General features: G+C 36.1%; 1 protein-coding gene and 1 long non-coding RNA gene across 4 annotated transcripts in view; one reads left to right on the forward strand and one right to left on the reverse strand.

Moving 5' to 3' along the window:
- Positions 1 to 1,611, reverse strand: part of LOC116663864 — an 11,846-nt gene extending 10,235 nt beyond the window's left edge. The window contains exons 1-2 of the long non-coding RNA XR_004320229.1: positions 1,490 to 1,611; positions 1,260 to 1,330 (exon numbers count right to left, since the gene is read on the reverse strand). This is a non-coding gene — a long non-coding RNA (uncharacterized LOC116663864). The remainder of the gene's footprint in view (positions 1 to 1,259; positions 1,331 to 1,489) is intronic.
- Positions 1,612 to 23,077: 21,466 nt separating this feature from the next.
- Positions 23,078 to 120,567, forward strand: EPC2 (enhancer of polycomb homolog 2). 3 transcript variants are annotated; one of them, XM_032479413.1, is made up of 14 exons: positions 23,078 to 23,524; positions 63,725 to 63,884; positions 86,090 to 86,235; positions 92,210 to 92,416; positions 98,751 to 98,899; positions 99,657 to 99,789; positions 101,953 to 102,144; positions 105,118 to 105,207; positions 106,469 to 106,614; positions 106,724 to 107,067; positions 115,228 to 115,364; positions 116,837 to 116,996; positions 117,963 to 118,296; positions 119,297 to 120,567. In XM_032479413.1, exons 1-14 carry the CDS (start codon positions 23,372 to 23,374, stop codon positions 119,367 to 119,369), a joined length of 2,424 nt encoding a protein of 807 aa, XP_032335304.1. In that variant the 5' UTR covers positions 23,078 to 23,371; the 3' UTR covers positions 119,370 to 120,567. The 3 variants fall into 3 exon arrangements, with proteins under 3 accessions (XP_032335304.1, XP_032335305.1, XP_032335306.1); XM_032479415.1 differs by lacking the exon at positions 23,078 to 23,524 and adding an exon at positions 23,834 to 24,027; XM_032479414.1 differs by lacking the exon at positions 101,953 to 102,144.
- The last annotated feature ends 1,329 nt before the right edge of the window (positions 120,568 to 121,896 follow it).

Genomic DNA, 121,896 nt, shown 5'->3' on the forward strand with positions numbered 1-121,896 from the left:
GTGTGCAGCTGTCAACTCTTAATGCCCTTGGAGTAATCAAGACTAAGGCAACCTGAAAGTCACCGGCTGCCTTTATTCTTGTTTTGAAGAAAAGAAAAAAGCGAAGAAAAATGTAACGATCTTGTCAGAAACATCCCAAACAGAATGCCTTCTGTTCTCATTGTGAATGTTCTACATTTGCGAGAAAGGTTAGGTCCTTCTTGGTTTTTTTGTGACATCAAAAAGAAATTTTTCTAAAAGCACTTACATTGGCATTCACTTCTACCTTTAGCTATTTGCCGAAGAACAGCCTTGTGGCTTGAGTGCACGGGCAGCTCCTTAGGATAGAAATGTTCCCCAGCATTCTGCAAGTTGTGACGCTCACTGTCCCCTTTGCCCACCTCATTTGGTTGTAGTGAGGTGCAGCCATGGTGAGGTAACTGTGGAAATGCCCCATGACGGTGCCGTACTTCTGAGAATGTCAGGCACCCTTATATTTGCTGCCAAGGGCAGCCTTGGCTCAGACTGAGTTTTCTCCAGTCAACAAGCCTTTCCTCATAAGAAGAAAGACATTCTGACTCCCTTTCCTCTTCTCTGGTTCAGATTTCATAATCTTTCCCCTCCTGCCTATTGACACAGCAGGTTGGGGAAATTCTCTTGATTGCAATTCATCAGTCAGGGTCTTCAGCAGAGTCCGTGTCATCCACTCTAGGGGCAGGGACAGAAGCAGCTGCTGGCCACTTCCGGGATGTCACCACCAAGTCCACCCCGGTACTCTCCCTCCACGGTCTCAGGACTTGCTGCTCAGCAGCCTCTCAGTGCGTCCGGCTCACTGGCCCGGTGCCCGTGCGAGGTTCTGGTGGCAGCTTAATCCCCAGGAGTGGGCTGGGCTCTGCCCAGGAGAACTCTGCCTGCACCCGTTTAGAGTCAGGGAAGATGCCAAAAGGACAGAAAGCTTTGTTTGCGCTGACAGCAGTCAAACTGCACTGATGTCACAAATGTGTCCCGTCTCTTCCTCTCTCTCCCACCTCATCCAGATTCCACCTGGATTGCCCCTTCTCCAACGTCTCTTCCCCTAGGGTCAGCCATGCAAACGCAGCATCCTAGGTTGTTGACTATTACACAAAGGGACTTCTTAAGAAAAGGGCGCCCCTGCTCACTGCTCCATGACACAACCCATTTGCGCTACTCAGCTCTATGGCAGCAACATTCTTTAAAGGCATGATTATGCTCTGCATTTTAAAAATAAAGCTGCTCTCCCAAAGAAGTCATTATCTTACCCACAAAGTTGTCCTCTCCCAGACGTCATCAGGCATTGATTAATTAGCTGCTGAGCACTACCATAAGCATTCTGGAAAGAAACAAGATGAAGTGAAATTAGCCGTAAGTGAGAACTCAAATCATACTGGTAAGAAGCAACCGAATTTGTGCTAAAAAGCAAAATCTGATTACAGATTAAGTCATTTCCTCCCTGAATTCCCGTAGCCTTTCCCCTCAGAAGCAAACTCACATTTCTGGAGTTTGTACTCTGAGAAATTGGAATTAGTAGAAGCCAGCAAGAGACAGTGACCATTGCGACTGTTCTTGAAGCATGCTGTCGGCCAAGAAAAGCAGATTTTAGAATCAGTGCCACTATCATGTGTTTGTATCCAAACACATTGTAACAAAAATTCCTTATCTTGTCTAGAACCAAGTCTCTTCTCACACGTTCTTTTTCCTCTCGCGGGTTTTGAGCCATGTTCCAGTTTCAGGCTTACACTGGTTTACAGGTGTACTGTCTGGTCTCTTTATCCTGGAAGATAATGCCACACCTTCGTAGAGGCTCTTGGAAAGTTTCATAGACAGACGGACACAGCAGTTCTCAAAGAGTGGTCTGCAGACTTCTAGAAGTCCGCACGACCCTTTCAGGGGATTAGGAAGGTCAAAACTGTTTCATTAGAATACTAATATGTGATCTGCCCTTGCTGCTGTGTTGACATTTGCACTGATGGTGTGAAAGCAGTGGCGGTCAGACCTGTTGGTGCCTTTGCACAGATCAAGATACCAGGCAGCAGTTGTTGTGTTCTTAACTGCCACTAGGTCACAGTAAAAAGAAAGAAAGAAAAAGGAAAAAAAAAGAAAGAAGGAGAGAAAGAAGGAAAAAAGGATAGAAGGAAGGAAGGAAAGAAAAGGAAAGAAGGAAAGAAAAAGAGAAAAGGAAGGAAGGAAGGAAGGGAAGTAAGGAAGGAAAGAAAAAGAAAAGAAAGAAAGAAAAAGAGACAAAGAAAGGAAGGAAGGAAGGAAAGAGAAAAGTCAGTTTCAATTAAGAATTCCCTTGGTGGGGCAGTACAAATTATTAATTTCATTTAATCTTGAACCTTGAATATGTGTCTTTCTAAACATTCCATCGGAGGCAATGGCAAATAGAATAGAACACTTGCTATACGCCAGATGTAGCTCAAAGAAGGCACATGTGTAATTGAATTATGAGCTAAACTACCTCTTTTCTTCATGGTTATTTTGTAGGCATTTTCTTGAAATGGAATAAGTGGGCCTACCACTATTAAGGAAAATAACTGACCATATTTGTTGCCAATGATAAAATACAAGCTTTCAAACAAAAATGAATAAATTTACTAAATTTGGAAAATTCGTATCTGCCACCATGAACTTGACAACTTCCCAATACTTAAAAGATTTTTCTGACAATGTTAGTAGTGATATTAATGAATGTTATTTTTTGATATTATATGATAAAATGCACAAACTTTTGAAAGATGTGCATAACTCAGTGAACAATATTTTCTAAGTGATCAAATACATGATATTACAAAATCATGCATGGGTCAAACCAAATCTTGCAAGATAGGGAAATCGAGTTTAATGTGACAAAGTACAAAAGTCTCATTGATGTGGTTTCTTATTTCACATTGAACTAATCTTTAAAAAACTACTAATTGTTAAGTTTTGGAATAATATCATTATCTGAAAAGGCTGTTCTTTTTCTTTTCCAAACACATATCTGGGTGACACTGGATTTTTCCCCCCAAAGCAGCATATCAAAAGATATGTAATTTTAAGTGATCTAATAGGTAGATGTTTTTTAAATTTCTCAGTTTTAATTTTTAGTATGGTATTGATAGATATAATCTTTATTACAAAAGCTCTTTGGGGATCTTGAATACTTTTTAAGAATATAGAAGGGTCCTACATCCAAAAAATCTGAGGACACTGGACTAAGTGAGGCACATGGGAAATCTGATTAGAATGCAATGAGGCTACCTTTGAACAGCTGTGCTAGGATGCATGCAACCAATTGTGTTGTTCCCTGTAGACTGTACACTGGTTAGAAGCACCGCCATTGGGCATCCAATAGAAGCCCTCTTCTGTAGTGTCTGTAGAACATACATGCACAGCCTTATTATTTTATAATCACAAGGCACTTTTGAACCAGGGTTAGATTGCCTGGTTGTGACAAACTCGCTCATTGCAAATGTGATCTCAAAGGCTTTTATCTATCTCTAAAAATGAAATCTGCCTTCAAAGGATGAATGTTTGCTTTCTCAGCAGTAAGCAAACAGCAAAAAGCGTTTGCCACAAACTCAACTATTTAAGTACTGGATGGAATTTTGGAAGGTCCTAGGGTGAGGAGAATGCCAGAAGGAAGTCTATTCATTTTATTCCTTTATTCCAAAAATATTGACCACTGTGAGTGAGTTGCTGAGCTGAGCATGGGGGACAGGATGCCGAGCGAAACAGAGCCAGTCCTTGCAGAGCAAGATAAAACATTAGACAAGTAGACACACAAAAGAATATGTGTTGGGATAAATGTAACACAGGAAAAGAGCAGGATGCATGAGAGAAGATAAGCAGGGAAGACTACCAGCAGACAGGTGAACAGGGAGGCCTCTCTGAGGAGGAAACATATAAGCCACGACTTGAAGGGTGAGAAGGAGCTCACCATGTGCAGAATGAGGGAGGGTGTTCCAGACCGGAAAGAAGGCAGGCGATACGAAGGACCTGGGTTATCCCCTTTCCGGAGGGTTAGAAATATCCTACAACACGTGGCTGAAAGCATAGGCTCAGCATTCTGACTGCCTGGGTTCCAGCGCCAGCTTCACCACCAGCTGGCTGCCTGACCTTAGACATGTTGCTCAACCTTCCTATGCTTTCATATTGTCATCTGTAAAACAGGAAAGGCAGTATTCTCCTACAGATACATATTTCCTGTGGATTACAAGAAAGGATTTGTTCAAAGTTCTAGGCTTATAGGGAAAAAAACCCCTATGAATATTAGTGATATAATATTGGCTTGCAGGAATTGAGGTAGTTGACCAGGCTGGAGTACCCTGAGGATAGTGTCATGAACTTGGTTTAGCATATGACCTGGTTTAGCAACTGGTCCTGGTTATGATGTAGGAACAGTATACATCTCAAGCCAAGACTGTCAAGAATCCCAAATAAGGTTAGAAAAAATATATTGCTGAGAAAACAGCGATCAAGGCTCAGAATTCAAATGCATGCTAGGGCTAGAGGTTGTAGAAAGGGTTCATCAAAGGCACAGACAGGTGGAGGCTAAGGCTGTGAACAGGAAAGAGTGCCAAGTAATGAGCAGGACAGATGGGAGCATGGGCGACAAGCCCAGGTCAGGACTCGAGAGATGGGACAGGCAGAAGCCCGGCCTTGATCTCAGCAACTAGGAGCAACCCCAGCAGCCTTCATTATTCTGAGATGGGCTCTGTCTAGTGAGTGTGGCTGCCAACCCATTTCTTAATGTTTGGACCTGTTAGTGTGTTGAACTAGGCTGTACTCTCTTCATATCACCCTTGATGAAAGTGCTCTCTCTTCTGGGAAAATGTGGGTGAGCGTAGGGGAGAGTTCACCGAGGCATCCTGCTGAGGCTGGCATCTCTGAGTTCTCATGATTTTTGTGTTTTCCTTCTGGCTCTAGGGCCCTTGTCCAGATGGCCATCTGCTCTTTGCTTCTGTCTCCTACAGAAGGCTGGGATGACTTCGTGTCTCTATCTGAACAGCTTCATATTTTAATTAAAAATTGGGAAGCAATATACGTCTTTAGGTCTCAGGAAACCCCAAGGAGAGAGATGTAATGTTGCATGACACATAGGCACACATCCTAACATTCCTTTTTAGCCACCTATTGCCCCAAGGTCCCCCTCATCCCAACAGCTGCTTCTCTCCCTCCCGCGCTCCCTCTCTCTCTTTCTTTGTCTTCCTCTCTCCCTCCCTCTAAACTTCCTCAAAGGGCCATGATGACTCTTCTCACACCTGCTGCTCCTTCTTCCTTCATAGGGAAGTTAAGAAGCCTCTGTTGGGTGATCCTATCACACCCCTAAAAGAGAGGCAGAAGCAAGTTAAGTTTTATTCAGGTTCTTTCATGCAGCCATGCTCAAGAGTGTAATTGGGGGCCAGGGCTGGCCTAGTTCCTAGTCTGAGTCACTACCATGACTATGGAAATGATCAAGTCTCTGAGACAGTCATGCGGGATTTCTCTACATTGTGTCTACTTTCAAAGTATCCACACTCTTGGAAGTACCTCTATCTCCCAGTTAAAAAAAAACTACATTGTAAAATCAGTGGCTATTTTACAAAATGTTGGTGTTAAGTCTGAAATAACATTATCGTCCACCCCCTGGGAGTGGTGTGTAATGATACAGTGCTGGATATTTTCTGCTGTCCCTCCATGTCCTCTTCGCCCCCTTCTTCCTGTCCTGGGCCCCAGAGGCTCACCTTTGTGGACTGAATCAGCTGGTGACCTTGCCTGCTCGATTGCTACATAAGGGGCAACAGCAGATGAAGGAGAGATAGGGGTGGGAATGAGAGCAAAGAGGGTACTGATGCATTTTCTGTGCTCCTTCCGTGCCTGCTCACTGCAGGCTGGCTGTGTCCTCTTCTAAGGCCAGGTGGCCCTCTCTATCCATGTAGTGGTCTCTCTCTGTTCTGTCACCTCCCTCCTCTTCTGTACCCCTTCATGCCCAGAGGTGACAAGGGTGCCTCTCTGTGAGACCCTAGATATAGCACTATCCTCGCAGTTTCTCAGCCCATCGTGTAAACAATCCCTTGATTGTGCCCATCTTTTCCCTGCCAAGACCCTGACTCTAACACCCCTCTATCAAACAAACATTAAAGAAATCAAAGCAAAAGGTTTAGGGTAAAAAAAGATGAGCACAATTTAAGAACTCTTATTTGGAAAAGGGGTCGACAGCAGATAGGTAAGAGAAAATTGTTCCTACTTTGGGAGAATTATCTGTTTTTCATTCAGTAAAGGACATTTTAAAATGTTTCCTGTGTTTTGAGTTTAGCCATGGATACGGAATGTATCAGAAACTGGGAGCTGATGGTTGCATGCTCCTCTAGCTTCTCCCTGTCCTGGGCTCCCTTAAGGGCCATGGCTGCTGCTGCTGCTTTTCATGCAGACGGAGTCCTGCCATGTAAACAGGGAATTGTCAAGCTCTTCCTGTTGTCTGCTATGTGAACCTCCTCCTCTTCTGGGCTAGTGTTAGCCTCCACGGCAGTTCTTGCAGATGACTCCACAACCACGCCCACCCCTTCATAGCCCGACAGTGTCTCATCAGAGACCTTCCTGCTGCATTAGTTTCATAGCTGCTGTCCACTGTCTTTCAAGTATATGGAGTGTTATTTACAAGTTTCCATCTGCCTTGAACTACATTGCTTCTTAGATACTTCTTAGAACATACTGATGTTTCCTCTGAACTTTTTTGAATTTTGCTACTGAGGTCAGAGATTACAACTTTGACCTCTGCCTTCCCATTCTCTCTTTCACACAGTGCTTGTTTACAGGGTACCCAATACAATCTAGTACTGTGCTAAGGCGCACAGCGGTGAGAAGAATAGACCCAGTTTCCACTTTCACGGATCTTACAGACTAGAAGAAAAACAATAAGCAAATGAGCATGCTAATAAATATATAATTGCCATCTTTGATGTATATTCTGAAGTAATGGTGTACAATGTTATAAGAACATGTAATGGGACATTTGATCCATTCCGAGGAGTCAAGGAAGGCTTCCAAGAGGTGGTGACACAAAATACGAAGGGTGAGCAGGAAGAGTTAAGTCCATGATTCTTAAACAGAAGTGATTTTGCCTCCCAGGGGACATTAGGCCTTGTCTTGAGGCATTTTGGGTTGTCTCTGTTGGGGTGGGGGTGCTCCTGGCGTCTACTGGAGAGAGGCAAGGGATACTGAAAAATGGCCTAAGATGCACTGGACAGCCCACAACAAAGAATTATCTGGCCCAAAATATCAATTGCACCAACATTGAGAAACCTGAACTAAATAAACTATTCCAGCCGGAGAGAAGAACACACGTGTAGACCTAGCTCACACGTAGCCTGGCACGGAGAAGGGGTGCAATTCTGACCTGAATTTCTAGTTTAATTTGGTTGGTATATCACCTTTATTTTTCTTTTCTGTCACCCCTCTGTTGGGTAAAATTCTGTCACCACTCTGTTGGGTAGAAATGAATATGACAAAACCATTTCTCTGCAAAGTGTAACTGAAAGCTTGATTTCAGGCAAGAGAGTTGAAATAGAGTTGATGGATGTGAGGATTTTTCTTTCACTCTAGACTGCCTGCAAATAGAAAACAGCCTCTTCATCATGATTGGCAACATGATCTCTCGCAGTGGACGTTTGTGGTTGGGGTCCCCATATGGTGATCCAGGTTGAGCTGAAATGGAAATGACCGTTTTTAGGAACTAAATAGAATAGAGGACAGAGAAAAGGGTGAAAGGGGACCAAGATTTGCAGAGAACTTCCTAAAGTTCAGGCTTTGGGTACATTATTCATTTGTTTAACAACCGTTTGTTGGGTTCAGCTGTCCTAGATACCCAGGCTTGGAAAAATAAAAGGCTTAGCATCTAGTGAGGCAGTGAATGAGCAAACAGACTGATAACGCAATATGAGTCGTGCCCCAGTAGAGTTAATTTTGCATGAAGTGCTGGGAGGAAAGCCTGAATCCATGATGCTTGGGGTGGGGGTGTGGAGGATGGGAGGGCCTCCCCATCAAGGAGTCTTCACAGAGAAGGGATTGATAGACATGAGAGTGGATACTTCTGAATATGAGGATGCTGAGCAGAAACTCCAGGAAATAGCATGTGAAAGGGCCAACCGTGAAAGACCATGGCCGGCTTGGAGTGCAGTGGGTGGGAGTGTGACTGAAAGGATGTGACGCTGGGACTGGGGAGTGAAGGATGGAAAGAATGGCAGAGGAGGAGGTCATGGAGAGCTGTGTGCTGTGCCAGGGAAGCAAAGGAAAGGCACAAGCAGATCTGCGTGTTCAGAACGAACACTCTGGCACCATTGTGGAGACTGGATGGGAAGAAAGCAAGACCAGACGAAAGCGTCTAGCCCAGAGACCACTGGAGTTAGGAGACCAGTAAATCCAGGCAAAAGCATCTGATCTTGGAGAAATGGTGTCGCGTGTGAGAGCAGTTAGTGGACGGGCCACAGGGAAGAGGAAGTCACTTTCTCTTTACTTTGAATGGTTTTAACTTTGCAAATAATCCATTGTTTACAACCACCAAAACATTAAGTATAAAAAGAAAACCAACAGAAATTTCAAAACGACAGTTAAACTTCTACTGCAAATCCTTTGAGACATTGTCGCCTATGAGTAGATGCACCCTTAATTTAAATTGTTTTCACCTACGTGAAGCAGGAATTATCTTCAATGCAAGGTGAGCAGTGGATTCCAGAGCCCAGACCAGGACTGAGTCTGATTCTTCAGGAATCAGTGGAGCTGGGAGGAATGTCCTCGTGTGGGCCTGACGGGGAAGCTGTGAAAACAAGAAATTTGAAATGGTGGACCCAATGTTCAGGCGAGAGCACAAACTTGTGAGTCTACAGAAGAGGAAAATGGGGAAACCTGGAAGGTTGCACTTAGAATTTTGAAACTGCAGCAAGTTAATTTAACAAAGTGAGTTACAGGTGTGTAACCTGTACCAGTTCCCCAATGTGTGTGTATAGCTGGTGTACCAGCTTATAGTACACTGTGTAGGGGAGGGAGCTGGACTTTCCCTGGGTGGCAGTGGGGACTCTCAGTGAAGGATCTCTGGGTCAGAGGCTGGTGGCTTGAGCAAACCCCTTAGCCTGGTGTTCAGGGCCTTTCATCACTGGGCCTCAACCTACCGATAAAAACCCCTTACGCTTGTATCGCTTTGTGTGGTTCTTACAGCATCTTTACGCCCTTTACAATGTTTTGTACTCACAATAATCCTGTGGGGTTGGCAAGTACGTAGTTTGCCATCTGCAGCAACCAAAACTGAGAATGAGAGAAACTGAGTACTGGGACCAAATAGCCATTAATAAGTAGGACCATTACCAGAAGCTCTGTGGACTGTTTCTTAGAGTTTCAATATAGAACTCAAGAACTCTTGGTCCTGCCTGTTAATGGCTATTTGATCAAAGTACTCAGTTTCTCTCATCCATAGTTTTTGTTATTGCAGATGGCAAAATACCTACATGTCAACCCCACAGGGTTACTGTGAATATAAAATGTAGTAAACTGTGTGAAAATGCTGTATAAACTACAAAATGCCATATAATCAAGTTACTTATTTTTAGTCAAATAACCCAATTAAAAATGGGCAAAGAACTTGAATAGACATGTCTCCCAAGAAGACATACAAATGGCCAAGAAGCATGTAAAAGATGCTCAACATCACTAATCATTAAGGAAATGCAAGTCAAAACCACAGTGAGGTATCATCTCACACCAGTCAGGATGGCTACTGTAAAAGAAACAAACAGAAAATAAAAAGTGTTAGCCAGGGTATGGAGAAATTTAAATCCTTGTGTGCTGTTGGTAGGAATGTAAAATGGTACAGCCTCTGCGGAAAGCAGTATGGAGTTTCCTCAAAAAAATTAAAAATAGAATTACCATATGATCTAGCAATTCCACTTCTGAGCATGTGCTCAAAAGAATCAGAAGCAAGGTCTCAAAGGGGTATTGGTTACATCCATGTTCATAGCAGCATTATTCACAATAGCCAAACGATAGAAGCGACCCACGTATTTATTGATGCATAAATGGATAAATAAAATGTGGTATATACATATAGTAAAATATTAGTCAGCCTTAAATTTAAAAAGGAGATTCTGGCACATGCTACAACATGGATGAACCTTGAGGACATTATGCTTAGTGAAATAAGTCCATCACAAAAAGACAAATACTGTATGACTCCACTTATATGAGGTGCCTAGAGTAATCAAATTCATGGAAACAGAAAGTAGAATGTTAGCTGCCAGAGGCTGGGGGGGAGGGGAAATGGAGAGTTGTTATTTAATGTGTATAGACTTTCAGTTTTGTAAGATGAAAAGTCCTGGAGACTGATTGCACGACAGTGTGAATATACTTAGCAATACTTAGCTGTACAGTTTAAAATTAAGTTAATTTTAACTGTACAGCTGAAGTAATTTTAATTTTTAAAAATTAAAAATCAAAACAAAAAATACAGAACTGTATGAAATCCAAGGAAATTTCAGGCTGTTGTTAGTTTTGCCTGATTGACTTCTCTGTCTTCGGAAGATGATAAAAGTTGGATTCCGATGGTCTTATTAATTTTGTTCATTTAGTAAAAGGAGGTGATACCTACTTTGTAGAACCTGACTAGTTCTCTACTTGATAGCACTTAATTCGTGACCAATGCTAGGTATAGGGCAGTAAAGGAAGGCTAGTGTTTATGTCCTGTGAGTGGTAGGGGGAACATTTTAAACTTTATGAATTGCAATAAAGTGCAAGTGCGCAGTGCAAAGAACACGGGTCAATAATGTGGACTTTTAAAGATGGTTATAGGGTTAAATGTGGCTAAAGGCTATGTCTTTCTTCTTGTCCACTCCATGCTCAGCTCTTAGGTCAGACACAGAAGGCATTCAGTCAGGTACTAAATGAGTTAAAAAGAGGCCTCGCATAGTGCGGGGTGAATGACCTTGCTCCATAAGTGTTATTCTGTCTCTCCCCTTCCTCCCTCCCTGTGGCTCCCCTCTCTTCTTCCCTCCTTTGTGGAATATCACCATAAAGGCTGATACTTTGTGTCCAAGAAGAAAGATGTCTATCCGAAGAACTCCATATACCTTAGTTCTATATCCTAGTCTCGTCTTGTTTGTAAGTGTTTAGAAAAAAATTTTTAATACTTTTTCCCTTGTTACTCAGGGGGCTCCTAAATATAGGTTATGGTAATAATAAAGCCAATATTTTAATCCATTCAAATTGTTTCATTTGAAAAAGGTTTTTTAAGGGGGAGGGTATAGCTCAGTGGTAGAGTGCCTGCCTAGCATGCACAAGGTCCTGGGTTCAATCCCCAGGACCTCCATTAAAACATAAATGAATAAATCTAATTACCCCACCCCCCAAAAAAAGTTTCTAGTAGTTTCTTTAAAAGATAATTGTGATTAAAAGAAATAGATCCTTAATAATCAGGAAATTTAAGAAACCTGTAGTATAATTTAAAACATTAACCAGCTTGTTAAGCTTGTATTTTAACCATTCAGACTACCTTTGATTATGGGCTAACAAAAACGGTAGGAAATTTGGCAGCCATTAAATTCTGACTCTAGATAAGATGGTGCTAGTTTTAATTTTTTTTTATAAGGAGAAAAAAAGAATCACATTCTGGATGCTAAAAACTTTGTCATCATTTATGCCTAGCCTCACTTATCTTGAAGCACTGTAGAGGAGGAGTATGACTTCTCTTTATTCTGTATAATTTTACAACTAAAGTGAGTTTTGCAGGTCACGCCCTTACTTTGCAGTGAGGACAATGAGACTGGCAAGGTTGTATCACTTGTCCAGGATCACAAGCGTAGCCAGTATCAGGGTCAGATGTGGATACAGCCCTCCTGACTCCTGAATTAGAGTTCTTCAAACTATACTTCATTGTGTTCAATGAAACAGTCCAGGGCAGAAGCAAACAAAACCAGACGAGCAGTAAATAGATGGAGAATCAGGGTAGAGGGCAGAGGAAAGAGATGACCATGGATACCAGAGCCTCATTATTTACAAAGGCCATTGGTGGGAAATTAATAGTTGTTCCAATCCCAGGTTTGCTGTAAGGGTTTCACATGCAGCATGCTTAGTTAGTGGAACCAAACTTGGACGATTACAGGCTCAGTCCAAGATCTCTGCCTGTCTTCTCTTGACTCCTGGTGACCTCCCTCTATTAACCATGACTGTAGAAAATTAGGTGGCATGATCTGTGTGCCACAATTAAAGGAGCACAGGGAATACAGTGAGACCTTATACTGTTTTGGAACATGGCTTGAGGCTTATGAAATTGGTAGGATTTTCTTTCTTCTCTGTTCCTTATGACCCTCCAACCAACCTCTCCACTCCAGCCCATACTTAGGGAAGAAAGAAAAAAATTGTGGGAGGAGGATAGAACAGAGGGAAAAAAAACCAAAAGACGACGAGAATGGGACAGGAGATGGAGAGAGAGTGAGAGGAAGAATTAGAGAAAAGAAAAAGATGAGGGAGAAAAGACAGCCAATGGGATGACGCTGTATGAAATACTCTGATGCAGAATCACCTGGTGTATTTGCTAAATGTACATTTCTGGGCCGCATTCCAGATCAGCCAAATTGGAATCTATCAGACTAACATCATTTAAAAGGGAATGAAAAGCTTTTTGATAAAATAATTACCCTCCTTTTTGTTAATTTGATTTCAAATTTTATTTTGATTTCAAATTTGCAAATCCATTTGCTGCTTTAAAGCTGGCAAGAAAACTGTTCCATCTATTTGCTTAAAAAGCTTTTCTTTTTTATTCTACGCAACTGCTGATAACGTTACTTTACACAAAGAGCTTGGAGTATTTTCACACACATCAAAGCAGCTCAGAGACACAGCACCTTCCATCAGAAGGATGTGCTCTAATGAGAGTAGCAGGATAATGTCAAATGCGTCCCCTTCTGCCAGAGGGGCTGCTGGTGTGGGTGCGGGAAAATCCGCAGTCCACGTAAGGCAGTGTGCACCTCGTCTTTTCCTTCTGGTCTGTGTGTTGCAACATTTTCTAAATTACAGATCTTTTGTTCATCATTAGGCTTTTGCTTATTTGCACTTGGCTAAAGTCAGAATATCGCCTGCTACGTTAGCAGTTCCATTGGAAGGTCCTAGCACATGTCTGCTGGGTCAAATCTGTTTCCACATGTCCATGGTCAGATTTCTGTGTGGTAGAACTTGCTGAGCTAAATGACCTTGTGCAGGGTATCCACCCCCGAGTGTACACGTGGAGTTAAGGATTTAGTGACATGTATATAGCGTAGTAATAGTTAGGTATATAGTGACATGGCCCCATCAAGCTGTTCCTGCAGGGATGGTGGGGGTGGTTTGGATGCATGCAAGTTGTCTGGTGTATTAGTCACGGCTGTGTTAGGAATCCATATTGAAAGGGCATGCTGTGTAGTGATCATGTTGTCTAACCATATTGAACGGTGCCTACTGGGTAAGTGATCATGTTGTGTATCCGTATCTGGCTGGGCCTGCTGTGATAGTGATCACGTTGTGTGTAATTGCGCGGCTGCCCTGGGAATTTATTACTATAGATCAGGCAACAGGGCAGAGGAGAAATCAATAATTGTGCCTGCTCTGGGCTGTTAGCTCTACTATGGAGAGCGAGCATCAGCTTCCAGGATGGGAAACAAATCTTTGGTTTGTGGATGAAATGAAGCTGACATTCTCAATTCTAAGTATTTGGGGGCTATTCCTGCTCTTCTTACTATTTCATACAATAGCAAATTATTTCTAATTAGAATGAGGTGACTCTAAAAATGATGACTTCTATATGGACTACAGGCTGTATTAAAATGAACAAAACCAAGCTTGAATATTCTCTATCTTATTCAAATAGAATGCCTCTTAGAGCTGTTCATAAATTTGTTCTTGTCTAAAGAATTTTCTTATCTCTCAGGAGTCAGGAAATGTGGGTAAAATTAAGCTACCTGTCTTATGTTCCAATATTTTCCTCTTAATTAAGTTATATCAATGGATCATAAAAAGGGGAGAAGGTCAGTAGGTGATGGAACTGGCTTAATAAGCACACTCAAATCAGTGTGATCCATCAAAGTGGAGACTTGGACACGTTTACTGTATTTATGGAACTCTTCTTTTGGAAAAAGACCTTCAGAAATAGTTTACAAATCATGCAAGCAAACCAGTATCATTACCTCCTTCCTCTATGACCAAAACCAAAACGAAAACAAACAGAAACAAAGAAATCTACTCCAAAGGTTCGCTCACTTTAGTTACCAGGTTTGACTCTGAGGAACAACTGGCTCTTTACAAAGCCAAGGTAGGGCATACATTAAGGTGTATATGTTCTGATAGATTTGTTGAAAACAATCAGGCGAACTTTATTTTCAAACACCATTTGTAAATTCTTTTGGACGGCCTCCCAGTGGGTTAGGACCCCTGCTTATATCCCTTATACTCTCCCTTGGGAAGGTGGTAGCATTACTGTAGATGAAAGCAAACTCAGACACAAGTGAGCACATGGATTTTTCACAGGTAAGTATCTGTCTGATTTTGAACAGGAAGTAACCATGTTGCTGTTTAGACAGACACTTGAGCTTTTAAAAATTAGCTTTATGATTTCCTAAAATAAGAAGAGAATGGAAGCAAGGAAGAGAAGGACGAAGGGAGGGTAAGAAAAAGAAGGAAGGAAAGGCAGATCCTTCCCCTCAAATCCTGGTCTTAAGGTCATGTGATACATGGTCATTGAAGAGAACTTTTGGAAAAAAAAATATCAAACTTTTCAGAGGGCTTGATTAAGTATTTAGCTATAAGTGTGTCCATCCTTAATAAACATCTTTTTTTTTAATTGAAGTATAGTTGATTTATATAATATCGTGTTAGTTTCTGGTATACAGCATATTGATTCAGTTATATACGCTTATACTTTTTCATATTCTTTATTATTCTAGGTTATTACAAGATATTGAATATAGTTCCCTGTGTTATACAGTGGGACCTTGCTGTCTATCTATTTTATATATAGTGGTTAGTATCTGCAAATCCCAGACTCCTAATTTATCCCTCACCGCTCCCCCCCACCAGTAACTATAGGTTTGTTTTCTATGTCTGTGAGTCTGTTTTCATTTTATAAATAAGTCCATTTGTGCCATTTTTAAAGATTCCAGATATAAATGATATAATATATTTGTCTTTCTCTGTCTGACTTACTTCACTTAGTATGATAATCTCCAGGCCCATCCATGTTGCTGCAAATAGTATTATCTCATTGTTTCTTATGACTGAGTTATATTCCATTGTGTATGTGTATATATATATATATATATATATTGTGTGTATATATATATATATATTGTGTATATATATATATATATATATATATATATTGTGTGTATATATATATATATATATATATATATATATATATATATACACCACATCTTCTTTATCCAGTCATCTGTTGATGGACATTTAGGTTGTTTCCATGTCTTGGCTATTGTAACTAGTGCTGCTATGAACATTGAGGTGCATGTATCTTTTTGAATTAGAGTTTCCTCCAGATATATGCCTAGGCATGGAACTGCTGGATCATATGGTAAGCCTATTTTTACTTTTTTAAGGCCTCTCCATACTGTTCTCCATAGTGGCTGCACCAAATTACATTTCCACCAGCAGTGTAGGAGGGTTCCCTTTTCTCCACACCCTCTCCAGCATTTATTACTTGTAGACTTTTTAATGATGGCCGTTCTGACCAGCGTGAGGTGGGATTTCATTGTAGTTTTGATTTGCATTTCTCTGATAAGATCTTCTCATTTTGAATGACCTAATGTTATGTCTTTGGCGGGGCACCTCTGGCCATGATGATGTGAATAATAGTTCTGCTTCATGCCTGGGACCCAAACAGGGCAGGGGAATGAGGTGTTATGGGGGTGGGTGGGGGTGGGAGGAATGTATTGTTTAGTTTAGTTTTAAATGAAAGAGTTTAAAATAAACCAGAGTAGAAACTCATTTCATTTCATAGGTGCTACAGTTCTAATTGTATCTGATTTTAATCACCTCCAGCCACAGAAATAAAAAGGCAGAGGGAAGAGAAAAACAATAGTAGTTTACATGTTGATTGGGCCTCCAGTATTTGCCAGGCACTGTTAGCCAGCTTGCCCTGTGTTACCGCCTTTCGTTCTCACAGGGAGCCTGTGAGACAGGCACATTGAATCCATTTCACAAACTCGCAGAGGTTAAGGACTATAACAAGGGTCATAGAATACATGGAGACAAGCTTGGCCTCTCTCTCCCCAGCCCAAGTGCTCCCTGATGTGACTTTAATTTTTTAGAAGGAGGAGTTTTTACATCCATCTATCCAGAATTATTATTTTTTAACCAACACAGAGGGGTTTATGAAGTGAGAAGTGGATTTCTCTTTACCACCACCCCTTTCCCTGCAATCTCGTGTCCCTCACTAGAAGGAATACTTTGGTAGGATAGTCCAGGCTGCAGGCCTGTCTCTGTGTCTAAAATAGGTTTCAAATACTGTTTTCTTTGGTTAACCATTCAGGCACATTTTAAAGAGCTGGAGTTGCTGCATGTATGGACTGAAATGCACTATTCAGGCCATTTCATCCCCATGAAATAGAGAAGTGGTAAAAGACTAAGAAAGTCAGTAGATTCTTTAAGCAGCAAGCTCTAGACCCAGTTACAGCTGACCCCAAACTCAGTGGAAGGCATCCATGTAGTGGGGAAAATTGGCCTTCAAACTGATGTCCATTTCCACAGTCCCTTTGTCCCTTGAGTCCCGTTAAGTTATCCTAAAATGCCAGGGTCATCTGTCGGCACGGGCCTGTGCACCAGCCCTAGAGAGGACTGCCCAGTGCTGCAAAGGACTGCGAGAGTGGCTAAGTGTGAAGGATGGGGAACTGGCTACAAAAGCATCCCCTGTGGCTTCGAGTTGGAGGAACTGATGTCTTCCTTAAGAAGAGGATGCTCTGAAGCTCAGTTTCCCTCAAAACCAGCCTTGGCACAGCCTGCTGGGCTGCAAACACTGCCTACAGCAAGTAGCAGTTGGAGGTGGGGCTGTTCTCTGTCTAGGTAAAGGCACGACGTAAGCACTGGAAGCAGAGTCGGAGCCAGAAAACAAAGCTGGCAAACAACAGCATTGCCCCCAGCTAGAAGATGACCTTCATGTGGATGCAGTCTGCAAGAACATCGTCCTCCACCCCACCTCCCCGTGCCATCTAACCTGAGACAGCAACGCACATCTTGTTTATGCAAAGACAAAATTAACTCTTGGCCCAGCTGGTGGACTCACCCTTAGCTCCTTGCAAGAGCAGGAGGGACAGCTTTCTATTCAGGCACTGGTCCTTGTTAAGTTCCTTTCTTTCCAGAAAAGGACATTAACTTTATCCTCCAGAACACAGTCATTTAAGGCTGCCCTTAATTGGGCACTTAGAAGAGCTACACTTCAGGCAACTGCAATTGAGACACAATTTTGAGCTCCCAGTCACAATTTATCAGGAGACAGTTGAGAGAAAAACACTATTCAGGGAGAATGGCTTGGAGGTCATGGAGTCCTTTCATGCTCCCGGATCTGCACGGGGTGGGGCTTGTGGCCTCAGACATCCAGGTCCATTCTAACCCTTGCAGGACTGTTTGTGCTGGATTACATGTGATGCCATCAGCTTATATGGAAAGTCACTATAAGGAACAGCCGGGATACCCCTTTGGAGTCTATTGTAAGGATACTGTCAAGGTGTCTTTCATATCACCTAGTTGCTCTATTTATAAACTCTTGGATATTCTAATTAGGACCAGGAACAATTGTAAATCTTCTGAGCAATCATGGACATTGTGACCTGTGAAGCTGACGAGGTTTCCTATTTTCACATGACAGGGAATTTCACGTAACTGGGAAACTTACAGCCCAAATGTTATCCTAGCACATTTTAGCTACTCTCAAAAGACACCTGAAATCCCTTTTGAAACCAGGTTTGGGATGTAGGTGAACCAGTAAATATCTAGGTAATTAGTATATTTTATTTCAATGGTTTTTGTTTCTTCCTCTGCCAAAGTCACCATTAATACCTGGTGAAAGACAAGCAGACCTGTTTTGTGATTTGGAGACAAAGTTATTTTCCTTTCTGCCTCCTAACAAGTCAGTCTGGAGTGTAGGGGGCTCTCAATATACTGATACCAGGAATTTTTCTTAGGAAACAGGTCATTTTGCTCCTGGGAACAACAAAAATAAGACCAATAAGGTGTGGCGGTTACCAAGTCTATTCACCAAGTTTCTTTAATTCAGGATTCCAGCTGCATATTCCCTTCACAAATCTGTGTTTATAAACATTAGTCCTTTGGTGGCGGGAGACAGGAAACAGAGGTGAAGGAGGTGAAGGAGGCCACACTGAGAACAGCAACCTAAGGTTCCTAACAACGGACTCCTCTCCGCTAACACTTTGGATTCCAGTGAGGTTGGTGCTCTGAGCCTGGGTCACTTGTCTGAGATGTGGCACCACAAGAGGGAAACTGAACTGCCCTCCCAGGGAGAGAGAAACCACCTCCCAAGTTACCTTTCAGAGATGTTTGAGGAGAAAAGGATGTACTGGTGGAGGAGGCCATGGAAGACAACAGAGAAGAATGGACATTACAGGAGACCTAAGCCAACGGGAGAGGTGTACCTGTAGCCCCAAAGCCCCAGACTCTCCACTCCAACTCCCTACTGAACATAATGTGAAGGGTCCAGTCAGTACCATGAATATAACAGTGGTTTCAGCTGAATGGCAGCTGTGCTGAGTTTAGAGAAGTATGGAATTTCTCAAGGGCATGGTAGCTGGATTGGAAAGGATCCTATTTTACCTCCTGTGACCTTGATCCAACAACTGTTTTTCTCAGTTTCAAATTCAGCACTTTATTAAAATAAGTAGGATCATAATCATCACCTCCATGGAACCTTGTGCCTCTCAGAAACCCAAAGCCCTGAAGTTAAATCTACATGGCTTGCTTGCTGTTTGGACACAGATAATTGCCCTAGTCAGATTCATTAGCTCTGTCACAAGAGCTTTACTTTCTTCCGGTATCTCCATCCGAAAGCTTGAGTGAGCAGCGTCAATCTATTCCATGTGTGCGGCATTGGGTGTGTTTTCCGGCCAGAGGGGGGCAATAAATGAGACAGGCTGTCAGCATGATTCAAAATTGAGTGTTGTGCACCCTCTGGAGCTGTGTGTTTTCAAATCTGTTTCCTTCAATTACATCTGTCTCATTTTTCCTTGGTTAATAACATACAGAGCTTATGGGCTGATTATTTTTGAGTCTATCTGGATCCTTTGTGGAACTTGGGAAGTAAATCGTCAGCTTATACACAAGGTGGCACCCTGTGATTCCAACCAGGTCTGAGAGGAGCGGTGCTGCTGAGAGACAGAACCCAGCCACAAATTTTTATTTAGCATTTGGTTTTCCCACTGTGGCGAATATAACGGTGGAAGTAGATGTTTGGCCTGTCACCTCTGAGTGCAGCCGCTGGCTCTACGTCTCAAAGATTCAGAATTGCCTCAGTAAAGAGCACTGGAACCAGGGGACTGATTCCAGTTGATTGTAATGAATGCAGACCCCACATTCAGATTACATATGGAAAACAAGGAAGCTTTATGGGTACTGGGCTCAATCCTGGGAATAGAAGGGGGAGGGGGAGGGATGTAGTTCACATACCAACCCAATTAACTTTCAATTGGGTTTGCTGAAATAAGGAGCCAATTAGAAAGAACATGACATTTACAAAACTCTGAAGTAGCTGAAAAGCAACTGTGTTTACTAGTTTTAAGGTTCCTTTCAAAAAGTAATTTGTTCATTATTTCGAAGCTGCCTGCCCTGTTCGTAGTACAAGAAAATGGAAACTGGAATATAATCCCAATTTTTACAGTTACTTGACTTTTATTCTAATTTAGACTACTTTTAGAAGTGGTTTTATTTTTGATATGGCTTTAAAACTATTTCTAATTCTTGAGTGTTTATATATTATACTTGCTTGGCTAAGTGCATACCCTTTGGAACTGGTCAAGAGCATATCTGAAGCGCACTGATTTTCAAATAACTACATTCAGTGCATTGTATGTATGCAGAAATTAAAATAGGTTGCACAATCACTTGAAACAGGTTTTGATAAAGACATTTTATAACAGGATCTACTTCAAAAATTGAAAAGATATTTTCTATTTTTAGCACTAACAAGTGTATGAGTATTCAACAAATAGATTAGAAATAAATTTTATGAAACATAATATTTGTATACAAATAAAAGCTACTTTCCAAGTGTGAAACAGAGGCATTCTGGTTTGGGCACTGAATTTGAAGTCAAGAAAACACAGGCTGTGTCTCACTTGAAAAGTGTATTGGGTTATTTGCCTCTAAATGTTTTATTCCCTCTGTAATCTTTGCCCACAGGGAAAGAGGAAAATGGAGATTTGGGGAAGAAGTCTGGTATATGGTCCAAGGAAAAGAACAAAACAACAACCAGAACAGCAAAAACTCATTCCTGTACTAGAATTTCAGGTGTCGAAAAAGTTTCTTTGAATTGCTTTAACTGGTTCTAAAATTCCTCAGCCCAAAGGTAGGAAGCTGAAAGGCCAGTTAGGCCATAAAAGCAAATATTGGCAGCAATGGCTGGGCCAGGTGACAGGCCAATAAGGTATGTGAACTCCAAGCTGGAATGGAATGGGGTCAGTGTCACTGAAATTCTTCAGGGAATATCAGTCAACAAACATGTCTGAGGTGCAGGCTTTGTGTGAGGCACAGACCTGAGGATACAGTGATTAACAGAGAGATGCTGTTCCTACCCTCCTTGAGGCTATTACTTCCTTATGTTCTGGGTCATGCACTCTATTTGCCAATGGTTGGAAGGTCTTAGTAATTTGGATCAGCATATTTAGAATGCTGAGTTGGTCAATAAACCAAAGAGCTTGGATAGCAGGGTGGCACTGCTGAGAGAAGAGTTTTAGAGTCAGGCTAGGCCCAGATTTGAACCTACTTCTGCAAGTTATTAGTGTTGAAACTTGGCAAATCATCTGTCTGAGCCCATTTCCTTATTAGTAAAATGGTAGTATTTTTTCATAGGTCTATAATGAGAATGAAGTGGGATTCCATTAAAATTCAATTAATTGAGATAATATATATATAAAGTACTACTAGATGGCTGGTATATTGTAGATACTCAATATTTCCTTTCTTGAGAGAGAATAGTAGTAAATATAGGGAATAGAAGAAAGCTATCCTTCCTGAACCTGAGAAGTGCCAGATAAAAGCTCAGGATGACTCATTTCTCCAACCATTGCTTCCCCTCGCCCATCTGAGGCTTGAATCCAGTGCTGACCCCCTCCCAACAACATCTTGTTCTTCCTTGCAGAGAACTGGAATTATTCCAGAGGGTAGCACTCAGATCAGAACATGCCCATAAGCTTGAGGAAGGTATTGCTTACAAGAAGTGAGTCACAGCACCTCCATTGTTTCCAACAACAAAGTGGATGGAAAACACTCAAGCCCTGCTAAACAATGCCTGAATTCTTGCTGGGCCAAAGGGGTTAGACTATTTAGACACTGCCCTGAGGTCCATATCCACCAATTTGCCTTCAAGGGGGTAGGTGGAGAGAAAAGGGAGAAGGACAGGGAGGAAAGAGAGTGGAAGAAGTAGTAGATAAGGAAAGTAGATAAGAAGATGGAGGAAAAGATGGAGCTCTGATATATAGGAATTACTGTAGGAATTGATTTTTTCACTTCTGGACATCAGCAAACCATCTACTTTTCACTGAGCTAGGCAAAATATTTATCAATTATTATAAAATGGCAAAATGTGTTACACTCTTCCTAGGAATTCTGTAGGAAAACTGTGATGCTTAATTAAAGTCTAACCAAGGAACTCTTGGCTAAACGAGGTTAATGTCAATAATAGCCGGTACTTATTTGAGTCAGCTTGATTTTCACTCCTCTTCAGAACTTTCTTTAACGGGTTCAGGCTAAAGTAGTCTCTTTTCTTTTAACTCTCATGAAAATTATGACCTGTACGATTGGTACTTAATCATGTTCTATTGCCTAGTGTCTTTAAAGTTATAAGCTTCTTTTCTTCTTTCTTTCTTTCTGTCACTTATCTTTCCGGTTGCTCTGTCCTTCCAACTATTTATATGTCTTATTATTTTTTTTTTCATCCGTCTGCCATCCCATTAATTGTGAAAGCTGCACGAGGGCAGAAACTTTATCTCAAACTTCTCTGCGTGTTCCACAGCACCCAGTAGTCTACACACATCTGTAACTTTGGAAGTGCGCGTTGCCTTGGTTAAATTTTATAAACTTAATTTTAAAGAACGCTAATATTTTGAAATCAGAACTACCTATCATCTCTTAAATAACTCTGTGAAGTTTGGGTAACAGGTTCAAGTGCACTTGTTGCACTTAGCAGCCTCAAATATTAACCCTCACTGCTGCCATTAGCATCCTCCCGGCCAAAGAGAGGATGCCTTACCTTGGAGAGCTCTTTCGGTCAGGTACTAAAGAGGATGCGGGGAAGAGGGCTGGGACTGAGTAAGCGTTTTCGGGGCGGGCGGGACCCTGCAGGTCTGCGCCCCTAGGAGTGGGCGGAAGGAATGGACCTCTCGCACCTCCCAGGGATGTGCGAATTGGAGGATGCGAATTAGCCGGCGCTCAGGGCGCCTTGGAGATAAGTGCTTTATAAAAACAGGCTCCGAGAAGCAGTTGTGGCTCTGGTTGACATCTTCCTTTCCCGCTCACAGACTTGTGCACACACGCGCTGCTCAGCGCGGCGGTGCTCTGACCGGCGCCGTCCTCCCGGGCACTCAGCGAGCGGGCTGTCGGGGCCGCGGAGGCAGAGGCGCACGCTCGGGGGCGCGGGTTAACTTGCGCACCTGGCACCTGCCACACGGCGAGGGCGCCGGCCGCCCAGCGGAGGGCCGCCGCCGCCCACTCTCCCCAGAGCGGCCCGAGGCTGAGCACGCTCCCGCGGGCCGGCCGCGCCGCGGAGAGAGTGGGTGGGCAGGCAAGGGAGGGGAAGGGAGAGGAAGGAGGGAGGGAGGGAAAGGGCGAGGCGCGTGCCCGCGGCGGGGGCGCGCTCTCGCGCGGGCTGCCGGGATCGCTCGCCGCCGCTGTGGTAATGTCCGCCATGTTGGCCATGGCGCAGGGAGCGGATCGGGCGGGCGAGCGGCGGATCTAGTGTGTGGAAGCGGCCGCGGGCGGCGGGGGGCTATTTTCGGGCGGGGTGGGCGCCCATGCTGTGGCCGGGGGCTGTGAGGAGGAGGAGGAGGAGCGGGCCGGCCGCGCTGCACTGAGGAAGGAGGTGGAGGAGGCGGCGGGAGTCCTCCCCCCCTCCCCGCCCGCCCCGCCGCCGCCGCCCGGGCTGTTCCTGTAAGGCGGGGAGACAATGAGTAAACTCTCCTTCCGAGCGCGGGCGCTGGACGCCGCCAAACCGCTGCCTATCTACCGCGGCAAGGATATGCCTGATCTCAACGACTGCGTCTCTATCAACCGGGCCGTGCCCCAGATGCCCACCGGGATGGAGAAGGAGGAGGAATCGGTAGGGACTCGAGTGTTTATTACCCCCCCTTCTCTCCTCCCCCCTCCCCTTTGTCAGTCGGGCCTCGCCATTCACAGAGCGCTTTACGCTCGCTGGAGGGCGCCGCTGCCGCTCCAACGCATGGGACCCTACGCCGGCAGAGTAGCGTAAACCCTCTCGGCCGGCGCAGAGCCCGCCCGCGGCCGCCATGTTGTTGCGTCCCAGTGTTGTGATTAGCTCGCAGCGCTGCTTACGCTGCCGTAAGGGGGCCTTGCCGTAAGCGGCGGCCGGGAATGGCGCAGGGGATGTTCTGGCCGCACTTGGCGTACGGCCTCTGTTTACCTTTTTTTTTTTTTTCTCTCTCCCCAAGCCGGCTCGGGGTTAATTAATGGACGAGGGATGCTTTGGCTAGGGAAGATTTTTTTCCTCTCACTTTTAGATTTAGTTCTGCATTGGGTTCTTTTTGAAATGACTTACGGAAACTAAAGTGCTTTCAAAACAAACATCATCTTCCTCCTAGCAAGGTAATGCTCGCTCCCCGGCCGGCGGTGGTGCAGCGGGATGAGGCGGTGCAGCACTGCGGCGGGGGAGGGCGGGGGCCGCGACTGCCGGCAGGATGTAACGTTCGAAAGCCGCTGACCCGCCACCTCCGCGGCCCGGAGCGTTTGGGTTCTGCTTGCTTAGCCCAGACGGCGTCCGCTCAGTGCGCGGCGTTAGAAAGGGACCAGGGATGTTCAGCTGTTCTCCCGCCGTGTCTGAGCGAATTGTCATCGGGGGCAAGGGGGTCTTTTAGAAGTTGAGGATCTGGTGCAGCCACATTGACAACTGCATTTTTGATAATAACAGCACTTTGGGGCAAAAATGCTTTTTTTCCCTGATGGGTTAAATTTTGGATATGGTTGAAGTTTGGCTTGACAGTGTTTATAACTGTTACTTTCGTGCGAAGTTCATAGTAACTGCACCCTCAAGAATTTCTTCAATGAACCTGTGGTCCCGCCTTATTGTCAACCTCGGGTGTACGTGGATTGGTTCTCTTGCTTCTGTGACTGTCAAAAGAAGGCCCGAGGTTTCTGATTGGTTTTCTCTTTTGACTGTTAATATTGCAGGAAATGCTTTTATGCCTTTGATTGGTTGCTCGAGTTGTGACCTCATTATATTACCCTGTTATTACTACGTTCTGCTGTGATTTAATCACACTTCTCGTTGATGTTTGATTACTTGAAAGCCTTGCACTTTCCGTAGAAAATGAATATGCCCGCAGTATCAGGATGAACATTTATGCTGAAAGTTTAGAGTTAAGTCATATGTGAAAATTCTTTTTGGTTTTTAAAAAAATTATTTCTAGCTTTGCTCAATTTTCCATGGGAAAGATAACAAAATATAAAAGTTATAGTATGTACAAGAATTAATTTAACTTTAAAAACTAACTTTGGATTCCTCTAAGTAACATTTCTGTTAATGTTATTTCCCAAAAAGGAAGGTAACTAATGGGTAGTGTAAAGTATCAATATTGTATGTAATTATTTGAATCTTATTATTTTGGTATGGGGAGAACTTGAATCAGGAAACGTATTCTAGAATGAATATTTAGCCCCTGGAAAGATGTATTACTTTTGCAAACAGTGATCATCAGTATACTTTGTTATAGCTTTAGGTCCTTAGTCACAGATGTCTTGGTATTTTAGCTGAATTTGGGAAGAAAACTTGCAATTTAGTTACTTTTTAAATGATGTATTAAAAATGTATGCTTAACTCCCTCACAATTTTGTACCATTAACCTTTTCAGTAAAACCTTTGATTTTCAATCTAGAGCATGCATGTTAATTCTTACTATTTTCACTAGCCTGCTTCGACTGCCCAATTTTAGGGAAGAAGAAATCCAGATTCTGATAGAACTAGATTTGAAACTCAGGACTTCTGACGCTTTGTCCTGTCCCTCTCTGCCTCTTTAATGTTATAAGTGAAGGTTCTTAAAATGAAACCAAACCAAAAAACCAGAGTCTTTTGCTTCCCAGCATTTCCAGTTGAGGTGGTTTTCCTTTTTCTTTTTTAAATTAACATACAGATCAGAAGGCTTGTGCTTTCATGAGTAACAGCCAATTCTGGTCTTATTTATAGGATTTTTTGTTATTAAACATAATTATTTGTTTAAAAAATGTTCTGTCCTTGAGAAACAGTTCTAAGCAGCAGTAAAGTATAAATTTCATGAATGTTTCACTTGAGTTGTATTTCAATTTAAGTTCTAATATCAAAATATTCTAATTAGTTATCTTTATAAGTCTATTCTTTTTAAGCGTATAACTTGTTATTTTAAAAAAGGCAACAAAAACCTTGGCTTATGGATTTATAATTGTTGCTTGGCATTTCTGAATTTTCCCATTCCGATATGCCATTCTTCTTGGTTGAATGAGACAATATGACCCATTCCTGCTTGATTGGCAGAATCCTTTGACTTCACTTCAGCAGCTTCATGGATCCACTCTCCCCACTATCCCCAATAAAATTAAGGACTGTCTCTTTGTAGCTCTTGGACTGTCATTAGACTTTGTTTATATAGTCATTGACTCGATTTTGAGTTACATTTTGTTAATACCTAAGTGAGGTTCTTTAGCATTGGAGCACTCTGTCGTTGTTGGCCATATCATTCTCTTAAGCGCTTCTCTTTTGGACATGTAGGCATACGTCTTTTCTTCCCTTTCTTTATTTTCATTGTCTTTGCATAAAGTCTGCTAGTTGGCACCCCCCTCTAACTTGGTTTCTGTATTGCTCCTCATGCCACTTGGTCTAGGTCAGATACTATAAATTTATATTTACTTAAAATCTAAACAACGAGAAAGATCAGGTGATTGGTGATTCTGCCACCTCCCCAGGAGTGTTGTGTAGTAGTAGTAGTTGATGATCTTAGTACTATCTACCATTTTTTGAATACTTCTTGTGCCATGAGTACTGTGTTAAGAACTTTACATATATTATTTCACTTAATCTTCTTTAAAATCAACTTTTTTTGAGGTATAATTTACATACAATAAAATGTCCTCATTTAGAGCTTAGAGTTTGATGAGTTTTGACAGATCTGTAATACCCATGGAAACATCATCAGTCATGACAGGAACATTTCAGACATCCTAAAAATACCCTTTTGCTCCTTTACAGGTCTGTCCCTCCAATAGTTCTAAGCTTTCTTTCACTATAGATTAGTTATGCCAGTTTTAGAATTTCTTATAAATGGAATCCTACAAACTTTTTTGTCTGGCTTCTTTTGCTCAGCATGATGCATTAAAGATTCATTCTCAATGGGCATATTAGTCCATTTACTGAATATTGAGAAGTATTCCAGTGAATTGATATAATATATTCATCCATCCATCTGTTGTTGGATATTTGTATTATATCTAGTTTTTGGGTTTTATTTAATCCTTGTAACAGCTCTAAGGGTCTCACTGCTGGGAACTGGCAGGGCTAGAATTCAAATTCATGGCCTTTAGTATCACAAAAGCCCATCCTCATAACCACTGTGTTTCATATTGGCTTCTTACAGAACCCTGAATTATTTTCTGAACTGTTTTTAAGTGCATTATAGTTTCTGTAAGTAATTTTTACTCTTTATAATTATGGGGACTTTAAAAGGTAATACTGATTTGACTGGAATATTCAATTATTAAGAAGAGTAGTTTTTCATCATTTAACTTTGACTTTTGCTCTTGGCTTTTCAGATTTTTGGGGGTTTTTTTTCCTTCAAAGTCTGTTAACTTTGCTTCTGCCTATATTGGCACCATTATGTTTAAGTGTGCACGTTATCTTAAGCATATAAGAAATTTGTGGCAAACTATTCTATTTTATTAGATTTTCTCTAATAAAATTTGATCTTTGTAAGGACAAAGATCTTTGCGTGTTTTGTTTATTAATATATTCCAGTGCCTGGAATTGTGCTTAGCAGATGATATATGCTTGATACATGTTTGTTGAATGTTGGATGAGCTTCTATTTCTATACCAAGAGCTATGTTTTTGTGAAACACTAGCTGTGTGTATGCCTGTATTTATTTCATTAGCAGAATTTAATAAATTATTCTTCTAGGAATTCTTTTTGGTTTCTTACTTTAGTACTATGTATACTTAAATACTAAATCTTTTTTTCCCTCTTGAGTCAGAGGCCTCTTTAAATACAGAATTTTTTATACCGAGTATGGCTGTAATATTGGTCTTTAAGTTGTGTTAATCTTCCCTCTCATAGTTGTATATAGATTTTGTAAGATGCTTCTTCACACTAGAGTGAACCCAAATCTATGTGAAGCTTGTAATTCTACTTATTTTTTAAGAAAAAGACCATGACTGATTTTAATTACCATTTCTCCCCTAATGTTAGTTGCCTAGTTTTTGTCATTATCTTAATATCTAAATGATATTTTGAATGATAGAGCCGGACTATATTCAGTCTTTCTACCATTTCAGAGTTGTTTTGGGCAGTAATATATTTCATGTTTCATAATAGAAGTGTTATAGAAGGATGTAAATTACAATTTTGTAGATTGGTATTGTAAAAACATTATACATTTATTCAAAAAAAGCAAATACTGTCCAGGTATAAGTGCCAGGTGTTATCTAAATAGGATACTGAGAAACTATTTAAATGGGTCTGAATATCAAAAGTATGTATAAAGCTGTGTGCTGAAGTGTTGTTAGGATTAAAAGAAGCGTATGATACAAAACATCTTGAAAGTTGGTAAAAACTACCAGGTTAAGTCAACCTGACAGACATTTAAAAGAGCATTAAGAAAAGTTAAATGTCAATATAGTTAATAGAAATAAGAGAAAACTGTTGCTAGAATGTGTAGAGAAGGCTTCGGAGAGATTTAACAATGTGAGCTTTCAGGTTTGGTTGTAGTGTTGTTGAAGCAACAGGAATATTGTGGAGCACAGGAATATTTAAAGCAAGTTCTATGGATAAGTAGACTAAAGAAGGCTCTTCCATGTTTATGTTTTTATCTAACCTCCTTTATACTTTTCCTCCTGCTGATAGAAACTTCGGGAGGGTAGCACTGTTATTTCTGAGAGTGTTATTCCCTTGGCTCTTTCTCCCTTTTTTGGGACATGCAGATGGCTTTTACTTCTTTTATTCCCTTTGTTCCCTGCTATATCTTCAGCACTAGAAACTGTTTAGAACATAGAAGGCACTAAGTATATATTTGGTGAATGAATGAATAAAAAAGTTGGGGTGGAGGTTAGATTTTTAAAAGGGTAGAATTATACCAGATTTTAGATAGTTTTGAATGCTAAGTGCAGTAGTTGTAGGAAGGTGCAGAAGAAAGCATTGAAGGTGAATATGAAGTTTATTTCTAGTTTGTTCTTAAGTGACCATATGATCTGGAAACTTTGCCCATCTTCTCTGAGCCTCAGATTGATCATAAATACCATCACAACTTCCATTTATTGAGTGTGCGTTAGTTAGCATGTTGAGCGTGTACCAGGCACTTTATTAAACTCCGTAGATGATTTAGAACTCTTTATAATGGTAGGATGTGTAGGTGCTGTTATCTCTTTTACAAAAGAGGAAACTAAAGCTTCAGAAATTTAGCAACTTGCCCAAGGTCACCCCTGCCTATACCAGAACAGGAGACAGCCGGTATTTGAACTTGTGCCCTATGAGTGATTGACTCCAGGGCCCTGATCTTCACCTGTCTAGTGCTTCATCTGTAAAATGAGTGGGTTGAGAACTAGATGATACATAAGATTCATTATATCTCTGCTGTCCTATCATTTATTAGCCCATGGGCATGAAGGAGTCATTCAAAGTTTTTGTCTCAGGGAATGATAATATGAAAGAAATTTCATGGCAAATGCCTTTTGTAAACATATTTTTTTTTTTTGCAAAATTTAAAAGAATTATTTATTTGTAGGGTAAATTTAGATTTCTTCTGTGTCAGGTTCTTCAAAAACGAGGCCTAACAATATTTGGCAGCTGGGACCATTAGGTTGGTTTCAAGTAACAGAAACCAAATTTGATTTCTCTAAGGTTCCTGGGGATTGTCTCAGAGACACCAAGGAAGGGTTAAACAGTCAAGGCTTGGCAAGGCCAGGAACCAGGGCAGCTGTGGGTCCTTCAGCAGCAAGTAACATTAATATCACTCATTTCTAATAATTCCCAGTCTTTTGAGAAGTAGTTTCGGGTGGTGGTTAAGTGCATGTATTGTGGAGCTAGAAACTACGGGTTTGAGTCCTCAGGTTAATTTCATATATAAAATCTCATGGATTGTTGGGAAGATAAATTGTAGTGTGCTTGGAACAGTTCATGGCATACAGTAAGCATTCAATAAGTATTAGCTATTATTATCATTGTTATATTTCTTTCTGCTTAAAATTCCAGATCCTGAGATAGAGGGCATTATTTATTTGGCTTGCCTCTCAGTCAAGGAACAGGGGAAGTTAGTATATAAGTTCTGTTAAGTGCCACCCTCCTGAGAATAGGGCTTGGCTAGGGAGCTTCCCTGAGAGATCTACTACTGGTGGGTATATAGCACCGTGATCATAAGTTATGAAGTTAGATTGTTTTAATCCATGGTTTGACCTAAGGTGAATGCATACACTTAGTGTGTTTTCACAAACTTCAAATTTGTAAGGTGTTTTAATGAGATTAGAATTTTTTTAAATGAAACTTGGTTTTGAGGACTATAAAAGAAGTCTCCAGAATCCTTTTAAAGAAAGAAAACCTTTCACACTTACTAATTTTCAAAGTAGTAAGGAATGAATTGTGTGTGACCTCAAAGAAATGATTTAACCTTCCTGGCCCTTAGTTTCCTTATTTGTGAAATAGAATTGGACTGAGTGATCTTTAAACTACCTTTGACTCTAAAAATTACTTGCATCTGTGAATTCACATATCTGCATACTGGACATATTGTCCAGAAAGTAAATCAGGTGAAAAGAACTAACAAATGAGAGACTAAATATTAGAAAGATATTAATAAGTAAGGTTTAACTCTTTAACAGTATTGGAATGCTGTCAATTTTGTTTAAGAATTTTTTTTTTTAATGAGGATCAGTTACATTTATTCACTATCTGATGCTGTTTTTTTCTAGAGATTAAGAGAGTAATCCATTCTATGTATTTTGGGATATTATCTGTTCCTTTGCTTTCATGAAATTTTCTTTCACCATCTTTATTACTCTTACTCATGGCTATAAATACTCTGAATTTTGGTATACTTCTAGCTCATGACACTTGGGTTTATTTTAATTTTCTAATATCTTGTGTTTTTCACTTGAGGGGTGTGTGTGGATGGATATGGATATATGGATGAGAGAGTGAGAGTACATGTGAGAGAAAAGATGTTTATTTTCTAGAATAGACCACATGCCTTCAGGATGTTATCATGCCTTTGTTTTATTCAGCACAGGCTGGAGACTTACCCAGGCACTTAAGTGACAGAAGGTTTATAATATAGACATTGACCATGATCCTGGCCACTGGGATTGACTCTTTATTGTATTATTAAATATATAGCTGGGCATCTTCTTTTCACTTGAAGTAGAGTTGAAGTAGAGAAACAATAGTGGAATCATAGGGGACAGCATGAGGAGGAAAGGATGATAGGCAGGAATAGTTAACCATGAAGCAGACCAATGTAAATAGCAGAAAGTCCATTCAGGATTATTTGAATTTTATCTTAAAACTGATCCTTGATTATTTTTTGCCTTGTCTACACTTAAATGAACTTCGGATTTGCCTAGACCATCATACAGGACTGTTCTTTGTGGGATTAATACTGGAAGAAAATGGCAGTCACTTCCAGATTCTCCCTAGCACTATTTCCTTACATCTGCTTTTAAGTTTCTGTTTTCTTGTCAGCTAGTTTTACTGTGCAGTAACACAATGTAGAGTGGAAGAGTCAGCCTGTCTGCTAGCTCTCTAACTCATATCCATCTTTGCTTCTAGCTTTCTTACCTCATTTTGTTATTATTGTTGTTGTTGGGAGAAGAACATGAGATTGTTGGTTGGGAAGTCGACAAGTAGTCCTCAGTTGTACAGTTAATTTGATGAAGTAAGTTGCTGGAATTTTGAAATTATGACTTAAGTTTCAGTCTTGGCCTCTGTCATTTTCCCTCTGGGCAAGATAAATTGCTTTGTCTCTTTAAGCCCCATTTCTTCATATGTTTAATGGGAAGTATCTCAAAAGGTAATTTTAAAGATTAACTTTTGTAAAGACTTAAGTTAGTGCCTTATATAGGTAACTGGCATTTTTAAGTTATTAATAACAATTTTCAGTTATAGAGGAATATGGAAAAGTAAAGCAAACATCTCCATATATTACTCTGTGGTGTAGTTTCACATTTTTTTCTCATGCCAATTAATATATTTTTACAACTTTCAACTTAGCAATTGATACGTACATTTTGCTCCTCCCATCTGTGTTTCCTGGCAGAGCAGTTAACAAATTGATTAAAAAAAATTTAAGACTGAAAATTAGCAGTCAGGAGAACTGAATCAGTTAATCCAAAGCGTAATAATTGAATCCTGAATAATTGATAGGTAATTATTATATTTGTTTTTAGATGTGATTTTTTTTTTTAGATTAAGCAGATTAATTGCTCATGGAAGAAAATAAATTTTAGGGATAAAAATCTGTTTATCTGTAGGTGGTGTACCATAGAACTAAGTGAATGAAGAGAGACATTCGAATATACTAGTGAACCCTGGGATGAACACCTTAGTTTGGAAACTTGGAAAGCGTGGTACTGAAGAGGGTAATCTTGCCATTTATTTGATCCTTGAGATGTCTCTAAACCGGGACATTTTTGACATTCAGTTTGTAGTTTGTTATATGGGTCTGTCACAGGAATCCCAGGAAGTTTATTACATAAATCTCCTGCCTACTAATTTCTGGTAGCATTCCAATTGAAATAACCCCGAAATGTTCCCTCCCTAAAATTTTCCAAATGGGGACTGTTGCACTTGATTTAAGAACTGTTATCCAAGGCTTCTGAATTTTTTTTTGTGACTTGGACTCTTTGGGCAGTCTGGTGAAACTTCCTCAGAACAATGTTTTAAATGCATAAAATCAAGCTAGTTATACTGAAATACGGTTATCAAAGTATTAAAACAGTTTTTTAATTTATGTGCTTCATTAACACATTAATATGGTCTAGAGTTGGGTCTAATTATCCTAAATTTGAAGTGGTGATGAGTATAAATAATTTTGACAAGTGCAACCACTGTAACATGACAATGAAAAGATCGACAATTTCTGTTGTATTGCTAGGTCACAAGTATTACTAGTACTACTGTGGTCTGTTGCCTACGTTAGTAATTGAAGGAAATGGTAAATCTGTTAGAAGTTAGTGAAATTAGAGAAGTGATTATATTCTCACCCAAGTTCATGGACCTCCTCAATTCTTTCTGTGGGTGTTTTGGGGATCTATGACCTGAGGTTCAGAACCCCTGAAGAGTTTCCATGGCCTAAATGGCAGTTCCATTCCTGTGTCATCCTTGTCCCAAATATATACTCAGGCTACAGATTTTATCCCCATCATTATAAAGGAGATGCTACTATAAACAATATATTATTTTCATGTTACATGTTTTTATTTTCTGGCTTTTTAAAATTGAAAAATAATAGACTCACATGACTTAAGATTAAAAACCTAATAGCAGAAAATAATATACATAAAAAGTAAATGTCCTTCCTTCCCCACATCCCCAGACACTCTCCAGAGGCAGCTTCTGGTAGCATTGTGTGTGTCTGTATGTGTCTGTATTAGAAAATTTCTAAACAAATGCTTTTACTTGGTAAAGTGGAAAGTTTTTTTCTCATGTTTTATTCATTTGTAAGTGAATAATATGTGACTTTGGAGCTAGTTTCTTAGAGTCATAAAGTCAGGTGATTTTGATTTTATATTTCTTTCCTTTAAAATCTGTGAGGAGTTGAAAATTGGCAAATTGTAGCTTTCTGTTGGATTGTTTGGAGTTTGAATATCAAACTTTAACTTGTTATTCCCAAGTGGAAATTTGGTTGTTAGTAAGCCTTAAACTGTACATAGTAGGGCTTTTGTTTATTTTCCTATATATAAAATATATTAAAGTCAGATTAACTTGATTGAGTGACTTGTCAGTGGTGTTTTCTTTAACATACATTTATGGCCTTAAGTAGCATCTTGGGTCAGAAGAGCAACAATAGGGTACCCTTTTGAAGAAAGCTGTCTTATTTGAGGTATCATTTTGGTAAGGTGGGTCTTTCATACAGGTTGCACTCAAACTTTCACTGCAGTTGTTTGTGATGTTTATTCATTCAGTAAATAGCTTCATGGTCACAGGGACTGTGTGTTACCTCTGTATGGATCATCTGGTAGAGTGAATGACATGGTAGTTGCTCACTAAATATTTGCTGACAGAATGAACTACGCCTGCTGTATACTTGAGACACAGAAAGGGGTAAAATGTGCTACCTGTCTTCAGCTCACAGTCCCACAGAAAAGAGATGTACACATATTCGAGGTTTAATGTGTTATGTGGAAGATAAAAATGATAGTGTGGAAATCTGTATCACAAGGGATGTGATTTGAATCAGGTAGTATATATGAATTTATGTAATAGCTAATTGACTATGATGTACTGTTGGATTAATCTTTACAAATTAGTTTTGAAATTATTTCCAAATGCCAAAATGCCATGAATTTTTAAAGATGCATGTCATTACTTTTCGTATTGGGAAGTGTGTGATCCCTAGGAGAGTTGTTAGAGGGTTGAAAGAATTTTTGTGATCTCATGTAAGTTCACCTCTTAGGACAGGCAAACTTGTGTTAAGAATAGTGCCAGTTTAAAGAGTTCTGAGGATAAGAAACTATGTTATGGACGAAGGCCTAAAGAAATGGTGCTATTTGATTGTTCCACAGGTAATGTACAGATTTTACTTACTTTGGTTTAAAGCACAAGGGGCCACTTTCCATAAAGAAAGTACTGTACTAGAAAGATTGTCTATACTTTGGTCTGTAGCAGTTACCTTTCAGCTTTCTTTGAAGAGCTCAGTCATCTTAGCCGAATTCACCATGGCTTTCAAAGTACCTCCAAAAGAAATACAAAAGATTTAGGTCAGTGATTCTCAAACTTTGCCATGCATCAGAATCACCTGGAACACCGATCACTGGACTCAATACCCAGAGTGTAGGGTTCAGTAGGTGCAGGATGGGGCCAAGGGAAGTTGTGTTACTAACAAGTTCCCAGGTGATTTTGATGCTGCTTGTCCAGTGATCCCACTTTGAGAACCACCAGTTTAGGAGGGAGAATAGTGTTCTCATCTTGGCTACACATCAGAATATCTGGGATGCTTTTATAAAGTGCATGTTTAGGCTTTACCCTCAATTTACCAGTCAAATCACAATTTATGGGTGATTATGATTTTAGGTAGGGAAAAAGGATTAGTACATGTGCTCACGATCCCTGCCTTGCCATTATACCACTCCTTTCAGGGTTTCTTCTCTTGTACTCTCATTCATTGGCTTTCAAAGTTTTTTGACTAAGTGTGTGTGTGTGCATATGTAACTAAAATAACTTGCAACTTAATACACATGTACTCACTAATATGCAGTTTTCATTCTTTGAACAATGCACTAACAGAATACTGAGCCATTGCTCCAAGAGGAAACAGGGTTAGATTTGTTTGAGCCTCTGGTCACAATATTTAACCAATCAATCAATGCATAACCTTGTTTCTGTTAAAGATACTTTTATGTGTTATTGATTCTTTGGCATTGAACTCACAGCCAGCAGCACTGTAGCCCATGACTGAATGAAGCTCGTCTGACACATATTTTCTCTGTAACGCACATCACAGCCTTCTTGTACTTAGAAACATCAGACCACACCTCGTTGCACTGGAGGAGCTAGTCGCTTCTCCCATTCTTACTGCTCTCATTTTTCAGAGTTTTCCTTACCATCGTCGCTTATTTATTTCTCCATATGAATGTTACAGTTACTTTGTCTAACTCCAGAAAAAATATTTTTATTGAGATTCACTATACATTTATAAATTAGATTATAGAGAACTGGTATCTTTGCAATGTTGACTTCTTATTCAGGAACGTGGTTTATCTCTTCATTTGAAGTCTTACTTCTGTATTTTTCAGAAGCATTTTTCTTATATTGGTTTTGTGCATTTTTGATTAAGCTTATTCCTAGGAAGCTTACCTCTGGTTGCTATTGTGTCATCTCCTTCCCATTGTATCTTATTGTTATTGCTTGTATTTAAAAATGCTATTGATTTCTGTATGTTAATTTTATATCCTGTGACTTTAAGGTACTTGTTTTTGAATTGATTCTCTTCGGTTACTGAGATACAGATACCATATCACTTACTTATGGAGTAGTTTATTTCTGCTTTTCCAAAAAGTATACCTCTAAGTGCCTTCCTTTATTTATTTTATTTGAAATTACCTTCAATTCCATGTTAAATAGTTCTGGAAACAGTGGGCATCTTTGTTTTGTTTCTGACTTTACTGTGAATGCTTTTGGTGCTTCTCCATTAAATAAGATGTAGATTATTCTAGACTGACTTATAGATGTGGAAAACAAAATACATATTTATTTTAGAATATTATAAATAATTATGTAATACAGAAGAATACATAAAATCTAGTGTTTCTTTTATGAGTATTGAGTATTTTCAAATGGCTTTTTGGAATTTATGGATTTTTTCCATAGGAAAAAAATCATGTGATTTTTCCCCTTTAGGTCTAGTCATCATTGATTAATTATAATATTGAACCACCTTACCATTCCTGCAGTAAACCATATTTAGTAATGAAATATTATTCTTTTAAAAATGTTCTTGTTCTGTCATTTTCTCTTCTGTGAAGGGGCTTAGAGACATTTGGTCTCTTTCTCGCCAAACGTGGCCACCACACAGCTTCTAATTTTATCTGTATTTAAGCAGCCAGCTCTGAGAGTAGTGATTCATTCTCATTTTTAATTTTCCAGGAGATAAAATATGATTGACCTAGTTCAGGTCAGATGTCTAGCCTGATCCAGTTGACTGTGGTTGGGGTAAGGAGGCAATTTACTGACTTGGTGGATGGCGACACACTCCTTCGGAGAGGATGGTAGTTGAATGACATTGGTGGGAGTGAGACACCTTAAAAGGTATATTTTGTATTTTGCAAGACCAAATTTATGGTTAGCAAAATTCCAGTTTTATTGTACAGACTAAGATTTCTTTTTGTAAATTGTATTCTATCATTGATCACCACTGACTTTCTTACCTACTCTGCAGTACATGTTTTCAGTGGTTACTTGGAGCTAAGAAAGAACCTAAAGTGCTCTCTAAGTCACCTTCCACTTCCTACCTCCCAAAGAGGAAAATCCTTACTCTTAGTATAGGAATAATGTTGTATATATCTGATATTGTCATTTATTGTGATACGTGTTTTTTTCCCCCACACCAAGCAGTTCTGACACCACCAGAATGTCCTACAATTCAACTCAATTCTGACACTGTCTACCTGGAGATAGCATTAGATATTACAGGTTAAGGGCTCAGTTCTACAAGACCTAACTCCACCTCCCCCATCACTGCCTGCCTTCACGTACCAATCCCAAGTCCAGACTGTCACCTGTACTTCCGACAGACTGGTTATAGATTGGGGGCTCCAATTGGGGGTTCAATTTATTTACTAAAATGGCTCACAGAATTCAGAGAAACATTTTATTTGGTAGATTAGTTGTTTATTTTTAAAGTATGTAACTTAGGAACAACCACATAGAAGGAGATGTGTAGGGCAAGGTATGGAGAAAGGCGTATGGAGTGTCCAGGCCCTGTCTGAACATGCCACTCTGCCAGCACTCCATGTGTTCACTAACCTGGAAGATCTCTGAACCCAGTCCGTGTTTTTTTTTTTTTTTTTTATGGAGGCTTCATTACATAGACAGGATTGATTAAATCATTGGCCATTGTTGATCTGCATTCTGCAGCCCTTCTCCCCTTCCCAGAGGTCAGGGGAGTGGGACTGAAAGTTCCAACCCTCTGATCACGTGATTGGTCCTCCTGGCAACCAGCACCCATCCTTAGATGCTTTCCAAAAGTCAGGTCATTGGGACTGTACAGCTTAGTGATGGAGTGTATGCTTAACATGCATGAGGTTCTGGGTTCAATCCCTAGTACCGTCATTAAAAATAAGTAAATAAATGAACCTAATTACCTCCCCCCCAAACAAAAATAAAAACAAACAATAAAATCTTTTTGAAAAAGTCATGTCATTAACATAAACTCAGGTGTGATTGAAAGGGATGTATTAGGAATATCAACACACCTTTATTGCTCTTAGTAGGAAATTCCAAGGGTTTTAGGGGCTCTGTGCCAGAAAAGGGGACAAAGATCAGACATATCTTATTATAAATCACAGTATCACAGTATTACATGTAATTTTCAAAGAATTAGAATTTGCATTTTATGTAGTGATGTTATTTTAGTCAGAATTTTATATTTTGTGGATATCTTTCTAAAATAGATTTACTGAGATAAAACTGATACATAAACTGCACGTAGTTAACATGTACAATTTGGTAAGTGTTGACATCTGTATACACCTGTGAAACCATTACCATAGTGAAGATAACAAACATACTCATTACCTCCAATAGTTGTTTCCTCATGCCCATTTATTAACCTCCTCCCCCTTCAGACGAACACCTATCTGTTTTCTGTCACTCTAGAGTAATGGTTTGCATTTTCTAGACTTTTATATAACTGAGATCATACAGTATATATTCTTTTTTGGTCTGGCTTCTTTTACTTAGTGTAGTTGTTTTGAGAATCACACATATTTTAGCATGTATCAGTGTTCATTCCTGTTTATTGCTGAATAGTGTTATATTTTATAGACATACTACAGTTTATCCATTCACCTGTTGATTGAATTTTGGCTATGACAAATAAGGCTGCTATGAACATTTGTGTGTACATCTGCTTTCATTTGTTTGGGTAAATACTTCGAGATTGAAATGGCTTGATTGTATGGTAGGTATGTTAAAAAAGGTTTAACTTTTTCAAAAAGCTGTCAGCCTGTTTTCCAGAGTGGTTGTGCCATAAAGGTACCTTTTATGAGATGCTTACATAGTTTAGAACCTTGTTACTAAAAGTTTGATCTATGGATTTGGTGTTACCCGGTTACCTGAAAGCTTGTTAAAATTGCAGAATTTCACATCCCATCATACAGGTGACTTCAGTAGAATCACCTAGATCTTTAGGTTGGTTCAGATGCACAGTAGAATTTGAGAGGTTCTGGTTTAAAGCAGTGATTCTCAACTTTTGTTTGTTTGTTTGTTTGTTTGTTTTTGCTGCAACACACTTGAGAGCTTTGACACAATTCTCAAATGGGGCTGGGAGATGGAGGATGGATTTTAAAAGTCTTGACAGATAATATTGGTAAATGTGAAGTGTTCTGCCCCCTTCAGATGACTGCTTCATAGTGATTTACTTATGGCAATAAAGTGTGTTTGCCTCTTCCCCATTTTCGGATTTGGTAGTTTGAGAAGAAATTTCTTCCCAAGCATTTTTCTAGTGTAGAACTCTGTAGTTTGGCACAATTTCTTATGGGTAAGAGATGCCCATTTTATTTTTATGTAATTTCTCTGGTGAATGGGTTCATTTGCTAGCTTTTTTTTTTCTTTTTTAATGTTCTTATCTTTTTCATAACCAGTGACCTAATTTTTGGTTATTTTCATATATAAGTATCTTGAAATTTTCTGTATGGGTTATCTATTCTTAGTATTACAGGAATGCAAAATACTATCAGAAGTGACTTTGTTAATCAGTAGGTATTTTAACTGAGTATCGAATGTTTCATAAAGCCAAATATCCGTCATTTATTTTGCTGCTGTTTTGAGTTTTTCATACTACTCATTTTTATTGTGTGAATATCTAAGAGCAAGTCACATTGATGTCAGTAACCTTCCTAAATTAGTGTTGATGTTGTAGATCATGGCCTTAATCAGCATTAGAAAATTCTCAATTTAAGACAGGATTTCAGAACCCAACAATTAGGTAACAAAATAGTAAACACTTACTTTATCAACTGGAACAAGTCGGTGTTATATAACTTAAAATTGAATTGTTTTCCAAAAGTTGATTTCTTGGTCAGACGTTCTAGAATTATGCTTGTGATAAAATACTTATACACAATTAGATTTCTTTCACTTTTACATTTCTGTTTAAGATATCAGTTACTCAGGCCATTAAATCTCCCTCATCCCCAGTGTTTCTTCGTATTACCACAGGCAGTTAAGATAGAGAAGTGATGGGTGATTTAGTTATTATTCATTTAAAATTTAACAGCAATTTTTTTGGAAGAATTTAAATTTAAATCTTTACTGTACTAAATTCTAAAAAAAATTTATTGCAGACACGTATGTTTAATTGATAAATGCCTTTAAATAGAGTTACAAACAAAAAACAGAAACCTTAATAATGTGACTGTTTACTTTATTGATTTTTAGCTAAAGCTGATGTATTTCTTTGGGAAGTAGAGTTAATGAAATACCTATAAGTTCACTTACAAAGGTGGAGTTTAGACTACTAGACCAGTGCTTTTCGCATTTTCTGTGATGAAAGACCATTTTTTTAAAAAATTTTAATTCATTGTTTGCTAATACTTTTCTCAAGTATAACAAAAATGAGTTATTAGAAAAGTTAAATAAAAGAAAGATGTGGAAAACACAAGGGCACTATTTTTTTAATCATTAGTTTTAACAGACATAAAATTACGTTAAAAAAATTGCTTCGAAACTTTCCAAATGCTTACTCTAAATTTCTGTACCTTCCAGATGGACCACAATCTTAGTAGCTCTACTTTAGATTGGTGGTTCCCACAGATTTGTTCTCATATCAGAACTTGTTAGAAATGTAAGTTGTCTGTTCCATCCAGGTCTACTGAATCAGTCTGGTGGTCTGGCTCAGCAATCTGTTCTGAAACAAGACTGACGGGTGATTCTAAAGTGCATCAAAGTTTGAGAGCCACTTCCTTGGCCTTTTTCCTAAAATGCTCTTTACCTGGGCTTTTTTGGGAGGAACCAAATAGAGTCTAAGCACTCTTTTGAGTGCCAACTATTAAGTAAAAGAATGAAATAAAGGGTTGGTTAAAAAGTTAAATCTGTTGTGAATTCTTACAAAATAACACGTGTAATTAAAGATTGAAATGTGCTGAATGAAAAAAGAAGATTTTGGTGTTTTTGATACCAGGATTATGGACCACATAATTAAAATTCTTTTATTAAAGTTGAGAAGCATGACATTGCTCTCATCTAGATAAAGACTTTGCAGGTCAAAACTCTTCTTGGTTGTAAGACTTCAGGGTTGCATAGCAACTGGTTCAAACAGCTCTAGGTTGGATGTGTTGTTTCAGTATATATTCATAGGAACTGGCACATTGTTACATTTCAGTGTTTGAGACAGAAATGGGATTTTTGTCTTGGTTAGTCCATATTTTATCTTCATGTCTCATTGTTTGTAACTAGTACATAGAAATAGTTGTTTTTGTATATTGATCTTGTATCCTGCAATATTGCCAGTTTTAGAAGATTTCTTTGTAGATTCCTTTGGATTTCCTACATAGAGGATCATACAGGTCTGAATAAAAGCTGTTTTACTTCTTTCTTTCCCAGTCTGGGTATTCACTCACTGTTTTCTACCTGCCTGCCTCCCTCCCTCCTTCCCTCTTGTCTGTTAATTACACCGACTAGAACCTCCAGTACAATATTGAATAGAAGTGTTGAGAATGAATATCCCTGTCTTGTTCCTAATTAAAGTTATTTAGTATTTCAATTAAGTATGATGTAGCTTTTTTATAGATACTTTTTATCAGGTTAAAGCACTTCTCTTCTATTTTTAGTTTTCTGAGAATTTTTGCAGTGGCTGCTGGATTTTCTAAGTGCCTTTCCTGTATACAGAGATGGTCATACAATTTTTCTTTTTTTGACTTAATCATATGGTGAATTACAGTGATTTTCAGTGTAACCAGTGCTGCATTCCTGGGATAAACCCCATTTGGTCATGTATTATCCTTTTAATATATTGTTGGATTCAGTTTGCTAAGTGTTTGCATAGAATTATTACATGTATGTTCACAAGGGATATTTGTAGTTTTCTTGTCATGTCTCTTCTGACTTTGGTATCAGAGTAATACTGACTTCATAGAATGAGTTCGGAAGTATTCCTTCTACTTCAGTATTTTGGAAAATTTTTTGTTGAGTTGATATTATTTCCTCTTCAAATATTTGACAGAATTCACCAGTGAAGCCATCTGTCCCTGGAGTTTTCTTTGTATGAAGATTTTTAACAGCAGTTCAATTTCTTTAATAGATAGAAGGTTATTTAGGTTATCTGTTTCTTCCTTAATGAGCTTTGGTGGTTTGTTTCTTTCCAGGAATTTGTCCTTTTCATCTAATTGACAAGTTTATTGACATGAATATGTTCATAATATTCTCTAAGGTGATGTATCCTCTGTTGTTCTTGACAGTCTTCTCACTTTTTCCCTCACTGGTCTGGATAGAAGTTCATCTGTTTGATTTTGTTAAAGAATCAGCTTTTGGTTTCATTGATTTTCTTCTGTTGATTGTGTGTTTTTATTTCATTGATTTCCACTTTAATCCTGATTGTTTCCTTTATTTACCTTACTTTTGGTTTAATTTGCTCTTCTTCTAGTTTCTTAATGTGGAAGCTAACATCATTGATTTGAGGTGCTACTTTTATGCTGTTTAGAAGCTATAAATTTCTTCCAGGGTGCTGCTTTAGCAGCATCTCACAGCCTGTTTTTTCTTTTTTTTTTTCCTTCATTCAGTTTAAGATACTGTCTAATTTGCCATTTGATCTCTTTGATCCCTGAGTTATTTAGAAATGTGTTTAGTTTCTAAAATTTAATGATTTCACAGGGATCTTTCTTAGTTTCTAACTTAATTCCATTGTGAGAACATTGTGAGATTTGAATTCTTATAAATTTTGTGTAATGGGGTTTAGAATATATCCTGTCTTGGTAAGTATTCTGTGTAATCATGAAAAGGAGATGTATGCTGCCTTTGATGGATGGAACATTCTGTAAATGTCGGGTCATGTTAGCTAGTAGTATTGTTGAAGTCTACTGTATCTTTGCTGACTTTCTGTCTACTATTTTTATCTACTTTTTAGAGTGTGATATTAAAATTTCTGTAACTGTGTATTTATCCTTGATGTTATATTAGGGTTTTTTTTTTTTTCACGTATCTTGAAACTGTTATTTGGTGCATAAATGGGTAGGGTTGTAATGTCCTCTTGACTGACTGATCCCCTTAAGCATTATGAAATAAACTTCTTAATCCCTGGTTATATTCTTTACTCTGAAACTTATGTTGGATGTTAATATGGTCACACTAAATCTCTTTGACTAGTGTTAGAATGGTATATATTTTTCCATCTTTTTGCTTTAAATCTATTTATGTCTATATATTTAAAGTACATTTCTTGTAGGCAGCCTGTAATTGGGTCTTTTTCTTTTTTAATCTGGTCTGGTAATTTCTGTCTCTTAGTTATGGTGTTGAGACCATTTACATTTAATATATTTTTTAGAGCAGTTTTTGGTTCACAGCAAAATTGAGGGGAAGGTACAGAGATTTCCCATATACTCCTGCCCCCACATGTGCACAGCCTCCCCCATTATCAGCATCCCCCACCAGAGTGGTACATTTGTTACCATTAATAACCAGCATTGACAAATCATAGTTACCCAAAGACCTTATTACATTACATTTCACTCTTGGTGTTGTACATTCTTTGGGTTTGAAGGAAAGTATAATGACATGTATCCATCATGATAGTATCATAAGAATGTGTTCACTGCCCTAAAAATCCTCTGTGCTCCACTTATCTATTGCTCCCCTTCATCCCACTTCAACCACTGATCTTTTTATACTATCTCCATTGTTTAGCATTTTCCAGAATATCATATAATTGGAACCATTTTTGGAGGGACACCTATGGGGTTTGAGTATCTGTGGATATTGATATGTCAAACTGGAACTGATATGGAACTGATCACTCTTGGACATGGAGGGATGACTGTATTTCTTCCACAGATGATGCCTTTGTTGTTTTATCTAAAATGTCATCTAGGTTTTCTTCTATGTTATCTTATGGGAGTTTTATAGTTTTGAATTTTACCTTTAGGACTGGGATCCATTTTGTGTTACAATTTTTCTGAAGGATGTAAAGTCTATATCCACAGTCATCTTTTTGCATGTAGATGTCCAGTTGTTCAAGTACCATTTTTTTAAAAAAAAACTCTTCACTCCATTGTAATGCCTTTACTCTTTTGTCAAAGATCTGTTGACTATAATTATATGGATCTATTTCTGGGCTTTCTGTTCTCTTCCATTGTTCTGTTTGATCTATTTGTTGATCTGTTGTTTCCCTAATACCTCACTGTCTTAATTGCTAGCTTTATAGCCTTGAAATCAGGTAGAGTCAGTCCTCTAATTTTATTCATCTCCGTCAATATTGTGTTGGCTAATCTAGATCTTTATCTCTCCATTTAACTTTGGAATCACTTTGTCAATATCCACAAAATAACTTGCTGGGATTTTAATTGGGATTACATTGAATATTATATAGATGAAGTTGGGAAGAATTGACATCTGGACAGTATTTAGTCTTCCTGTATGTGAATGTGGACTATCTCTCCATTTATTTAGTTCCTCTTTGGTTTTGTTCACCAGAATTTTGTGAATTTTCCCTCAGAGATAGTGTACATATTTTGTTAGATTTACACGTAAGTATTTCATTTTGAGAGTTGTTGATGTAAATGACATTGTGGTTTTAATTTTAAATTTCACTTGTTCATTGCTGGTTTATAGGAAAGCAGTTTACTTTTGTATATTAACCTTGAATCCTGCAACCTTGCTCTTAATTTTTTATTCCAGGAGTTTTTTGTCAGTTCTTTCAGATTTACTACATAGGTGATTATGTCATCTGTGAGCAATGGTGATTATGTCATCTGTGAGCAAAGACAATTTTCTGTCTTTTGTTTTTTAACCAGTGTGTATATCTTTTTTCCCCCTTTTTGGTCTTGTTACATACACTGGAACTTCCAGTATGATTTTGAAACAAAATGGTGAGAAGGGACATCTTTGCCTTAGATCTGAATTTAGTGGGAAAGCTTCAAGTTTCTCACCATTTCTTCCCATTAATGATGATAGCTGTAGATTTTTTGTAGATGCTCTAATCAAGTTGAGGGAGTTTTCTATTCCTAGTTTACTGAGATTTAGTATGTTTTTTTTTAAATTGAAGTATAGTCAGTTACAGTGTGTAAATTTCTGGTGTATAGCATAATGTCCCAGTCATGCATATACATACACATATTCATTTTAATATTCTTTTTCAAAGGGTTATTACAAGATATTGAATATAGTTCCCTGTGCTATATAGAAGAAATATGTTTTTAAATCTATTTTTATATATAGTGGCTAATATTTGCAAATCTCAAATTCCCAAGTTTAATATGATTTTTTAATATGGTTAGGTTTCACTCTGTCATCTTAATGTTTTATATTTTTCTATTCTTTGTTCCCTTTTGTTCTTGTTTTGCCTTCTTTTGGATTTTTTAAAAAACTTTCATTTTTGTTTTTGGTTTACTAGGTATAGCTCTTTGTTTTGTTACTTAGTGATTGCTTTAAGGACTTGGTTCTCAGTAATGTCTGATTTATTTCCCAGAGGACACTTGGTAATACCTCAAAATATTTTTGATTTTTCACAACTAGGGGGTGCTACTGACATCTCTTGGGTAGAGGTGAGGAATGGTGCTAAACATCCTACAATGTACAAGGCAGAATTCCCACAAGAATTACTTTGCCCAGAATGTTAATAGTGCCAAAATTGAGAAACTCTAATTTTGGGCACCTTCCCAGTCTACTTTCAAGTGATACACTACTTATGTATAGTGTAAGAACCTTACAATAGTATACTTCCCTTTCTCCCTGCCCAGCCCTTATGCTGTTGTTTTCATACATTTTACATATATAAGAAACCCTATAATACTTTCTCAGTATTTTTGTTTCAAGAGCCAATGATTTTCAAATGTTTTTCCATAATTAGAAAAAGATATGTATATTTGCTCTTGTAGTTATCATTTCTCCAGCTTTTCATCAATATGTCTTATATCTAGACTTTCACATGGTATCATTTTCCTTCTTCTGGATGGACTTTTGTTAACATTACTTGTAATGCAGGTTTGCTGGTGTTGAATAGTTTTAACTTTTGTACATCTAAAAATGTCTTTATTTCACCTTTTTTGTGTATGATAAAGCATATGATATGTTTATCTTCTTAACAATGTATAAATGTACATTACAGTTTGTTAACTACGTAAATTGTACAGCTGATCTCTAATTTCACTTCTGTTTTTTTGCAAGATATTTTTGCTGGATATACAGTTGTAGGTTGACAATTTTTTCTTCTAGTATTTTTTTTTAAATGGTCTTTCACTTGCATTGTTTCTGATGAGAAGTCAGATGTCACTCTTATCTTTGTTACTCCGTATATTAGCATATCTTTTTTCCAATCTGGGTAGTGGAAGCAGGTGCTCCTCCTGGTCCTGAGTACAGGCACTGTTCCTTTTAATTCTTTGGAATAGTTCTTTCTCCACTGTCAGGTAGTTTCTTCACACACATAGCTGATGAATATTTTACTGAATACTCCCTCTGCAGGTCTCCTAGGTTTTCTCTCTGTGCAGTTCCTTCTCTTTGATACTCTGTCCTATGGAGTTTAGGTGCCTTAGTCTTCCTGGACTCTCATTTCTGTCTCCTTAACTCATGAAGTCTCCCAGGCTCTGCCTCAGTTCTTTCTCCTGCTCCACAGCATGGAGTACTGTTCCAGGGTAGTAAGCTGAGGCTATCGTAGGGCTCACTGGTTTTGTTTTCCTTTTCTCAAAAATCATTGTTCTTAGGGGAGAGGTTATAGGTCAAATGCTAAAGCACAAGCTTAGCATGCACGAGGTCCTGCGTCATATCCCCAGTACCTCACCTAAAAACAAACAAACAAACCTAACTGCTTCCCCCACTTCCAAAAAAAAAGCTAAAAATAAAACAAAATATTTTTTTTTTTTAGAAAGAATCATTGTTCTTCATTGCCTGAGGTCTAGTGTCTGGAAAACCATTGTTTCAACTCTTGTCAGATTTTTTTGTTGTTGCTTTGGGTATAAGGGTAAATTCGTTACCTTTTCTTTTCCAGTTTTTTTATTGTCATGAAATTCACATAATATATAATTTATCATATTAAAGTGTACAGTTCAGTGGGTTTTAGTACATTCACAATATTGTGCAATGTCACAACTGTCTTGTTCTAGAACACTTCCATCACCCTAAAAAGAAACCCTTCTGTGTAAATAACAATTACTCACTCTCCATTCTATTTGTACGCCCCCCCCCCCTTCAGCTACTGATATACTTTCTTTATGGATTTGCCTATTTCTGGACATTTCCTATAAATGGAATCATATAACATATGGCCTGTGTCTGACTTCTTTTACATAGAGTAATGTTTTGAAGGTTCATTCATACTGTAGCATACATCAGTACTTCATTCCTTCTTAGAGCTGAGTAATACCCACTGTATGTATTTCATCTTTGTTGGAGTGGAAGTCAGCTGCTGAAGCCTTTTAGCTGGTTTCTCCTGCCTCTTTTCTCTCTCATATAGTCCATGTTTCACCTCTCCAGGTAATACTAGTATTCTGCCAGAACCAAAAATCCAGATTTAGAAAGTTAGTACTAGAAGAGAAATAGTCTTAATTAGAATATGATGAGGACTTATCTAGAGTCTTTTCCCCTTGTCTTCCTCTATCTCTTCCTTTTATTGGGGAAGTAATCAATTTAAGTGGTTTAAAAAATTGGCACTAGTTTCTTTTTTGTAATACATGTTTTTTGTAAATTGTAGAAAATGTAGAGAAGAAAATAGAGATCCTCTATAATTTCACTACCTAATAATTTGGTACATTTCTTTCCAGCTTTTAAAAAATTTTTTACTTTTAAACTCTGCATTTATGCATACTGTCACCTATCATTCTATTTATCTCACTATACTGGAAGTTATCTTCAGTATGTGATTCTGTTACCTGCTTTTTCTGTGTAAGCATTTTCAAATGTCATTAAATTATTTTTCAAAAAGTTTTAAATGGCAGTTTTTAAGTTTATCATGGATATACTAAACTATAATTACTTCAGTATTGGAGATAATAAGATTGTTTCCAGTTTTCCTTATTATGATTATTGTATAAATAATAGGTTAACTGTTATAAAGTTTTTTAAGGCTTAGAAACTTATTACCAAACTGTTCTCCAGAATATACCAATCGACACTTTAACATACTAGCGTTCATTCTTGAAACTGTCTGTTTTACTTACCACAATTTCACCAGCACTATAAATAATAATTGCTTTACCAGTATGTTTTGTTTACACTAAGTTTTTATTTAGATCAGAAGGGTTTTTTTTTTAAGATTTTTGTTTCAGATGTACAGGAAAGTGACTCAGTTATATATATATTTTTTCTGATTCTTTTCCATTATAGATTATTATAAGATATTGAATATGGTTTCCTTTGCTATATAGTAGATCCTTGTTGTTTACCTGTTTTATATATAATAGTGTGTATATGTTAATCCTAAACTCCTACTAATTTATCCTTCCCCCTCCCACTTTCCCCTTTGGTAACCTTAAGTTTGTTTTCTATGTCTGTGAGTCTAATTCTGGTTTGTAAACAAGTTCTTTTTTTTTTTTTTTTTTAGATTCCACATATGTGATAGATGATATTTGTCTTTCTCTGTCTGACTTCACTTAATATGATAATATCTAGGTCCATCCATGTTGCTGCAAATGGCATTAGTTCATTCTTATTTTATGGCTAGGTAATACTCCACTGTATATGTATATACATAATGCGTCTTCATCCAGTCATCTGTTGATGGACATTTAGGTTGCTTCTATGTCTTGGCTATTGTAAATAGTGCTGCTGTGAACATTGGGTTGCACGTATCTTTTCAAATTATAGTTTTATCTGGATATATGCCCAGGAGTGGGATTGCAGGATCATACGGCAACTCTGTTAGTTTTTTCTCCATAGTGGCTGCAGCAATTTACATTCCCACCAACAGTGTAGGAGGGTTCCTTTTTTCCCCACACCCTCTCCAACATTTATTATTTGTAGACTTTTTAATGATAGCCATTCTGACTGGTGTGAAGTGTATGTAATTATAGTTTTGATGTGTATTTCTCTAGTAATTTGGGATTTTGAGCATCTTTTCATGTGCCTGTTGACCATCTGAATGTCTTCTTCGGAGAAATATCTATTTAGATCTACTCATTTTTTGATTGGTTTGTTTGGGGTTTTTTTGATATTAAGCTGTATGAGCTATTTGTACATTTTGGAAGTTAATCCTTTGTTGGTAGCATCATTTTCAAATATTTTCTCCCAGTCTGTAAATTGTCTTTTCGTTTTTGTTTTATGTTGTTGTTGTTGTTTGCTATTCAAAAGCTTTTGAGTTTAATTAGGTCCCATTTGTTTATTTTTGTGTTTATTTCCATTGCTCTAGGAGACAGATCCAAAAAAATATTGCTGCAATGTATGTCAATGAGTGTTTCTCTAGGAGTTGTATAGTATCCAGCCTTGCATTTAGGCCTTTAATCCATTTTGAATTTATTTTTGTGTGGTGTTAGAGAATGTTCTGATTTTGTTCTTTTACAGGTAGCTGTTCAGTTTTCCCAGCATCACTTATTGAAGAGACTGTCTTTTCTCCATTGTATGTTCTTGCCCCCTTTGTCATAGATTAATTGACCGTAAGTGTGTGGTTTTACTTCTGGGCTTTCTATTCTGTTCCATTGATTTATATGTTTTTTTTCTCCTAGTACCATACTGTTTTGATTACTGTAGCTTTGTAGTATAGTCTGAAATCAGGGGAGTGTGATTCCTCCAGCTCTGTTCTTCTTTCTTAAGATTGATTTTGACTATTTGAGGTCTTTTGTGTTTCCATACAAATTTAAAAAATTATTTTCTAGTTCTGTGAAAAATGTCATTAATAACTTTGATAGGGATTGCATTGAGTCTGTCTGTTGCCTTGGGTAGTATGGTCATTTTAACAATATTGATTTTTCCAGTGCATAGAACACAGTATATCTTTCTATCTGTGTTGTCTTCAGTTTCTTTCATCAGTGTCTCACAATTTTCAGAGTACAGGTCTTTTGCTAGTGTATTCTTAGATATTTTATTCTTTTTGATGCAATGATAGGATGAGATTGTTTCCTTAATTCTCTTTCTGATATTTGAATGTTGTATAGAAATGCAACAGTTTTCTATATATTAATTTTGTACCCAACAAGTTTACCAAATTCATTGATGAGCTTTAGTAGTTTCCTGGTAGCATCTTTAGAATTCTCTATGTAAAGTATCATGTCATCTGCAAACAGTGACAATTTTACTTCTTCTCTTCCAATTTGGATTTATTTTCTTTTTCTTCTCTGATTGCTGTGACTAGAGCTTCCAAAACTATGTTGAATAAAAGTGGCAAGAGAGGGTGTCCCTGTCTTATTCCTGATCTTAGAAGGAATGCTTTCAGCTTTTCCTGTTGAGTATGATGTTAGCTGTAGGTTTGTCATATATGGCTTTTATGTTGAGGTATGCCCCCTCTGTGCCCACTTTCTGAAGTGTTTTTATCATAAATGGATGTTGAATCTTATCAAAAGCTCTTTCTTCATCTGTCAAGATGATTATATGGTTTTTATTCTTCAGTTTGTTAGTGTAGTATATTGTGTTGGTTTTCAGATACCGAAAAATTCTTGCATCCCTGGAATAAATCCCACTTGATCATGATGTATGATGCTTCTAATGTATTACTGTAGTTGGTTTTGCTAATATTTTATTGAGGATTTTTGCATCTATGTTCATCATTGATATTGGCCTGTTATTTTCTTTTTTTGTAGTGTCTTTGTCTGGTTTTGGTATCAAGATGATTGTGGCCTCATAGAATGAGTTTAGAAGTGTTCTTTCCCTGCAATTTTTAGAAATAGTTTCAGAAGGATAGGTGTTAACTCGTCCCTAAACGTTTGGTAGAATTCACCCGTGAAGCCATCTAGTCCTGGACTTTTTTTCACCTAGATTTTTAAAATCAACTTTATTGAAGTATAATATATGTACAGTGTAAAAACATTTGTTTTGTGTATCATTCTGTGTTTTAATAAACAAGTATACTTGTGTAACCACCACCCTACACAAAGAATAGAACATTTTCATTCCTCACAGACATTCCCTTTAACCCATTTGCAGTCATATCTTTCACCCCCATTTCAGGCAACTGCTGATCTGGTTTCAATCACTATAGATTAATTTTGCCTGTTTTCAAACTTCATATAAAGAGAACCATGCAGTATGTAGCTGCTTGTATCGAGTTGCTGGTTGTACTTTTGAGATTCATCCTTGTTGTGTATGTGGTTACTTTATCCTTCTCTCTACCACCTCCCTTCTCTTTTTTTCTTTTAACTGAGTAGCATTTCTTTGAATAAATGTATTTATTTATCTATTCACCTGTTAATGTGTGTTTTTATTGTTTCCAGTTTTTGGCTATTGTGAGTAAAATTGAAGTTGATATTCATGTGCAGGTTGTTTGTGGACATGCATTTCACTTCTCTGGTACACACTTAGCAGTAGGATTGCTAGGTCACATGACAAATATATAGTTACTTTATAGGAAGCTGTCCAATAGTTTATAAAGTGGTAATATCATTTGACACCCCACCAGCAGTTATTGTTGTGAGTTTCTTAATTTTAGTCATTTTGTGCATGTGTAGTGAAAACTTTCTGTGGTTTTATTTTACATTTTCCTGACACAGATAGGTTGAGCATCTTTCAAATGGTCATTGGTCTTTCCTGTACTTTTGTGAAGTATCTGTTTAAATCATTGGCTCATTTTCTTTAAAAGTTGGGTTGTTTCCTGATAATTGAGTTATAAGAGTTCCTTATATATTCAGCATACAAGACCTCTCATACTTACTGTGAATATTTTTTTCCCCAGTCTGGCTTTTCTTTTCATTTTCTTAAGAATGTATTTTGAATACTACAGTTTCTGAATTTTGAGAAGTCCAGTTTTTAAATCTTTCATTTATAATTTGTGTTTTTGTGTCTAAGAAATCTTTGTCAAACCCAGAGCCACTCAAGTTTTTCTCCTATGTTTTGTTGTGTATATTTTACAAAGCTTTGTTTTTAGATCTGTGACCTATTTTGAGTTAATTTTTGTATATAATTTGTGGTAGAAGTATAGGTTCATTTTTTCCCCAAACTGTTGTCAAGACAATTTGTCGACCAGACTGTCCTTACTATTCAGTTCCCATTAATTGACACTTTTGTCTAAAATTCATTATATGTGTGTATTTGGGTCTTAGTTCCAGGTTTATTCTTTTTTCCCATTGCTTTATATGTTTATCCTTATGCTAGTAACACACTGTTGTTGATTAGTTTAGCTTCATATTTAGTAATTTAGCTCGTCAGATTGTGTATGTTTTTCAAATTTCTTTCAAGATTATCTTGGATAGTCTATTTCTTTTACCCTTCCATATGAATTTTAGAAACAGCTTGTCCATTTCTGTTTTAAAAAAAGGCAATTGGGGCTTTGACTGGGACTGTGCTGAGTCTCTAGACCAATTTAGGGGAAATTTCATATTAGAAAAAAATTTTTGAATTATATTGAAGCTTCTAGTACACAAACATACTGTATCTGTCCATTTATGTTGATGTGCAAGTTTTGCATGTATTTCATTAAAACTCTCCCTAAATCTTCAGTATTTTGATACTGTTATAAATGGTAATTGCTTTTTATTTTCATTTTTCAGTTGCTAGTATATAGAAACACAGTTGAGGTTTGAATATTGACATAGCCTTGTAAAGTTCACTTTTTTATTTCTAGTAACTTTTGATTCCCTAGAATTTTCTCCCTTTGTGATCATATCATGTGCAAATAGTTTTACTTCTTTTTTTCCAATCTGCATGCCCTTATTTCTTTCTCTTCCCACTCTGCACTGGCTAGAAACTCAGGCAAAATGTGGACTTAGGTAAGAAGTGGTGAGAATAGACTTCCTTGGCCTGTTTTTGATCTTAGGGCTAAAGAATTCAGTCTTTGAATATTAAGTATGGTATTAGCTGTATGTTTTCCACAGGGGCCTGCCGTGTATCAGGTTGAGGACATCTTTTACATTCAGTGAATTTTTTTTACGAATGGGTGACGAAAAAAGGTTTTGAATTGTCAAAATTTGTAAATTTTTTTGCTTTGTTCTTAAATTTTCACTATCTTGAATATTGCACATTAGTGATATGTTTTAATAAAAACAAGAAACTTTTATCTTTAACATTGTGCTATTGACTATTTTGAATACTTTATTAACTTACATAATTATCCCAACAGTCCTTTGAAATATATATAGTCTATGTTATGCAGATGAGCTTCAAATCATTATTTTCCAAAGGAATTTAAATTGCTTTCTTTCCCATCTCCTTCACTGCAGATATATGAATATTCATTTCTAATAAGTGAGATTAATTTGTTCTCTTTGTGTTCTACTTCGGGTTCTCTTCACATCCTCATTAATTTTGATTAGCTTTAGAATGTGTGAAACATTAACAAGGTTCTAAAATTCAGGGCTATTAAAGGGTATATGCTCAGGGAATTGTCACTCCCTCCTTACCCTTCTACTCCATTCATAATACCCTATTCTTTGAAATTCTTAGCTATAGGTATATAGATATTCAAGACCTTTTGTGAATTGTGGATTTTGGATCATACTTAAGGTTCTTTGGCTTGAATTCTGCTTGTCTGATATTAGGATCTGCTTATCTTTCTGTTGTCTTCCACTACCTGATAAACTTTTATCCATTCCTTTTACTCTTTCTGACCCACTTTTTATGTGTGTTGGGGGCTTTTTGTATACAGCATGTAGTTGAGTCTTGGGTTATGAGACAAACTGAAAATCTTTTTGTTTTCATAGGTGAAATAAGTCCATTCACATTTATTGATAAGATTGAATATGTTTGTTCTCAACTCTTTTATATTTAATTTTTTTTGTATGTTATATTGGTTAGTTTCTTTACTTTGCTCTCATCTTTTTTTTCTTCTCCCCTTTTTAGTTGCCGTATTTCCACTTTAGTGTGCAGATGTTTGTACATCAGTCCTCCAGTCTTTCCCCCATCTTTGAGATATTTGCATATATATGTGTGTATGTATGTATATATATAATTTTGCTGAAGTTTTCCAGTCATACCTTGGTTGGAAGAATCCAAGATGAAGATGAGCTACACTATCCAATATGTAGCCACTAGTCATTTGTGGCTGTTGAGCATTTGAAATGTGGCTGATCTGAATTTAGATGCTCTATACATGTAAAACACATGTATCATAAAAAAGTTTTGTAGATGTGAAATGAAAGAAACAAATACAAACTATCTCCAAATATTTTTACATTGATTACATGTTGAATTGATAATGTTTGAATATTTATATTGGCTTAAATAAGATAGTTATTAAAATTAATTTCATCTGTTTCTTTGTACTTTTTTAAGTGTGACTACTAGAAAATTTAAATACATGGCTCACATTTGTAGCTTCCATTATGTTTCTGCTGAACAGTGCTATTCTAGTAGATTCCTCAAAGTCCCCAAAGGCATTCCCTTAGTACTTCCTATAGCCTTGATACTTGAAGGATAATTTAGCTGAATGTAAAATCCTTGATGTTATTTTTGAAATAGTTTTATTCGAATATATGTCAGTCTGTTGTTCTGAGTTACTTTTGATAGGTACTTGGTGAGCTTTTTTTATTGTAAAAAATGCATACACTAAAATTTACTATTGTAATCATGTTTAGATGTGAACTACATACACAGTGTTATACAACAGATAACTAGCACTTTTTTCAGTCTTGAAAAACTGAAACTCTATACCCACTGAACAATTTCCTCTTTTCTCCTCCCCCAGTCCCTAGCACCACCACTTTCTAGGAATTTGACTACTTCAGACCTCATAGAAGTGAAGTCTTACAGTATTTGTCCTTTTGTGACTAGCTTATTTCACTTAGCGTAATATCCTCAAGGTTGTAGCATGTGTCAGAATTTTCTTCCTTCTTCCTTGTTAAGAGTGATTAATAGTCTTCTATCATATGTATATACCACATTTTGTTTATCCATTCATCTGTCAGTAGACACTTGGGTTGCTTCCACTATTTGGCAATTGTAAATAACAAACATGGATGTGCAGGTATCTTATGATCCTGTTTTCAGTTCTTTTGGATACATACCCTGAAGTGGGATTACTGGATAATATGGTAGTTTTGTTTTTAATATTAAGCCTTCTAGTCCATGAACACAAGGCATCTTTCTATTTACTTGTGTCTGTCTTAATTTCTTTCAGCAGTGTTTTGTGGTTTTCAGTATACAAGCCTTTCATCTTCTTGGTTAAGTTTTATGCCTAAGTATTTTATTCTTTTTATGATGCTATTATAAATGGGATTGTTTTCTTAATTCCCTTTGCATATTGTGCATTATTATTGTATAGAAACACAACTGATATTTGTGTGTTGATCAGAAGATCTTGTAACGTTGCTGAGTGTGTTTACTAGATCCAACTTTTTTTTTAATGTGTGAAATCTTTAGGGTTTTCTACATAAAAGATCATTTTGTGGGCAGAGATAATTTTACTTCTTCCTTTCGAATTTGATATTTCTTTTTCTTGATAATTGCTCTCGCTGGGAATTCCAGTAGTGCTGTGTTGAATAGAAGTGGCAAAAGCAGGCATCCTTGCTTTGTTTCTCATCTTAAAGGAAGAATGTTCATTTTTTCAGTATTGAATATATTGGTAGCTGTGGACTTTTCATATATGGCCTTTATTGTATTGAGAAATTTCCTTCCATTCCTAGTTTGTTGACTATTTTTTTTCATGAAAGAGTGTTGAGTTTTTTTCAATGTATCAGTTGAAATAAGCATCTGGTTTTTGTCCTTCATTCTCTTATTATGGTGCATTGCTTTGACCAATTTTCATATATTGCACATACTTGCATTCCAGAAATCCCAGTTGGTCATGATGTATAATCATTTTAATGTGTTACTGAGTTTGGTTTGCTAATATTTTATTGATGACTTCCGCATTGATTTTCATCAGAAATATTGGTCTGTAGTTTATTTTTTCCTTGTTGTATCTCTGCTTCCCCCCTTCCAGTTTTAGTGAGAGTTTGTTGACATATAACATGGTATCAGTTTAAGGTGTACAACTTAATGATTTGATGTATGTATATATTGTGAAATGATTACCACAGTAAGTGGAATTAACATCTGTCACCTCACTGTGTTACAATTTATTTTTTCTTGTGAGGACTTCTAAGATTTACTCTTAGCAGGTTTCATATATGTAATACCATATTGTTAACTGTAGTCATTGTGCTGTACAGTACATCTCCAGAAAATATTAATCTTATAACTAGAAGTTTGTACCTTTTGACCACCTTTACCCATTTCACTTATCCCCTCCTTGTAGAATCTTTGTCTGATTTTGATATCAGGGTAACACTGGCCTCATAAAACAAGTTTGGAAGTTTTCCCTCCTCTTCAATTTTTTTTTTTTTTTTAAGGAGAGTTTGAGAAAGATTGTAGTTAATTCTATAAATGTTGATAGAATTATCCAGTGAAGCCATCTGATGATGAGCTTTTCTTTGTTGAGAGGTATTTGATTATTGATTATATTGATTATATGATTATATTATATGATTATATTGATTATATCCTTACTAGTTATAGTTTACATTTTAAATATCTTCATGATTTAGTGTTGGTAGGTTGTATATTTCTAGAAATTTATTTGTCTCTTCTACATTATCCATTTTGTTGTTGTATAGTTGTAGTAATCTCTCATGATTCTTTTAATTTCTGTGGCATCAGTTTTAATGTCTTCTTTCAGTTTGATTTTTGGTGTTTGAGTATTTCTTAGTTCATGTTGCTAAGGGTTTATAAATTTTGTTAATCTTTTCAAAACAACTTTTAATTTTATTGGCTTTTCCCCCCTATTTTTCTGTTCTTAATTTCATTTATTTCTGCTCTAATCTTTATTGTTTCCTTCCTTCTGCTAACTTTGGGTTTTGTTTGTTCTTTTTCTCATTCCTTGAGTTGTAAAGTTAGGTTGTTGATTTGAGATCTCTTATTTTTAAATTTTAGGTAGGAATTTCATTGCTATGAACTTCCTTCTTAGTATTTATTGCTTTTGCTGCATCCCTAAAATTTTGTTGTTGTGCTTTCATTTTCATTTGTCTCACTATTTTCTAAATTCCTTTATAGTATCTTTCTTGACCCATTAATTGTCCAAAACTATGTTATTCAGTTTCCATGTATTTGTGAATTTTCCAGTTTTCCTTATGCTGTTGATTTCGAGTTTAATTCACTATGGTTGGAAAAGATACTTATTAGGATTTCAGTCTTAAATTTGATAAAACTTGTTTTGTGGCCTAACATGTAGTCTGTCCTGGAGAATGTTCTGTGTGTGCTTGAGAAGAATGTGTGCTCTGCTGCTGTAGGATGGACTGTTCTGTGTATGTCTGTTAGTTTCAGTCGGTCTTAGTTGTTCAAGCCTTCTGTGTCTTTTTCAGTATTTTGTTTGGTTGATGTATTCGTTATTGAAAGTGGAGTATTGACATCTCCTCCTATTACTATATTACCATGCATTTCTCTGTTCAGTTCAGCCAGTGTATCCTTATATTTGAGTGCTCTGCTGTTATGTGCATATATATTTATAGTTACTATAGCTTCATGTTTCTTCTCATTTTATAATGTACTTCTTTGTGACTTATGACAGTATTTGACTTAAAGTCTTTTTGTCTGATGTATATTTAGCTACCCTTGCTCTCTTTTGCATAGAATATCTTTTTCCATCCCTTGACTTTCAGATTATGTATCCCCTTATATCTAAAATGAGATAGTATGTAGTTGGATTTTGTTTTTTAATCTGTTTAGTTACTCTGTTTTTTGATTGGAAAGTTTATTCCATTTACCTTTTAAGTAATTACTGATGGTAAAGGACTGATTCTACCATTTTGTTAATTGCTTTTTCTGTGTTTTTTTACTTATTTTGTCCCTCTTTTCCTCTCCTGCTACCTTCTTTTGTGTTTTGTTGGTTTTTGTAGTGATAGGCTTTGATTCCTTTCTTTTGTGCATCTTCTTTGTGGTTACCATAAGGATTACATAAAACTTCATATAGTTGTAATAATACTCTGTTAAACTGATAAATTCAGTCATGTAGAAAAGTTCAGAATCTTTACATCTCCTTCCCCACTTTATGTTATCGGTGTAACAAATTATATCTTATTATATTTTGCATTCATTGTCATAGTTTTATATTTAATTGTTATTTCTTAGGCATTTATTTTGTTAATTCTGTACCAGAATTAAAAGTGATTTATGTACCATCATTATAGTATTACAAGATTTTGTATTTGTCTATATATTTATCTTTACAAGAGAGCTTTGTTTTCAGATGCTCTCTGAATGTTACTCTTTAGTGTCCTTTTGTTTCAACTTAAAGGACTCCCTTTAGCAATTTCTTATAAGGCATAAGACACGTCTACTTGTGATTAACTCCCTCAGCATTTATCTGGGTAGATCTTTATTTCTTTCATTTTTTGAAAGACAGTTTTTCCAGATATAGTAGCTTGGTTGACTTTTTTTTTTTTTTTCAGGGCTTTTAATATATCATCACACTGCCTTCTGGCCTGTAATCTTTCTGATGAGAAATTGCTAATAATCTTACGGATGCTCCCTTGTGCCTGATGATTTGTTTTTTCCCTTGCTGTTTTCAAGACTCTCTTTGTCTTTGACTTTTGACAGTTTGATTATAACATGTATTAGTGTAGGCTTTTCTGTTTGTTCCTCTGACTCGATCATTTCAAATGACCTTTCTTGGAATTCACTAATTGTTTCTTCTGCTTGATCAAGTCTGCTGTTGATCCCCTTCGGTGGATTTTTTCAATTCAGTTATTGTAATCTTCAGCTCCAGACTTTCCATTTGGTTCTTCTTTATATTTCTATGTTTTTGTTGATACTTGTATTTTGTTCATGCATTATTTTCTCTGATTTTGTTTCGTTGTCTATTTGAGTTCTCTTTATTTAGCACATTGAGCTTTGTTAAGATGATTATTTTTAAACTTTATTGTCAGATAATTCTCAGATCTCTATTTCTTTAGAGTCAGTTTCTGGAGATTGGTTTTGTTCCTTTGCACCATATTTTTCTGTTTCTTCGTGTACCTTGTTTATTTTTTGCTGTAATTTGTATATTTGAAAAAATAACCATCACTCCTAGTCTTTATGAATTGGCTTCATATAGGGGAAGACCTTTATCATTCACCCCAGGTAGGGAGTCCCGAAGCCCCTAAAACCTTTTCTGGGGATGTGTCTTCTATGGCCACGTGCACATTATTTCCCAGTTAGAGAGGTTTGCTGGTTTCTTTTTCAAAGCTTGTAATCTTCTGCTCCCTCTGGTGTCTGTCAGTGGTACTACAAGTTTTCTCATGTTTCAACAAGCGTCTGAGTCCTTTTTTTGTTCTCCACAGGCCCCAGGCATCCAAAGAATGCTGGTTCAGTTAGCCTTCTGAGTTAAATGAGTCAGAAGTTAGACCCCTGGGCAACCTCCCCCCCCCCCAAAAAAAAGCTGAAATGTTAGACATATGTTCCACCCTTCTTTTTTCCTGCCCAAGGGAGAAGACATGAACAGTGTTTTCTCCTGATTGTACCTAGCAGTATCAGATCCTGTCTGATAGTGTACGTTCTCATGGGCCTCTTGCTCCCTGTTGGTCTTTTTTTGATAAGTAGATTCATATCTTTTATCTTAAAGATTAACTGTATTGCATTTTTCTTTTGTTTTATTTTTCTTCTTCAAGGATTCCAGGTATATGAATGTCATTACTTCTTTGCCTGTTTTTACATCCTCCCATTTTCTTTCTCACTCATTTTACTTTTTTCATCACCTTATTTTTATTCTCTAGGTTATTTGACAACCTCTATACAACACACTTATGTATGTCTTTGGTTGAACATATTTTACACTGGGCTTCTAGTAATTTTAGCTTTTGTCTCTGAGGTAATTGTCTTTCTTTCTTTGCTAAGTTCAGTCAACTCTTCCCATTTTTTTTCCTGAATGTTTTGCCCCCTTCTCTGATCTTAGTTTTTAAGTTTCTTAATCAAGGTGATTTTTCATTTTCCTAAACTGCTTTTTTGGGGGGGATATTTAATTAAGGTTGGAGCATTTTACTTAGTTTTTTTCTCCCCCTCCCCTTCAGAGTAGAGAGAGCTCATTGTTAGAGGTATGATTGAATCTTGTTTTTCTGATTTTTAATAGTAGTAATAGACTTACTAAGTTTTCTTCTGTTCATTTTTGTAGATTTGGGATGGTTCACAACATTCCTAGTTCAATGGTGCCCTCTTCTGTCTGTGTAGACTGATATACTTTTGAGGAGTGGGTGAAGAATGGCTTGTCTCATTCTGTTTCTAGCTAGTGTTTCAAAATCCCCTATCATTGGTTTTATGCATGGCAGATGGGCTCAGTTTTTATCTTTTTCTTCTCTGCAATGATTTGACACTTCCTCTTTTGATTCTGATCTCCCAGAATTTTGCTACACTCTGTTTTGTGTTGATGGCTCATCTCTCATTCACCTTGTCATTGTGGCTTTAAAAGTTTCTTAGTCCTTTGCTGGTAAGTTTACTGTTACAATGAAGTAGAGTAAATAATGTAGGTATTCAGTTGACCGTCTTTAATTGGGAATTTTGAATGTGAATTTTTTAAATATCAGTGAATAATGTTTGACTTTGTATGCAAAATAACTCAATTGATAGTTTCTGAAACCCAACAAGTTGGGGAATGAGCTTGACAAGATGTAAAAGAGACATACTAATAATGATTCAAATTTCAGCCCTGTTGATTTCTGTCATAGAAATCATAGAGCTTTAATTTACTCATCTCCAAAAGAAAAAATATTCTTACCCTGTACCTTGTAGGACTGCGCATGATACTTATTACATAGACTAAAAGTCATGAATTTGTTTAGTGCCTTTTTTAAAGTTTGCTTTTAATGGCTTATATAATTTTACGTTACTAGAAAAAATATGAGAGAATGTATAATAACTCTAAATGTTTAGATATAATATGGTAGGTTTCAAAAGTATATTTGAGAATGTCAAAGTAACCATAAGAAGTGATTTTGTGTATTTTGGTGGAGAGTTCCTTCATTTAAGATGTAAAACTTTTATAGCACTTTTTAAATTTCTGGAAGTATTACATGTTTAGTACAAAAAATTCTGAAAGTACAAAAGCGCACATAGGAGAGAATAAGGGCCATCTAAATAGCATTTTATGGAATATTCTTGTATTCTTCAGGGCTTTTTCCTTTATGTATGTATTCATTTATTTTTATACGTTTTATTTTATAACTTGCTTTTTAACTTAATATCCTAATATATTTTCAGATCAATAGACGTTTACAGTATGTTGTTTTTTTACTACCTAAGAGTTCCATTTTATGAATGTAACAATTTATATAACTAATTCCGTATTTATTGCTATTTAGACTTTTGAGGGGGTATTATAAACAATGCCGTGATGAGCATTTTAATTTAGTCAGCATTGCCATTTGTTTGTTGCCTTTTGATGAATTCCATTAGTAGAGTTGGTAAGTTAAAGGTATGTGTTTTTAAAGGAAATTACAATAGTGTTTTATTTTTAGTTATTTTTTAAAATTACTTAACCTCACCAATGTGTAATGCAGCATGTAACAAGGAATCAACATTACTCCTGTCAGCCCCTTCCCATAATAAAATGACAAATCAGAACTCTGGTGCTTACTTGCAGACTTTTGCCTGTTTGCCTGCATTATGGCTACTGTATGAAGCACAGGCCTCTAGAAACCACACCATTGTTTTTTTCTGATTTTGGGGGTTGAGAGACTGATAATCTGGGGAAAGAAATGATAGCTGAGAATTTATCCCTAGAGCTAAATTTGGTCTATAAATTATAGTGAGGGAGTATATCATGGTCTGGCTCCTTAATTTCTGGCTTCACCTGTCATCTTTCAGCTGCATTAAGAGAGTCGTTCATGATCTTTTTAAAATTTCTCTCCTTTGTAAAATTAAAATAATATTAAATCTTTATCTGTTAAAGATGTATTTCAAAAGTCAGATAATACCTAAAAATGTTTTTTATTTAGGGCAAAGTCAAATATATATCAAAAGAATCTCTTCAAATAAAAAATGTGCTCAATTTGCTTTTGTCACCCATGTCTGTAAATTATAAGCATTACAAGAATGTAGTTCTTCATTTTTACCAGCCTTCTCTAGCAAGAATGGAATAGTCAAGAAACACTGAAGTCAGAGTCCTGAAATTTGACTCTCTTACTTAGCTATTTGCTGAGTCTCATTTACAAAATGGTATTATAGCTACTTCTGTGTCCCAAGATTATAAGGAGCTAATAGGCATGTGATTGTGGATGTACTTTGAAAACTGTAAAACATTGCGTAAATACAGGGTGGCATTGCATATCGCATCACTTTCTTTGACAAGGAGAGGTGAAATATCAAGGTATTAGAAAAACATGGGCTTAAATAATGCTAGAAATTGCTCGCCCAGGGTCTGGCTTTCTTAGTTTCTTGATGCTGTTTGTTCCTGTGTTTGATCCCCTCACAGTTTCTTAGTTAACTCAAAAGCTTTTACACTAATAGATTTTAACTAAGATGATAGTAATATTTGTTATGGAGAAATGTATTTGGTGCTCCAGCTTGGGATCCTACCTTTTGAAGAAAAACACATTTCTATCTGGCACTGAAGGTGAAGAAACTCAAATATAAGCCAGCACCCACCCTCCTATCCACCCTTTGTCAACTGCCTGCCTTTTATTGAATGTCTCTGAGCTTTTGTCCCTTTCAGATACCCTGTTTTCTCTGCCTGGATTTTTTCTTCTTTTCTTCTTTTGCCTTGCTCAATCCCTGTTGAGCCTAAAACTCTTAGTTTAGATTTTACTTTCTTTGGATATCTTTGTCTATCTTTCCAAAATGAGTGGTTTGACTAACTGAAAAGAGACATGCTTGTCAAATTCAAACATGATTGCATACTTCGATCTCTCTCTCCCACTGGCTAAGTTCCTTAGTGGTGGAATACAGTCCCGTGTCTGCTCGTGCTCTGCAGTCAAATGCTCTACCCCTGAGCTATACCCCCTCGGTGCTCTGAAATATGTTGAAAGGATGACTACTGATGAATAAATCTTAATTTATGGGTTACAGCATAGCCGATACTCTTTCAGATTAAAGAAATCACTGAAGGCCTCTTGATGAGATGAGGCTTGAAAGAATTTCAAAAGCAATCCATTTGGATGTTTAGGAACCTTAGGAAGAGGAAGCAGTGTGGCTAGAATAAAATTTGGGAAGAGAGAAGTAGGAGATAAGGTCAGGGCAAAATAAGGCCTTGTAAATAAAAATTGATCTAAATATGAAGGGGATCCTTTGGCAAGTGACATGACCTAAATAACCTCCCACAAGGTAAAGAAAGGTGCTTTGTTGGGAATGGTCCATAGCAGGTCAAGTGAAGAAGTATCCATTAAGTGGTGGAAGTAATGAAACGTTATTAAAATCTGGATGTATTTTATAAAAAGTTTTTGTTTCACCTTTGTTAAAAAATATTTCCTGCTGTGAGAGTAGTGTAGTCTGTTGAGCATAATCTTATCTCTTATTTGAGTTATTCAGAATTTTGTACTTTTGAAGTTTCAGGTATATAAATGCAAAAGATACTTAAAATCTGTGATGCAAATTCTTTTCCTGTTATTTGCGTATTTTTCCATAATCTGGTATTGGTGATAAACACTTCAATTAATTTAGCAAACAAAGGATTGATTTTCTTGTAATTGAGATGTTGAATTCTAGTTTTTGAATATGTATATATTTAATCTTAAAAAATTGTACTTATTGAAATTGTAATCATCTAAGGTGGTATATGTATGAGCACAAGTATTAAGGGAGAAAGCTGGCTATGTTTTCTGTAGGTCTGTGGCAAAGGAGCTGTTTGTAATTGATTCGTAAAGCATTTTGCAATTATTAAACAAAGTAAATTTTAAATAGAATTATGTATTGAACTGACAATATTTAAACAACTTATGTTGCCTGCTTTACGTTTTCCAGGAACACCATTTACAGCGAGCCATTTCAGCGCAGCAAGTGTTTAGAGAAAAAAAAGAGAGCATGGTCATTCCAGTTCCTGAGGCAGAGAGCAACGTCAACTATTACAATCGCTTGTACAAAGGAGAGTTTAAACAGCCAAAACAGTTCATTCATATTCAGCGTAAGTTTGTTAATTCATTGTTTTCTGTTTGTAATTTAAATTTATCAACCAGTGAAAATTCATTCTCTCTTTTTGCCCAAAGAGATTTAATTTTTCAATTCATACATTCGGATTTATAGAAATGTAAAACACAAAAGAATAAAATCCCTCTATGCTTACATCTGACCTTCGAGATCATTTTGAGTGTGATATGTATTGGAACATTTGATGTGATATGTATGTAGTATAGGATTTTCTATAGCACTTAACACTTTATTTTACAGTTAAAAGCTGGTAGATTACCATACCTAAATAAGATTTATCTTTCAAGACCTAGTGGCTGTCGTGCTGGTTAGGTATGAGTCTTCTGAAATTTTTTAGAATTAGATTCTACACCTCTACCTTCATCTAGTTTTTATAAAATTTTGATTCTGCCTCCTTTGAAACTCTTATTTTTCTCCCTGTTATTGCTATTTAAATGATCACCATCTCCTGCCTTATAATGATTTCAGTAATCCCCTGGCTGTTCTATTTACTATCCCCCATCTCCTGTCTTTGCCCTATTGTAATCTGTCTTCTCCACAAAGTCCACTGGCACCAGAATGGTCTTCCTAAAGTGTCGGTCTGATCAAATTGTATTCTGGCTTAAAATCCACTGTTCTTTATTCTACAGTAGGAGTTTTCAGCTGCTTTTGCAGACAGGTGCTAATGTCTTGGTATCCTGTCTGGTTGTGTTTAAAGAAAAAAAAATCTCGAATAGCTTGTTGAGATACAGATTTGACGGCTCTGTTTCAGGCCTACCTGTATGAGAATCTCTGGTATGCAGCCTGGTAATAAGTATTTTTAAAAAGTTCTCCAGGTTATTCTGAAACATCTCCAGATTTAAGACTGACTGTAGGATCTACTGCTTTTCATTAATTCTGAAATATGAGTTTGTCATCTTTGAAATGAGATTACATCTAAAATTACTTTTGTCCTGGACTAATGTCTGATTTATATAAAGACTTTGCTTGTTTTTGCCAGGCATCTGGGGACAGTACCAACCTGGGACTGCTTTAAAGTCTTTGCTTGTTTGTTTTGTTTGTTTTTGAACTGCACTGATAGCTTTAGTTTTATTTGTTTGGTTTTAGACCACACAAGTAGGCTGCAGACCTGCTTGGAATTCAGTTCTCAGGGAGAGATTTTTCCCCCTCTCCTCCCACCTAAGGGCAAGTTGAGAAATACAGTATCTTGCTGTTCCTTTCTGCACGGCTATTTTATTTCTTTATCTTACGCTGAGGTTGTTGCCCTCTGGTAGTGTAGCTTTTTGTAGGAGTATTCTGTTAAATTTTAATAGACCCCAATATAAAGCTTTGTTTTTCTTACAGTACATGAAATAATGGTGCATCTTGTAATTGATGGTAATATAGATTTGACAGAATTCAGTAATAGCCAGATGCTCTAGTTTGAATACAAAGCCCTTTGTGATTTGTTACCTGCTACTTTAACCTCATCTCCCATTGCTGTTTCCCTCACTTTCTGTACCGTAGGAAATAACTTAAAATGATCTGCATTTGTCTTGTTATTTCTCATTTCACACCTGAATAGCATGTGCTATTCAAGTCTTCTTTCCCTTTCCATAGCTCATTGAAGACCTAATTCCCTTTTGAAGCTTAACCCTGACTTCTCATTCTGTCTTTCTTCTTTGCTTATCTCAATAGCATGTACCTACCTCTGTCAGAGGACTCATGCCATACTTTGTTGCAATTATTTGTAACTCTTCTTTCTCTCCTTTTAGACTGTGAGCTCCTTGAGGGCAGGGACTATGTTTTATTTTCCCTTTGTATGTTTAAAGTGCATGGCTTATTAGATGCTCAATAAATGGCATGTTTGTTGATTGATTAAATTGTTTTTAAATGGCATTTAAAAAGCCCTTGGTGTCAGAACCAGAGATTTCCAGAGACTTTCCTCCTAAACATTCAAGAGAAACACACTTGGAAAAATTATGTGATTTGTTTCCTCTGTGTCCTTGACTTTGAGTCCCTTTAGCTTGTTCAATTTTGTCTTTGTATCAGGAACAAGACAGCTGTTCATAATAGGAATTTTAAGCATTTTTTAAGGCAAAGTTATTGGGGTTTGTTTTTTGGGGGGGGTAGGCGTGGGGAGGGAATAGTTTAATAACCATATAGCTAGACAACAGGGCCATTTGTAAAAAGCATTCTAGGAAATCAAGAACCAGAAACTGGGTGTAGCCCATCTGGGTCAGGGCCCATTGGATACAATAAACATTAATCTTGTATTTTTTTTTCATTTATTTTATTGTTGTAATAATTGGAATAAAAATAGTAGATAGTAGAAAATTATTTTAACTATTTTTTTTCTTTTAGTCTGTCAGCATATATATTCTATATATTATTCTAAATGATACTGTACATACAATTTCCCCCCTAACTTTTCTACTTCCATTTTAAGTTCCTCAGATTTTCATATAGTCTCTGATTGTCATTTTCAGTGTATATATATAATTTTCCATCAAAGTAATATTCCACAGTTTACTTACTGATATGGCCTTAGGGTTATCTGTACTAAAATTTTAAACTCATGTTATCATTGACTTTTTTTCAAGGAAAGCTTCAAAAAAAATTTTTTTTTTTGACATAACTTATTTCTAAGGGATTTCAGAAAATATTGCTCAGGATTATTTTTCTCTTTCTTCTTTTAATGATGAATTTGAAAGAATCCCCTCCCATTTGCCTGTCTAGAAAAAAAGCACGGTACAATTGCCACAGTAGGGTGGCTTAGCTCAGGCCCATGACATTGCTTGCCTAACCTTTGAGGAATCCTTTATACTGATCTCTCTGCTGTAGTCTTTGTGCCTTCCAGTCCATCATCCATGCTACCACTATTTTGATAATTACCCATTTAGAATTTTTCAAAGACTAACTTTTGCCCATAGAATAAAATTTTAACATCGTTATATGATGTTTAAGGCCCTTCTTTGTGCCTATCCAGTCACAGTTTGCTGTGTAATTCTTCCATCATGATACCAACCATTGAAATGAACTGTTGGAGGTTTGTTTCCTCCTCTAGACTGTAAGCTCTTCTGGAACAGAAGCTGCATCTCGTTCACCGTAGTTTCACACTGCAGGCTCAGTACACTTTCCCCACCTCACCCCCCATTCCTCTAACCCTTCATGCTTTTAGCTACAGTAATAATGAGCTCTCTGGCTTATCCCTTATTTTCTCATGTCTCCATGCCTTTACGTAATCCTATACTTCTCTTCTCCCTTTGTCAAAATACAACTTGTTCTCCAAGTCTCGTCTCCAGGACTACCTTTAGGAGCCTTTTCCTGACCACTCTAAGCAGATTTCTTGGCACTCTTTACCTCAGACCTCCTCCTGTGTCATGTGCACACCCTCATGTGGCATCAACCACCATTAATTGTGATTGTTTGCCCTCTGTGGCTTCACTAGGTTATAAGGCTCATTGAGAGGAGGGACTTTTTTGTCCTTTTAATTTTATTGCCACTATAGTACCTAGCATGTGATTAGGTATGCAGTTAAATATTTGCCAAATAAATGAGTGAATGAATGGTGAAGGTAAAAACATACACATCATGATATTTTTGAGACATCAATCTTGTAGGACTCAAAACTGTATACAGAATTAAATATAAGAATAAAATTATTGGTGTGTACAGTAAAATTGAGAGACCTGCTTTGTGGATCCAAGTTAAAAATTGAGCTCTGTTATTCACTCACAATGTCATTTCAGGACAAAAAGTGTCTGTCAAGAAGGAGTTGGCGGGGAGGGTATAACTCAAGTGGTAGAGTGCATGCTTAGCATGCATGAGGTTCTGAGTTCAATCCCCAATACCTTCTCTAAAAATAAATAAAATAAGCCTAATTACCTCCCCTCACCAAATAATAATAATAATAATAATAATAATAATAATAATAATAATAATAATAATAATAGGAGTTGAGAGTGGAATGACTCCAGTCTTGGTATGGATATGAGATAAACCTTTCTGCCCCTTTCAGTACCAGTTCTCCATGGTAACCCATATTAGTATTCTGGGGAACTTATTTAATCACAGCATATTGGGATATTCTGACCAGATTGAAAGCATCTTAGAAGATCAAGTCTTTGATGACCCAAGATACTCCAACTTTTCCTTATATAGGCAAGTTCTACACAGTGGTTGGTGGTGTGACACATGCAGAAAATGCTACCTCTATTTTACTTACTTTTATAACAAATTTGCTACCTCTATTTTACTTACTTTTATAACAAATTTGCTTGGGTTCTTCAACCCAGATATTAAAATTATTTTATTCCTTTTAGAGTTTAAAAACTTCATTAAATTCAGAATCCAAACTTTTCTCCTTAAGGAAATGACTTTGTTTACCTTGCAGTAACTCTTTATTTTGACCTCCCATTACCCCTTGTATTTAATATGGTAATGCCTTACAGTTGCTATTAATTATCTCAGAATTTTGGAACGTGAAGGAACTTTAGATATTGTTTTCATAAGTATTTGCAATTAATTTCTGTCCAGTTTTGAACTCAATTAAATGCTTCTTTAAAACAGGACTCCTTTTCTTGTTTTGACATGAAGGTTCACTTCCCCTTCTCAGTGCATTTACACCTACAAACACAGATCAATTGAATGTCTTACTTTCTTCACTGAAAAAGAGTTCAGGAGAAAGGATTGGTGGTATAGCACCTTGTTATCTGTCAGGCAGGGAGGGAGAGGAACTCATTCAAAGGAAACTGAATTTTGCTATTGGTGTCTGTTGCCAAGTTCTTAAGAGCCCTGGGAAAGTTACCTGTCTGTGGGTGTATACTGCTGTATACCTCAGTACACTTGAAACTAGCTCCCAGCTTAGTGAAGCTGACCACTGTCAAGTCTACACATGAAAAAGAAGAAAAAAGTCCACTTATTCAGTGTAAAGTAGACCTGTATTATTCCACTAGGTTTTCAGCAAAAGTGAGACAGATGTTGGTCTAACGTCCAACTTCAATCTCATTATTCTTGGAATGTCTTTTGCTGTTCTCCCCGTTAAACAAAATGATGATAACTGACCTTTTGCCCTGGTAGGGCAAATATGTTTTGCTTGGAAAGAGAAGTTAGAAGAGGTCCCAAGTGAAGAGCATTGTTTTGTTTATATAGTAAAACTTTTTGGTAGAAGGATACATTCTAAGAACACCATTTTCTTGTAAAAATGTCACTGAATAGTAAGAAATCAGATTCAGTATAGATCCCTTGAAATGACATCACACATTTAAATAAATATTAGAAAAGCCATGCCAAAAGTACAGAAGGGGATTGTGTCAGATTTGTGGAGAACACCCTTCAGGTGAAGCTAGGTCCCAGGTTGAGGTGGTCAGAGGAGGAATAACAGGGGCAGTGAGCAAGGTCAGGCCTTGAGGGCAACCCGCACTCAGATTAGCTGCCTTTGGGGATCTTCCTATCTTTTTAAAATTGTGCTAAGCCTCCTGTCCTTGGATAATTGTGAGTGTGGGCACTAGGGCTGAAATGGTAGAGCAATATCCGGGTAACTACTAATCCAGGAAAGGAAGAGGACCCCTAAAACTTAGCAGATATTCAGTATTAAGTAATGCTAGGTATTTGGGGAAAAACAAAATAATCATTTGGCAGTCTAGGGTAGAGAGATGAAAGGGAAATCTGAGTATAAGGAGTGTCCCCTTTGCGCCTGGATGCATTTACTTATGTCCACTATTAAAAAAGAATGACATTTTTCACAAAACTAGAACAAAGAATTTAAAAACTTGTGTGGAAACCCAAAAGATTCCAAATAGCCAAAACAGTCTTGAGAAAGAAGAACGGAGCCAGAGGAATCATGCTGCCTGACTTCAGACTATACTGCAGAGCTACAGTAATCAAAACAGTGTAATACTGGCACAGAACAGACATAGATGAATGGAACAGGATAGAGAGCCCAGAACCAAAGCCACGCATTTATGGTCAATTAATCTATGACGAAGGAGGCAAGAATATACATTGGAGAAAAGACAGTCTCTTCAGTAAGTGTGCTGGGAAAACTAGACAGCTGCATGTAACAATGAAATTAGAACGTTCTCTAACACTATATACAAAAATACTCAAAATGGATTAAAGATTTAAATGTAAGAACAATAATATAAAACTCCTAGAGGAAAACATAGGCAGAACATTCTTTGACATAAATTGCAGCAATAGTCTTTTGAGTCTGTCTCCTAAAGTAAAGAAATAAAAGCAAAAATAAATAAGTGGGTCCATTAATAAACAGTTCATATAACTCAACATCCAAAAACCCCTGATGTTAAAATGGGCAGGAGACCTGAATAGACGTTTTTCTAAAGAGGAATTTCTCATGGCCAGCAGGCACATGAAAAGAAAACCAAAGACGCAGTAAGATAGCACCTTACACCTGTCAGAATGGCTATCGTCAAAAAGAACGCAAGTAACAAATGTTGATGAAGATGTGGAGAAAAGGAAACCCTCGTACACTGTTGGTGGGAGTATAAATTGATACAACCACTATGGAAAATAGGATAAAGGTTTCTCAAAAAACTGAAAATAGAACTACCATATGACCCAGCAGTTCCACTCATGAGTGTATATCCTGATTGTGCTAATTGAGTTACCAGAAGTAGCCTGTCAACATACTCACCTAGCAGCTAGCATCTTCATGGGAGAGTCTTCTGCTGTGGGGAGTCACCCCACTGCCCTCAGAGTTGGCGGTGTTCAGCATTTTGTTTTGTCTTGCTGTCTACCATAAAAGACTAAATTTCCTTCCTGTCTTACCTCAGTAGTATAATTCATGGGCTATCTACCTATAAAAATAGTTTCTCATATGCTTATTACCTGAAAATTTAAATAGAAGGCTAAACTTTTCTTCCCACAGTTATTGGTAAAAGATGTAAGAAAATTGCTGTGCCCAGGTCCTGTTCGTGTTTTACATACAGTGAGTCAGTACTCCTCAAAGGAATCCTTACGAGGCAGCTAATATTTTTACCCTCTGGTTAAATATTAACATAAAGAGCCCAAGGAAATGCAGCTAGCAAATGGAATAGTTAGAATTTGAACCCACGCCATCTGGCTGTAGTGTGCGTGTTTAATTATGGTATACTACTTGTCAGTATGGCTCATGGTTGTAAGATACAGATACTGATACACATTAAACAGAAATTCATTACTATTCAAATGTGGATGATGATAGAATCAACGATGGGAGTGAAGGGTTTTTATTTTAATGTATAAATTGCAGGATAGAGCCTAGATTGTCTGCTGAGAGAAAAGGGAATCCTGAATGTGAAAGACAGATGCAAACACCTCTTGTGATACTTCTGCTTTGGCCTGGCAGGGGATTGATAAGTGGGAGATCACTGTGCATGGGGCTGAGGGAAGGTGCCAGGGAGAGGGAAGATCTTGAAGAAAAATGAACCACAAGAGTTACAAAAACACATTTTACAATTTGCTTAGAATATTGAGAAGCTTCAATGAAAGAGGGTTAAGTTTTAGCGTTTGGGAAAGCCCAAGATCCAATTTTTAAAAGAGCCTTTTGAGTTTTGCTAATCAAAGACAATGGGAGGAACACCACTAGGGCAACAATATGGGCTGAGGCTTTCAAAACTGTTCCCACTCCAACACACACATACACATATGCATATACATGTGTGCAGCTGTGCACACTCATGAAAGAAGGGACCAGCCAGGACTTTGGGGCTTTAGGAACTAACTGAACAGAGTTAGAGAACCTCTTCTAGTGCCTGTGGGTGTCTTGCTTCCTCCTAGTCCAAACCATCCTTGAAGACAGTCCTGCAACCCAAGTAGAGGGAGGCCCAAGTTGGGAAAGGGCTGTATGGCAGTAATTTGTTTCTAAATCTGAGCACTGTGCTTGGCAAACAATAAAGTTTGCTTTGAATGTGATGCACTGGGCTTCATAGGATCCTGGTCAGGTGGTCTTTGTTTTCTTTGTCTGTTTAAAAAAAAAATAACAGTTAAAATACCTCTTGTTGTTCAGAAGAGGCTAAAAATGGATAATAGATGATGTAAAAGGTCAAAGAATTAAAAGCTGCCTCTATGATGATGTTGCTTTTTAAATAATCCAAGATAACACTATTTTCATGATTAAAATAATCATTTTCTCACTAACATTCACCAATAAAGTCAATAAAGCAATCAAGATTGTAGAACTGTAAGACTTCCCCCTTTCCATTGGAGGTTAAATAAAGCCACCCCTCAAAAATTGGATCTTGTTCAAAGAAATAGTAGTTTCTCATCACTGGCTTAAGAATCTCCTTGGTTTCTCTGATGGAAACTAAGAAAATAGATTGTGAGTTTCTTTGTTTTTGAGAAATGGCAGTGTATTCTTTATAATGAAAAGTAAAATGTCAACTACGCAAAAAGTTAATCCCATCTTGAGAGATAACCAGATGAAAGTTGTATTCATCCCCCTTGTTTCAGAATTTCATTTTACTTTGTGTTTTTATGTATGTGTTTGTGGGTTTTGCTTTTTTACTTACCTATTGTACAGTAAGCACTTTTTCCATGATTAAATAACTTTAATATTTTTAAACTGTAAAATAGTATAAGAAGTTAGTTTTATGTCCTTCAGGGGTCAGCAGGAATATATAAGAAAGCAAGCCAGAACTGAAGGTTTTTGTTTACACTTAAGGAGTTTTAGGCCCAGATTATTTGTGGTTTTTGTATATTAGTCAAATAATGAATTTGTATGGTAGTAAATAATAGTAAATTAGTCATTTGCATTAGTAAAATGTAATTTGCATTTCAAGGGAAAATAGGATTTTAGGCTTTTAAAATTAATTTTTTTTTCAAAGCACTTGTGTGCAGTGAGTAGTGTGTAATGAACTGTTTTTAGATAAAGCATAATTTGACTGAGAGACATTTACAATCTGATTATCTCATTCAGCTACGTAATCTTGAGTTATAATAAAGTTTGTAAGATGCCATTACCTACGTCCTTATGGGCATATTTATAACTTCAGATCTGAGGAAATACCCTTAGGATATCCCCCCTTCCCCTTTGCCCTCCTAAAGGGTTTTAATTGCCAGAGTGCTTAAGACACAAAGTGTGTATAATGTGTTATTAATGGGACATTCTAGCTCTGGTACTTATTTTAGTTATTAACTGTGTTACTTGGGTCAAGGTAGATAGCTCATCTGAACTTTAGAAACTTCTATTCAGTGGGAAAAAAGTAACACCTCACATGATTGCTTGAAGAATAAAATAAATAATTTTAGAACAACTAAAGGTATTTGACACATTAGTTTCTACCCCCTACCATCATCTAACCCAGTGCCACAAAGTCATAGTTACGTCTGCAAAACTCCAGGCTAGAGCCAATGAGGTATATAGGTTTAAAAAACAGCAATTTGAACAGATTTAGGCAGTATTCTGTAACTGACTGGATGAGAAGTTGAGGGAGAGAACAGAACTGAACATCACTAACTGTCCAGCTGTGGAATGTGGATAAGTAATAGGTTTAGGTGTTGTCCCTTAATATCTTATAATGATTAATACATATTGAGCATTTATTACGAACCAAATATTATTGTAAGGAATCTGTATGTTTTACCTTATTTCATGCCCATGAAAACCATATGAGGTAGGTAATTTTTCACATTTTACAGAGGTTGTAAGGGTCTGTTGTCAATACAGAGTTTTAGGAGCATGTTCCCAAGACCTTATAACTAGGGGAGCCAGAATTTGAACCAGGCAATCAGATTCCAGAATCCATGCTCTTTTTTTCTTCCTACTTTTATTGAGATACAATTGACACACAGCACTGTATAAGTTTAAGGTGTACAGCATAATGATTTGCTTTACATATATTTTGAAATGATTACCAGAATAAATTTAGTTAACATTCATCACTTTTACACAAAAAAGAAAAATAATAAAAATATTTTTCCCCTTTGATGTGAACTTTCAGGATTTACTGTCTTAACTTTCGTATGTATCATATAGCTTTATTAACTGTAATTATCATGCTGTACATTACAGCCCTAGTACTTATTTATCTTATAACTGGAAGTTTGTACCTTTGGACCACCCTCATCCACTTCCCCCTCCTTTAACCCCTTCCCCTTGGTAACCACAAGTCAGATCTATTTTTCTAAGTTTGGGGGATGAAATTTTTTTATATATATATCCACATATAAGTGAGATCAGATGGTATTTGCCTTTCTCTGACTCATTTTGCTTAGCATAGTGCTCTCAGGGTCTATCCATATTGTTGCAAATGGGTAAGATTTCCTCCTTTTTTAATGGCTGAATGATATTCCATTGTACGTATATATCACAACTTCTTCCATTTATCTGTTGATGAGCATTTTGGTTATTTCCGTGCCTTGGCTATTGTAAATAATGCTGCTGTGAACATGGGGGTGCAGATATCTCTTCAACATAGTGTTTTTGTTTCCTTTGTCTGTATTCCCAGAAGTGAAGCTGCTGAATCATTGTAGTTCTATTTTTAATTTTTTGAGGAACCTGCATACTATTTTCCATAGTGGTTGTTTGTACCAGTTTACATTCTTATGAACAGTACACAAGGATTTAATTTGCTGTCCTTTTCTAGTTCTCTGAAGTGGAAGGTTAGATTATTTACTTTAGATCTTTCTTATTGTCTAATATAAGCATTCAATGCTATAAATTTCCCTCTAAGGACTGTTTTTGTTACACCTCACAAATTTTTTTGAAGTATAGTTGATTTATAATGTTACGTTTCTAGTGTACAGCTTAGTGATTCAGTTATGCAAATACATACTTTTTCATATTCTTTTTCATTATAGTTTATTACATGATATTAAATGTAGTTCCTGTGCTATACATTGGGACCTTATGTTTATTTTATATATAGTAGTTTGTATCTGCTACATCCCACAAATTTTGATGAGTTGTATTTTAATTTTCACTTAGTTCAAAATATTTTAAAATTTCTGTTGATATCTCATTCTTGACCATATTTGTAAGTGTGTTGTTTAATCTCTAGTCAGTATTTTGGAATTTTCCAGCTATCTTTCTGTTACTGATTCCTGGTTTAATTCTATTGTGGTCTGAGAACAGACATTGTTTGATTTTTATTCTTCTAAATTTATTAAAGTGTTTTTTATGTCCCAGGATGTGGTATCTTGGTCTGTGTTCCATGTGAGGTTGAGAAGAATGTGTAATCTGCTGGATAATGTGGTCTGTAGATGCTCGTTATATCCTTTATATGATTGATGATGCTTTCAGTTCAGCTATGGCCTTGCTTCCACATTTTTGTTTTGAACCCTTTTAAAGTAATTTACAGATGTCATGGTCCTTTGAATACTTAAGTGTGTGTTTCTTAAAAACACATTCTCTTACATAAACACAGCACAGTTATCAAAATCAGTAAATTGCCATTGATACAATACAATTACCTAATCTGTTCACCTTATTTTCGTTCCAGTTTCATATAGTGAAGGAAAACGGATAATATGTTGCTTTCAGCTGTCACATCTCTTAGGGCTATTCCTAAGTCTTTTTGTTTCATGCCGCTGACATTTTGAGTACAGGCCAAGTATTTTGTAGAATGTTCCTCAGTTTGGGTTTGCCTGTTTCCTGGGACTTAATTCATGTTAAACTGGGGTTTTTGTTGTGGTGAAACACGTAACAAATTTTCTCAGTTAGCAGTTTTTAAGTCTACATTACAGTATTGTTAACTGTATGCACATCATTGTACAACAGATCTGTAGAATTTTTTCATTTTATATGACTGAAACTCTAAACTCCTTGTTACACCCTCCCCCCAGTCCCTAACCACCACTCTACTCTTTGTATCTATGAATTTGACTGCTGTAGATATCTCATTTATATGGAATTCTGTGGTATTTGCCTTTTTGTGACTGGCTTATTTCACTTGGCACAATGTCCTCAAGGTTCATCCATGTTGTAGCATATGATAAGATTTCATCTTTTTAAAGGCTGAATAATATTCCGTTGTATGTTTATACCACATTTAATTTCTCCATTGTATGTGATGGACGTTTAGTTGTTTCACACCTTAGCTGTTGTATATAATATTGGAGTGAATATGAGTGTTCACTTATCTCTCTTCTGGATATATGCTAGATCACATGGTAGTTCTACTTTTAACTTTTGAGGAACCTTTATATTTTTTCCACAGTGGCTGCACCTATTTTACCATCCTACCAGTGGTGCACAAGGGTTCCAACTTCTCCACCTTCACACCAACAGTGTAATTTTTGTTTTTTCAATAGTGACCATCCTAATGAGGTGAGGTGACATCTTATTGTCTTGATTTGTATTTCCCGAATGATTAGTGGAGTTGAGCTTCTTTTCATGTGTTTGTTGGTTATTTATATATTTTCTTTGAAAGAATGTCTGTTCAAATTCTTTGCCAATTTTTAAAATCATTTTTTTTCTTGAGTTGTAAGAGTTCTTTATACGCTATAGTTGTTAACCCATTCTCAGATATATGGTTTGCAAATATCTCCCACTCCATATTTTCACTCTTTTGATTGTTTCCTTTGCTGTGCAGAAATTTTGATGCAGTCCTGTTTTATCTATCTTTGCTTTTGTAGTCAGTGATATTGGTATCATAATTAAGAAATCATAGACAAATCCTTTGTTTTCTTCTAGGAGTTATATAGCTACAGGTCTTATGTTTATGTCTTTAATTAATTTTGAGCTGATGTTTTTATATGATGTAAGATAAGGGTCCATCTTCATTTTTTGCACGTGAATTTCCAGTTTTCCCAGCACCATTTGTTGAAGAGACTATCTTTTCTCCATTGTTCAGTCTTGGCACCCTTTTTGATCATTTGGTCATAAATGTGGTGGTTTATTTCTTGGCTCTCTGTTCTGTTGGTCTGTATGTCTATCTTTATGTCAGTGCTACACTGATTTGATTATTGTCACTGTGTAGTATGTTTTGAAATCTAAAATGTATATTTTAAAATGAGATATTTTATATCTACAGTAGGGCTGAATTTTTAAAAAGAATATTTGGTGATATCTTCAGTAAATACTCTCTTTCTGTAAAGGAAATTATTCTTTGCTCTCCAATTTATGTTTTGCATGTTTGGATTTTTTTCAGATCTATTAAGATTTCTATTTCAAATCTTTCTGATATCTTCTGTATATTGAACTTATTTTCTTTCCATTTAATACTTTGCTAACATTAAAAGAAATCTGTTTGTAAGAATACTGCTATTTAATTTTTCAAGTTCCTGACCATTTAGTGGACAAGACAGATATGTTCTCTATAAATTACTATTTTACACTATTAGATATTAATAGAATATATATTTTTACATGTATCATATATAATTGTAGAATAGTTTGTACTGGTTAAGTCTAGATACTTTCTGAACCCATATGTCTGAGCTCATAGTGTACTAGGTAAAAAATTTGTTCACAGTGAATGAGAAAGGTAGGAGGTTTGAGCAGAAAGTAGGGGAGAATCTTCTGGATCAGAATATTTTCTTAAAACACAAAATTGTTTTTAGAGTCACAAATAATATGATTTTATTTTATTTTTAAATAGGTAATGCATTTAGAAAATTCCAAAATAAAAAATATACAAAAACCACATCAGCCCTCTCCACCCTTCACTTCAGTTATCCTCCCATTTTAAGTAACCAACCACTTTCATTAGTCTATTCTTTTAGGGTTTCGTTGTACAAATTCATTATATAAGTTCCTATGGAATTTATATTTTTATACCCCTTCTTACACAAAAGTTAGTATACTGTATGTACTTTTTAGCATCTGTTGTTGTTACTTGTGTAAAAGTATAGTCTCGAAATTATACTGTATTAGCATGCAGAGTGTGCCCTCACACTATTGCTGTGGCATAATAGGCCATTGTGTTTTGATGTGTCAGTTTATTATCCAGTTTCCTATAGAAGGAAACTTGGTTTCCAGTCTTTTGTTATTACAGGTAGTGTTTCAGTGAGTAATTATGACTATAACTAATTTCATAAAGGTGTGATTATGTCTTTATCTTACAGAAATTGCCAAATTGCCCCCTGTAGGGGTTATAACATTTTGTACATTCACTAGCAATGTATGGGAGAGCTTGTTTCCCCATATCCTGCTCACAAAACTGCTCTTGAATTTTTTGATTTTTGCCAGCTTGGTAGGTAAGAGATGATACACCTTAATGTAGTATTTTTTTTAACTTTTATTTTGAAAAAATTTTAGATTTACAGGAAAGTTGTGAAGGTAGTACAGAGTTTCCTGAATACCTCTCATCCAGTTTTAGTTTCGGTAATATCATCACTGTGGCACCTGTGTCAAAGAAGAAACCATGTGTGGGTACATTATTATTGACTAAAACCCAGACTTTACTCTGATTTCTCAGTATAGTTTTAATTTGGACTTCCTATTATGAATTAAGTTGAGGGTTTTTTCGTATGTTTAGGGACTCTTAGCATTTTTATGTCCTGAATTGTTATTGTCCCTTGCCCAGTTGTCTGTTGAGTTTTTAGAAAACAAGGGAGGAAGAATCTGAAGGAGAAAAGAGAAGACTAAGAAGAAGCATAATTAGAGGGAGGATGAAAGGATAATTATCTTTATATGCCTGGTTTTTTTTTAATCGCTGTTGCATCCCTGACTGTTTCCCTTCTCTAATGATGAAAATCTCTACCTGAAAGATTCAAACTGTCTACTCTCATGATCTATGGTTCCCATAGTTGTCATTGCTACTAATTTTGACCAGTAATACTTGTTATTTATATAAAATGTGAATTCTTCAAAGTGGGAGAGAAATGTGGTTAGTTGGCTAGTCAGAAGAAAGACTACAAGAATAATCCTGATTGTAGTATAAACCTGGAACTTTTTGTTTTTAGAAATAGTCAGTAGAGGGACTTATGTCACTATGTAATCTTGTAGAAAGTGGCCTTGGACTCTCTGCACTTCACTTTCTTTTTTTGTACATTGGGGAGGGAGTGTAAGTAAGGTCTCTGGCCAAATCTTACAATTAAAGGAAGTCTCAGAGAATCAAAGTCAAGAATCCTGACTAACATTCACATGATCGCTTGGTACAACATTGAAAATTGCTAGGTTTGGAGGCTATCAGAACCTTGGAGAGCTCCAAGCAGAGGAGGAAATGGTGCTTGGGTTGCTTCTGAACTTTGAGATACACTAGCTTGTCATTATTATCTTTGAAAGCTATTTAAAGCCTGAGGATCTTAATGAGACACAAAATTTTAAAGTTCAGCATATTTCACACTTGGCGTAAGTAAAGTTTATAATATTTTAAGAGCAAAGTCTTGGGTTTAGATCAAAGGTTCTCAAAATGTTGTAGATAGAGCATCACTTGGGAACTTGTTAGAAAAACAAATTCATAAGCACCACTCCTGATCTGCTGGATCGGAAACTGGTGATCAACCTCAGCAGCTTTAACAATCCATCCAGAAGACTCTGGTGAATGCTAAAGTTTAAGAAGCACTGTTTTAAAAGCTTCGATGCTGCTCATATCAAGGAGAGACTACTGAGCCTTTGCCAGACTCCTGGACTCCTTAAGATTAAGTGTATGGGCGCTTAGGAAGATGTTTTATTCAGACTGCTTCCTAGTGCATAGGTTTACCGTAGTCAGAGCCCACTTTAGTGTACACTGGGCTCCATTTAACTGAGATTTAGCTATGCAATAGCATTGCTGATGCTAGGCTTGTAAAACTGTTGAACTCTGCCTTTTAAAAATACAGGTTCACTTTATGTATGTGCATTCAATATCCATGGACATAAGGTTTTGAATTTTTGTTCTACTATTTAAAGTTGAATTTCGATCACATAGCCTGTTATCCATACTCATTATTGATAATTTGCATCTTTTGTAAATCATCAATTCTCAGTCTTTGCTCCTGCTGCTCTCTTTATGTGGAATTACCTTTTGCACTTTCTCTATGGCTTATGTAATTGATAATCTGTCTTAATTTAGATGGAAGCCTGTTATACATGTTATACAGTCAGTTTGTTGTTACTGGGTTCATTGGATTAATAAACATAATTTTGGAAAGTTGTGTAAGAAAGGAAATGCAGAACTGGAAGACGAGATAGACCAGAAAGTTTTAAAGTGAATGACACTCTTACAAAGTGTTATTGTTAACACTTTCAAAAAAGAACCTTTACAAACAAGGTACACTAGTGCCTCTGTCTTATTTTGTTGCCTGTGTCAAAGGGATTGGATATTGGCAAATAGTTTCCAGCAGTAAGCATTTAGGAAATTTGAAGATGCATGAAAGTAGGAGCTTTATATAATGTTGCTTTTTTAGCATAAAAAAACGTTATTGATAATTCATAAGTAAATGTTGGAAATTTTCTTGATGTAAAGTAACTTTAAATGGGAAGGTCTTCTTAGAGTTCTCTTTCTAATTTTTATTGTTTGTTTTTAACAGATTCTTGAGTGCCTGGTGCACTGGGTTCACAAGAGCTTGTTTTATATACATTTTAGTTAACTGACTATTTATAAATTCATCTTTTAAAATTTTTGATTATTAAATGTGTGTAATTTATTACCTTAGGCATTTAAGTCCATGGTTGAACAAAAACAGTATTTTAATTTATCTCCGTTTGACAGTCAAAGAATTTTTTGCTATTGCTATTACGATGAGAAGGGTTTTTAATTTAGCATCTGTGTGGTGTAGTGGGAAAAGTACTAAGCTCAATGAGTTAAGTCCCTGAAACCTGTGTTCAGCTCAGCAATGTTCTTACCCTCAGTTTTCTGATCTGTAAGTCAAGCTGTTTTTAGGAGAAAGGGTATAGCTCAATTGGTAGAGTGCATACTCAGCACACAAGAGGTCCCAGGTTCAATCCCCGGTACCTGCTCCAAGAGGAAATCAGTGGAAAAACCCAATTATCTGTCCCTCAGAATACAAACAGTACAAGATAAGCTGTTTTCAGCTCTAAATCATGTAACTTTTTATGATTTGTAAACTTCTTTTTGTTTGTTTTTTAACATGACCCCAGGAGTAGTGTACTAAAAAGAGAAAAATATGACAAAGAGGAGGAGAGAGGGAGATTTGAAAGAGGAAGAAAATTCAAAATGGATTCCAAGAGTAAGAAAAAAACTTTCTAAAAATGAAAATTATCCCAATTTTATTTTATGATGCTGAGTTTTTTTACTTTATTAAATATTGCTTGAGTAACCATATTTAGTTACATAATTTTCCTCCACACTTGTTTTTCCACCAACAAAAGGAAAAGGAATTATGTTATTAATTAAACATCTGGGTTCTGGTCTGTGACTACCCTTAGGAACTATTAATTTTTAAGATTTTTATCTTGTTTTTACTAGAGAAGAATAACTACTATGTAATTTGGGTAAAGCTAATTGGAGCCTGAATTTCCCGGTATATCTTTGTTCATTCTAGTTTTCCTCTTGACAAGTTGCACATAGATTTAAAAAAAAAATTTAAGACTCAGGAAGCACTTAATCTGAGCACCCCCATTCTTCCTCTCTGTTTGAACCCAGCACATTATAGACACTCAATGATATATACTGAACTTCAGAAAAAATAAGCTAGTAAGGAAAGTTATCTGAAAGTATAGTAATAAGTATTGTCTCTATTCTCATGGCCCCTAGTATCTGCAGCCTCATTAATTGTTTTTCTCTGATACCTGTTTAGAAGATAAGTAACTTTAGGTAAAAAATGTTCCCTAACAAAAATGGAGTAATTTTGATTTAAAAAAATTTTTTTTAATCAGGAGTTGCCATTCTCTTGTTTACATCACTTTACTTGTGAAACTGTTTTAAATCTCAGAGTACTGCTTATGTTTGATTGCTATTTCAAATTGGAGAGAAAATGTGTGAATGAGTGAATTTTTAGATGAAAACTTTTTTTCTTTAATATGAAAGTGAACATAATTGTTAAGAGGCATGAAAGAAGAAAGTATACAAGACAGATACTGACTCAGTATACTAAGAAGCAACTGTCAATACATCTCTCTACCCCTTCACTGGAAGTATTCAAGCTGGACTTGACAGCCTTTTCTCCCCCTTTGTTTTGTAACTTTATCATGATTTTAAATGATTAGTTTTTTTAAATCATATTAACTGTCTGGTGGGGTATGGCTTGATTTTTTTTTTTTTTTTTCTTTTAACTAAGGTGTGAAGTAGGAAGGTCTGCCTCTATGGGCCTTGATCTTCCTTAGATGGAACTCCAACTTCTTACTCTTCAGCACATAGAGCTATCTGCTTAGCCACTTGACCACATTGGCCAGACCTTAAAATAATGCTCTCAAAAAGCTTTCTGTGCTGTGGAGGGAGAACACCTTCAGAAGTTTTCATTCTTAATCGTATTTCTTTTATATTTTTTTACTGCTTTCATTTAAAATTTCTTTCTCAGGTTGCAAATGTTAACCACTATAAATAAGAATAGATTAAAAAATTTCTTCTGTATAGCACAGGGAACTATATTCAATATCTTGTAATAACCTTTAATGAAAAAATATGAAAACAAATATATGTGTATATATATGCATGATGGGGACATTATGCTGCATACCAGAAATTGACATGTTTTAACTGACTATACTTCAATATAAGTAGATAGGTAGGTGAGATAGGTAGATAGATCGATCGATCTATTAATAGATAGAATTTCTTTCTCAGTAGTCAGCTTTGCCCCTTGTTAACTCAGGGACAATATGTAGTGGGACTTCTGCCTTTCTTAGGTATTGTGTGCCATTGATGAGCCCAGTGCAGTTTTTCATTAGGATATTAGTGCAGAACATCTTATTATTAGATGCACTGTAAACCACACAGATGACCCTAGTTTACCCATTGTTTTACAAGATGCCCATTACACTGGGTGGAAAGAAGAAATGCTAAGCCCCCTGGTTTTTGGATTTGTAAACTGTTCTCCTGTTCTCCTGCAAGTTTTTGAAGGTGAGGATGTGTACATAGGTGACCAGTGTATAGAGCTTCTTTGGCCAATCTCCACATTAATGATGTTTTCTGAATAAACGTACCCAGATATGGTAGGGTGCATTCCTGTTCTTTTAGTCCAGACAGCTTTGTTGAGCCTGTGAGTAATACACACATGTGGGGTTTCCATCTCCTTCATGGTGAGTTTTTCAGTTTTCCTGGTGTATGAGGTGCACGTTCCATGGATGTGTTTGGGAATTTTGGTAGTGTATTCTCTGGTCATGTTCTTTTTAATGTCAGAATGGCCTTTTTCCTCTTTCTTTGCTAGAGCTATACTACCTGGTACCTGGTAGGAAAGGAGGAACATGAGGGATGTTGCCAGGCTTGTTTTAAAAGGGTTTACTCCTTTGGAATGGAAATTGAATCTTTCTCATCAGTGGTACACAATACCTATCAGTGGTGCAAGTCCCTTTCAAAGAACTAAAATTCAGAAATATGTACCCGAGTTAACCCTTTACTACAAGTCTCCAAAAGAAGCATGACATGTAGTCATACCACTCCTCTAAATCAGAACACAGACAAAACCTAAACTGGATATGGTCAAGCAATTTAAAGGAGACTGTAGTGTAATACTTTATTAAGATGAATAAACAATATTCTAAGCCCTCCCTGAGCTGGGAGCTTGGCGGACATGGAGTTGCTTGGTGCTGGGAGGACTGCTTTCCACACTTCCATTTCAGGATGCAGCCCATGCCATACAGCGCCTCAACAGGCTCTGACACTTCCTGGGCTCAGCTGTGGGCAGCTCTGTCACTGGACCAGTCCTGGAGTTGAATAGTTTTGGGACTGACCAGATGTGGGCAAGACTTGCGACGCACTGCAGAAGTAAATAAGTAATGATGGGGAGAACAAAACAAAACAAAAAACAATGTCCTAGGCCCAGTGACCACCAGGTATGTGTGTGAGGAAAACCTAGAGAGACAGAAAGTTCTTTTCCTATCCAGGAGTGTTGACAGGTAAAAGTTAATACTGTCATACTCAAAATGAGGAACTATGGACAGGGATTCATCTCTTCATCTACTATACCTAGCTTTCAACCTGACCCATTAAGTAAGCACTTAATAAATTGAATTAGTGCCAAACTGTGTTTTACGAACATATTTTGATTCACTCTGTAAACTGTTTCTGTGGTACATGTAGGAGATAGGTATTATTTCTAGATAGTACTAAGTATCTCCATATTTTTGGAAGCATAACAAGAAATAGTAGTAGTAAATTAGGGAATAAAATCCTTGGGTACTTCTAGAGATGGATGGTGGTGATGGTTGCACAGCATTGTGAGTGTACTTATATCACTAAGCTGTACACTTAAAAATGGTGTAGACGTTAAATTTTATATTACGTGTGTTTTACCACATTAAAAAATAAAACACTTTCTCTTGACACCCCCCTCCAAAAAAGCCTTTTGAATGCAAATTGGGCATGAATAGTAACATAGATGCTTATGTAATTATGTAGATGATTGCCTATAAAATATTTTATATACATTTCTCTAATTTATCAGTTGGTAAGATTTATAAACAATACCTCCTTCATTACAGAAAGAGCTATGACAGAATTTGTATCATTTAGAATTTTATAAGAAAAATAATATCAGGACAGGTGATCTAGATAGAATTATTTTATTTTTAGTAATACAGATTTGCTGTACAGTCTGTTTTGCACAAGTATTTATGATACCAATTAGCTCAACAGCAGTCAGTAAAAAGGGGAGTGGGGTCAGTACTACATGGAAGTTGTCCTGGTTCTTTTATTATTTTTCCTTGTGGAAAAATTATTTTCAAAGTGGGCTAGAATAGCAACAGAATGATTAAAATCTTCATTAGGAGCAAAGGCTTTAGCTTGACTGCTCCACATGTAAAGAGCCTTTCACCACTATATTAATAAAACTAAAACTGAGTGCCTTCATCTAGGGTTCCTTCCCCAGAGAGGTAAACCCCGAGCCTTGCACAGCTCTGAGCTCATGGCAGGCTGCGCATCCTCCTGGAGACCCAATGCTGAGCTTTCTTACAGTTTGCATTGTCTCAGCACCCACAAGCCAGCAATTCCACTCATTATTTTCATGCAATTTTAGTGTTCCTTGAGGTGGTAGCCCACTGCTCTGAGTGGCTTATGTGGCCATCTAATATAACATATTTGATTTGTTTGGACTCTGATAACAAAGTTATATAGATTTTTCATAAGCTGTTATTTTTTGTACACAGTGTTGCATAAAGAGGATTTTTCTTTTAGGAACTCACAGCAGAAATGTCTATACTTTTTAATAATATTACTGTAAATCAAATTATAAATATTAGTGAGTAGCTCTTACTGATTTTTGTCAGTTCATTGAAAGAAACAGGTGACTTCAAGGGCCCAGGAATAAATTTCTGACCAAGTTCAGAACTCAGCTTTTCAGAGCTAGACAATCCTTGAAGATGGTTTCATTTTTTAAACAGCAGATTTCTTGCTGTTAGCTCATATCCCTAAGACTATTTCAAGCAGTATCTCTTGATAATCCTGCCATGTTGGTTGTTCTCTTTGTTAGTGGATGATAAAACCTGAGGTATAGCCAAGAGAAGAAACTGTACCCTTAAAAGTGAAATTTTGAAAACTGTACTTTCCTAGCAGTTTTTGGTGATCTTTCATACTCCTCCTTCACCTTCCTCCATTTCTCCCTTATCCCACCCTCTGATTCTGGTAACCACAAGTCTGATCTCTTTCTGTGAGTTTGGGTTGTTTTTTAAGTTCCACTTATAAATGAGACCATACATTATTGTCTTTCTCTGACTTATTTCACTTAGCATAATGCCTTCAGGTCCATCTATATTGCTGCAAATGTTAAATTTTTTTTTAAGATAACTAGTCTGTCTTGTCCACACCTCTTAAAAAAATTTTTTTTTATCTTTAGTGATTTGAAATGATATTCTCATCATATACTTTGGACTTGAGTCTATTTCTGGATTCTTAATTTTGTTCCATAGCTTCTCATTATGCTACCAAACTGCCTTGTAGATAAATACATCATCTTTTTTTATAATTGCTACTTTATATTTTATATTTGTGATCTTTTATTTTCTAAATAAAAAATTAATTTTGGTTGCTGTTTTTACTGTTCTGTTAAACTTTAAATCATACGTGAATTAAAATTTTATTTTTTCTTCCACTGAGTCTCTAAAACCAGTTATTCTATGTCTGCTCATGAGCTCTTCTTTGGTCAGTGCTTTTTACTTCAGGAGTATTCGTGATTGACTATATAACACTATATAACTCTGTAACTTCACCTCATTTGAAGAATTTTTTTTTTCTCTTCTAGCCTTTAATCTAGACAACGAACAACCAGATTATGATATGGATTCAGAAGATGAGACCTTATTAAATAGACTTAACAGAAAGATGGAAATTAAGCCTTTGCAATTTGAAATTATGATTGACAGACTTGAAAAAGCCAGTTCTAATCAGGTACTGTATCTTGTAAAAATGTCTCTTAACAGTTAATCTAATTAGCAGCTTTATTTTGCATTTTCTTTAGACCTGAATATATTACATTTTATTGTCTCTTGAATTTCTTTTCCTGAGATCCTAGATTTTCTATTTATATAAAATATTCCTCAAACTGAATACTCAAGCATACTTTGTTTGAGTAGGAATATTTAGAGTATGTTTCTGACTTTTTTCTTATTTGGTTATAAAAATACTAGTTACAGTATTGTAGTATCTTCCTGATCCTTTTCACAGGGCTGTCTTTTTGGGGCTTCAGTAACTAAATTTGCTTGATTGGGTCTCTAAGGCAGACTTTTCATACCAAATCTTCCTTAGTTGCTCAGGTTTGTATTAAGATACTCTTATCATTTAAAATGTATTTTAGTGTTACTTATTTATGTTATTTAAATTTTTAAGTGAAGGAAGATTTATTCACAAAGTAATAAAGAATTTTCTTCTGTGGGACATGATATTTATGGTATAGAGAATTTAAAATGATATGTCCCTCTGGAAAGCAGTTAGGTAGCATATGTCAGGAACCTTAAAATAGTCATACGTTTTGATTTAGTGATCCTGCCTCTAGAAATCAGCCCCAAGAAAAATAATTAGTGAAGATGTTAAAGATTTCTGAACAGCGTGTTCAGAATAACTTATATGTTGGCTGGAATATTATATAACCATCAAAAGCCATGATTTTGAAGAGTATCTGGTGCCACAGGAAGTTGCTCATTACTGTAATGTTAGGTTTCAAAAACAAGGCTCAGAATTGCTTAAGTGAAAAATTCTAAGGTTTGTTTAAAGCGTTTATATTTCTACATGTACACAGAATAAAAGAACAAGAAAGTACAACAAAATGCCCACAATGGTTATATTTAGGTGCTGGAATTATTGGTGATTTTTATGTTCTTTATTCCATTTTTCTATGTTTTCCAACTTTAACAAGCATGTGTTGATATTACAATTAGATTTTTTAAATGAAACTATTTCTAAAAATAATTGTTGGTGTACCTTGCTGTATATTAATATGCTAGTTTTTTTTTTAATATAGTAAGGAGTTACAGATACAAATATATAAGCTTTTTACAGTAAACTGTTAAACTTTTTCACTAATTTACCTTTGCAAATTCATTACTTTCCCTCAACTTCCAGTTTAAGTCCTTTAAATCCCTGAGGCATTACCAACTCTCTGGAACATTTCCCAAACTTTTCCATTGTAAAATGACATTGCTGCATATTTTACCTTTCTGTGAGTCTCCCTCCCCCATTTTGATGGAAGGTAATACCTAGGATACAATCTTTAAAAGTACATTAAAGCTGAATTTTGTAAAATTCAACTTATTTGGGGTTTTTTGAGAGATTATCTTTTTTTTATTGGCAATTTGTTTTAATTACCAAATTGATACTTACTATAATTAGTGCTCACAGTTTTCTTAATCACTGACATCATATAGTTTCAGTTTCTTCTTCTTTATGTGCAAATTTCCCTAGCAATCCTAGGCTTGATCATTCTTTTGGTATTTCTACTATTTTTCATGATCACTCAGAAGTTCTCATGGTGGCGGAAAGTACATCATCAGAAGCCTTCAGCTCTCTCTTCTGTAATTTGGTTTCTTTCATTCAGTTAGTCATACTTATTTAGTGCTCATGTGAACAAGACAAGTGACAGAAGCTCTGCCCTTGTGGAGCTTATCATTTGAGTGGGCACAAGAAAAACAAAAAGCATGTAAACAATAAAATTAACTATCCGCTGTAATCAGCACCTTCCTATTTTAGTTCTCTGCTCAGTGACAAGCTTCCGGGCCTAAAACAACTGGCTGGTTCTCAAGGCGTGATAGTGTCTTCTTTCTGCAGAAGAGATGAAGGTGGAGGCTTTGTCATGGGAACAGGATAATGGTCTGATTCATAGAACCAGGGATTAAAGCTAGCTAAAGGCTGTCCTCATTCCAAGTCCCTGATCTGAGGATTCATGGATGTCTTATTTTCCCCTTTTGAGGGCTATGATGGTACCAGATCCCACGGCAAGGAATTAAGTCCCTAGTTAAAGCAACGTTTATTAGGTTGCTAGAGAAAGACATAAAAGACAGACTGAGGCAAAACTGCTGCCGCCTTTATTCTTTGGATACTACTGCAGTGAAGCCATTACTGAAAACTCCTGTTCCCAGAGGCTGTGATTATTTTCAGTCCCCATCCTTTTATCTTATTTGAACTCTCTTTATTTCTTAAAACTGTCATCACTTCTGGTCTTTTGAATACAATTCATTCCCTTCTGGGTTTTTTAAAATTATTTTTTATGACCATTCCTTCTACTTTTCTTTCTTCATTCAACTCCTGAAAACATCAGGGTTTCTTGAAATTTTGTTCTTGGTATTCTTATCCTGAGCATTTTCAGGGTAATATCACCTCCACAAGCATTTTTGTAGGAATAATAATACATATTTAGCCTTGACCTCTTTCTCAAGCTCCAGGATTTTCTTTTTTTCTCTTTTTGTCCTGCCTGTTGGCATCTTGATCTAGATGGTCCACAGACATCTCAAGTTTAACCTTTCCCAAAATTTAACTTATTCTCTTAACTTCAGATGATCTGTATTTCTTTCTCAAGTGACTCCCAAAACTCAGAATCACGTGGGGTTTTTTAATCCCTTTCCTTTTTTCCCTAAATTTCTAATTCTGACTCTTCCTTGCACACCCTGTATATATTCCTTGAATATTTTATCTTCAATGACCTCTTCTTTCATTTCTTCAAGCTTTTTCTCTTTGCCCAAAATGTGCCAAGGGTCCCTATTTCCAAAAAGAACCCTCTCATTTGAGCCCATCTTTCTCAATAAACTAGCACCCTATGTCTCTCCTTTTTTTTTTTTTTTTTTTGTCACAGGTAAATTTCAGAAGATAAGCCATATTGTTTACCTTTTACTCACACCACAATCCATTTCAGTTTACTGAAATTGCACTGATTAAGGTCATTGATGGCCTCCTAATTTTTACCCAGGAGCCTTTTTTCAGTCTGTGTCCTACTTAATATCCCTATAGTACTGGATGTTGTTGACCTCCACATTTCCTGATTCTTTCCTTCTTTATCTCCTCTTCTGTTGCTCCTCTGCCTCTTAGTTGTTGCTATTTCCTTTGGTATCTGTCCTCAGAATTCATTCTTGCACCTTAAGCTACCAGCACGGGCACTCTCAGATGGAGTTTTTTGTGGTTGTTCTCTGTCTTTACTGCACTGATACTCAGTCCCAAAGTTCTTATGTTGTTTTTCTTCTTGTCGACAAGAAGAATTTCTTTGAGTATTGGATTTGTCGTAAAGTTTTCTTTGTTATCTTCCCCACAGCCTGTAGCACAATGATGGGCTGATACTAGTTGTTATTAGCTATTAATTGCTTAATTGACTATTTTATATAGAAAACCATTAATTTTATGTGTAATTTCTCATATATATGTTTAAAATGTATTTATTGAAATTACTAGATCATGAATTTTGTATATAAGCAAATTAAATGATCTTTGACCTCGTGGAGCTAGTGGCAGTCTAGAAGAAGTAGAATTTTTGTCTCCCCATCCCCAAGCCCCCAAAATAAGTAAATCAAGTCAGTCAGAGCTCTCTTGGGAATAATAAGTTTACCACAGACCCTTTTGCCAGTTAAGTAGTTTCCACTGCTTTCTAATAGAAGTGTTAAATGGTAGAACTTTTTTTCTTAGGGTATAAAGTAGTAGGATTATGATTTTGTGGATTTTTAATCATGTGACATAATTTGTGACCACTTTATCTGTAAGTAGTTTTTGCCCACTCATATTTATGCTGTCACCACGGTGGTACAAATACAGATACTAGTTGCCCTAGAATAGCTAAAGATAATTTTTACAGAATGACTAAAACCAAAATTACCCAATAAAATAAAAATTGGCTGTATGACAATATAAAAATAGCAGTTGACTGAGAAAATACTGCTAACACTGGAAAGCAAATCAGGTGCAGGACTGTGTATTGAGTTCTTACTACCTGAGATATAAAGAGGGTACTTGGTCATCAGGCAGAAGGACATCTAGCAGGAGCAAGAAACACCAGAAGAGGAAATCTGAGGCAGTGTTTTAATCCCCTGACATCCCCTGCAGGAGGATAGGAAGCAGTGTTATTTTGATAATGTTACAAAAGAAACTCACTACTACTCTACTGGTTGATGGAAAGAGACTGTCTTCCTCCCACTCTAAGGTTAGATCACGTTCTTGATTTAATTAGTGAAGGTTACAAAATTTTTTCAGAAGCAGAATGTCCAAACAGCTGAAGCACGTGTGGAATATCACAGCATTTCTTCCCGTGGTCCCCAGAGCACGTGAAAGCTACCAGTGATGCTCTGATGCTCTCAGCATGTGGTAGAATTTTATTAGATCCAGAAAGCTTGATTCTTATTCTGCCACTGTCCTTATAGACTTTGGAAGTGTACATCGTCACTCCAGAGAACTTCAGCCAACAGTGGGAAAATGTCCATTTAAAGTTGATGTTTGGAAATACTGGTTCTTTTGGTTTGGTCTCATGTTTCAGGCTCTGCCTCTCCACTTTAAAGACTAAGTTACTCAGCCTCTCAGATGTAGTTAAGCTGGCTCCACTGAGATTTTGAGTAAACCAAAGAAGGGCCAGTTACAATTTTATTGCACTAAATGTAACTGTCACATGGACTAGAATACTTGAGTTGACATTGTCAGTGTATTCTCTTCCTGTGGTCAGACTGTCTTGGCAGCCAAATTATAATAAGAAAAAAAACTAATTAACCTTAGTAAGCACCATCATAGGACTGGAATTCCAATTTTTATTCCATGAAGTTATACCAATATGAGAAATCAGATCATATCAAAAATTTATTTGATAAGTCATCCCTTCTTTAGATGAATTCATACAATTGGCAAATCAGTATGTTGATCTTAAAAACTTCAGTAAGAATAATTTTCCCTTCATTTCCAACTTCTTTGGAGGTAGCTCAACTTGTTTTGAAAATGAATCTTCATCTCTAAAATGACAAAAGTAAAAGAAATTCGGATAACATTTCTTCAGCAAGGGTTCCCAGCCCTAAAACTCCATATTCTTTTTGTAAACTTCACTATAAATATGTGTAACCCCAATCCATCTTGCTAAAGCTGATTAGTCTCTCTGATTTTCACAAGCAGCAAGGAAACAGAGGTGACCAGCAAATTTTTACAAACCTTAGTTTGAGATATGTCAGTATATATTGGCTGCATTGATAAAGGAGAGAGAGATCCCTGAGATACCAGTGTCAGAACCCCTAGGGAAGCCATCCTAGGGCCACTGACCCAGACATGACAATGTCATTGGAGAATGAGTGTTGAGAACGAGGGTTCTCTAGTATTTAATCAGCTTTGTTAGAGGAATTGCTTTTATATGTAATTGGTACAAGAAATTCAAAATTGCATAGTATTGAAACTTCAGGAAACATACTGTTTGTCCTTTCACAGTTTCAAAGGAGGCATGTTATATTTAGTTACAACATATTAGAAAATATTCATCTTTTATTTTGGAGGGAGGTAAAAAGAAACCACCTGTATCTTCTAGTTCCTGTTGAAAAACAAAAACAAAGAAAGAAGACCGTTGAAGACCAGTAGATCCTCCAATGTGTGGAATCACAGAATATCAGAATTTTGAAGGACCCTGGACGTCTTCTAGTCTAAGATTTACTGAAGCATACATAAATCTATTGTAGTCTTCCCAACTATCATTCATCCAGGCTTCTTAAAAATTCTAAGTGATGGAACTTACTATCTTTTAGGGCAAAATTTTAATTTTGATAAATCTTACTAATAAATTCTTTGTTAGATTGAATTATGTTTTCTGCCATCATGATATCTGATCATAATTGTTAGACTGGTTGCATTTTTTCCTATAGGTGTAGTTTCATTTTGGGTTTTTTTAAAACACTGTAGTCAATGACATTTTTTATTCTTCATTTAGCTTGTAACACTTCAAGAAGCAAAACTGCTGCTAAACGAAGATGATTACCTTATTAAAGCTGTATATGACTACTGGGTGAGGAAACGTAAAAACTGCAGGGGACCATCCCTCATTCCTCAGATAAAACAAGAGAAAAGAGATGGCTCTACCAACAATGACCCTTACGTTGCCTTTCGGAGGAGAACAGAGAAAATGCAAACTCGAAAGGTAACGTGCAAATTAGATTTAACTAAATGTACCTTGATAGTATTTAAGACCAGTGTTTTTTCCTGCTAATAACTTGAATAATTTTAAATAATTTGAACACAAAGGGAAACTAACGACATTGTTGAACTTTATGTTAGAAATCCTGCTCTTCAGTTTCTTCTATTTGCCAGTTGTTTGCAATGTTTATTTAATACCTATGAACTTTACAAATCTGTTGGTCATACAATTTTAGGCTTGCAGTTAAAGTGATATGAAGAAATATGTTATGAGAAAACTCAGGAGTTTTGACTTATTCAGTAAACTGTACATTTTAGACATATCCTCTGGGAAGCTTAAGAGTTCCTTTGAAACCATATTCTAAGTCATGCATGTGAAAATGGGCTTTACTCCTCCTAACTACTGTGGGGCTGTGGGGTCATGGGAAGTAGGGAAAGGTTCGTATTCAAGCTTGTTCTGCCAACAGTCAGAAGCAACACAGTGGAATCTTTTTCTCCTTTTCTGAGTTGTCAGTTGTGTCGGATTTCAAATTGACAAACTTGTCCCCATCTGGCTTTCAGAAGCAGAGTGAGCCAGAATTTTAAGAGAAACAGGATCTCATGCTATGGAATGATGTGGTATAGAAGAAAGCATTATTTCAGTGGAGTGATCACTGCCTTCCATTTCTCATAATTAATAGTAAACATCAGACATGGTAACACATTCTCCAACATTGCAAAATACTAGGAACATATAAATGTAAAAACCATGAGGTATTATAATTGGAGGCGAAGTGTCTTCAATGGATTCCTGTTTCTCCTAACATTGAATGCTTGTCCTTGTCAGCTGTTAATGTAACAACTGTGAAGCGTAACAGCTGCCAGGGATAGTATATTTTAGGGAAAACTCTCCTAGTGGTTAACAACCAGAGTTTCTGTAACTTTTGGATTTCTCAAGTGTAGATGACATCTCCTAACCCAGGCTGAGTTTTCAGTTTGGTGTTTTGGTTCTTAGCTAAGGAAATATTAGATATTTTATGAAGATTTAGTGCCTTGCTTAGCAAAGACTATAATGAGAAAAGTTTGTAAATACAGTAAAGCTTCACAAATATGGACACGAGGAAGGTGGTTTATCTGGACCATTGAAAAATCTGAACTACCAATTGCTTTTTTAAAAAAAAGTAATTGGTTCAGATGCTTTGCAAAACATAGACTTGAGCAATGTCTTTTGAAGGAAAAGTACTATTGGGCTTCTTTTAATGAATAGATATGAAGTACTTAAAATTAGCAGTATTTATTGACATATAAACAATATTTCAAGCCCATGTTTAAATACGTTTCATCCTTAAATAGATTAAATCACTATTTTCTGACCAGTGTGTTTGAGAATTGCGAGTAACAGATTCCTATGTTTAGGCATTTCTCCATTGTGTAATAACTAAGCCAGCATTTTCCTGACACTCTGATTCCTACCTTTTGTCTGTTACTTTCATCTTCCTCTCCAGGGTGGCACATTTTCTTTTCCAATGGTCTTAATATTCCTCTGTTTTCAATTGTGGGACCAAAGACTATTCCCCTTCATGCACGCTATTGCTACTTAGAAATGTTTATGAATTTCAAAATGAGAAAGTTGGGAAAGCAGTCAAGAATGAATACTCCCTAGGTGTTCAGGAGGTGGTCAGGGAATGGAATATGCAAAAATGAATACCAGCTAACAAAGGTTCTCTGCTTCCTTGTCTATTCCCACAAACTTTAGAACACTTGTATAACTGAATGCAAAAGCTAAAGTAAAGGACTTCTGGAATATTTGCTTGGAAGTCTAGAATTTAATTTTAATCATTAAACTAATGTTTAATTAGGACATTCTTCAATGAGATAGTGTTAAGCCTGTCTGAATGCACTGAGTGGGAAGTCTTGAATCAGCATATACATTAAATGCCATTTGCAATAACATGGATGGACCCTAGAGATTCTCATTCTAAGTGAAGTAAGCCAGAAAGAGAAAGAAAAGTACCATATGATATCACTCATGTGGAATCTAAAAAAAAAAGAAGAAAAAAGACACTATGAACTCATCTACAAAACAGAAACAGACTCGCAGACATAGTAAACAATCTTATGGTTACCAGGGAAAGAGGATGAAAAAGGATAAATTTGGGAGTTTGAGATTTACAAGTGTTAGCCACTATGTATAAGAATATATTTTTTAAAAGTTTCTGCTGTATAGCACAGTGAACTGTGTTCAATATCTTGTAATAATAACCTTTAATGAAAAAGAATATGAAAACAAATATATGTATGTATTTGCATGACTGGGACATTGTGCTGTACACCAGAAATTGACACATTGTAACTGACTGTACTTGAAAATAAATAAATAAATAAGTAAATAAGTAAGTAAGTAAGTAAGTAAATAAATAAATAAATAAGTAGCAAGCTGCAGAAGTACACCAGAAATTGACACAACATTGTAGACTGACTATATGTCAAAACTAAAATAAAACAAAATTTAAAAAAGAAAACAAAGCATATACATTTCATATGTTTAACCCCATTGGTAAAACTGTTAGCATTTGTGCCATCTCTCCTCCCTCCGTGTAGCCCAGAGGAAGCAAGATAGACAAATAGAAGAGGAAACTCCTAGGGTAGTGGTTCTCAGTCTGGCTGCACCTGTGAATTATCCTTGATTTAAGAAGATCTATAGTTAATCCTAAACTGCAACAGTTTGAGAACCACTTCTCTAGAGATTTGGCAGTAGGTCAGAACTATAATAAGTAAACTGGAATAAGAAAATAGGAGTTGGCTCTGAGCCAAGACATTGTAAAGAAGGGTAAAGGGAGTGAGTGAGTTTGAATACAGGGAGTAGGGCCGTCTTAAAAGCACACAAAAGATGTCAGTATGAACTTAACGGTTTTTAATATTGATACAGCTAGACATAGATATAGATCTGTGCATGTGTATGTACATACATATATTGCAGACTTATTTCCTAGCTCTCTTTGCTGAGAGGGTGTAGAAGCAATTGCAATAGCAATGGTCATGCCTAGCATGTAGATCTTGATTTTAGATACCGTTTTCCATTAAAAGGAACCAGGGCTCCTTAGGAGAGCGGTTGATTCCAGGTCTGTGGCTGGGAAAGTATAAAGATAAGCTTGGAACATTTGGCTTTGCTAGAAAATAAGAATGTGATTGAAGAATGTTGGAGCCGTGTCAACAGGACTCAGGAGCCAGCTTAAAAGGGGGCTCTGTCGATCAGATCTGGGGAATTTTATGTGTCAAAATAAATAAAATAATGGATTATAACCCACAGAGTAACCCATGAGACCATACTGATATAAATGGATAGATGGATGAGTGACTAAATTGATTAACAGATTGATAGATGGGTGGATGGATGGATGGATGGATGGATAGATAGACAGATAGATAGATAGATAGATAGATAGATAGATAGATAGATAGATAGATAGATAGATAGATAAAAGGAAAAGATATACTTTTCCTTAGCATGGATTTCCACCTTACAAAAGTCAGTGGAATGATGTGTTCAGAAATCACCATTTGGAAACCACTATGGTAATTAATTATTTCTGGCAAGAGTTAGAATTAAAGGATACTTAACAAATGGGGGAAATATGATGAGAAACAGGATATTTATATAAATCTCACAGCATACTTTTTAATTTAAAAATGGCAAAATAGTAATTTGACTAGAGATAGCTGGCATACACCATCTTAATCAAGTGATTAAAGTAAACATAGCAGTAATGGGACAAATAGATATCATGTAACTCCTGATACGATGAATGAGGGACACAGTATCACCTCTGTGATGGTCCTACCAAAAGTGCACAACGTGAATTTAATTGTGGAAAAACATCAAAGAAATCCAAATTGAGGAACTTTCTGCAAAAATAATGGCTTCTACTCTTTAAAACTGTCAGGGTCATGATCACCATGGAAAGAACTATTCCAAATTATAGGTGATCGAAGAGACATGACAACTAAATGGAATTATAACAACTATATTTCTTGTTGTGAAAGACATTAATGGGACAATTGGTGAAATAAAGTAAATTAGATAGTAGTATTTTATCAGTGTTAATTTCCTGATTTCAGTAGTGGTACCATGATTGTATAAGAGCATATCATTGTTTTTAGAAAATACACATTAACGTGTTTAGGGGATAAAAGGGCATTATATCTTCAACTTTTCTTGAAAAATTTTTAAAACACTCCTGCTAATTTATATATGTGCGTATATGTTTCTATACATACATGTATATGTGTCTTAGTCCATTAGAGCTGTTGTAACAAAAATATAAGAACTGGACAATTTAAACAACGTTTATTTCTCAGTTCTGGAGGTTGAGAAGTCCAAGATCCAGGTACCATCAGATCTGGTGTCTGTTGAGGGCCCACTTCCTGTTTCATAGATGATCATCTTGCTGTGTCCTCACATGGCAAAAGGGACAGAAGAGCACTCTGGGGTCTCTTTTATAAGGGCCCTAATCCATTCATGTGGACTCCACCCTCATGACCTAATCACCTCCCAAAGGCCTCACCTCCAAATACTATAATATTTAGTGGGGGTTGAGGGTGGTTACGATTTCAACATAAGAATTTTCAGGGGATGCAGACATTCAGTCCATAACAATGTATACATACATACACACATACATAAAGATGGATACATAAAACAAATGTAAAATGTTAACCTTTGGGGAATCTGGATAACATATAGGAATTCTTTATACCATTTTTGTAAACTTGAAATTATTTCAAAATAAAAGGTTAAAAAAAAAAGCAGAGCTGAAAGGGCAGGACTGGGGAAAAGAAAAGTTAGGATGGGTTAGTTATTTGGGCCTAAAGAGAACAGGAAATGAATGGGTAGGAAAGGGTAGAAGCATGTAGTCCAAGAGGAACACTTAGTGAAGAAGGGGGCAGCTTTAAAAGGTTCTGGTGCACTTTTGGTTCAGCTGGCATATAGCCTTGTATTGTTATTTATCTTTTGAATCTGTATGTCTCTCATTCTTGTTAGACTTTAAGCCTTTTGAGAATAGGGAAAACATGTGCAGTACCCTGCACAGAGTGGGCACTTGTAATATTTGCTCTTAGTAATGTTAATTTGGTGTTTTCAGTTGGAAGGTATTATTGCTGCCTGTTTACCAAAAAAAAAATTTTTTTTTTAAACTTAAAACCATGCTTTAAATTTTGCCTTTTGTCACAGTACTGAAAGAGGAAAAAAATAGTAATTTCCTTTGGATAAGATAAAAGGATGATTTATTACTATAGCGTTTTTTAATATTCAGTATGCACTACTTTAATGGGACTTAGTTTAGGTAATGTTTTCTAAGTAATGATTAATTTTCAAATATAGATTACACAAGAGAATAAAGTAAAACTTTGAATATTTGTCAAGTTTCTTTTTTTTCCTCAATAATCCTCCAGTATGAAACCTGGCTTTCTTTGGGTTCTTTCTAATGTCATATTGCATTAAATAAAGTTGAGGATGGAAAGCTTGCTTAAGTGCAGTCTCTCTGGACATACAGAATGAGAGATGGTAGAAGTCTATTTTTAAGCAACTAGTTCCATGTCTAATATAAATATTCTGTGTCTGAGTGAACAAAATATTTTATATGAATAGTAACTTTTATACGCTAATAGATGCTGCTAATTACAACTGAGCCTTCTGGTCAGTAGGACTTTTACTTGTGTTTGTTCAAGTTACTTCTTACACTTCAAAGTAAGAACTGGTGAAATTCAGAATTTTCACTAGATATCTTTTCTGCTCTGCAGTGAGGTGTTAATAGATTGAAGCATGATAATCCCATTCCTTGAGCTCCTTTATATCCCATATTCAGTTTTATATTTGATTTTCTGAGGTAAAGCTTGGCTTGTCATTGTGAATGTTTACACTGTAGTTAGTATTTTGAACCTTTCAGCCCCCAGTTTATAGAGCTGGATGGATAAAGACTCATTTTGGCTATTTTTAGGCAACCTTGATTTGACAGAACTGTTTCTATCATTGGAAATTACCTTGTAACATTATGAAAAGATTACATTTTCTGATAGAGTAGGTTTGTTTCAAGCAGACTTTTAAAAATTTGTTTACATTGGAATTATCCCTTCTGTCATTCTGTTTTTTCAACAGCTGTCAGCATTTTTTCTATTTATTGAGCTATTTGCTGTTACTTTTATTTTCAGAGTTAAATAGATTCTCTTATGTAGTTGCTGTTTAGATTTTTTTTTAACATTTGGCTTTTATAGAATGAATCTGAATCTAAGATTTTGTTGCATGAGTCTGGAAATGTTGACAATTGGATTGTTTATTCTTCTAAACTTGTTATTTTCAATAGAATCGTAAGAATGATGAAGCCTCTTATGAAAAGATGTTGAAACTGAGACGAGAGTTTAGTAGAGCCATAACAATTTTGGAAATGATTAAGAGAAGAGAAAAAACAAAACGAGAATTATTGCACTTAACCTTAGAAGTTGTGGAAAAAAGGTAACATTGCTTCTATTACCTAGCAGTAACAGCTTTAGTCAAATGATGGGCAAAATATAACCAAATTTAAGCTTTAAACAATTGAAATTAATTCTTGAACAAAATGTACATTTTTTTAAGTTGTGATTACTAGGTTTTTAAAATCAGATTAAGTTATCAATTTGGGTTGCAAATTTAGGGGACACTTCTTTGTGTAGTATAGATCCTCTATTATACTTATCTTTTTTTTTTTTTTTTGGCAGAATCATTGAATTGTATTTAGATAAGAACTCAGAGATCATTTTGTCCAATTCTCTGTATTAAAGTTTCTGTTAAATAACATTTGAGAGAAATCAATGTTTAATTGATTTTATTTTCTGATTAGTTAGGAAATAATTATTTCAGTGCCTTTTGAAAATATGTTTTCTGATGTGTAATAATCCTTTTAATACTTAATTAAATAGACTGTGCTAAACCAAACAAAATTTTATGTTTCCTGAGGTAAGCATTCTAAACATCATTTCCCATTGCTTGAAAATATAAAATATATGAGAAATCTTCATCTTCTGTGTACCTTAGAGATTTGGTGGGGAGGGGGGTGTTTATTTCATTTTTCTAAATCCTAAACATGAGTTTCTTTATTCTTGTAAGTTTTCTCTCAATAATCTGATTAATTGTTGATTCTATTTGATTAGCTGTGTTCCAGTTAAGTGAAGTATCAGTGGTCTTTTTCATTTTTAAACTGTAACATTTTGTTATATATTATTTCCTTTTCAAGATATCATTTGGGAGACTATGGTGGTGAAATCCTTAATGAAGTGAAAATCAACAGATCAGAAAAAGAGTTATATGCCACTCCAGCAACTCTTCATAATGGAAATCATCACAAAGTCCAAGAATGTAAAACTAAGGTGAATATCTTCTGGGGAGAAGTGTGTATGGTAATTCTGAGCAGACAATTGGTTTCTGCAGTTGTCTTATAATAGTTTGGCTAAGGAAGAAAGTTATTAACATGTAATGAGTTCTTTCTTTTTGTCAAGCACTTTGTCAGGAATTTTTACATACATATTGATTCATTAATCCTTATAACAACCCTTTAAGATAGATTTTACCTCTGTGTGACTTCCAGATCATGTATTGAGTGGCAGATTCAAGGTTTCAGTCCAGGTCAAACACCAAGGACCATGTGCTTTCAACTAAGCTTTCTGCTCCCTAGAGAATAAGGGTAATTAAAGCTTAGTTATTATCACTAGCCTTAGCAAATCCTGCATCATAGTGGCAGACATCAAAATCTAAAATTAAAATGTTCTTCATTGAGACTATTGAAAATTCTTACCGTCATCACCATTGCCAAAACCAACATTTGTCAGTTGCTATCTTTCATGATTTGAAAAAGTCCTATAACTTCTAGATCACAGTTTCTTCCTAATAAAGAGCCAAGCTCATGAAAACTTGTGATTACTTTAGTTTCTTAGTCTGAAGAATTATAGTCATTATTCACTTGGTACATTAAAGTATTCAGTTGAGATATACAAAAGTTAATAAAATCTTTAAGGAGCTTAGGTTTAAAAAAGAAACAGGGATTGACTAAGAATTTAGACAATAGACCTCTACTATGTAGCAGGATTTTAAAAGTGACTTAGGGTGTTTGTGGAAAATTCATCTTTTAAAAATGTATACAATCTTCATTTTTCACGGGTTTATTCCTAAAGGTCACAGAAGAATGCGGAGCAAGAAGACTCCTTCATTATTCAACTCATGTCAATTCAAACACCAAAGTTCTTTCTTATTAATCACAGGCATTTAGCCCATGTACCTGATTCCCTTTAAGTCACACTTGCTTCTGTAGCCACGAACAACGCAATAAATGTCATTTTGTAAGATTTTTTAAATCCATTTTTTAATAAATCAATGCTTTTCCTAGGTATATTATTGGTAGACATGAAAATCTCAACCCCCAAATTACAAAATCAACCTTTATTATATATTGACTCTTATTTTAGATCATCTCTAAGATTAAACACTCACCCTGTTTATATACTAATTTTAGAAATATGGTTTCATCCATTGTTCTACTCCATTTCACATAGAGAACTACATTTACTTTGTCATACATCCTACCTTAAATACAGGTAGTTTGTTAGAAGCTGTAGGTTTCTTTTTGATGTCATAACTACACCCATTATATGAAACCATTTATATCTCACCAAGTAACTTGACATTTAAGCAACATTTTCATCATGTGTGCCATTTTTGACCCTAAAGTAGTTTTAACAGAAATCTGGGATACATGGAGAAATGTGTAACTTTCATAGTGCTTGTACTTTGGTGCTTAGAACAGTCATTTTCAAACTTTTTAAAGTAGTAGGTCCGTGTTTATTAAAAGGAATTCTGGTATATTAGAACAGATAGAACAAAGCTGCCCTGCTGAGGAGAGATGGGAGCTAGAAACCCACCGCATCAGTCAGTCTCTTTGCCAAAAGGCCTCTCATGTGCCACCTACAAAAACTCTGGGGTACTTGAGAACAGTATTGTTCAGCTGAGGCATAATTGTTCATTCTAAAAAGTGAAATTTTTTTTCTAGTTAATAAGCTTATTTTTTTCAAAAAAATTATCCCACACACACATAGACATTTTTAAAAATTGGAAATAAGCATAGAAATGAATTAATGAATTTATAATCTAGTTGAAGTCATTTTAAAAATAAAAATAGTTACTAATTTTCATCATTAGTACAGTAGATTTAAATAAAATTAAAATTGAATTTAAATAATTTTAAAATGCTGGATTACATAATAATAGAGCAGTTTTTAAAAAGCACCAACATCTTAGTTTAAGTATTAATAACAATATGAAAAGCAAATTTAAGTGCCACGATTATTTCTCATTATAATTTGCAAAAGCAAAACATTTTTCAGTTTATGATCACGTAATAATTTTTGCATATTAAAGCCATAAAATAAAATCACCTCCTGGGTAAAAATGTATGTTTTTCAAAGACCAGTATAGTTTTTTGTGATTTCTAAAATGATTTTCATTTTTTCCTTTTGGGGGAAAAATCGTCATGTAAACAGCATCCGCATCATTTGTCTTTGAAAGAAGAGGCTTCTGATGTGGTTCGTCAAAAGAAGAAGTACCCAAAGAAGCCTAAAGCAGAGGCTTTGATAACTTCTCAGCAACCCACTCCTGAGACATTGCCTGTGATCAATAAGAGTGACATTAAGCAATATGACTTTCACAGCTCAGATGAAGATGAATTTCCACAGGTGCTTGTTTTAAAACTATTTTAAAGACATTCTCTTCTAGTCTTTTATGTTGCTATATTTTAAAACATAATTAACATCTTAGAGTTTGACTCTTGCTTTCTTCATCTAATGTTATGACATAAACATCTTCCATATTATTTATGTAGTTACTGAAGTGGTATTTGCTTTCTGTTATTTTTCCATCAGTTGGATAGAGTTTATTCTATGGTGGAGCATTTAGGTGGTTTTCAGTTTTCCCTTTTATAAAAATAAGCATCTCTACCTCTTCCCTCCATATTTAACATAGATTATTAGAAATAGAATTACTGAACTAAAGATTGTAAATATTTTAAGACATTTAATACATAATTGTAAATATTCACCAACAATAATTCCCTTTTTACCACATTCCACCAGCATTGTATTTTACAACTTTTAATGTAAATTTTGTTACTTTGTTTAGCAGTAAACTGTTTGATTCTAAAGAAGGTTTAGAACTAGTTCAAGTTTTAACTTGTGAAAATAACTCTGGTTTATACTGCAACAGTTTTATAGCAAAAAATATGTATTGTTTAGCACTTGGTCTAGCAACACCCTCCTTTTTTGTTTTCCATATGGTATAGGCAAAGAGAATTAACAAATGAGCTTTGTCATATTTTAACATCTGACTTTGCTTTAGAAAATGTTTTTAAACCAACATGACATGTTTGGAAGCAAGATAGTTTATGAAACACTTCGTTGTTGTAGCTATTTAAGATCCAGAGTTTATATAAAATGTATTCACTTTGGCTGATTTTATTATTTTTACTCTTCTTTTCAGTGATTTAGTTTTTCTACCCCAGATATTTTAGCATTCATATACATTGTAACAAATGCATAGAAACTGGTAGCAGTTTGGCATTGCTGGAACATAAAGCACAAAGGGGAAGCAGGGTGAACAGGGTGATGTCTGGTGTAGTAGCCAGATAGCAGATGGCCTGTATCTGCATTATACATTCTAGGAAATGCTTCAGGAATTTTAAATAAGGAATGACATGGTCAGATAAATGCATGTATAATAGCCTTATATTGGTGGTATTAATGAGAGCCAGTAAAGTTTTGCTGTATATTCCCAGCGCTTTAAGAATGACGCAAGGGATACTACGTCCTAGAGAAACTTTTCCCTTAATGTGGGAATCAGTCCATTGGCCTTGAGAGTTGGGTACACTCAGCATACTAGTCATGTATTCCTCGTGTATTAAGAGAGCTTCATTTCTTTTCTAAATCCTTAAATTTATTCATGTACTCCCCATTCCCACATGAAAATTGGATTTTGAAATTTTAGGTTCCTCTGAGTTCTTGTACCAGGTCTTTGACATCAGTTTTTATAATGGCATCCCCCTGTTGCTAAATTGTAAGTAAACATGTACCTGTAGTTGGACAGTAGTCGGTGAGGCAGCTATTTAGAATATAACTCTTACAAAATCAGGATTTTATCGCTAAAAGGATAATTAAAGTAATCATATGCTTCTTTTTTGTCCAATAAACAAGAACAAAGGAATAGGGAGCCTTAGGAGAACAAACCTTTTAACCTGACTTCTCCAACTGATTTGCAGCAGAGCAGAATAAAAACCCTAACTCTTCTTGATCACGCTTCTGATTCTCGTAACACCAGCTCTTTCTTCTGTCTCAGACTAAATCCTGGAATCCATTCCTAGGGAATAGAGGTCAGGGGTGCAAAGAATACTTATCCAAAGAATTTCTGAGACTTTGTTTGTGACACTTCCTGTGTGTATTATAGAAGAGGTAGCTGATTTGTAAAAAAACTAAAGTGTAAAATTCACATTTAGGATTTCCTTTCAAATTTCAGGTTTGGGGTTTGGTTCCCCAGGAAGAAAGATCAGCCCCAGCTTACTGTTTCTGTGTCTCCCCTGTGGGGTTGGTGGAGGTATATTGAAACTCCTGTTCAGTGGTAATTACCACAGTTTGGAAGTAATGTGGAGAAAGCATTTTTCCTCTCAAAACAGGAAGAGAGGGACTTTTGAGGTTCAAAAATTTGCAAGTAAATATGATTGAGCCAGTGTTGTCAGAAAAAGAGATGTACTCCAAAGTGAAAGTGCGAGACAACTGAAACTTAAGCTCCAAAACTTTTTTTTTAATAACCATCAAGGGTAGAAATTTATGTAAACCATATTATTTCCCTGTGATTTCAGAGTATATTTGTATTTCATTTAATCTGTTTTGATAATGTTTATAAAGTTTGCTATAATGTATCAGTGCTGCCCTAGCGGTCCGCTCAGATACACAGGGATTTTTGGCCTGGTATTGCTTGGTCCTAGACAGAATGCCTTTTAATATGTGACAGCTTTTTGAAAGTCTTGATTCTTTTGCTGTCAGGATGTGGGCTGATCACTTCTCTCTGCAGCCTGTCTGCTTCCCTTTTAGCAGGTCCTCTTTCCTCTTCTGATTTTTTGCTTCTGATATGCTAAGTTTAAAAAGCGATTTTTAAAAATGAATAGGGAAATGAGAGACTCCTTTTTGAGCGAAATGTATGACCCTTACGGCTTTGGGGGATGGGAGGCTCTCCATAAACCTTTTTTACTTCTTAGATTTTGGCTTTATTATAGAGATGTAAAGTTACTGTATAAAAATGCACTGACCTATAGGTGATGTATAACTGTCATTACAAACTATTATGGCCACATACAATGTTTACAAAATATAAGTGGGATATATGAAACCTGTACTAATTCTTTTTAAGTCTATAGCACTTACATGTTCAGAAATAAGCAATACCATGTGAACTTACCTGCAGGAACTAATCCATTAAAAATAATTATTTTTGACCATAGAAAATTTTTGCTAATTTTTAAATGTTTGGGGGAATTAGCTGCCTGCTGTATGTAATGTAGGAGTGATTCACTGTTTGTGATCAGATTCTAATTTAGACCTTACAAAGATCGATCTGTTGACTTTTGATAACTCCTAAGGAATGCCTCATGCCTCTTTTTCTAGGTACCGTCCCCAGTATCAGAACCCGAAGAAGAAAATGATCCTGATGGTCCCTGCGCTTTCAGGAGGCGGGCAGGATGCCAGTATTATGCTGTAAGACCTTTATTTTTTGTGTTGCTTTTGTGAACTGGAATTAACAGGTAACTCCTGTCAAGGTGACTTAGTGTTGATCTAAAAATGAGAAGTACATCAGCATTTTTTATTTAATATCCCCTATGCAGATACCAGTAAAAGATGCTCAAAGGTACTGCGTCCTTTCAAAGGACATCAGAATCATTTATTTGGAAATTGATAATTATTTATATTTTAGAAATATAGTTTCACTTTGGACTTTAACCATAGCTTCAGCAGTTATGAAAACTGCTCACGATGTCATTGCTAGCGTTAGGTGAGCCCAGAATCTCTAACTGAACCCTTGATAGCTGATGAGTGTTTACTGAAATTTACTGTTGAGCAAGCCCATTTTGTACATACATGCCCAGTAAGCATCAAACATAAAGAAGTCACTTTTAAACTTCCCTCACGGCACTGTTTTGTCAAATGATTATACTCATAACTTTTTAACACACTTAGAAAGTGCTCTGTGCTATTAAGTCAAGTTTTGGTGCAGCATTATATCAAAGAATGACCCTCGCTCCCAAACCTGAGGTTTCAGATGAGGTAATGATAGGGTAATGAGGATGGCTTTCATTATATGGCTTTTGGAGACTGGTTGTCTTATTCATTATGGTAAACACATACACTTAACAACTTTTTCGGGGGGGGCGGTGTTTGTGTTTAAAGTAGGAGAGGTGAGAAAATGAGTTAATGCTTTTGAGGAAAAGGGAAAATTACTATGAAAGGGGACAGAAGTGGTAAGACCAAAAAATAGAATGATAGAGGAAATGGGAAGGCAAAGAAATGGACTGTGTATTCTTAAAAGTAAAGAGGAAGTGTCAACTTGACCCATGTGCGGTTTCTTGAAGTGCAGTTTTTAATCCAAAAAATTTCCTTCTAGTTTATCTCAGTAGGAAGTCTATAAGTTACTAATTTCATTATCTCTACTTTTCTGTATAAATGTTAAAAGCCTTATTATTCTTTAAAGATACTTTTCTTTTAAAATATAATATATTCTAAGTGTATTTGTAGTCATAAACTAAATTTAGTTTGAGTTATTTGGTGAGTGAACTTTTGAGTTAATTTTATAAAATTTTACCTGGTTACTATTTAAACCTCAATTTTGCAGTTTAATATCTGAATTTCAATTGTTCTGCTAGTGCTGTAGTTACTTTGTTTTTATCATGATTTAACTTCTTCATTTCAGATTCAGTCCATGAGGGTTTTTTTGGTTTTTTGGTTTTTTTTTTTTTTGCAGCCTCGTTTGGACCAAGCTAACCATTCATTTGAAAATTCAGAATTGGCAGATTTGGATAAGTTGAGATACAGGCATTGCCTTACGACACTCACAGTCCCAAGAAGATGTATTGGATTTGCAAGGAGGCGAATTGGCAGAGGTGGAAGGTAAACTATTTGTTTTGACCTGTTTTTTGTTTACAAGCTAGAAGGGAACATGTAGGGAAAATGTTATTAAATTCTTGTAGGTAATGTTTGTCTTTATATTGCTTTTCAGGGTCATAATGGACCGGATATCCACAGAACATGACCCAGTCCTGAAACAGATAGACCCTGAAATGCTGAATGGTTTTTCAAGCGCTTCCCAAACTATAAACTTTTCTTCTAATTTCTCTCGGACCAATGCTTCCAGTAAACATTGTGAAAATAGACTGTCCCTTTCTGAAATATTAAGCAATATCAGATCATGTCGACTACAGTGTTTCCAGCCAAGGCTGCTAAACTTACAGGACAGTGATAGTGAAGAATGTACCTCAAGAAAACCAGGGCAGACTGTGAACAATAAAAGAGTTTCTGCAGCATCTGTAGCTTTACTAAACACCAGCAAGAACGGCATATCAGGTAAGCTGTCACTTTGTTAAAAATGTATCCTGCTGTTCTTCTCCTTAATTTTCATTATCTTCTAAAAAGACTCTCAGGGTGAATTTTGAAGGTTTATTTTTATGATCCTACTGAGGAAAGGAATTTTATCTTAACCTACTACATTTTTTTTCCAACCTAAGAACTTAAACCCTATTATTGTGGTTCACGTTTTAACCACAGTGTCCTCACTGATACCTATAAAACCACTCACTGACATGTATTTTGAATGTGTGTACCTGATACGGTGAATGTGTAGGCAGAATGCAGAGGAAATTCCCTCTGGGCAAAGTGATTGTAAGCTGCTACCAGTAGATCATAGCACTATACTGTCTCCAGTTGTTAAAGAAAATGTTCATTTTATTGTATTAACTTCGCATTTAAGCATTGCTCCTCGACAGTACCATTGAAATCTTTCTTTCTGAAAAATGATTTTTAAAGAGGTTCCTTACAAATAGTTGTAATTTTGGTCTGATAACTTACCTTTCTAATTAAGATTGGAAAGTTTATTCATTTTAGGAGGTATTATACTTATTAATTTAATATTTTTATGATATAGACATTGTAATAATGCATAATAACTAGAGAATCTAAAACATAATTTTGATTTGTTTTCTTATGTAGTCTTCTTTTTATCATATGTATACAAGTATGTATACGTTATAAATATCTTTATAATGTATACATTGCAAATAATTTCATGGTGTCCAGAGACAAAAGCTGGATGTGACTTGACTTATACTGTTGATGCTCTTTCTGTAAAACACATTTATTTCTTGGATGGTGCATTTTTAGTATGCAAAATTACTATGTTAAACTTCTCAAAGTGATTTCAAATCATCTTAGCTTGAAATTTAGTCTCATTAGTATTCAGTCTTTTTTAGTTACTGAACTGTTTATTTTCAGACTTGACTTAGACATTTATCTATTTAAAGGTTATAATGGAAAAGTGGATTTATTTGAATAATTGGAAGTTTGGCATGTCATTTCTCCAAATTAGTTGGTTAATTTTCTTCTAAACGAATTTAGGTAAGGAAAATGGCATCCCATTATATAAAGTTCATGAGTCTATGAGTATAATGAGCTTTTGAAGCTGAAATGGATGAATACCTAATATGAGTTGAGGTGGCAGGATTTTAGAAAACTAAAAATAGTCGGTAAGAAGTTGATATTAGGTCAAATCTTTATTTCAGCCAACTCTAAGACATTGTTCAAATTATTTAACTTAACTGGAATTCTGTTACCAAAAATTACTCACAATAATTTTTGCCAAAAAGGGAGTTTAAAAACTTATCATATATAGGCATTTATAATTAGATTTGACCATAGATTTTTTTCTCTGCTAATGAATGTCCTAACCAAAAAGTAATTTTAATATGTTCCTTCTCTACTTGAACACGGCCAGATAGTTGCAGCTTTCTACTATACATTCCTGATACACTCCAGATCTATTTGACTTGACTCTTTTCCAGAAAATATATATATGTTGCTCATGTTATTGTATCATCAAAACTATTTGTATTGATTCAGAATGTAATGTAAATAAGTCCATAAATCAGCTCCAGAGTTTTAGGACACTACCATACGTCAGCCTAGAATAGGCATTTAAAGAATTATTTTAGGCATGCATGCGCTTTTCAGGGAACTTAAATCACAAATATGAGATGCTAACATCATAGACTTATTTTTGCCTTTCCCTTGCCATCAGAAAAAAATAGTGCAGTGTTTTTGGTCTGTGTAGTTTTTCCTGTCTTACGTTATATAATGGTGTTATGTCTCAACTTAGTATCATACCATTTCTTTCACCCTTGAAACATTTTAAGGCTTAAGCAACAACTAAGGTACATTAAAATCAATGTTTTGGAATCAAGTCTTTCAAATATATATTTAATTATTTGTTACTGGAGTATTTTGTTTGAAGTTTTTTTTTGTTTGTTTGTTTTTTGTTTTGTTTTTTCTCTGCTAACTGACCCTCTAGTTATTGAGGCCCCAAGGTGTTTCGGTTTTTTGGGGTTTTTTAACAAATTTCTTTTGTTTCAAAATATTAGGCTTAGTGTATAAATACATAATGAAACAAGTCTTTTAACAGCATTTTTGTAAACAAACAAAAAGCTGGGGCAGTTTTAACTACCCATCTGTATCATTTATACTCATTATATAGTTTCTCAGTTCTGGATAATTTTTAAATGGATTCAGTTATAGTTCAGCAAATACTGATAGAAACTCCTTTACTACCTAAAGAGAAGGATGTAGGGATTTTTAGAAAGTTTTATTCTTATATTTGATGATCACATAGAAAGGGATTGAATCCTCAGATGTTTGGTTTATTTTAATCCGTGTGTCTTGAACTCTTTTTCCTTCTGCTTATTCTTAGTAGACTTGGTCAGGAGAGCATGCGTATCTTTAAGAGTAACAGGACTGATATAGGACCGTATTTTTACCTGGCAGAGAGTGTCACTGAGCTAGACAAAATATAAGTACTGAATTTTCTGTTTCACAGCTGGGAAATCCCAGCAAATAAGGGGTTTGAGCTATTTAGAAACCTGATATGCTTGACAGTAATACTTACTTATATCACAAGTTTCTTAGTTCTTTAAAAAAAACTTAAATTGAGGATCGATGGCAAAGAATTTTCTTTTAGGTTGTTAATAACCCACTTAACGTTCTTCAAGTCATAATTGCTGTGTCCTGAATATTTTCAAATTATTATTTTCAGTATCATACTTGAATGGACTTAAAGGAAAAACAAATTGAAGTGTATGTATGTCCTAGGTATTAGTAAAAACTAAAACTGAAGACTTCATTTTAAAGCAGAGAGACACATCTTGTTAACTATTAAATAAAAGTATGTTTTCTTCATTGAAAACCTATTCCCAAAGAATAGAAGCAGTGGAAAGGAAAGATAGATGTGCTGAACATGGCAAGTAGATAACCAAGGAAAATTAATTTCATACATAATTATATAGGACGTAATACATGCAAAGCACTATGTTAAGTGTTTTTAAAAGTTGCGGACTTTTATGAGACAGTAATCCTTATCATCAAGGAGCTTATACATGGCTTATATATGGCAAATATTACATTCTTTATGTAAATAGATGATGAAGTTTTCAGCCAGTTGAAATTGCAGTATTTTTTACTCTCCTGAGATGCTGCTCCTAAATCCAGGCCTCAAAAAAAAAAAAGCTTCACATCTAAAAGTAGCTTTGCTTGTTCAGACTTGAAGGGCAGGATTAATTTATATTTAATCTTGGTTTACACTAATGCATGGTTGCAAGCTAACATGTTTCTTTCTTCTCTCATTTGTCTTAGTGTACTGAATAGATACTACCAGCTTTTGCTGAAGCTTTTGACTAGCTTCAAATATCTTAATATTATCAGTTTGTAAAATCACACCATTTTGGACAATTTTCCGAGAGAAATTCCTGGTTTTTAATTTTTCCAGTTTCTTTTCCGGTTCTTTCTTAAATTGACATAAAGTGTTTCAAGCATAAAAGTTTTAAGATAGGTAAAACTACTTTATAACAACTAGCTGAGGTACTCACAAGGATTTATTTTTTCAGTTAGTGTCACTTTCAAAGCTGAGAAATGGGTTCAGGCTTCATGAATTGTAAGATTTTAGTTTGACTGCTAAAGGAAATAATACTGAAATTTCAGTTGTAACTGTTGAGCTTGGATGTCAAATTTAAATGGATCTTTAGTCTGTTTTCTTTATCTTCACATCTCATTTGTTCCTCATTCCTCATCCCTCTCACCCCCACCTCACCTCCCATCTTCACCCTCATTACCTCACAGTTCTGTAGTTTATTCATTAATTGCATTATAGGATGTGTATAGTCCTGGACAGGTAATGCCAACTTTCAAAAGTTGGAAGATTGTCCTCAGAGTAGCCCCAGTGGATTTATGTAAACTTTTACCTGATTCCTTGCCATGACCTGGAAGGTTTAAAATAGGATCTCCTTCTCCCCTCCATGTAGCCCTAGAGCTGTCTTTTAAAACAAGCAAAAATGCATATAGTCAGTATTTCTTCAACAAAATATATATTAAAACTTTTGTAACAAAAACCTACCTGGTAGATAAAGAAGTGCTGAATAATATATTCATTTTGACTTTTCGGTAATCTCTACTACCACATTAGATTTTCTTCATTAAGCTACAAAAACTTGCTCTAGGCTAGTGTTTTTAAAAAGTCATTGCTTCTCAAGAATACATCATCTTAGCCCACCTTGAGAAATACTACATTAAACTTTACAAGATTATTTTTTAAAGGCAGCAAGTATAAGCACAAAAATCATATGTTTGTGTTCTCTTATGATGTGGTCATCCAGAAAATCCAGAATGTATTTCTATTAGATTTTTCTTTGTATTAGTTTGTCAGTGAAACAACAAGACAAGGTTAACAAATAACTTGTAAAGATTTCACACACAAGAATACATTCTCTGTGGGCCCAGGTTTAAGAAACAGTGATCTAGGGCTTCAGAATCAGTACACCAGTGTAAAATCTAATGGAGATACCTAGAGTATGTTTTTGATGGATCGCTGTCAGATTATGAGGAGAAGAGTGATAAGGGGTCAACCGAGCAGACCTTCTTATAAGAACCATGTACTTGAAAGGTAAAGGATGACATGAGGGATTCCTAGGATCTTTGAAGATAGAATCAACATTCTAAGGATGGTGACAGGTATTTTAAGAAAAGGTGCATGGATTCATATGAAGAATAAAGCAGGCTGATAAACCCAAGATAGGTAAAGAGCTGGATATAAGGATGGCCAGAAAGATTAGGGGCTTTAGTGAAAAACAGACTGTCAGTTATATACACAAAATATTTAGAAATGCACATATGTTACTAATGTGCAGAATGACACATTGGCATATGTAAAAGGGAAAATTCTGTATTAGGCCTACTAGAATGTGTTACCCAGGAAAAAACTTGAAAACTTTGTGCTTAGGGAAAGGAACACTTCCTATCTATCTGGAATAGAGAAATAATGCCACCTTCACAAAACAGATTGTAGTTACTTCTAAACTGACAGGACTTGGAGGTGTGGTATATGGTAGATTTGTGACCAGAATGAATTTTACTTGCAAGTTAGAACTTTTTAAGAGCAACTAGTGGAAAGAACTTGGCTTGGCCCTGTGCAGGAGAAACAGATAAGGTTTCTCTTTTCATACCTTCCCACTTCCTCTTTATGCCGCTGCCACACACCCAAAGCTGGGCCCCTGTCCTGTGTCTTGTTCCTAAAGACATTTCATCATTCTGTAACAGTACCTTTTCCTGACATATTTCAATGCTTTCCTCTTGGTGACTCAAAGTCAATGTAAGAAATAAATTTCTTATGAATGTGTTTCAGTGATTTATGAAGGGAAAAATAATTAGTGGAGGAGGTGCTTTCAACCACTTTATCATCCTCCATCTACCAGTAAAGTCGACCCTGAGGATGGTAATTCAGTACTGCGTGTGTGTCATTAAAACTATACATTTCTTACCACTTGAGTTAAAATAATACTAAACAATGCTCTAGAAAATTCTGAACAGGAAACATAAGATTTTTTCAAGCACAAAACACCTCATAGTAAAAAAAGAACTAGATGTCAAGAATGACTCTAACATGCCGCAGCTTGAGGTGAGGGGTAAAAGGAAAAAAAAATGTCATATTTTAAGCATATCTGTATTTTGGAATTAAATTAAGCTTACATCAGTGGTTTTCAACTAGTAGCAGGATCAGGTATGAGAATTTTGGTATCAGAGTAAGCCTAAGTTTTGAAAGGTTGGGCAAAACTTGACCATTAATGTGAATAATTTCAATTGAATCTTGGTTGGGATTTTCTGAGTTTATTTTTAGGAGTTTTCTAATGGCGAAAAGGATAGGGTTCCTGAACAAACTAATGGTTTCAACAAGACAGGGCAGTAAGACATCCCCCCAAAGGAAATTTTATTAGTATCCCCTTTTAATATTTTGATAAATGATCATCTGTTCTTAAAGGCAAGTAGAACAGCTCCAGTTGGCAACACTTTGTCAGCCATGGACTACTAAGCAAAAGTAATTTTTTATTAAAAAAGTGATCTGTTCTTTCTAGTAATTTATGTGTATACTTTATTCTTATAAAAGATTTTTATGGTTGTATGACTTAAAGATTTTGGGGAAAGAAAAGATTCTCATTCTCATTTCTTTATCAGTTTTGAAACAGCTGCTTGAAAGTATATTTTCTTCATTTGGTTTATTCCTCACTTAAAATTAACCACTATAATTCTCACCTTTTCATTGCAACATAAACCTTAGCTCTGGACAAACGTAACGCGGGATTTGAGAGAGTAGATCATACTAACACCAGATTCCAAGTTCATTTCTTCTGAATTGGTACACTGTTTTTACACATAGGGCTTGAACAGATTTATTTGGGTTTAACTTAAGACTTTTCCTTCCTGCCTTTGTATCTAATAAACTTTTTCATCTCTTTCCCAAGGTTTTCAGACAGCTGGAAATTCATGAATACTTCACATTTTCATTTGATTTTGAAGATTTTAAATTTAGAATTAAATTTTTTTCATTTACAAATAGAACACTTGCAGTGAATGTAACATGTGCAGAGAAAGACATTTGATTTTGTTTGTAATTCAGTAACATAACTAATGTGTACTTCAGAAATACAGGTAATATTAAAATTGTAGAGTAAGCACTGTCATAGGCCCAGGTTTTTTAATCTTCTAAAAATAAAACTGCTGTCTATCTAAGAACTATTTTTCCAAGATAGTCCAGTACTAATTTTAATGATAACATTGCAGAACAGAAATGATGCCATATCTGAAACTCTATCCATCCCTGGGACCTAACTCCTTTTACGTACAAAATGAGCTATATTGTGCATAACTTCTTGTATGCCTAATTTACCATCAAAAAATTTTTTTTAAATTTCTATTTTGTGATCCTGCTAAACGGAAAACTTGGCAGGGGTTGGTTAAGTAACCTTGGTTGAGGGTGTAGTCTTCTGTCTAGACTCCTTTAGGAAATATTGGTTAGATTGCTCAATTATATTTAAAAGTTGACTCATATTAGCTGGTATTTCTTAACATGTATCTTTTCTTCCCAGCCACACTGTAGGACTTTATAGCAGCGACACTCTTCTTTATTTTACCCCTGTATTCACTCTTAACTCTTAATGCAGTGCTTTTCATCATAATAGATAGTAAATACTTGTTGATTGAGTGAAATCATTAGGAGACAGGGAAAAAAGCAATAAAGAAAAGTAGAGTAAAATTACTCAAGTAGTATATATATTCTGATGTGATTTAATGTTTTGTGACTCTGATAATAAACTGACTTCTATAGAGATAGGTCTAAATCAGTTTATCGGTGATCTACTTAAATGTCAGTGAATGAAAGTTCATTTACATCTCATTTCATGAGAAAAAGTGTCTCATGACTTTTTCTTAACTAACCTTTTAAACAAAAGTTTTAGATGTCGTGATTTTATTTGACATTTACTTTTAACACAGTTGGTAACAGCATAATTGATTACATCTCAGGATGTATTTTTAATTTTCTAAAAACTACTCTGATTTCTAGCCCATGTTTTTATAGATAGGACTTATTTTAGGCATCAAATCTGTTGGCTTAAACTGTGGTTTATGGTTATGACCATTTTTGTCCTCTACTCTTATTTATAATAGGAAAAAAAATTATTTTCACTCCTGTGTCATAGATGAAAACCAGCAGTAAACATCATTTAGTCTTGCAGGTGGTCCTGCTTTCTTATTAAGGCTATAACTTAGTCATCATTATTATTTGCATTAATAAATCACAGGTTTTCTCATTATATAGTTTACTTTAGTGTAGAGAATTACATGATCTCAAAGATACTAAGTTTGAGTAAATGGTAGAATCCTCCTGTTAGAACTATGTCACACAGTAAAAACTACATACAGGAACTTTTTTTATCATGTGATATTAGAAGGTCGTGGCTATAAGCATAAGCCACTTTGGCCGAAAGATTTGTCATCTTTCTTCGGTTCTTTGCTGCTGATGTATGTTGTGATTTGGAATTGCTTTTCATCGTAATTGTGGAATAATTTTATATTGTATTCTACTTGTTAAAAGTACTTTGCAACATACTCATTTCTGAAAATAATGTCCTTTACCAGTGACAGGAGGCATCACGGAAGAGCAGTTTCAGACTCATCAACAGCAGTTAGTTCAGATGCAGAGGCAGCAGCTTGCTCAGCTTCAGCAGAAGCAGCAGTCCCAGCATTCCTCGCAGCAGACGCAGCCAAGAGCACAGGTAAGCCTGTCTTAACCGTGGGCACGTCTCCTCCTTTCTTTCTTAATTAGTTTTGTTCAGTTTTAGTCAGGTCACAGAAGAGAACCTTGATATTGCCATTCTTGATTTTGGAGATCGAACTTAAGTGTCTTTTCAGTTAATTTACATAATTTTAAGTCACTAGTTTATATTTTATGAGAGGAGAACAAGAGCCAAGTAAGGTATTTTGAATTTAGGAGAGAAATAACTACATACTTGGGGGAAGGGTTATTAAGGATTCATAGAAGTAATTATATACTCTTAGAACCACCATCTGCCACCCCCACTCTCCCCACCAAAATATTTTTTCCAAGGATATAACTATCCAGACTCCTTCCTAAACTGTGTTTAAGTGCCACATGCATGTGCCCCACGAGCTGAGAGGTAACTGTCTTGACTTGTGCAGTAAATTCAGACAAAATAGCCCCTTGCCTGTTTGAATCACATTTCCCTGAAGAGAAAATTGCCACTAGGTGAAGTTTTCCACAGGTACCACTGAATGATTGGCACTAGGGATAAGAATGAAAATACCTAATAAAACGGTAATTGCCAGAAGAAAGAAGCCCTGACAACACCTTGAAATGAGCCTTTAAGACTCATTTGGGACGTCTGGCCTCCAGAACTGTTTGAGAATAAATTTCTTTTGTTTAAGCCATTAAAAACAAAACTGGAATTAAGAAGTATGTTTCAAATTTGAGCCATCTGAAAAAAATAAACCTAGTGTTTTATGTCTTAAGTTTTGTTGCTCCATCCGTAATTCTAAAGTAATAACTGAGATCGATTCAGTCTTTGTTGGATTCTGTGAGCTCTCAAGCCAGTATCTGCCCATGGTAATTCAGCTCATTCTCGAAGGGTCAGTATACTGACCCTGGAGATCCTGAGTCTAGCAATACGAAAATCTCAGCGACCCTTGGACCCCTCACCCATCCAGTTGACTTTGGGGCTGGCGCACATTCAGGGGCTATTATTGACTGTCAATAACAGCTAACCGGTTTTATACAGAATCAAGAGGAACTTGACCATTAAACGTGCCTTTGTTTGCCTTTTCTGAATCTCAGGTATTCCAGCCTGCTGCAGGGTTAGGCCAAGACACATTTTTACGTTGGGACAAAAATGGCTGTCGTTCATCTGTGATTTCATTTTGCCCATAGTGTCTAGGTTGTCAGTTTTTATAAAGGTGTTTGTTAACACTTATTGGGAAAATGAATAGAGCATGAAAGGTTTAGGTTGTTTAATCCCATCATTCTTTCTCAGAAATAATTGCTTCCCGGTTTTTAGTCACTTCCCTGTTTCATATGACAAAAATCGTCTTTGGAGTCCTAGATCTCTTAATCTGAACACTTACATAACTGTTCAAGATGAAAAAGACAACAGCCTTTTGGGTTTGCTCATTTCTCAATGTGTTTGTGAAATCACATCTAAAAAGTTGAGGGTTTAATTTTGTTTATTTCTAGGGCTCAAGCACCTCTGACTGTATGTCTAAAACACTCGACTCAGCCAGCGCCCATTTTGCTGCATCTGCAGTGGTCAGTGCACCTGTTCCAAGTCGCAGTGAGGTAGCCAAGGAGCAGAACACTGGCCACAACAACATAAATGGTGTCGTCCAGCCTTCAGGTAAGCCTGTTGTTCATGTGACACTTAGTAGCTCAAAGTTGTAACTCAGTGATTTGAGGTATAGGTTTTGTTTTTCAAATCCAAGGGGAAAATGTTGAACAAGAAATCGGTTAGGACTCTTTATATTTTCTGTGGATATGTGTGGTGGAACAGCTGGATGTTTCTGGAACTCACATAGAGCCTGCTCCCTGTTTCCTCCCACACCCATGGGTTACCTGCCCGGGTAACTCTCCACCCTGCTTAGCTTTATCCACATACTGCCAGTTGCCTCACATCTTAAGAAACACACATCGAGCTAATCGCAAACCATCATCATTGAATCATCTGTATGTTTATAAAAAGGTAAAGTATAACCCAGGATGGTCTATCAATAAGTTTGAAATTGGGTTTAACTTTCCCAGTTTACATACTCACAGGCTTGCTTTCTCTGACTTCTCTTGAAATTCAGTATTTTCTCTTGACTCTTCCTCTTGCTTCCTCTGACGACTCCTCTTTCTGCTTCTCACTACCCTGCTTACTCAAAGACTTGCTGTTCCTATCAGACCCTAGCATTTTCCACTTGCTTTTACATGTCCCATGGTCACGATTGCTCTTCCTTGCTGATGTTCATGCATTGGGTAAATTCTAATGGAAGCCCATTGGTCGTCTCCACCTGCCCTCGCCTCCAGAGAGGACCTCTCTGTCCTAGTAGGCATGTTCCAAATATGGGAGGCTGTAACAGGATACTTTGCAAAACCCTTTTATGGGGGCCAGTAGAAGAGACTGTCTTTGGGGTTTTCACAGGTGAATAGGTTGTACTTACTGATCAGAAGCTCTCTTTGGAGAGGCCATCATGTGGAAGGTTAATTTGGTATTTAGCTAGATTACAAATGTTTGCATTTCTTTTTATTTTAAACTCCTAATTTTTTTGTTGAAGAGTTTAATTAATGTCTCATAATGTGAATTGAATGATTTTTCCCCCTTCAGGAACCTCTAAAACATTATACTCCACCAACATGGCTTTATCATCCAGCCCAGGGATTTCAGCTGTACAGCTTGTAAGGACAGTTGGCCACACCACTACAAACCACTTAATCCCAGCATTGTGCACAAGCAGTCCTCAAACACTTCCCATGAACAATTCCTGCCTGACAAATGCAGTGCACCTCAATAACGTCAGTGTTGTTTCTCCGGTCAACGTGCATATCAATACACGGACTTCAGCACCATCGCCAACAGCCTTAAAACTTGCCACAGTTGCTGCCAGTATGGACAGAGTGCCAAAGGTTACTCCTAGCAGTGCCATCAGCAGCATAGCAAGGTGTGTGTGTGTGTGTGTTTCAAATATCATTCTGTCCCTTTCTGCTGGCTGTTCTGTGGGAGGAAAAAGACATTCTTTTTTAACTGCTCAAGCAGTAGATGTCTTGTCAATTGATTGATTTACTTTTCAACAGATACTGTGAATGTCTGCTTAGTCTCAAGCTCTGTGACTTAGACCATTTGAGGCCACTAGTAGGATATTTAAATGCCAACCAGAATTGTTAAAAAAAAAAAAAAAACCACAAAGAAAAAAACCACATCAACTTGGGAACCATCAAACAGAAAATGATACATCAGTCTATTTTAGAAGCTTCAATTATTCTACATTACTTCTTTGTAGTTTAGACAGTCTGGAAGGTTAGAGTGGGTATTAGTTTCCAGAGCTTTAGTTTTCAAATCAAAATTTGTGTTTTCTTCAACATTATACACAAAGGGAAAGTAGATTATTCTACATATATTTTAAAATGGAGAATATTCTGGGATTAACTAAATCTATGATAATGTATTTTCAGAGTATGTTTTTTTCTTTCTATGACACTAATGCACAAGAACAGTGAATGAGAAAAAAATTGATTTGCGTGGATTAATAACTACATGACCTTAAACCTGTAAGACTGAACTGTAGTGGAAAGTAATTTAAGTAATATTGTGCTCCTGATGATCATTCTTTTTGAGTCTCACATGCTATGTGTATTGTAAAAAACTTGGATTGTGCTATGTTACTATATTTCATAAGTAATTCATCATTGGCTTCTACTGAAATATTATGTTAAGTTGCTGTCTTCCCTAAGTAGTTATAATCAAGTACTTAGAAATTAATAGGATTTCTTAGCTGAAGAAAACTTTTCCTTATTCCTGTATAGAAATTATACAAATGGGAGATGTTCTTGAAAAGTTCATGTTTAGTTGTAATTATGTAAAAATGCATCTGTAAATACTAAGTGATAAACTCCACGTTCTAGAGAGTATTAATGTTTATTTTACTCTTTGCCTTATTATAGAGAGAACCATGAACCAGAAAGATTGGGTTTAAATGGAATAGCAGAGACAACAGTAGCTATGGAAGTGACATAACCTAAAACATGTGGCTTTGACCTGTGCTGATGGTGTGCAGTCATTCATATTCCAGCTGAATGCAAAAGGCGACACTCTGTGGATCACAGAGCGTAACAATGGACCTAAATGGACTACAGTATATCGGATGTTAAATCGATATATGGTGTATATTTTGTAAAATTGGGGAAATCACTACCTTGTAAAATAGTTTATTTGTATCATCAATATTATTTCTGTTACTTGAATAAGTAGATATTCATCATCATGCTTTTGCACTTGAATTTGCAACTGAATGGATTTTAAAAAATAATTCTTTAATGGGATCATGAGCATGAAATGGGATCCTGCATCACTTGTTTTAACTATTTATTTTGCCATGTTTACATTTTGTATCTTGTAAAAATAAATCCAACTTTGTGTCTAAAAAGTTAAAGATTCATAGCTAGGAAATGAAATTCTTGTAATTTTTTTCTAAAGGAACTGTAAAGTTTTCACTTGGTTCATTTTGTTTCACAATTTGACTAGATGGACTTTTTGGTAAATACTTTAGTGGCATTTCACTGTCAAATATGAAGTTCAAGGCAAAATAGTATTTTCTATTACTGTGCAGGGGAAAGGGATGGATCGATACATGCAAATTTAATGTAGTAATTCACTTTTCCATATATTTTGAATGTATATTTCTATTTATAATACCAGTTTATAAAAAACAATTACACAGAAAAAAAAAGGACTAGGAAAAATTATGCATCTGGCACATTTAAACTGTGCAGATAAGAAAATTTTTCAAGGATTACATTTTATCTGAAGACTGCGTATTTTAACTGGCTTTAAAACTGTAACACACCACATAAAGGATATTTTACCAGGTATGTATTGCATTATATCATTGCAATAATTATTGGAAGTCTAGATATCGAGCCATCCCAGGTGTTGGGAGGGGGGGAGGGTTGTGGCAAGATTGTCTTTTCCATTTTGGAGCATTTTCCTGTGGCTACAAGGCAAGTAACGGGTTGGAAAAAGTCTGACTGTAAGCGTTGGACACCTTCACAGTGTAGTGTTTTAGTGACTTTTTTTTATACGGTTCTTGTAAATTAGATACGTGTAGTGGTGTTTCAGAATGTTTGTTTATGCACTAGTTCAGACAACTTTCCCTGTTACTTGTTCTTGATAAGTGAAAACTGCAGGGAAATAAAAATACATATCAAAACATGGACATGCTGCATATGTGTTTATTTCACAGTGTGCACACAGCGTAAGAGAAAACTGAAGGGAGATGACAGCACTTAACGGCACTTTTCATTTTCACAGTGCTGTCCAGGCATTAATGAAAAGGATTATAAGAAGCTCATCTGTGGGCACTGTTGGGTTTCAGATAATCCAATATAAACTACCTTTGATACGAAAAGTCCTTAAAATATTTTATGGAATGTAAGTAATTTGCAGTATAACATTCATTGAAATCTCATAAATGAGCCTCATTTTATAAATAAAAGTTTAGAGTAGAATTATATTGCGGGGGGGGTTGTCAAGTAAGTGCTGGGAAATGGTAAATATTTTTAATGAATATGATTAAAAGCATTTCAAACTTCATAATTTTATACTTTACATTTTTTATACCTGCAGTCCTGAAAGTTGTAAATTGATATGTCAGTTGAATTAATGGGCCACGGTTTCTGCTGAGAGTGGTTTTTATTCAGATCCTAAATGTATAAAGCGATTTATGGTCAAAACCATAGGAAAAAATAAATTTAATTTCTTCATTGGTTGTGACCTGACAGGATCCATGCTCGTTTCTGCCATTCTACCTCTGGAGTTACTCATTGCTGATATAAAGAAAATAATTTTGATTTGATGTGTATTATGACTGTGTTCCTTCTGCCTTTAGTTGGATGTATCTCCTTGCTATTAAGAGCTTAAAACAACTTTAGTGTCAATTTCAGAGAAAACTTTTTTTCCATTTTACCGAAGTAAAGCATGAAGTCAGTTTGCCTTAGGTGATAGACATGCTATAAATAATTTAAGTAAAACAAAGAACTATCCATTTGTACAGTTTCTGAAGATGTGGCAAATCTAGAATTTATCAAAAACTAATGACCAGATTTGTTTTTTGGTTTGGGACTGTTGGGGGGGGGGTTTGTTTTTGTTTTTGTTTTTGTTTTTGTTTTTGTTTTTTAAGTAAAATAGAAAAAGAAGCCTTCCCTATTTTGGTGGTTGTAACTGTTTCACAGATTGCATTTCAGTTACTTGCACACACGTTTTTCCAGTGCTTTTCAAAACCTTAAGTGACAGATACTTGTTTTTATGTTACTAAATTGAAGAAGAATGTATTTTTTGTACAGGCTCTCCACTGGGCAATGCTACCATTTCTTGGTTTCCTGAGGAAACTAATGTTGGTACTTATAGTTTAGTAAGCTTACAGAGTCCTTGGAATGTGTTTTTTGATGGAGTGGATATTAGGTTTGTTTCTTTGTTTTTTAAACAGAGGGGTAATTCTGATGTGCTGGAATATCTTATAATTGAGCATAGATAAAAATACTTACAA

The sequence above is a fragment of the Camelus ferus genome, chromosome 5, assembly GCF_009834535.1.
Source record: "Camelus ferus isolate YT-003-E chromosome 5, BCGSAC_Cfer_1.0, whole genome shotgun sequence".
NCBI lineage: Eukaryota > Metazoa > Chordata > Mammalia > Artiodactyla > Camelidae > Camelus > Camelus ferus.

Coding starts and splice junctions, on each gene's coding strand:
- EPC2 (XM_032479413.1), top strand. CDS start 23,372: ATGAGTAAACTCTCCTTCCGAGCGCGGGCGCTGGACGCCGCCAAACCG. Junction 92,417..98,750: donor AGAAAATGCAAACTCGAAAG/GTAACGTGCAAA, acceptor TATTTTCAATAG/AATCGTAAGAATGATGAAGC. Junction 118,297..119,296: donor GCCATCAGCAGCATAGCAAG/GTGTGTGTGTGT, acceptor GCCTTATTATAG/AGAGAACCATGAACCAGAAA.